The following is a 117,070-nucleotide window of genomic DNA, read 5'->3' as shown; positions in this document are numbered from 1 at the left end:
TGATCGATCGGTAGACTATGAAGGTAGAACAGGTGGATGAAGTGAAACCCAATCTGAGCATCTGCAGGACCCCATGTTACGATCTAGTCGAGATAATGTGGACATCCGAGCGTTCCAAGTGAGCAACAGATCAGAAGAGATCACAGAACATGTGGCTGTCATGAAAATGTGGAACATAGTGTCCTGATAATATTTGATAATATAAGAATCTGGCTCAATTGTAGCTGTTTTCAAACAGACTCAGGAATCACACGGAAGTTTGAAGACCACAACACAGATGGGATTAATGCAGCTTCTGCAGTGTTCAACTAAACAACACACACAGGCACGCACTACCTGCTGACGTCTACATTTCCATCGTGGAATTTATGCTAAATATGCATATCTTAATTGCTTTATCCTAAATAATTAGCTGGTGTGTTTTTCTTTCCCACTCGTCCAGCCAGAAGCTGAACAAACAGTGACTCGCTGCAGGGGGCAGCGGAGCCCCTCCCTCCGCCACTTCCACAAAATTAATCCACTCCCCTGTTTGCTCATTTTTTTTTTTTTTATCAGTTTTGCTACTTAGTTACACAAGCTGTGAGCCAGAGGCAGGTCTGAGGGAACGATCCCCCTTCCTCCTCCCCCCTTTTTATCCAACATGTTATGATAAATATGAGAGAAGAGATGGGGGGGAAACATACAGGAAAGTGATATTTCTTAAGTCATTGAGTGTCATGTTGACAACAGCATTTCCTCTGTGGTTCTAAAAGGCAATGAAAAAGGCAGGTCTGCAGCATGAAGAGGTTTGGAATGATAGGTAACTGTGGGTAGCAATGATACTAAAGATGTGGACCTCGAACTGCTGTTTTAGAAAGTGCTGAGCCTCTCTCCGGAGGGCAGGAACTCAAACGGTCACCACCATCTCTGATGGTCTGTGAACGCTGCAGCAGAACAACACATAGTGTTGGACCCCATGATGGAGGTGCACCAACTTGGGGAGTTGGCTTTTAGCGATCTCCTGGTGATATGCCCCTTTTTTCTTCGACATACCCAGAACCACAGTATTAGAAAAGGTTCTCTCATCTCTTTTTCCACAAATATCTATTTAAGAAAAATACAATTAAAAGAATTTTCCACTATTAGTGCTTCAGGAGTTTCCAGACATACGTGGTCAAATTCTCAACATAAAAAAATCATGCACTCCTGCAGTGAAAACACTCAGCAAAACCCGATCGCCACCGTCTGTTTCAGTGCTTGGTTGCTCACTACAGAGGCAGTGATGTAATATTCAGGGTACAGACTTACTTGCTTATTTAGATGAAATAATTAAGGACCAAAATCTTTAATTGATCCAAATAACACAGATCACTCTGCTTTGAAATATTAAATCAAATTAACCAGGATGAAAAATGATAAGGAATCAAATTTATTACATCCTTTTTGTCATTGGGTTTCTGTCTTGTGATTTGCCAACTCTTAACATTAGCAGATGAAAATGGTTTTTTGGCATATTGGGATTTTTGTTTTTTTTTTTCATTAAAATTTTTAATCTGCAAAACATGTTCGTTTAATCTATGTTTGTTTTATGTCTTGTGTTTACTGTTGTTGTTTTAATCAATGTACAGACGTCTGCCTCTGCTCTTCTGCAGTCAAAATAAATGGACAATAAAAATGCATAAAGTATCCAAAATAACTGCAACAATGTTAAAAAAAAAAGTGCATTTAAGCAATAATTAACTACTACTACTACTACTACTACTACTAATAATAATAATAATAATAATAATAATAAAGCTTTTCTCATTCTGTATAATATGGCGATGACTACAAGATTAAATGTTATATTAAATGTGCAATAAGATGTAGTAATTATCAAAAATAAATTGGGCGGTTGTGTTGGTGTTCATGAGGAAGGAATAAAGAGGGTTTCATTCAGAGCAATGAACAGTTTGTCCACTCATGAGAATCCAGTTTGTCAGAATCCAGATGTGTGGAATACTATGTTGTCAGTCTTAGAAGACCTTGGAAAGTCGATCACCTGGGCCACATTGTCCCACTGGTCGACCCAGACCTACAAAATGGGTGACCAAACACAATGCAACTATATCTTTATTGTATTTTATGTCGGTGCAATGGTCATAACCACAGATGTCCTGCTCTAAAAAGCAGTGGGGGAAAACTCATTTCGCTTCACGGTAAGAGCTAGAAAGTCAGTCTGGGCTCCATGTGACGCTCTCGCGGTGGATTATGGCTGAAACATCTGTCCACTACCTGTAAAGTGACCGCTGCTGGTGCCTATTAATTACCACAGGTTATCTGGAATCTAGCAATGCTGTGATTAATTGGATCCACAGGACCAACAAGCCGATGTAGGTCATATTTGGGCTGCCATGACAACCCTTCCTCCCCCAAAACCGAAAGGTCCAGAAACAATGTTGCTATTTTGGAGATGCAGCCCTCCACTCCTGCATCCCATCACAAGTTAATGGTTGTTTCACATGGACCGCCGCCCGACTTTAAGGTGTCTCAGGTTCCGAGCGCCGCCAGCGGCTCGGCTTCATCCCGAGCGGTCCACCTTAACAGCGCTGAGCCTGGCACTCAAACACGCTTTGTTTACTGACAGGATTTGGCAGTCAGCCATTTTGTTTTTTGCACATTTACATAAACACCAAATGGTGCCTGTTTCCTGTGTGTGTGTGTGTGTGTGTGTTGGGGCCCCAGCTAATTCTCACTGCTGCAGATGAAAATGGAAGACAGTGTGAGGTTTGTTACCATGTGACGGCGGTGGCGGCGGCTCGGATGCCGAGTTCCTTCAAAAGCTGATGAACTTGACATAAATGCTCACGAGCTGAAAGTTCATCTCTGCGTACCTTAATGTGCTTGATTACTAAATTATGCAATGACCCAGCCAAAGACATTGTGGGAGGGGGGCGGGGAGGGGGGTGCTGTTTTCAGGACTGCCCTGTTTTTAGAAGTACTTCCTGCTCGCCATCACCCCGGGCGAAACATGTGTGCCAGCGAGTGTGGAAGAAAAGTTGCTCTGCATCTCGCCTCCGCTGAAACGCCACATCTCTCTCTCTCGTCGGACCCCATTTGAACAACCTCATCCACGGACTTGAAGGGCCATGGACTCGTCCGGGAACGTCACCCTGACCCCAGCAAGAACAGATTTCTGTCCTCCATATACTGTCCAGCTGAAGCCTCCTGCAGTAAACACGTGACTGCCTTCATTCGCCAAACCAACCCAAGTGAGCACCAGACGATAGAATGGATTCTCTAAGAAGATCTTTTTCTCCTTCACTTTCAGTGCCCGCTCTCTCCTTCCGTGGGTCTGTTTCCACTCGGATGGCGGCTGGCATCTCTCCGGGCTGTAATTAAACATCTCTGCGTTCACTCTTGACTGGCTCATTGTGCACATGGATTCCTCTGCAATGCTTAATTGGCTAAATATTGTTTGGTTCGTTCAGTCACTTCTCCTTTCTTCTCATGGTTGTTCTCACAATTCTCTCAGCGTTCCCTTCCTTCCCTCCATCGCTCCAGATCCAGCGGCGCCGTGGCCTCTGGTACTAATCATCGGGACAAGGCCATCCTGACATATGGTGCCCGGTGAAGAGGCAAAACTCTCCGGGCTGTTTAGCTACCCAGCATCTCCCACACACCTCCCTGCTCAAAACGCCTCCTCAGTCTTCTACAGCCAGACAGTTTTAAGAGCTGAATCACATCTATGCAAACATGAAGCCATTACAGGTGGCTTCTTCTTCTTCTCAGGTGTCAACTGAAGCATCACAAGATGTTCCTACCTTAGATAGAAGGCTGATCTCTGTTTGTTCTTTCACTCTCCACTGGACCAACCGGAATAAGGCCATTCGGTCCTAACGCACATGGCCAACAGACATGCTAACTTTATGCATGTTTTGTTACATATCCACCAAATGTTGATTTATTTAACTCTGATGTAATGAGTATAAGTACTTGCTAAAGATGCCCTTTTGGCAGTAGTGAGGTATGTACTGTATTACACTGTCACTAAAAATTTGGCATTGAATTTTTTTTGACATTTTTCACTCACAAAAACCTTCACTATTCACTATCTTCACTATGTTGAATCATGTATATATCACATTGTCATTCCATCCATTCCGCAAAATATCTTTAATCTGATATTCCATCCAGCAAAATTAAATCCACTATTTAAATTATATTTCAAATGTGTACCTCACAAGAAACAGATTTTTGCTTTTTCCATCCATCCATCCATCGTCTTATCCGCTTATCCGTTACCGGGTCGCGGGGGCAGCAGCTTCAGGAGGTCACGCCAAACGGCCTTCTCCCGAGCGACCTCCACCAGCTCTGACTGGGGGATCCCGAGACGCTCCCAGGCCAGCGTAGAGATATAATCTCTCCACCTGGACCTGGGTCGACCTTTCGGTCTCCTCCCAGCTGGACGTGTCTGGAACACCTCCAAAGGGAGGCGTCCAGAGGGCATCCTCATGAGATACCCGAACCACCTCAACTGACTCCTCTCAATGTGGAGAAGCAGCGGCTCTACTCCAAGCCTCCCCCGAGTGACAGAACTTCTCACCCTATCTCTAAGGGAGATTTTTGCTTTTTGTCGTGGTCAATATCCTCTGGGATTTCAGCCTTGATCTACATACTGTCTCGGGTGAAAAATAAATAAATAAAAAATGTATAAATAAATATATAATATAAATAACTAAAAACATTTTTGGTTCTTAATCTTGGTTTTTGGAGGAGTGTTTAACACGTTGACTTTATTGAAATTAATTCATACTTTTGTTGGTGCAGTGCTGTCACACAGACTGCTAGCATGTGCCCAGAACTACACACACTCGTTGTTATTGTGTTGTTGTGTGTTAGCAGCAAAAGTTCACTGGCATAACTGCTGTTGTCAACATGAAACCCAAACTCCACTCAGAAAGGCCACACTACAACTGTTGAGCATTTTGACTTCTGTTATGTTAACATCATAAGTAAATGTACGCAAAGTTGGACGGATAAGTAAAAAGGGCAGCGCTATTTGTAGTACAAAAGTTGTGCAGCTCGTGTCACGCTCTCAAAACTTTACAGACGTTTGTGTGTATCGCCCCGGGTCAGGCCACATAGGTACCTGCTCCATATGTTAATGGTCAGAGGTGCAACTGACAAGCGTCCACACAAGCAGCCTCACCTGTGATTCACCCCCGTCTTGGACTCTCACACACACTCAAGTCCCTCTTGACATCTGCAGGTGTGAGCCAGTGTGTTGTCTGCAGGTAAAGCTGCTGGTTGGCAGTATGTGTTTGTGCTGGAGACAAAACACAGGTCCCAGTGGGAACTTGTGATCCAGCTGCTGATTTCATAAAAATGGCATCTGCTGGAGACACCCCACCACCACCATAAAGAGTATATACAAACACATGCGCACATGCTAACCAGCGGTGCGACACACACACACAGAGTGTGTAACAGATGTAGAGTGGGCCTGAGACACATGCTCACCCTCCACCGACTCAGGTGCTGTAAAACCCGGAGATGTCACACTCCAGGAGAGACTGGGAGCCAACAAGACACCCAGAAGTTGGCGTTCCTTTCTGCACACCAGATTTTTGAGCCCCTGGAAAGTCTGTCAGGTCATGAGTCACTTACATGAGAAAAATATGTTGTCGCACTTCAATAATCCTCCGCTGTTCCTAGTTGACTTTCCAAAGTTTGCCCTTCGATATTCAGAAAAAAACATCTTGATTTACCCTTAAAGATTAACCACAACTTCCTTTTCTCCGAGGGTCATGAGAAGATAAACAGTAAGATTGAAGTTTGAGGAACTTCAATCCCACTTCTGGATAGAAGCACAGATATGTTGCACTTCCATGTACTTCCACCCTGATGTTTGAGCCGATGGCTTCAGATTCAACTTAAGGTTTTGGATTCTGGTGTCAAATATCCAAATGATAAAATGGGACAGGATCGGTTCTATCTTATCATGTCTTGAATCCAATGTCGCGTGAGCCGGTGTGTTCATGACTGCCATAGGAATTCACTTGTTGCCGTGAGTAGGTGAATGGATGAATGATAAGGCGACCAGTGAACTTCTCCCATTCCAAAACAAGGGAAGACCACGGTGTTAGATCATCTTTTCTCAAGGATTGTGAATCTTTGCTCTCTGTGTTCATGACTTACATTTCACAGACCATTCTTCCTTGCACATCCAACTATGGCAGCCACGACTGTGTCGCTGACTTCTCTACGCTGCAGCTTTAGTTTGGGTCAAGTATGACGGAGGGTTTTGTGGCGGGTTTGGATGTGCTTTATGGTTGACACACAGAACAACAATTACATGCGTTTGTGGTTTTAAGAGAGTGTGTGTGGCGGGGGGTGGGCCGGGTCAGAGTGGCAGGTGCAGGGATTGCGGCGGAGCCCGCAGGACGACCTCAGGGCTGGAGCGCTCACCGCGGTGATTAATCATCCGGCAAAATGCTTCTGGCATGTGGAAAAGAGAGACGCTTCATGTTTTACTGCATCCTTGGCTAAACTGTGTGTGTGAGTGTGTGCAAGGGAGTGTGGTTGAAAATAGAAAAAAGTCTTCACACAGACTCAGAGAAGGATGGTAGTAAACTTATTGTCTGTACCAAGACATTAAAAACCCAACAGAATTTTAGTTGGGTGTGATATTTGTTTATCGAGGGATTTTATCTCTCGGGGCAGGGAGCAGGGGGAGGTTTCTGGCAGACGGCAGTCTGCGCCTCTTCACTTCATCTGCTGCCCCCTCGACCTGGCCACTATGCTCCTAACAGAAGTGCTTCTGTTCCACAGTGGTGAGACTCTGAAAGAGTGAAAGACAAAGGGGAAAAGAGACCTTACACCCTGCAGCGACGACAAATGTTTAATTATTTGTTTGTTTTTGCTTCACTCGTCGTGAGCGCGTGCACGTGTGTGTGTGTGCGCAACTGCCTCTAAGGTGAAAATTTACATAATGATCTCGTATCACTTTGATTTATCTCTCCACACCTCCACTCTGTCTTTCTTTTTTTTTTTTCCCCCAACAGAGCCACTTACTGATCCTCTGTTCCTAATTGCCACCGTAATGCACTTACACATCCAGGGTGAAGGTTCAATTCCCAGCGGGCCACGCTTTCTAAAACGAGCGCTAACTGTGTCCAGCTAAATAGGACAATCCGTTACAGATGCTTCATCACCATGTTTGAACACGGCTGGAAGTGTGGAGGCAGTCAAAAGGAGAAGAGGGGGTGTGGTCCTGAGGGGAGATGGGGAAATATGCGCTGGTGTAAATAACAAATAAACAGGTACAAAACAAAATCTGTTTCTGGAGTTATGATTCTTTATATGTACACCAAGCTGCAGAACCTTTTATGAAATCAAAGACTCTAAGCACAATGAACACCAGCTCAATAAGATAATTCCCCATAATTATTTTTGATAGACAGAAGTATTGAATCACTACGCAGCTCAATGTACAGTATTTTAGGAAGTAATAGGTTCATGTCTGCCACCATTCTGTGGCATTTCTGTCAATGGCAGTGTGTTGATTTTTGTTATACATTTTGGTTGTTGTAGTAGATGGTTTATGGAGCTTCAGTACATGATGCATTCCTACAGGGTCAGAAGGCACGTCGCGTCCACATCTCAAGACAAATGCAACAAAGAACCTGTTCACCGTCAAACATCCATTAAACCCATTCAGTTCTCATCCGAACTCACGTCCGACCCTCAGGTTCAATGTGCAGAACCAAACTGACGTTTACCGCTACACCAGTATTATGTAGTTGAAGAATATTTGTTTTGGTCAAAGAGCATTATTGCAAGCTGTGGCACAGCTGAGTCTCGAGTCACGGTCTACAGACCACATGGCAATTAGTTTGTGAGGACGGATCACGGTGAAAAAGGTCATCACTGGTGTGATGTGAAATATACACCATTCAATCATCCAAATATCTAAAGGGAATTTTGATTTTTTTTAAACATCAGGACTTGTGTAAAAGTTCAATTATGGTGCAAGACATGCAACACCTGATCTGGGTGTCAGTCCATTGAAAGTCTTACAGGCTCCTACTGTTGGTACAGCAGGCCGTGAAAATCCCATTCTATGGACCAATACACTACTGTACTTTTAAGTGACTTCAGCGTTTGCCAGTGTCACATGACCATGAGCAGCTCGATCATTGGGTGTACAGTAAAGGTAAGAGAGGAGCCTATCAGCCCAAGAATCACGAAAAGATTTAGGTGACTGATGACATCAGCAGGTTGGACAGACAATCATGACTTGGCTGTGCAAGGTTTTTTTCAAGCACATGCAGCGGATCAAGATTTTCCTCCTGGGCGTCTGCACTCTCTCTCATGGAACGATCATCTTAACGCAGCGTTTTTCAACCGGTGTGCCGCGGCGTCGTACTGTGCGGTGAGAGTGACAGGTGCACCTTGGGAAGTGATCCTGTTTCACCTCATCTGTCCAGAGATAGAGGTGAGTGATCTGATGACATTACTTCATGAACAGCTAGAACGTGTTGACGATCTTCCAGCGTGAGGAGATTCAGTCACATTATGTCTATACACTATAGATCTATGCTCATGCATTGATACGTCCGTCACTCGCAGCTGAAACCGCGTAGTGCTCCTCTTCCCAGTCACAGCGAAGAAATAGGTCAAATGCGCAACTGAGTTGTCTTTCAACCTGATGTGCCTCTAACTTGACCACACACCTACACGACAGAATGATGGAGTGACCCTTGTTGGACCCGCCACGCCAAAGACTGTCCGCACCGCAGAGCTAACAGAACTAACGGCTAATCTGACTTCTCCTTTCAAATCTTTATTGAGACTCGTAAACTGTCAAAGTTTGCTCCACAGTTTAAAATTTAGCTAAAAACTACATGCCGGACCAAATACTTTTGTTCCAAGACAGAGAAAGAATAATGTTGTGAAGTAAGCTGAGGCAAAGAAGGTTGCCAGTTCGCTCAGGTGGGTGTGTGTTGACGTGAGGGGTGTGACACCGCGAGAGAGTGTGGGAGCACAGCACCTGAAAGTGGTTGTGAAAAAAATTAACTTGGTCGGACAAGCAGAGACCCGGAGATTTTTTTCATACTGTTACCAGCGCGAGTCACACACCCGGAGGTTCCTTACCACGGTTCGGAACTGATCGAGCGGGTCCGGTAACAGAATGTTAAAGATTTCACTGAGAATTCTCCCAACGAGAATAAAATCATGGAAAAGACATTATGTTGAAATCAAAACAGAAAATGTTGAAAACTGAAAATAAATTAATAAAGCATTATATATCTTTGCCATATTGCCCAGCACTTTCTGGAGACACACAGACACATTTTCTGCAATTTGTTCCTGCAGATAACATGCCAAAATAGCAGAGTGTCAGTAGCTAAATTAAGTTTTCTCAAATTAAAAGGGATTTTCCCCTGAGCCCAATTGCTCTTTGGCCGAGGTTCCGTTGGTGGTTATGAGTCTTAGGATTTTTTCAATGAGCCAAGTGTACCGTGGCTTGAAAGGCTTGGAAAACACTGTCTTAATGAGAGCATCCGACACGTCTAACTGGGCAGAAGCTCAGAAGCCAAGCGCAGGCTAAAACGTGTCCTTCCTATACGAGTCGCAGGGTGTTCAGCCTCCCTCGCCTGGACCTCACTTTGGATAAGGAAATGTTTGTAATGCAAAGCTTTGATTTATTACACCTGCTGGTTTGTTTTCTGGATTGAGGTTTTTTGTATTAAAATGATTTTCCACTTGCGAACATCTGTCAGTTTATAAAATAAAAAGAGGATTTTGCAAATTCAGAGGCATGTTATTATTTGTTTACAGCTTGGAGCAGATTTTCTTCGAGTGGGTTTTGAAAACTCATTTGAAACTGAAACTTTTTTGACTCACAACTGCAGGGTGTTTTTTTTATATTTCAAACAATGTGTCTCTTTCAAATCGTGTTTTTTGGGCACGGTGAATTGTGTTTGTCTCTGACCCAACGTTCCACTAGCTGCATTGCTGGCCTGTATCTAAAGCAAAGGTTGTTTTGAAAGATAAAATGTATCAAAGCATGAGCTGTAATTGAAACTCATCACTTGTATTAAAAGTATTAATGAACCTGGCGAGCAGATGGGCAACGTTGGAGACGGCCTGTGATGACAGTTACGACTCGTGTCAGCTGTCATCAGCGCAGCTGACTTGAATCAATCGCTTTAATTCAAACCCTTTGATCAGCAGTTTAATTCATTCATACGCGCCTTCATTCGTTCACTCGCTCGCTCTGTCTGTCATTTCAATATTTCAGCTGTGATCTGTGCAGGTGTCTGCTGCACCGACGAGTTCAGCTCAAAGAGACTTGTTCTCCTGCGGGGCCTCACACGTGCACCGAGGCACTGCGCAGGATGCAACACATCGCTGTGGATGTACAATACTTAATGTTGAAAAATGGCGACCTCGCTTAAAAACCTGTTTTCGTTGAATGACCATCACAAGCTAGAAAGAACTACAAACATGGGGCGATTCATAGATTCTGACATCAGTGGACAGGTCTTTGGAAAAAGCTCCCTGACTGTGTGTGAGTGGGTCTCAATGAAGCCTGAAATGCAGCTCCTCATGTCTGTCAAACATCTAAGGTTGCAAGGCTGCTGTCTTGTCAATCCATGGAGATGCAGTGTTTACCATGGGTAAACACATCCTCCATATTCCTCCTCCTCACCAATACAAACACACACTGCTGTCTATTGTCTTGAAAAGCAGTTAAAAAGCTGCTCTGTGAAGCCCATAAATGGCTCTGTTTTCAGCAGATGATCCTCCCATGATCCTTTGTGGGTCACATGAACATGCTACCTGACGTCAAGTGGCTTGAAGAGATCATGCATGGTGCAGAGTTATTAGAAATAAAGCACTTAGAAATGGATCAACATTGCTCTTTCGTCCTCACACCATTCAGTGTTCAGGTTTCATCTTGCTAACACTGCAGAAAACCATGGGTTGCCTTTCATGGCCCCCTTCAAATGTGTTCCTGATTTCAAAAATAAAAGAATGAATGAATGTGGTATATGACTGAATCAAATGATGGACCCACACATACATTTAAACAACAAAATATTGTTTATTTTGCATCAGTTTGACAACGGCACAATAAATCACATTGGTGGCTATATTCAAGTTTTTATATTATCGCTCTTAAACTAAAGCTCTTTTAATGTCTTGAAAATATTTGTATAAGATTTTCAATTTTATAAGAATTTCAAGTACATTCAGAGTACGTTCATCTTCTTCAGAGGCACACGTCACATTGTCAGACCCGACGAATCACCGATGTTTGCTCCTCTGGTCACCAAAATGGCAGCCGTCGCCATGTAAAGCGCATCCGACCAGGCACTGTGGAAAATCTTTGGTGGTACCTGTGTAGTGCCCTTCAGAGGGTCCTGCCGGCTGTTTGGATTTTAGCCAGGGTTACTATAGAAACACAGAGGGAGCGGCAGACGAAAACAAGGATGGCCTGCTCTCTTTGATGGAAAACATGAGGCTGACAAAGAATCCCGCATCATCACACAGACAAGTCATTCTGGCGCCAGCGTGAAATGTCTTCACTACAGAAGCACTATTTTATTGGAGCATGGAAAACAGGCAGAATTATAAATTATTAGAGAAACCTCCACCGTGATCCAGACGATCTTCACTCTGTTGATCTATTGATTCTTCCTGCAGAGACTCCGGTCCTACACCAACGTGGCATTTGGGATCAAATCATTCTTTCTACACTTCTGACAGTAAAAGTTTGGGGCTCCGTCGTTCGCCCTCTGCAGGACGCAGCAGCAGAAAACAGTGCAGGAGCTGGATTAAATAAAAAAAATAAAAAAGCAGGAGGACAGAGGAAAGCAGTCTTTAATTTTGCTGCTTATTATCACGTAGGAAAGTGAAATCACGTCATGATGTGATATAATTGAAATATATTATTTGACGATGAAGTCATGGGTTCAACAGTGTGATATACAAGCTATTAAAAAAAGAAAACAATTCAATTATGTATTTTCTCATAAATAAATGTATTCAGTATGTATTTTGGAAAAAAATACTGTTAAAATGAGCATCAAGCAATTTTTAAAATCCCATTTAAAGGGGAAGGAAAACCAATTACTTTTTATTTAGAGTTTTTTATTTTTATTTTTTGCACTATCTTCTCCAGTTTTGCTCATGAGAGCCGCAAAAATACAGACAAAGAGCCACCTGTGGCCTCCTACTCTGCACTGTGTTACCATAAGCTACGTGGATCCTCAGTCCTTGGAATACGTTTGCTTCAAACGTAAATATCAAGATTTACTACTGTCACAAAATAAATAAATGTTTTTGTAAGTGATGTAGTGGGGAACACAATCATTTCCCTCCAACCAAAATGTCTGCAAATGTTTAACTCAGCAATTCATTTTGAAATACTTTTTTTTCTTTTTTTGACAATTAAAAAAGAGATTTTAAAAAATTATAAAAATTTGGAAATAAATTATTCATTCATGAAAAACAATATGAAAATTCACTACATTATTTAATTTCCAAATTCCAAATGATTTATCTAAAATTAAAAAAAAAGAAAAAAAAGAATAGTAGTATAAACAAAATTGAGAACTAGCAGTAGATAAGTAAGTAACGGGAAGGTTGGAGAACAGTTCAGCACCTGAAGAAGAGGCACACAAGGTGGTGGTGGAGGGGTGCGGTGGCCCAGCTCTTTTGGTTTTCAAATGCAGTACAGCCAATAGCAGCGAGGTAAAAGCACCGGCCAAAGAAGAAAGTAGCCAAAGAAGTCGGGGAATGGATGATTTGATCACATTAGAACAATATGTGCCGTTGAGGTGCAAAAGAACATTTTGGATTTCATCCTGGCCGTTACAGCTGCGAGCGGTGATGGAAGCTCACAGCGTCGCTCTTTCTGTTTGTTTCCTTAAAGATTCATAAGTACCACATCCACATGAATCATTCACTACGGAAATGATTGCCGTAAACATGAAGTGCCATCTCTGCCACCGTGCGCTGAAATATTCATGCTTTTTAAGTCATAAATTATGACACGGTGCTCTCTCTATCTCACTCTCCCACGGTAGGAGACGGTGGTCTTCCTTATGATCAACTTTCCTCTGCCTGACCAACAAAAATCTCGCTGCGCTAAATAGAAGTGAGAGGAACGTCCTGGGTTGAACTTATGCGTTGTGGGTTCTCAAATGTCAATTTGTCAGATTATTAATGCGGAAAAACTATAATAATAATAACAACTCCGAGTTGAAATACTATTGAAATTATATAAGATTTTGCAGAGCTGAGGCGAGCAGAGCGAAAAACAGGTGTACGATTACGACCAGAAAGATAGTTCACAATTCATTTGATCGATATTTCCATGATACGAGGGAACACATCTTCATTTGTTAATACCATACTTTAAAAAATCTGCTTTGAAAGTATAATAACTTTAACTTAAAAGATGAATAAATGCGATAATGATGAACTGTCTCCTATCTTCCTCCCCTGGTGGAAAGAAAAATGAAAGAATCATTTTGCACTTGAACATTATATAAATACATTCTCCAGTCACTCTGGTGACGGTTCTTGGTCCTGATGATTGGTGACGTTATTGTTTGCCGAAATAATCATTAAATTGTCAAACGGATGTATTGAATTCAGGTGACTCAGTGACTTCATGGTTTGCCAGTGTTCTCAACATGATCTGCAGCTGAAACGCTCACCAAATACCATGTGTTTTTCAGAGTGGCTCTGCCCCTGCCAGATCCTGATGGTTTTTTTTGGTGCGTGTGTGTGTGTGTGTGTGTTCCTCTCTGTATTTGGGGCCCTCACCTCCAGGCGAGCCGATCCTCTTACAGTAATAGCATTGCCTAATCTCAGAGGCGTATCACAGGCAGCTCAGAGTGTTCGCCACTAACAGGTTCACACAAATGGGATCTAGTCAAACAGCCCAATCCTCCTGCCACTGTAAATATGGAGAGTATTATCTCCGACTGCCTGGAGGCCTCTGATGTGGAACTGATGCAGATTTGACTGAGAGACTGAGCGATAGCAGCCAAAAAAGAGATCATTTAACATGCTGTTAGCCGCGTTACAGCAATTATGGGATGTACAGTGGAATCAAAGGAGTGCGGACCTACAGCAGGTAGACGCTGCTGCAGGTGAGACCAGGGTTTATTAAAGTATTACACAAGTGAGACAAGTTCTTTTTTCTTTGATTCATGATCATTTTGAGTAAATCACATCATGTTCATCATCATCCCTTTCATCGTAGTAGTGAAAAGATCTAGCGGCAGTAATATTATAAGCATGCATTTTGGATTTGAATTAAAATGATGCAATCGATTTGACTGGTGAAGAGGACCAGCTCACTTCTGGTACTGCTCTCAGGAGTCGGTGGAGGAGGTTGGAGACGGGAGGACTGTGGCCAACATGTCTCACCCCCTCCAGGACACTGTGGCGGCGCTGGGCAGCACCTTCAGTAGCAGTGCTGGTCCACCCTCGCTGCACGACGTTTGATCGATTGATTACTCATAGCTGCTTAGATCTTATGTATTTGGTTATTTTCTCATGATATTTCATGATATATTATGGGTATTTGTCTTCATTTTTTAATGTATGCTGATGCTTTGTGGACGTCTTTGATGTTTGTTGTGTATCTTTAATGTCTTTGGTAAGTGTCAGTGTCTTAGTCGTCATTGGCTGCTGTGACACGTTGACTTTCCCCGCTGTAGAACTAATAAAAGCAATCGAATCGAATCGAATCGAATTGAATCCAGATAATCATTGATCATTTTTTTTAAGCACACATGATTATCTGCCCAGACTGAGAAACAAGAGGCCCAGGATGCGACAGGAAGGCCTTTTAACTACATGGCGGGTTGTGACCCCGACACAAGTCTTGCCGACAAGTCTTCAATCCAGCGACTTGACGAGTCTCCGTTGTCGAGTGATGGAATCGACTAAAGCAGGTAGGCACAAAGAGAGACGAATCGATCTGGCAACCAGTGAGAGGAGGAGAAGCAGGTGTGAGGCCAGCTGAGAGGTGGAGGGCTGAGGGAGGAGGAGAAGGGGGGGAGGGAGGGAGAGAAGGGCTCAGTGAAGAAAGAAACCCAGAGGAGCCTTGAATGTGTCATGACACTTAGAACCATGGTGTTTTCTTTCAACCTCGAACGACGAGGTCCAGTGTGAAGCACTGTGAGTGTTCACACTGGACCTATCCAGACCTGTCAGTCATTCACTTCACACTCTGGCCTGACGCGCGTGCTCTGCCACTGAGCAGTTCATTTCTAGAGCGTTCACGCCTCCGTCGCCAGGTAAGAGATCACTCTAAAAAAGAAACCATTATTAAAATCCAAGCTGATTCGCGTGTGCTTTGTCTTTCTATTGGGCATCTAGTCATGTCGTGAGAAGAGTTCCGTTTAGCGTTGGAGAGACTGAACAGGTACGTAAGCGCTCATGAGAAAAGCGGTCCTGCAGCGGCACCCAGAGGCCGCCGTGAGAAGTGACCGTAACGGTGGTTTTAATCCACATTAAAACTCATTTAAATCGTCAAAATGCGTGACACGGATTCACTCACTCTCACACACACTAATGTTTGTTTCACTTTTTTTCTGAGGACCTCTCATTGCCATAATGCATTCCCCCCCCAACCACCCTGAACCAAGCTGAAACCCACGTATAATAAAGTGCTTTTACTGAGGTTTAAACCCTCTAAACCTTGTGAGGACAGGCCATATGTCCTTACAAGACTTGTACCTAGTGCTGTCATTTTAATGCGTTAATTCGATTAATTAATTATGCCGCAATTTAATGCGTTAAAAAAACAATTAATTATGACTATCAATGTTTCTTCATTTTGCCTCATTTAGAGGCGTGTTATACTTCTATTATTAATTTCTGAATTGGTATATTGAGCACCTATTTGAGACAGCCTTATTTTATTTCAGAATTGTATTTATTTAACTGAACCGCTGTATTTGTATTACATTTTTGAAAACAGCCTTATTTTATTTATTTAACTGTATTGCTCTTTGTTTAACATTTTTGAAGACAGCCTTATTTTATTTATTTCACTGCATTGCTGTATTTGTTTTTGAATAATGCACCTGGCCTAACTGGTTTGTGGATGTGCTTGACCTTTACTTTTGGATTTCATTTATGAAGCACAGTTCACCAATAAAACAAATTGCATTTCAAATCTTCTCTTCTTACTGTATTCAATTGATTACTCATGCACTACAATTTTTTTTATATCCTAGAACTCAAATTCTTTATCTGGAGACCTTTAGCAGATATGACATGAAAATGCGATTAATTCGATTAATTTGTTTTAATCGACTGACAGCACTACTTGTACCTCTTGGAGGTTTATTGTTGACGTTCATGCCTCTCACCCAAAACCCAACCATCCAAAACACATGACCAACCTGAACCAGGCTAAAACCCGATTATAATGACTGAGTTATTTTGATGTTTTAATCTTAAAGTTGAGGCTTAACTGTGTTAAGACCGGCAGAACGGTCAGCCAAAAGTCTTCACAAGGTGCTTCCACCCAAATCCTAACAAGAACAGAAAAGAAAAACAATCCCGCTCTAGAACGCCACCTACTGGCCACTTGGGAGTGAAACTAACGCCATGGATATTACATCTTTAACAAGACCGTTATAACTGAATGTTTTTAGACCCTGTTTCAAATCCAAGGCCCTTCAAATGTATACAATGGCACAAAATTCAACACAAATTTAAACTGCACCGCAACAATGTCAGTGAAGTGCTTCAAGTTTTGTCAAGACAGCGCGAGTTGTCAAAGCTAGAAATTAATGCGTTAACTTCCCAAAAGTCATGTAGATGAAGATGTTTCAGTGAAAGAAAGGAAAACTCGATGCAAGTGTTCCTGGTGTTTTAAGCCAGAGTAAATGGCAGGTAAATAAGTGATACTGGCTCAAGGGTAAACCAGCTCCTAAAAAGGAGGCAGACAGTTAGTTGTATTCTCCTCTTTTATTGGTTCATTCAATGGTGTGTTCTGTGACCTGGACCAACCACCACCAGCCCCTGCAGCCAGAGTAACAGAGCATTTTAAGCAAGTAGACAAAGAAAAGATTTGAAAGAGTAAGATAGTGGCATACACCGACACGACCAAGTTTCTCTTGTAGACACTAATATTTTCTCTATCCTGGCTTCACAAGGTCACCAGTAGGAACTCTGGAGACGGCGGTTATGTATCGAGCACTGAAGCGCTGAACCTGGACATTTGAAAAAATACAATTGAAGCTACTCTTTAACTTTCCAACACGAGTCATTCACGTTAGTAGTGTAAACTAGCTCTACAATCAGAAGAGGGAAATTATTTTTAAGACAATTCAAATAACATTTAGTACTCATTCGACCTTATCAGTGCATTTATTCAAATGCTATTTTCAGTCCAATGTAACAGAGGAAGCTGTGCTACGATGATAAAAACAAAAGACTGTCAAATGCAACATGCAGAAAAGGTGGACGGCTTCTGATAAGATGAGTCAGTTGTTAAAGAAGTGGACATAGACAGTGTTTTTTTACAACTTCATTGTTTTTTGTTTGCTTTTTTAAATTATTATTTTGTGTTTCTGTTTACAGAATTGAATAAATAAAGATATAGCAACATTTTTTGATATTTTTCTCATTTAAGTTTTTTTTTTTTAGCTCTGTTTTGTAGCTGCAGAGGATCATGGCAGGTGGTCCGGCTCAACCCCCCACCAATCCTGAGCTGCTGAAATCATTCACCTCCCTGAGCTGCCTCACTTCATTCTTGTGCAAGTGGTAACACTGAGCCGTGTCAAAATGTTTATATCAAGGTTTCGATCAAACAGGAGTTGAGAGGTCAATGATTTCAGAGTTCAGGTGCTTTTGAAGAGCAGTTGTGTATTTGGTCTCTAGGAGGCGCTGGCTGGTTGCAGAGGAGGGCAGGGAGAGGAGGCGCCTCCTGGTTGGGACTGGACACTGCAAACGGCAGCCTCTCCTTCTCCTCCTGCGATGGCCCCCACCAGAGCTTCAGCCCCTTCACGGACGGTGATGTTGTACGTCACGCTGATATCTTCATTGTAGAGCCGTTTGATGCAGTCAAAGAAGTCGTCCACCTCCATCTCCTCCACCTGACCGAAGAGACAGACATTTAATTCGATGCACAGTGAGGCTTGGCGACATCATCGAGGGACCAGAAAACATTACCTTGCGCTTGGTTGATGCTTTGCAGCGCAGGGAGACTTTCTGCAGGTAGTTTGGATGTCTGTGATGTTTTGGCGGAGACAGAAGAGCTGGGAGGCTGATCTCAGTGGTGGAAGAGTTCTGATGACCCTCAGCTCCAGCAGGTGTCTGTTGCTGGGCTGTGGTAGCTTCGCTCCTGGTCCCTGGGGGGGTTAAAAAAACAGAATGAGAAATGAAAAAGTTGAGACGGACTGACTCCAGCAACATTAGAAGACTTCAGTCTACCAAGAGAGGAGGCTTCCTGAACCTGACGCGGCAGAAGACCTGGACTCTGACTGTGCTGGTAGATGTAGACTGCGTTAGGAGGCAGTGAAGATCTTGGCATGGACAAACTACAAGCTACCAGCTCTCGGCTATGAATCAGCTCAGCTGTGTCAATCTGAGGGGGAAAAGCAAGCGGTGAAGACGGGCAAGAGCGGACGTCAAAGAGTGTCTTATTACTGCACACCTGTGATTTTTTTAAAAGCTTGATTGTGAGAGCCAACCAGTCGGGACAGCAGGACTCCAGGTCCAGGGTGATGAGGGCCAGCGCCAGCATGGATCCTCTGAGCTACGCAAAATAGTTAACCACAGTCAGAATACACAAAGCATCCAGGGTGAAGTCGTCCCAGCATGAGTGTCTTCACCTGCATGAGTGTGTTGTCAGCCATACAAAGGTAGAGTTGGCGTGTGAGGAGGGCGAGATGCTGAGAGCGGTTCATTCCCAAAACAGAGTCCAAATACTCACAAGGGCATGACAGGACCATCGCATGGTACTGTGGAAATGAAAACAATGTCATGCCTCTGCCAGGATTTACAGGATTCAAGTGTTTAAACTGCAGAATCGTCAAAGACATTTATTGACAAAAAGGTGCAATGTTATTCTGCTATCTGGAGGGTCACTTTCATTCAGTCATCGCATTTTAAACATTTGTATGTACTGTAACTTATACCTAATGAATGTTTACAAAAACATACTAGCGCAGTCTTTCAGTCAAGATGCTACTGTGGTCTTAGGAAAGGTTCCTCTCCCTCACATCCAGACACTTGTTGATATTACATGATCTTAGTTAGCCACGGGCAAAAAGTTGCTCCATCTGGTCCGTCACTACAGTGCAGGACGTCATGAATCCCATGATCCTTTAACTTTTGTGAGAGCAGAAATAATGTAGAACGTAACATGTCATGTAGATTAGATTCGATTTAGGCTTATTTGTTAAAGCAAATTATCAGATGGACATCATTGTATCGCACAGTCTACAGGGTGTCACCGTGCTAACAGGCATATAAATAGGGCTCGTGTGAGCTCTGAAACGCTCTCAAACACGCTGAGTGTATTTCTTGTGAAAGTGAGCTCCAGACATACGATTTGCAGGAATTCGAGCGGCGTGGCAGTGTGCAGATCCCAGTTGAGTTTGTCAAGGATGATCCTTTCCATCCTCAAGATCTCCGATGGTGAACAGCCACAGCTGCTGGAGTCAGCCAGCTCCTTCAGAGAGGGAACACACTGACACACAAAACACAACACGTTCAATCATTTCCAAACACAAGCTGTGCGATGCATTTCAACTAGCTGGGTGGAGTGGAATCCTCAAATGTAAGAACCTAACGGCGCAGTCCTCAATCCGACTCCCAGGTTTTATAACTATACTGGATAAACCAATGAGTGTTCACCTCATCCTCCTCACAGGTCTTGGCAGCCAGGAAGAAGCAGGCGATGGCGATGCAGCGCAGGTACTTTGGACGGGCCTGGAGACCAATAAGAAATACGGATTTAATAATGTGGGGCGCAATGTTCACTCTAACAAAGTAGCAGCTTCAACAGCAATATAGCATGTTAAAATGGCATTGTGAGTGAAATGTGTCATTTTCAACATATGCAAAACAACTATATATATATATATATATATATATATATATAGAGGTAGCACAAGCCATTTAGAAGGTCTTACATGACCAAAGTTCTCACCTTAAACGAACTGGGAGATTACATTGCTCCTATATAAAGCGTCACAGACGTATGTACATACACGCCAGACCAGCAAAGCTATAGAGGAATGCACTGCTGTAAGCAACATCTTATTTTTCATGCTTCTTTGAGGTCAGATTACATTTCTGTCAGATAAATGTGGTGGTGGCCAGTAAATAAAACCCACTGAGATCATGTAGAATACATGACAAATTGTTATGATGAGACTGACCAAAAAGTTAGCTTATGATGGATGGGATTAATACAGTGTAAACTACTTCCACAAACTGCAGAGTCACTTATTGTGTTGTGACACACAGCTACTCCGATTTGTCGAGGCGTAGATGAGCACTAAAAACTTTAAAATAGACTGTGGCCAAGTCATAGACAGACCGACCATGGAGGGCACTTTACAATACGCAAAGAAACTATTCAACGCCCCAAGTCTGAATCAGAAGGTCAGAAAAACATGACACATACACACTGCTATCAGGGAAATCATGTTCTAGATAATCCGGGAACAGCTTCTACCATGACTGTGCGAACGAGCAGGACGCCGTGCCCCAGCAGGACACGCAGACCGAGCACTCCCTGCTTGTTCTTGCACAGCAATGACGACTGGTGCACGTCATCACTCAGTCAGCTGTTTTGTCGAGCACTAGAAAAACAACAGCCTTGCTGTTTCTGTCTCTCAGGTTTGGTAGGTTCTTGTCATTGTCAGGCTTCACAGACCACAAATCCAACTATCCGAAACAAACTGGATCCCATTATTGGATCACAAAAGATACATACAAGACATGGGTAAATCCAAATGAACAGGGCACAAATATTCATGACTCAAGTACCATACACTTTGCGTTACATTGGTTGGTGCTGCCATCTTGTTTGTGCTGGTGAGCCTTGTCTGTACACGTCTAGAGGGCTACAGTAATGACCGTTTTTACAAGCTTCAGATTCACCTGTATAATTCTACAAGTTGAGGTTCAAGGTCATATTCTATCAACATTTCCTTTGGACAAAATTGCGATGGGTATCATCAGCGTTGTTGTTTCCGAGATAAGGTCGAATGTCTCCAGCTGATCAGATAAACATCTGAAAAAGTTATGTAGCACAGGATGGCTGCCGCCAGGTGACGTCACAATATATGAATTTGAAGAATGAATTTACAATGAGAATCAGATTTCACAGCTTTAAAACTGATCAAAGGAAGCAGCATAAAACGTTTATAACAATGAAGTAGCCAATCAGCAAACGGCGGCGAAATACTAACCTTGATGGAAGCGAGGAAGCGGTCCAGGATGCTAACAGCTAACACCAGAGTTTCTGGGTAGAGCAGCAGTCGGCCATGGAGCTCCGTCAGCCAGCGCACAGCTTCATCCCGCTGAGCCGGGGAGATGTCTGTATCCTAGAAGACAGCAAGTGTTACACTACCTGATGTGTGCAAGTGTTTGGAAACATGTCGAACTAGATCATGTTCGGTTTCAGAGGAAACATTTGGCTTTAAATGTAAGTCATAGCTACTGAGGGTAAAACACAGGCCAAACCTAGCATACAACAAATGCAGTAATAGTTAAACATAATCACTGCAATGCAGTCATAACAGCAGCAAGGCCCAAATAAGTTCCGAACCAAATCAACAACGTTCCAACTGAGATAGGAAAAAGGCTGTACACAAACACCAACAACATCAACAACAGCTCTGCTATTTCAGGCAAACATTTGGCCCAATATGCCCTGCAGGAGAGGACAGGGACACAGACAGGAGCGGATCTGATCCTCTCACATATTTGTTGGCAAACGAGTGGAAGACCACTGACAAATGTCCACTGATGAGAGAAACAGCTGAATGGAAAAAAAAAACATGTGCAGGCAGATATTCCAGGAATTCCATTCGGTTTCCACCGTAAGATGCCTTCTCAAAGAGGTTCAGAAGAGTTGGCACAAGTGGATTTCCAACAGTTGAGTCGGGAGTCACTTCTGGTCATTACATAAACATGCCTGATGTTTTTGGCTCTGGACGACACTAGTAAACATGGGGCATGGTTCAGTAACATCAGACAGCACTCAGTCATTTTCCAGATTATGTAATTACAAAGGCTCATATCACATGCAATCAACCATAGGGGAGAGGGGGTGATAAAATACTACCAAAGATGCATGTATGTATTGTATTATATATATATAAACTACACTACATAACATAATATACTATACTATCTGGATGTTAACAGATGACCAAAACTTTTTCAGACATTACAGCCTGTGTTAAACAAGCATGTTGGTAAGGTAACCAGGTTGTATGTCTAGAGACTGGTCAAAGGTCACAGTTCAACAGGCCATACTCGCCAAGTGAACTGCAATTTGAAGCGCTTCACCCAGTCCAGACTAAAAACAACTGTCCCACTTGCAGCTTGTCCTCATACTAGATTCAGGACAACACCGGAAAAATCGGAGCAGTGTAATTTGAAAAACACATCCGTAAAAGATCTAGTTTGTCAGGTTGCAAATGAGTTCCACTTCTCACTCTGAATTACTCACATGCCTAAAACTAGTCTGAGCATACTTTATGTCTGAAAGAGCTTCTACAACTGCAAATTTAGATGACACAAACAGACCATTTCTTTGACCATCATGGGCCTTTTTTTTCTCAAGTAAGGCCAAGGCTTAGCTCAACATTTTGCTGCTGTAATTCACAAAAAATAATATCATAAAAACAACCAGTTAATGTGAGCTATCTCAAGAGGGCAGATGACGTCTTATTGCAACATTAAATCTCCACTCAGGGTTGATAGCATGATTGCTGTCAAGTGCCCTGGAATTCCCTGATGTCACTGTCAAACTGAAACTGTAGCTTCTCCTTTAAACAAAAAGTCCCGGACAAAGTCCAATGCAGTTTCAGTTTGTTGGCTTCTCGTAAATTGCCGATTACTGATAGTCAAGGCTACACTTTGCAGCATTTCCCTGTTAATACAGAACATGTGGATACACAAAAACTAAATATTGTCTTCTAAACTGAGGTTGCTACTATTGGCAACTGCGCACAAAACAGTCATTATCACTGTTGTTTGGAGCAAATTACACACAAAACAACATCTGACAGGGTACTAATTCAGTAGGGATAATGCGATATGACAAACGTTGAGATCATGCAAGGACGTGCGCTGTGGCAAGCAAGCAGGGCGACTCTCAGTTGAGTCATGACTGTTATCTCTCTTTATGATGCAACCTGGCAACATATGAAAATCACTTCATCTTCAGCCATGTCACCACTGTCCAATACAAATGAAATGGAACCAAATCTGAACTGAACACGGGAATAGCTGAGTTTATTAGTTACTATTAGTGACTACCTCATAGAGAAATGTTTTCCTAATAACAAATACCAATAAATACTAAAGAAGGAAATGTATTACGGGTACATTAATAAATAAAAATAGAGATACTCAGTAGGAGAAGTTCCCTGGTTTGACAGTACAGGGGAAAACTAAATATTGTCACCACGTGAAGGGAAATACAATACAAGCGAACTAACAAGTGAACCCTCAACAGTCATTAATGTGTTGGCATCTTGAAGTATTTCTAGCTCTATGTAGCGCGACTCAACTTTGACTGCTTCTTGCTGCCGCAGAGCGACCTGCATCGTGGCTCCGACCTGGTAAAACAACTAATATTAGATCTGTTTTTTCAAGCAGGGAAAACTCGATTTTCAAGTTTTGAACATGAGACGTAAGACACACAAACGGAAATATGGTAACAGTCAATATTTTGGTAGTGGAGAGAACGAACAAAACTTCTAAGGGACATTAATGATTGCAACCTAAAAATAATTTTATGTTTGTAATGTTTGTAATCATTACTATTATCATAAGAAATTAGAAATTACATTTCACATTCTGGTTGGGTTTTAACCCTGTGGTTGCTGGTGAATGGGATAGTGACCACTGCACAGTTCCGGTCAGAGAACTGGAGTCTTGAGATAAATCCAAACTTTTATTTCCACAGATGGGTGTAATGATCACCAGGAAGTTTCTATAAACAACATAACTGTAGTGAGATCAGTACTGTATAAAACGGTAGTGCAATGCGCAAACTGCGTCATTCAGATCAGAGATGTCATCGTTGACATGTAAACAATCCCAAACACACAACTGTTTCACCCTGCTTCACAGGACACAGACGCAAACAGCATAGCGCAACACGGCAACGGAGACTGCACTGCTCCGTACCTCTAAACAACCGAAGCGTAGTTGAAGTGGACTTCGCCAGCTCCACACTCATCACCACACATGCAGCAACAATGCAGTTCGCGATGACTGTTTACAATATATGTAAGAGAACTGAAACTAACATCATCAGTGACTTCCAGAACGTTCGATGAGTGGAAAAATGAACATGCGTAACTGCTATTCACGACTGAACTTACGTGACTATTGCAATTACCCCGGCAGCTACCAAAGCGGCGCTGCAGTGAGAGGAATTCTCAACAATTCTAATAAATGGAATTAGCTTCACATCTTAAAACCGAGGAATTAAGACTCTGTAGTGTATATAGAGTATATAATCCAGAGACACTCAGAAGTCATTTTTTTGTCCAAGACCAAGTCAAGTCTCAAGTCTCAGGTCACAAATCTGATTTGTAATTGGAACAAGCTTACTATGATTTCCAGTCTGACTATGAGCTTCCTACGATTTGCATTGTTGCATCATATCAAAGCATGTCTATGACATCATCATCAGGAGCCATACTGATTGTTTTTAAATACTATATTGATGTATCCTTTTACCAGCTGTCTGGTTTAACATGAAACGTGCGGATGCTGCAAACAATTAGGCTTTCGTGTTCGATGATCATTTCCTTTGTATTTTAACGGAAGAGTTGCTGAAGATGGACTAGGTAAATAATATTAATTATATTATCTAAACAGTAATATTTCGAATAAGGACCAGCTGAAGCCGAATGAGCAGCACTCTCTAGTGTGATGCTAGTGTTGTGATGGGACGACTTTTCCGGAGAGATCAGACGGGACAGACGGGATGTCATGGTTATGTAGCTGATCAGCTGCCCGGTATCAGATACTATGACTGAAAATGCTGCATCCGTGCAATTGAAAGGTCTATCCAACACAGAACCTGTGCGGGCACGACCAACTCTGTCTCTGTGTGACAGTACGTTTGCTGACAGTTCACTGGTGCGAATGCTAATGCTGCACCCTTTTATGCAGCTGACTTATCACAATGTGTTTTCAGATGTCTGATAAACTTGACGCTGTCGATGCAGCATTCTTCATTGTACATTCACTGACATATCACTTGGCCACTCGCTGCTATATTTGCCATCACCAAACTAAGTCCCTACTGGGTCTGACTTAAGTGTGACTCGAATCCAAGTTGCAGTCTCCCATCTCTGACATATGTTCCCTTACACACACCTTATAGGAGGCAGAACCATTCTAATAAACTTTGAACTCACATCAAACATAATCAGTCTGCATATTATTATCTTAGAGATTTCATTCCTTTTACACACTCAATCTTCTGGTCTCTTCAGCAACTGAAGAGGCATGCTGCTCCCACCTCGGCCAGATAAGTGACGATGAGCAGTTCGTCATGACAAACAATTACAGTGGTTGATAATGTCTCTATCAAAACACTGAGTGAATTTTATTTCTAAGACGTCTTAATTTTCTTCTCTGACAAAAGGTTGGGATAACAATAAAAAACACTGAATAAACATGACAGTTGAGTAACAGCGATGTTAAGCAAGTCGTAAAATAGTGTAATGAGGATGACACTCACCAGTGTGGAAGGCTTCTTTGGCACGTATGCCTTCCACATGTTGGCTTCCATAGAAGCAGCCTTTTCTAGAAGAAAAGACAGCCTCTGGGGTCCCCAGGGTTCGGCCCACTTCATGGTGTCCTGCCCTGACAGAGCCTACCTCGCCACTGGATACAGCTACCTGCAGAGATCACGCAGGATATGAGCTTATAAAACAAAATATTTAACAAAAAAAAAAGAGAACACAGCGTGAAAATGTCAAGTCACCCTTGATGGCACAGAGTGCTTGATACACTAATGGTGTCAGCAGCCTTTATGGTGCAATACAAGGCCACAGATACCAACCAACAGGATATGGAGTATATCACAAAAATCAACACATCATATGTTGTCAGTTAAATCAGTGGTAGAACATTGAATTCAGATAAAGATGCTATCCCCATTCTTCTCCTTTGAAATCATGGACGTGACAGTTCATAGGTGTCATTATGTGTAATTATATATATATATATATATATATATATATATAAAATATGGATTGAAATAAAGATGACGCCTTGTGAATTGTACTAGAGACTTGCATGGATGTCAACGATTTCTGAAGCACATCCAGCTGGGATAAGGCCGCTGAAAACATGGAGCCACAGACAGTGACGCGCTCATCACTCTGACTTGTGAATGTCTCGTGATCAACTCGAGATGACCAGCGGAGGGATGGACATGATTTGACGTGATACATAAACATTTTCACGATTCAATGTCAAGCTCAGCAGGTGATGCTGTAGAAGCTGGCGTTTCAGAGGAGCGTCGCTTTTCATAACAGGTTCGTCACCAGCTCAACCAGCAGTACAGATAATGCGGTGACATCGTTAGTTTATTGCAATTTAACATCGAATTTAATGGTGTTTTGCAGAGACAGGTGCGTCCAGACTGTTACCGAGGCCGTCTATTATTAACAGGAACATAGAGGCTTTCGAAAGAGCAACAGCGAATCATTGTTGTCGGTGGCATTTTCACCTCACTTTTATTGTTAAAGTTGGAAAGGCATCATGGTCATGACAAGTTCTTGACCATTGTTACTGTGTCATAAGTGGCGACAAGCGTATACGGCAAAGACATTTGAGTTAGCACGTAGCCGCAGCCCGGAGCCATACCTCCCCTGCGAAGCGGAGAAAACCACAGATGGATTTCATCCGGTCCACTCAGTTCAAGGATGATTAAAGGGGTGAAGTTGGGGGTCCGTTCTTTTATTTAGTCGTCCATCTTGGTTGGGTTGGGAGCAAAATATAAAAATAAAAGAACGGAATATAGACGACAACGTCTACTTCCGCGGAGTGGACTGGAGGAAGAAGGAAGGACTCGAGCTCCGCCCACGTCGGGCGCAGTGGAAAACAAACCAAACACACCTCGGATGAGACAAAACATTCTTGTTATGCAAAAAGTTGTGGACGTATTTTGACACAGTTCAGTTCATTTCACAACGCGGAAAATGTTTTACCTATTCTTGTCGTCGTACAATACCTGACTTTAAGATGATATTAAGATAATAATGATTGGTAGACCATGGCATTTCTGTATTTCGATTTAAAATCACCTAAACTAGTATTCTTAATGTAATGAATGGAAACAAAACTAGTGTTGCTCCATGTAATTGTTCTATGGCCCAGTACATGCTATTTAATTACCTGTCAGAACTCAGACCAAAATGGAAATTTCTGAAAAAACTTTTGAGTCACTTTTGAGTATGATGTTTTAGGTGAGCATGGGTTGCTTTACAATATATACAATACAATATTCACAATATATGCGATGGAAAAAAATAAAAACAAAAATATGAGCCTTTACATGACAAGACAAATTAATGTTCTTTGTGCACAAAGGGATACAGGGTGGTTTCTTTTCAGATGTCACGATGAAAATGCAAGTCCTGTATTAAATAAATTAAATACACTAAATACGTTTACACTTGCAGCAATTACTTGTTACTTATGTTGTCTTCAAATACAACAAAATGTAAAAGAGAAGAAAATGTACAAAGCTTGGGTGAAATGAAGGTGGGCCACACACACGATATATTTTAGACGCAGATCATTTTACGACAGGCTGAGCAACCAACGGCCCATGGACGGCATCCGACTCAAGTTATTACGCACTATTATACACACATTACACACACTTTGGAAATGTTTTTTTTTTTTTCCTGAACACCTCATTTCACAAGCAGCTACAATGTCTCATGCTGCCAACCGTTTTAACCGCATGTAAAGCTCTGTGCATGTAAACCATGGGCAGCGTCCCTTATTCTTCTGCTTTTGTACGCAGTGAAAAACGCTGCCCGAAGGCCAATATGTAACGCTGGTTGCGTCAGAGTCTTGAGCCAATTACATTGTCCAATTTTGGGCGGACTATTTGAACCTGTCAAATGTCTGCACTCCAATTGGTCAGTGAAGACATCAATCCAAACCCGACGGCTGAGCGATACTGAACTATACGCGTCACTTCAGAGCGCTTCGCCTTTCTTAAACGCCATATATTATAAAACAACAGTAGAACGCGTGCTATTTTGAGGTTTAAACACTCGTTTCGTCTATTTTTGTGAAACCAAGGCGGGTTGAGTAAAACTGCGGTTCTAGATCCGGAGTCAGTGATTGGCCGCGGCAGCATGACGTCAATGCATGGGCGTGTGCGTATCAACATCAACAAAAGAGAGAAAAGAGAAAGGAGCCTCCGAGAAGGGATCCGTCCGACTATAGTAACAGGCGATATGTGGATTTAACTTGACAACACAGGTAAATTTGCCATTCTTTTTGCTTCCAGAAATACAGTGTCACATCGGCGGTGACATTTCAGCGTCCTGTTTAGGAATGAAAAGGGTCGATCATGAACGGGAGTGTGATTTCGCCTGCGATTTATTTGACAAACCCAATGGTCGAATATGACTATAACATTGACGGTATATTTGTGATGTATTTTACTCGTCATATACAAGGCCGTCTCGCTGTGTGTGTTCCAACGTCAATATATACCAAGAGATAGGATTTTAAAAAAATATTTTTTTGACGTTTTCTACCCGTAAGATTCGGAAAAATACACGATGGGGTGATTCGTTGAAGTTAGCGCCTTTAAATATGTTTCTTTTGAAGGTGTTTCGGCAGCTTGTTTGTATCCTCGGTTTATGTCAAAGACAGAGCCGTATCCCCGTTTTTACACCGACAAACCCGAGGGCACACAATACTATAAGGACAAAGGCACTCATGATCGTCTATTATTACGTCGTCTTTTTCGGCTGATGATGTTTTGTTGCGTTTACAGCCGCGCAATACTGAAATATTTAAGACGATGTACAAAACAGCCCCTCCCCCGCTCGGGATCAGAGGATTTAAAAAGCTGGTCAGTAGCAGCGGTTAGCTACCGAGCATCAAGGCGAAACCATTTTCCCTCATCGACTGAGTGATATATTTGTACACATTTGGTTGATTATTGACGGCTGTAACCTTGGGGAACCTTGTTGTTTTCGGTCAAGTCACGTAGAAGGCGTCTACCCTCGGAAACCTGACACCACATCCCAGCTGAGGAGAAGGGGGCGGTGCAGTGAGACCCCTGCCATAGTGCCGAGTGCAAATGTAGGCCAGGAATGTCGTCTACATAGCTCCAGAGTGACATGTCCGCTTGTTTATTTATAAGAAGAAAACAATACATTGGCTGGAAGCGTTTCCAACACGTAGCTCATCGAAATGTTCCCTTGTGAAATACCCTTGTCGTTGAATTTAGCACGTTTGTCTCTCTAAGTCGTCTCTTTTTCCTGTTCCTTCACAGTAACAAGATCAAAGTGCCAGCAGACATGGATGCCTATAAGCTTATGAAGGAGTTGAGGCAAAATCATGACCAAGAGGTTCATTACCTCCCAAAGGAGACAGGACTCAGCCTCATCGAGTCTTCAAGTCAGGTGAGAACGGCGTCTCATTTTTCATAGTGAAAGTGTGTGTGTGTGTGTGTGCGTGACGGACCGGTAACCATTGTTTCACTTTCAGGGCGACTGTCGGATCTCTGCAAAATGCAGAGATGCCAAAGTGGAGGATCTGTGGAGCCTCAACAGTTTTTTTGGCTACACCACACAGACCTTTGTGTTGGCTGTTAACCTCCTGGACAGGTTCCTGGCTATGATGAGGGTAAATAAATTCTGCTTCCTTGTTGGAGACATTGTGGCATATTTGGTTTCAACTTCGATGATTCGTGGATGATCATTTGAATATTGTTGACGCCTTCAGATTCAGCCAAAGCACCTGTCCTGCGTCAGCCTCAGCTGCCTTCACATGGCTGCCAAAGAGACAGAGGAAGAGTGCAACCTCACGCCCACCGATGAGCTCATCCGAATTGGGCAGTGTCGCTTCACCGTGTCCGACCTCTTCCGTATGGAGAAAATCATCGCCGATAAGCTCAACTTCAAGTCCAAAGCCGTCACTGCCTTAACCTTTCTACACCTGTACCATCGCATCGCACAGTCGCATGCTACAGACAGGTGAGAACAAGATATGTTGTCTGCTATGTTGTCCACAAGCATTCAATAGATGTCAAATATATTTCCCCTCCCGTCTGGCTGGCACATGACTAGCATTGTGGCAACTGTGAAAATGATACACATTAAGAGAAGCAGCCAACTTTCTGACATTGAGGTTACACTGCTATGATCGATTTACTGCTGCTGGCAACCAACTGCTAGCCTTACATAACCCTACCCAGAGATGGCCTTAGCCTGGTGCTCTCTACACTCTGATCCCCCTGGCTCAGCCCTTACCACTGTTCAATACTGTTAATATGGAATAACATCAGCTTCACATTGTGTGCCGACTTTGACATTGCCTGTTTTTCTTTCATTTACAGGAAGAATTCTCTGAATCTTGAGAAGCTGGAGGCTCAGCTGAAGGCCTGCCTGTGTCGCATCTCATTCTCCAAAGCAAAGGTATGTGTTCTTTACCTGTCACCATGTGAACGCCCCTTAAATATAGAACCTTGAAGACTTCATTTTTCCTTTCTCCTCTTGTTTATCCAGCCGTCCATTCTTGCACTGTCTCTTCTGAGACAGGAGATCCAAACCATCCAGTCCGAGGACATGTTGGAAATAGCCTATCACATCCAGAGACACCTGAAGGTAAAAAAAACTTTTCTTCCCAGCTCTGTCCACAAAAAGGCTCTGTGTCACCGTTCTGTCACTTGTTCTCAGTGCTAGATTAAATCTGAAAATCATTTTAACTGTGTCCTCTTTTGTGACCTCAGATTTCCGACAGTGAGTTACTGATGTGGAGTGAGCGCGTTGCTCGGTGCCTGCGCGACTACGCTTCCCCAGAGTGCAACAAACCCAACCACAAGAGATTGCAGTGGATCGTGTCCCGACGAACGGCACAGAACCTGCACAGCAGCTACCGCAGTGTCCCAGAGCTGCCCACCATCCCAGAGTGCTGCTGGAATGAGAGGTAAGAGGCAAACTTTTTCATAATGAATTTTGAAGAAAGAAAAATCCTATCCTATTACATCACTTGTTTTCAAAATAGGACAGTCTTCATTATCAAGCTCGTGAAAAGTTTAAATGGCTGTGCAATAAGCTGTCACTGCTCACACCCCGCTGACACAAGTTTCCATGATGTCAGACGAGCTGCACCTTGTTACAACAGCTTGGTGATGGGACTATGTTGAAATGTTTAGTCAGCTGATTAAACGTTAACTTCCCTTGACAGACTTGCAGATGTCGGGTGTCTGACTCAGTGGTCATATGACGTAGGCAAGAATTACCTGAACACATCTTGATAGATTTAGTCTGTCGTAAACTGCCATTTAATAAACGGACCTTTACCGGGAAATTTAAACATCTACAAACTATGTCTAGTTTTATTGTTAACCATCATTTTCAATCCACTAGTCCCAACATTAGCTCTTGGAGAAAGGACTTAAAAGATTCACGATTTAGAACAGATTTCAAAATAATGTACGATAAAAAACAGAAATTTGAGCATGTAAATTTCTCCGTAAACATCACAATGCATTCGTAATATTAAAGTCTACAAAACTAGCCTGCAACATAGGGTGAGAGCCATTGAAATGCAGCAGTCAAACTTGTCCATGGACATTCTCATTGTATCGCTGGTTGTATTATCCAAGTCATTCTTGTAGCCTAATCTCGCAAACCGGCGTAACCACCCAGTGTTTTGACTGTCTCCTTCCATTTCTTCCAGCGAGGATTCATCAGAGGACGGCATGAGTTCAGGAGAAGAATCTCTCAGCAGCTCTTTGGGCAGTGATGCTGAAGGCCATTTCTTCCCCGTCCACCTAAGACGCCAAAAACACCGCCATCACCTCTGCATCTGACGCTGTGAACACCAGTGTGCCTGGTCTCTACCTTCCCCATCTTATCCTCGCCTATTAATTTATTGTCTCTAATCAACCTCTTTGCCAGTTTAGAAGGACACCATTGGCCAGACGTCATTTTTTTTGGTTCTAGATAACTGCGTGTTTAGAGTCACATTCCAGAAGAGCAGCTCAAATCTACACCTCATGCTGCTGAGTTCAGAGCACAAATCCTCAGATCGTATGGTGCTTTTTTGAAAAGATGTTTGACTGTTATTAAGCCTATTTGTTAATCCACAATGAGGCGGTTTACTTAAGTACGGAAGTTAAGAGCAGCAGCAGAATACTAGAGAGAGCAAGGTTAAATTCCCAGTGTCACTTATGGTGAACTTGACCTCTGCAGCCCTGGTATGACGACAAAAGGTGGAACAACTAAATTCAGAGCTCAGTCTCGCAGCAGCTGCTCTCACCTCCTGTACTCATATTTAATTTGCACAGTTTGGTTATTAGTGTTGTGGGTCAGACTGGAGTTGATGTTTGTATTGAAGCATGACAGAGGACAGAATCGACCCAGATTTTGCTTAAATGTATGGCGAGTGTTCGTGGATATATTTGCGTGTGTGGTACTGGTATAAATACTCAAGTTGCCAATTTTAGGATGTTGTTTGTGTATGTGCGTGCGTGTGTTTTACAAATGTCCAGAGAATGTTGAAAGGAGCAAAAAATGACCATGTGTCAAAAAAAAGTTTAAAATTGTAGAAAACATGTTTATAAAAAGAATGTAAAAGTGTAAATGATGTAAAAAAAATGTGAATAGTTCTTGTAGATAGCAAGTTATTTATTGTTAATGTTACCAATACTTAAAAAAAACATTAAAAAGTTTTATTTTTATTTACTTTTTGTCCTGATTTTCTTCAAGTGTTTGCAAAAATGTCCAACAGACGACACTCTTCCCAAGAAAAGCCATGTGTTCCCTCTGTTGAGAGTTATAACAACGGCATTATGAAGTGGTGTTGTGGGTAATGTATCACTCTATAACCAGCACTTGAGCTATGCCTGCCATCAGATGTATAAGACCATTAAATAAGAGTACTACAAATCAAAATTGGTGGGATTTACTGTTGACATTTCAATCCAAAATATTTTTGCTGCTTTTGGCCCTTTTAAAAACGCAGATGCACCTCATGACACACATGTCAGTGAATCCACAATGTTTTCACTGCGTAAATACAGGTCAATAACAGCTTGGCAAAGACCGATGGCTGGGAATGACAAGGCAAGCTGTGTGATGAATAAGTAGGATGACACTTTTACTCCACATTCCTCTACCAAGCCTCTTTTCACCCATTTCACGTATTTCATCAATATGCTAGCTCTAGCATAAGATGCCGCATAACCAATCATAAGATTCTATTGTAACTACGTTAGTCCATTTTGGAGTTGTTCGGTTTATGTCTCCGTAATTGACGGAGGCAATGATTAAAAAATAAATATTATATGGGGCTAAGGCAGAAACCCACAGCAGTTTTCTACAGGAGGCATTTGTACACACACCAACAATTAAAAGCGCATATCTATGAAACATTTTCTTCTGTTAAGAGCAAAAATCTTGAGAAGGGAAGTCAAAACAATAATATAAATATTGTCTATATATTTATATTGAATTCCCTTATCATTTGGATGTGAAGTCCGCAGGACGTTGGCAGGAATTTAAGCCGTAACAAATAAATATAGCTTTGTCTCTGTTGTCAGAGAAGAGATGAGGATTAAAATGAAAGGATACTTCAAAATGCAATTGCTTCAGAAAAATGGTTTTAGATTTAGATAAATGTTAGAATGGATGAAGAAAAAAAAAACTAGAACTAGTTCAGCTCCTTGGAAAAAAAACCCTCAAAGCTTAGTCAACAGCAAATAAGATTTATTTTCAATAATATACACTAAAATTAGTCAAAACTTCAGTATTTAATACCTTCCTTCCGATTAAAAATCAGAAAGATAATCGACAGCACAGGCTCTTACCAAATCTGTTCCATCCTCTGGGTGACTTGATCAGCAGTTTCGATGCAGCTCATGATCAATGTCCAATCGGTGTTCAGCGTAAAAAAAAAAATATTCCAGAAAAGTCCACAGCGTACTTGATGGCTTCTTAGATCATCGGTGGAATCCGGTAGGTTTCAAGATCAAAACATAAAGGTGTCACTAATCCAGCATGATGCACATTCATTGAGTTAAAATCCCATTCTTGACTTCTTCTTTGGTTGTGAGCTCTGAGACTGCCTCGCCCGCCACTGTGAAGTCCTGGTGGAGGACTGGGAGAAGTCAGACAGAGTCTGGGACGCAGAGATTTCAAAGTTTCCCAGAGAGGACGACTGTGAGGTGGTGAGCAGTGGGGTTACCCTCGAAGGATGTGGTGCCTCTGTGACCTCATCCTGGGAGAACCAGTCCGGCTGCAACAGAGAGGGGCCATGAGCATCATCACGTAACAGTCAGTGACAGTTTGATTGATAATGCTGACCAATTGAAATTGTCTAACAAATTCATTCACCACATCCTTAATGCAACAGTGATGACTTAAAACACCCCCCCCCAGCAATATCTCTTCAGCACAGATGATCGGCAAACATTCAGATGCATCCTGTTCAGTGGTCTCTGAGCAAACTGGAACAAAAATGGCTGATTCCTTAGGCTCATGCAGGAGCAACTTAATCCACAATTTCCAATCAAGCATATTTGTTGAATACAGAATATACTGTGTATTTTGAGCACAGTTACAAATAACAATCTGTTATGTTGCAGAATAGAATTATCATACTACAGTGAGCTTGCTGTCACTACATGCTGCTCCATTTGAACAGCATGACAAAAACTAAAAACAAAGTCTTACCTGGTCTGCAAGCAGCGATTTACGTGGCGTCTTCACTGGGCTGCCAGCAAGCCCAGTAGGGTTGGAAACTTTGGGAAACTTTTGGGACTGAGAGAGGACGTGTGATCTGCCAGGACTCATCAGTGACTCCGACTGAACTCTCAAGTGCTGAGGGGTGCTCACGGTCGAGGGCCTGGCTGCGTCACACTGGGAAGGTTGCGGCGTCCTCTGCTCCTCTGATCCCTTCAACTGGGAGAGCGATCCGAGCTCTTCCATGTCAGACCACGTCCTCTGGCTGCACCAGCCGGATGAGTCTGATAAATATTCCGAATCTGTCACGTAACTGGAAGAGAAGCTCTCAGAGAGCGAGACCTGACCCTTGGCTCTTCTCACTGCCTTCTCCCTCCTCCTCTTACTTCTTAACGCTTCTAGTTTTTTGTCCCGGTTCAGACCCAAGTGGTCCTTCCACCAATCCCTCCAGGCTTCCTCACCCTGCCAGGAAAGGGTGAGACGCTCACTGAGGTGGTCCTGCCATTGGTTTGTGTCCACATCTGGAAATGCCACCACAGAGTTTGGACTTGATGTGGTGCCACGGCTGGTGAGCAGAGAACGACTCGCCATGCACTCCTTCATTTCACGCCTCAGACTCGGCAAGTCAAGCTTCTCTGATAAGTCCTCTAATTTGGACGGTGACAAACTCAGGAGACCCGTAGCTGCGACTCGATCATGTAACATGTAACTGTGTCTTTGCTTGACTTTGTTCGTGCGACGCACCAGTTTCTGAAGCCAACGCTTCCAAGTTAAAAGAGCATTGTCAGTCAGCTTTGCAGGAGGACTTTTCAATTTAGCCAAGTCTGGGTGATCCAAGTGGCTGACGGTGTCCAAGGCATCAGAAGACTGAACATGATTTGTCACTTCCCCCTCATGATCATTCGATTCATTTCCTTGCTTTAATTCTGGGTCAAGATTGACAACAACCTCCAAGTTTCTGAGGCCTTTTAAATGTCTTCGTTTTCTTCGGGAATGTGAATCGTCTGATGAAAAATCAGAGTCCGAACAAGACTCTTCAACCCTTGGTGCGAGGTTTGTAAGTGAAACGCCTCCATGTGCAAACTGACTTGGGCCGATGATGTCCTCATCACTGGATGTTTCCGACACTGTCGCCTGTGACTGACGCACAAGCGATGACTGTCTTTCTGTTTGGGAATCATATGCGACATCCTCCTGATGAGAACGGCTTGAAGAGTCAAAGTCCCTCATAGCAAGAGTCTGGTAGAAAAGATCTCCATCCTCAGTCAACTGCAGAACACACAGACACTTGTCCTCACTCCCTTTTCTTCCTGAAGGCTTCTGCTGGACACGTGTGAGACCTGAAGGTGATGGACAGAGACAAACAAATTTCATATCACACAGGACCATTCATGGAAATATTGAGTGAGACTCACGTAAAAAGCAGCAATATCTAATTAGTCTTGCTGAAATAATTTCCTTTTCAGACTCATTGTTAACGGTGGGATTTAATTAAAAACAACACTAGTTAATAGTGATGCTGCCGATCACCAACACCGATCACATGGATTGACAATGAATTTGTAATCAAAATGATGAGACCTTCTGTGTACATGACGTGAAAAAAAATTAACTTAACAGACACGTTTTGAATAAAAACGTCATGGTGGTGGCAAAAATAGAAAAACTTTGTCGAATGCAGCAATTATTCTGTCAAAATGACAAACAGAAAAACATTTAATTTGATGTGAGACACTGCAGGTGAATCTCGAGAGACTGTGCGTGTCGCGAGTCATTATGTAGCGGGAGTCTGAGACAGAGAGCATTGCATTGATGAACGTTTCCACTCCAGATGTTTTCAAAAGTTAAGTTGGCTAACAAACGCTGCACCTGACTCCAAAACGGTGAAGGATCCAGTCGTTTCCGTCTCCACATAACCAACACCTTAGAGAGGCTGGTCGTCTAGCTTGCTGAAATTAATAATTATTTCTTATCATTCTGAATGTCACGCTTGGACCGGCGGGTGTTGCTAAGCCTCAGCTGCGCTAACACCCTGCTGCTGAGGAACCAGCAGTCTCACTTTCATGAGCCCAGGAAACTCTCCGTGCTCTGTCAGGTGCTGGTGCTTTAAATGGCGTGTTTGATTTGAAGGCGCTTGTCTGCACAGCATTTTCCCGTGCACATGCTGCAGGAGGCAAACTTTACATGACAGATTGAAAGAAGCTCCACAGCAGACAAGCAGCTGCTGAGTGAGGAGGAGCGGACGCAACCAGCGGGGCTTCATCAGAGTGCCGGCTGTCACACGTGATCAGCAGTGACAGGTAGTGATGGGCATTCACCGGTCACACTGAAATCGTCCGATCGTGATCGGTGACTGATCAATCAGAGCATCCCTGCTACTTACTGTAATTCGGCCTTTTTTGTAATTATTAACTATACACAAAATACACTCATTTTTATTTCTACCAGAATGTATGGAATTATGTCGCAATGGAAAAAAGTTGAATGACTCTAAATATGTTTCATATTTTTGATGACTCAAAGTAGCCACCTTTTGCTTTATTGGCTGCAAACCCCCAGCCTTCTCCTGTTGGAAAACCTGATCAGGTGACTCCACCATGAAGCTCAACGCCAGAAAGCCAAGAGTGAGCAAAGTAGTCATCAAAGCAAGGGCTGACTGTATTGAAGAATCTAAAATTTAAAACATGTTTTGAATCATTACACACTTTTGGTTTACTACATAATTCCAGGTGTGTTCACTCATAGTTATGATGCCTTCAGTGAGATTCTACAATGGACATAGTTGTGGAAATTAAGAAAACACATTGAATGAGAGGTGTGTCCAAACTTTTGGCCTGAACTGTATAAAAGAATGTATTTCAGTATGACTAGTTGGACAAACAATGCTGCTGTAGCCACAGCCCGAGGAAGTAGGAAGAGCTCAGGACCGCTCAGACCAGGTAAAAATGCCAGGAGTTACTTGGCTTTTAGACTTCTTACCATGTCATAAAGTTGAAAAATCAAATTGAGCATTATTGTCTCATTTCCTATTTAAACTATATAACAAACTATATATATAATCTATACTTGAAATAAATAAAAATCCCACGTATGTTAATTACCAGATACAGAAAATAAAGTAGCGTTAAAATAAATGTAAAAAAAAACCCCAGAAAAAATGAGCATATCATGGCAGTAAAGAGGAGAAAATACTTCTTATAGATCACAAACATCAGTCAGTGATCTATAATCTATAGTGAGTCATTTATCTTGATCCAGTCAGACCTGCGGCAGGTGAGGACAGCCTGTTGCGAGTGGTTGCTTGGCGGTGAGGAATCTGGACTGGAAGCAGTTTCAGACTGTCTCTGGGACAAAGCAGAGCCTGAGGAGGTCCCCAGCTTGAACTCGCCTCCATCCTACCCCCTGTGAAAGCGAGCCACTTGTTTAACAGATGAAGAAATGGCAGACACCATAAACACGTCACACAAACCTGAATACTGCAGCAGTGTGATCTCCTGGGAACTCTGGGAGCCCAGCAGCACCTTGGTGGTCCCAACTCCTGATGAGACGTGACAAAACACAGGGGGCGACTGCATCATGTGGTCCATCTTCAGCATCGGAACACAGGGGAATCTTTCATCAAGGAGGTATGCTGAGTACTGGACAGAGGTGAGGAGCCAATTGTGAGTTAAACAGTGGACCGAAGATTTCTCTGATGAATTGAGGGTAAAATGGGGTGTTTAGAGATCATAGCAAATTCTTGACATTTTGAATGCACCTGCGTGGCGACGATGTGATGGAAGGGATGGACATCTCTCAGGTATCTACAGGTTATAAGTCTCTCCCCAGCATGACAATCAGCAGTGCGACTGATCCGGAATAAAGTTCGAAAAGACACAGGACTCATCTGTGTTGGTTGCACAATAGGAAAAAAAGAATGGAGGAGATTTTAGAAGGAAAACTGGATTCCTGTAATAGTTTTATGGAGGGTATACTTGCCCGGATGTCAGTCAACTCTGCGCCGGTCCGGTCAGCATATGTCATCACCCTCGGGTGAGCCGTGAACTCGCACCACCTCCATTGGGAGTTTGCATTAAAATACAGGTTGTCATTCTCCTCCCGAACTTTCTGCATTCTTCAGAGAAACAGTGGCATAAAAAAGTGGGTTCATAGTCTTCATACAACATTCAGCAGAATCTGGACCAAACCTTTTTCCAGCGGTCCATAAGTGAGCTGCTCCGCTTTCACTCGCCACAAGAACTTCCCCCAAAACATGTGGACTGTGAACATTGGACAGAAAAACAGGTTTTATAAGCTGATAACTGTTTGCACTTTTAAAGGGCCCATTCTGTAGGCACACACCTCGCACTGATGCAGGATGCCTTCTCTTTGGTCTTCACCGCTTGGAGTAAACAAGGGTCTTGATTTTCACTGTATTTCCAAACTCCACAGACGTGATCAGAGCGCACAGCAACACAATCTAAAACCAGGGACAGAATTAAGAACCTATCAAAAACTTCACAGTTTGGAGAATTCAAACACTCACGCTCGCTTGACAGGGAGGCAAAGCTGATCTGTCTGACAGGGGCTTGAAGTTGAACTCTGTATGGGCTGCTAGTGGTGTCCAGATGAAAAGAGCTTCTTCCTCTGTGCTGCAGCGCTATTCTGTGGAAGTCTGCGGTATTGCATTAAGTAAAAGAGGATTTTAATCACTGATATTTGACAGTTTACATCGGTTTAGCCATGAATATCAACACAAGAATGAATATCAAATGTAGATCCTAAAAACAGACGGCTCTCCCAGCAAAGAAAAAGGATATTGAGGCAGTTCAGTCCTTGGTCTCCAGGATAGAGCAGACAGCCTTGCTCAGAATCATTCTCATGATCTGAAAAGGGAATGAACGCCAGAGCGCCTCCTGTAGCTTTTTCAGAGAACAACTTTTCATCCCTCTGTTCCGTCAGCTCTTCATACAGCAAAGTTCCCAAAAGCTCCGGTGGGATGTCTGGCACCACGTCACACAAGAGTCCACTACAAGCTTTGAACTTTGGACATTTAAAACTGCCATCAAACATGAAGAAATGTACTGTAACTTCTTTGAGGAACATGTTGGCGCTGATGTAAGAAATACACAAGTGTTAGTTACCTTTCGGTCTGTGGATTCTTCTGAATATTTTGTAGAAATGTTTGGACCGCATTCTTCAGGAAATGGAACAGAGAATAATATTGCAGTCACTGTCAAATAGGAATATTTTAGGAATATTTTACAACAATTGGCTCTCAATGTAAAAGGTAAATCATGTGTAAGTCTAAATCGATAAGACAATAGAAACGTATTACTAGACACTTTGGAGCCAGAGCACAATTGGATCTGTGACTAACTTTTTTGGTTTTCCGCGATGACTTTGAGGCCAAATTCTCATAAATAAGGCTACTCATGCATCCAAAGGCATCCTGGACATGATCCAAGTAGAAGTTCTCCATCTACACAAAGCAGAGAAATAGGATGAATACAGAGTAAATACGATAACATCTCGCATAATTTCTTGAGAAGGAGCATGGATGAGTGCAATCTTGTTTTCACTTACATGTTCTTTGAACTGCAATGGATGTGGTATCGTTGATGACCACAGAGCTGCACAAGACAGAGAAAAACACTATATGTAAAAACAACAAAACAGTGAAAATGCATACCACTAACAACACACACATCCTCTTGATCACAACACCTTAGCTTAAACACAATTTTGAAAGAAGCCAAAGTCTTCCTTGTCACATTAATGGGGTTCTTTTAAACAAATGACAAGAACCAACAAATGTGTCAATGACTCACATTTCTGGGGCGTGAACAGAGGAATGGGAACTGGCTCAGTGTGACACCATGTCTCTCCTTGGGGCCGATGACGGGAGGAAAAGGTCCAGCTGGAGCCGGAACCACCCTGAAAGATCAAGTGATGTTAAATATAACAAAATTCAGGAGACGAAATGGAGATAAATGTACTGAAAATATCTTGTGTCCAATTGAAATAGGGTATGACGTGCTGACCATAGTATGAAAACATGCGATCAGGGACACGCATTCATTCACCAACACACTGCAAAAAGCAGTGTTCATAGCCTCAAGTCATTACACGTCTTATCAAATTCCGCCATAATTGGTAGCGAATGTCGGAATAAAGCCACTGCTCTACAACTTAAAACAAAGCACAGCTTAGGTACATGTCTATTATCCAGAGACAACTCATCAAGTCGCACTCCCACCTGAAGTATGAGCCGGTCATAGCTTCCCCAGGTGCCACCGCCTGTTGGTCTGATGGTCGGATCTGGCGTTCCAGAGTTGTAAAACGAAGGAAACAACTGCCTTGGGAAGTGGTAATCCATTTTTCTGACCTACATGCTTTCACTCCCGCTGCCGAGTGTGATTCAAAGCATGTTGTCCACCGGCTGCTAGGCTAATGCTAACAACCCACTTGTGTTGTTCGAATTATCATCACGAGAAATGGCTGTATCGTACAGCCAGTTGATGAGTGAACACTCGACGCGTAATTGGAAAACGAAAAGCAATGCAACAAACACTCCAAAAACAACGAAACAGGCATTATTTATCAAAGTGTGGCATACACGTGCGAATGAGACGCGCTACCAGGAAGACTACGCTCGAATATACCCCCGCCCCAACACACCACGTGGGAAATGCGCGACCAATCGCGCTTCCTCCAGATTTTATGACCTTTACTTTCCATCAACATAGTATAAAACAATCGTAGGAATGGTTGTAAAAACTTCGTAAAATATGATTCATACGTATAACAATTCAAAAGAATAATATTACAAAAATAAAGACAATTGATTCAACATTACTTTTGTCCTACTGTTCAGAGATTTTTCTTCATAAAAAAATTAAATAAACATCAGAACTGTTCACTTCACGTAGATGAAATAGGAGAGTGATTCTTAACCATCGGGCCGAGGCCCACGGTTGGTGATAGTTACCAACTATGGAAAAGTTCTTGAAAAGAAAAAATGAAAAAGAAAGTGATGGCGCCCCCAACAGTAAACACTGTTCATGAAAGCACTTGTAGGAGCAGTTTTTAAAATGACAAATTTTGATGGTGCTACTTTCATTTACACTTAGGTCTTGTTTAGTTTATATTTTGAATAATATATTATTGACATCGTTTTAGTATATTTATTTTACTCAAAATTGTTTTCATGATCCACTTTTTTCAACAGTTTGGATCAACTGCATTTTTTTCTTTTTTTTTCAGTAAACTTCATGAATACAACTTGCACCTGCTTCTGCTGCTGGTTGGACTTTTTGATGACAAATAAATATCTTTGCAATGATCACATGGTTTCATGTCATTTCCTCAAGGTTTTGGTTTGGGCCCGTTTGCTGTGGAAAAGTTGGGCCCCGACATCAAAATGGTTAAGAATCCCTTACATAAGTACTAAACCAACTGTAATTTAGAACAATGATCCCAAAACACCCTTGTACAAGTCCAATAACAATAGTTACATTGTGAAATGCAACACGCAAATGTACCTTTTCCTTGGTTGTTTACGTGTTTATTATCAATAACAATAATGTGTTATATATATTGTATATCTGTATAGTTTTACTTAATTTAACCTGTAAGCCTTCAGCCAATTTACTCATCTGTAAAATTTCCCTAAAATAGTTTTTTTTTGTAACAAATAGAAAATAAGTTCTAGACACATCTTGTTCAAACACTTCATTGGTGTTAAACTGGTAATTTGACAGAAACTATAACGTTTTGTAATGAATAATGCCATCAACATGCCCTAACTGCCAAGGCCATAACTGCAAATGGTTTTGCTTGTCTTGTGATGATTTGACCATCATGAATCAGCTTCTAGGTGGAAGAGGCGACTGAAAACATTTTAGTGACTTTTTTCGATGTGATGAAACATATACTGACAAATATCGTTTCTGATGACACAATTTTAATTTGTCCACCATTTGCTTAATTCAAGATGTTGCTGCATAAATAGTGACTCTTATCGCTGCCATCTTCATGCTTCTAGGTTTTCGTCCTCGTTCAGACCCAAGTGGTCCTTCCACCAATCCCTCCAGGCTTCCTCACCCTGCCAGGAAAGGGTGAGACGCTCACTGAGGTGGTCCTGCCATTGGTTTGTGTCCACATCTGGAAATGCCACCACAGAGTTTGGACTTGATGTGGTGCCACGGCTGGTGAGCAGAGAACGACTCGCCATGCACTCCTTCATTTCACGCCTCAGACTCGGCAAGTCAAGCTTCTCTGATAAGACCTCTAACTTGGACGGTGACAAACTCAGGAGACTTGTAGTCACGACACCATCATGTAACATGTGACTGTGAACTGGCTTTACTTTGTTCGTGCGATGCACCAGTTTCTGAAGCCAACGCTTCCAAGTTAAAAGAGCATTGTCACTCAGCTTTGCAGGAGGACTTTTCAACTTAGCCAAGTCTGGGTGATCCAAGTGGCTGACGGTGTCCAAGGCATCAGAAGACTGAACATGATTTGTCACTTCCCCCTCATGATCATTCGATTCATTTCCTTGCTTTAATTCTGGGTCAAGATTGACAACAACCTCCAAGTTTCTCAGGCCTTTTAAACGTCTTCTTTTTCTTCGGGAATGTGAATCTTCCGACGAAAAATCAGAATCCGAACAAGACTCTTCAACCCTTGGAGGCGTTTCACTTACAAACCTCGCACCATGTGCAAACTGACTTGGGCCGATGATGTCCTCATCGCTGGATGTTTCCGACACTGTCGCCTGTGACTGATGCACAAGCGATGACTGTCTTTCTGTTTGGGAATCATATGCGACATCCTGATGAGAACGGCTTGAGGAGTCAAAGTCCCTCATAGCAAGAGTCTGGTAGAAAAGATCTCCATCCTCAGTCAACTGCAGAACACACAGACACTTGTCCTCACTCCCTTTTCTTCCTGAAGGCTTCTGCTGGACACGTGTGAGACCTGAAGGTGATGGACAGAGACAAACAAATTTCATATCACACAGGACCATCATACATGGCAATATTTCCTGGATATTTTTCAGTATATAAGGCTGGTTTCGTGAACCCTTCTGCAATACGATTACACAGGACTTCAAAACATGCATAGAGAGTGTGTTCCCCTTTTTAGAAATGAATTCTGAATTCTGATACACTATTTGTGGGGATTATTATTACCGATTTCATTAATGTTGTGTGGTTCAACGGAGCATGGAACATACTGTATGTAGCGCAACCCTGTACTGCCTCAGTGACAGTGCCTGCATCCTCAAAGCTCCATGATTTTGAGGTATATGGACGGACTTCAGATGGCGGACTTGGCTAGATTGGTTAGTTAGTTAGTTTTCATAACCCCATCTGGAATCTGCTTGAAATGTTCCTACATGGTGGACGTGCTGCCATTGTTGGATAGCTATGCAGCGTTTGCACCACAATACTCACTCATACAATACTGTCTCATTTAATACATTTCCATTCCTCAATATGAATTATGCAAACTGCTAAATTCTCATCACTTTTTAAAACGTTTATAACTTACAGAGGTCATCATAGCCGACCACTCACAAGTCATAACCAAAACCTCCATGATGAAGGAGACTATGATGATGGATAGAAAATTTAAATTGAATAAAACTTCAGGACAGAAGCACAAAAGTGTTGTTCTTAGCACTTCAAGCAGCAAAGAGTCACTCATCACTGGATCAGTTCTACCCTGATGTTCATGTGTACAACTTAAACTTAAATTTGATCATTCTGGTGTCAGAAATCAAAATGTGATTTTTACTAGACTTTTGTTTTCAATTGAATCCCACAACTAAATTAACAATAAGTTGGCAAAGGAATGTATTCGAGTATGACTTGTTGGATAGTGCTCCACACTCAAAGCAAAGCTGCTGCTAGCTGAATGCTAGCTAAAAATGCAAGGAGTTACTTTGCTTAACCTGATGTATTAGACTTCTTATCATGTCATAAAGTTGAAAAATCAAATCAAAATGTTGTAAACTATTTTTACACAGTCAAGGATAAATAAATAAACATCCCACTGTGGGAAATGTAAGTAGCCTTAAAAAAGCAGCATATAATACCAGTAAAGAGGATAAAATACTTCTTATAGATCACAAACATCAGTCAGTGATTGAGTCATTTATCTTGATCCAGTCATACCTGCGGCAGGTGAGGACAGCCTGTTGTGAGTGGTTGCTTGGCGGTGAGGAATCTGGACTGGAAGCAGTTTCAGACTGTCTCTGGGACAAAGCAGAGCCTGAGGAGGTCCCCAGCTTGAACTCGCCTCCATCCTACCCCCTGCAAAAGTGAGCCACTTGTTTAACAGATGAAGAAATGGCAGACACCATAAACACGTCACACAAACCTGAATACTGCAGCAGTGTGATCTCCTGGGAACTCTGGGAGCCCAGCAGCACCTTGGTGGTCCCAACTCCTGATGAGACGTGACAAAACACAGGGGGCGACTGCATCATGTGGTCCATCTTCAGCATCGGAACACAGGGGAATCTTTCATCAAGGAGGTATGCCGAGTACTGGACAGAAGTGAGGAGCAAATTGTGAGTTAAACAGTGGACCGAAGATTTCTCTGATGAATTGAGGGTAAAATAGGGTGTTTAGAGATCATGGCAAATTCATGACATTTTGAATGCACCTGCGTGGCGACGATGTGATGGAAGGGATGGACATCTCTCAGGTATCTACAGGTTATAAGTCTCTCCCCAGCATGACAATCAGCAGTGCGACTGATCCGGAATAAAGTTCGAAAAGACACAGGACTCATCTGTGTTGGTTGCACAATAGGAAAAAAAAGAATGGAAGAGATTTTAGAAGGAAAACTGGATTCCTGTAATAGTTTTATGGAGGGTATACTTGCCCGGATGTCAGTCAACTCTGCGCCGGTCCGGTCAGCATATGTCATCACCCTCGGGTGAGCCGTGAACTCGCACCACCTCCATTGGGAGTTTGCATTAAAATACAGGTTGTCAATCTCCTCCCGAACTTTCTGCATTCTTCAGAGAAACAGTGGCATAAAAAAGTGGGTTCATAGTCTTCATACAACATTCACCAGAATCTGGACCAAACCTTTTTCCAGCGGTCCATAAGTGAGCTGCTCCGCTTTCACTCGCCACAAGAACTTCCCCCAAAACATGTGGACTGTGAACATTTGACAGAAAAACAGGTTTTATAAGCTGTTTGCATTTTTAAAGGGCCCATTTTGTAAGCACACACCTCGCACTGATGCAGGATGCCTTCTCTTTGGTCTTCACCGCTTGGAGTAGACAAGGGTCTTGATTTTCACTGTATTTCCAAACTCCACAGACGTGATCAGAGCGCACAGCAACACAATCTAAAACCAGGGACAGAATTAAGAGCCCATCATAAACGTCACAGTTTGGACAATTCAAACACTCACGCTCGCTTGACAGGGAGGCAAAGCTGATCTGTCTGACAGGGCCTTGAAGTTGAACTCTGTATGGCCTGCTAGTGGTGTCCAAATGAAAAGAGCTTCTTCCTCTGTGCTGCAGCGCTATTCTGTGGAAGTCTGCGGTATTGCATTAAGTAAAAGAGGATTTTATCACTGATATTTGACAGTTTACATCGGTTTAGCCATGAATCTCAATATGGGCTTGAAGTAATCTATTCTGTGTACACAAGAATGAATATCAAATGTAGATCCTAAAAACAGACAGCTCTCCCAGCAAAGGAAAAGGATATTGAGGCAGTTCAGTCCTTGGCCTCCAGGATAGAGCAGACAGCCTTGCTCAGAATCATTCTGGTGATCTGAAAAGGGAATGAACGCCAGAGCGCCTCCTGTAGCTTTTTCAGAGAACAACTTTTCATCCCTCTGTTCCGTCAGCTCTTCATACAGCAAAGTTCCCAAAAGCTCCGGTGGGATGTCTGGCACCACGTCAGACAGGAGTCTGCGAAAAAGATTCAGGTATTTAAAACTGCCATCAAACAAGAAGAAATATAACTTGTTTGAAGAACATGTTGGAGCAGATCTAAGACTACACAATTTGTTAGTTACCTTTCGGCCTGTGGATTCTTCTGAATATTCTGTAGAAATGTGTGGACTGCATCCTTCATGAAAAATAACACAGGATAATAATATTATAATATTACTTTATAGTATGAATAACACGAGACACTTATAAAATTGTAAGCCATCCGTGACTAACTTTTTTGGTTTTCCGCGATGACTTTGAGGCCAAATTCTCATAAATAAGGCTACTCATGCATCCAAAGGCATCCTGGACATGATCCAAGTAGAAGTTCTCCATCTACACACAGAAACAAAAAAATACAACGAAAACATAATAAATACATGAAACGCTGCATACAGTTTTGAGAAGGAGCATAGCCATGTGCAATCTTTATGTGGTTTCACCTACATGTTCTCTGAACTGCAATGGATGAGGTATTGTTGATGACCACAGAGCTGCACGACAGAGAAAGAGAAAATTTAAACAAAAACAGCAGCTTGCAAACAAGTCTCAACAATACATGTAAAATTGTGATATTATCCAAATTGTGATTTCATTATGAAAAAAATGTGAGATTATATTTTTGCCATATCGCCCACCACTACTTGGAAAGAAGCCAAAGTCTTCCTTTTCACATTAGTGGGGTTCTTTTAAAGAAATGACAAGAACCAACAAAAGGTGTCAATGACTCACATTTGTGGGGAATGAACAGAGGAATGGGAACTGGCTCTGTGTGACACCATGTCTCTCCTTGGGGTCGATGGCGAGAGGAAAAGGTCCAGCTGGAGCCGGAACCACCCTGAAAGATCAAGTGATGTTAAATATAACAAAATTCAGAAGATGAAATGAAGATGAATGCACTTTACCTTTTCGTGGTAAAATTATGTTATGCATTCTAAGTTAAGAAAAGAAGAAACTTCTACTGCATGACTTCTGCAAAAGGCAGTGATTAAATATTCAAGTCATCACACGCCTAAAAAAATCCCTCATGATTTAGATTAGATGTCCTTCATTTATAAAGGGTGGTAGGCAATATCATAATAAATCACTGCTATACATCACAAAAGAATGCACAACATGCCCGAGGTTTTATGGGCACACATATAGCCAAACAGTGACACAAGAAGAAGAAGGCTCTGTTTTGTTCAAGCTCCCACCTGAGGTATGAGCCGGTCATAGCTGCCCCACGTTCCACCGCCTGTTGGTCTGATGGTCGGATCTGGCCTTCCAGAGTTGTAAAACGAAGGAAACAACTGTTTTGGGAAGTGGTAATCCATTTGTCTGACTTAAATAAAAACTGCTTTCAGTGAGCGTCCCGCAGTCGAGAGCGGTTCAAAACATGTTGTCCGGTGGCTGTCAGGCTAATGCTAACAACTTACTTGTGTTGTTGGTCTCGTCTTCACGAGAAATCGTGATGACGCACTGTCACTTGATCAACAGACCCTAGACAAGGAATTGGAAAAGCAGTCCACCTCCGCACCCCAAAGATTGAAGCAGACATTAATCTATTAACGTGTGATCACCAAGTGTTAAAAGGCACGGCACGCGCTACCAAGCAAGGGTTCGTTCGACCATAGCTCCGCCCCAACAAACCACGTTGGGTATCCGGACCCAATAGCGCTTCTTCCTGCATGCAGCGTGGGTTACGTTCCATAAAAATTGGATTTTTGTTCTGTCCTTCCGAGGTTTGGTTTTATAATATGTGACTTAGAATATTAAAATATTCTATAAATAAACACAAAAAAGGGATGTCTACTGAATCCACTACTAATTTACTAAACAACTTAATAACCTCTTGCAAGTTGTTGAACAATAGTTACCATATTGCAACACGCAAATGCTGGTTCTTGTTTTTAAAGTTTTTTTTTTAACGTTTAATAACGTTGGTATAGTTGTATCATTTCTAAAATTTTGCTGTGTTCATTTTATTTTGAAGGTCTAAGCTGCTTGACTCAACAGTCACATTTCCCTGAAATTATTTGAGTGCTAGATGGCAAAAAAGAAAAGTTTTCATTCAACTGATGTTTGCTATTGGTCGTAAATGGATGATTTGACTGACGTGATGGCGCTTTGCAATAAATAATGCCGTCTACATACTCTTACTGCGAAGGCCATAATCGGAAATGGTTTTGCTTGTCTTGTGATCACCTGACCTTCGTGAATCGGCTTCTAGGTGGAAGAGGCGACCGAGAACATTTTAGTGACGGTTTTTATTTGGCGTTAAGCGATATTTACTCAAAAGGAGGTCCACTACGATAAAATGTTCCAGTAGATATCGATATATGGTGCGTATCATCTCGTTTTCGCTTGTGTTTTGATCCTGCTATCCTCGTTTGTTACCCGGAAATGCCGACATTGCAGCTGTAGTAGCGCAGCACAGCGTCAGATGTGATGGAACATGTCAGGATAGACAAATATAGTCATGTCGCTGTTTGTTTCTGAATTTGAATGCCTCGATTAATGACGCTTAGATGCATAGATTGTGAATGCATCATGTACAACGAATATTAACCGAGGAATGTCTATCTACGTAGTCTCTTGCCTTGAGGTTCTGAAGTTAAAATCATACTTATTGGTCAAAAATAAGTAGACATCAGCTAATATTTGGTAATCTTTTGGTTCTCGACGTTGTTCATTAAAATATAACGGCCCAGCAAGCTAAAGCTAATTACTTCATCCAACAGAATAACGTCGTGTTTGCTGTGGTTTTCCTAGTATTTTTCCAAATGTACTGTTTAAGAACAGTTACACTTCCCTCAAATGAAACTACCGGAAATCAGAAAAACGCATCTACATCTGTACTAACATAGCACATTTTCATGATGGATCCTTGCTCAAACGTTAGTCCATGCAGTATACAGACCTTGAGGAAAGCCAGGTATAACAATATAAAGTTTAAAAATGGAAACTGCAGACTGCATAAAAGGTCCAGTATTTAATTCTAGCCATCCATCCATCCATCTATCTCAGCTCAAATCATTGATGATATGAATGTCTAGCCATGGTCAAGTTATTGGTGATATGATTTTCTGCTGTTTGTGATTTCTTGCTCGACCAGACAATCTGCCAAAATGTCTGGGAACAACCTGGTTTTACCCATCGTGCTGTGGGGCCGCACTGCTCCCACTCACTGCATCAGCAGCCTGCTCGTGATGGACGATTTTAACACCATAATCACCGGCTGCCATGACGGACAGATTTGCCTCTGGGATATGACTCCAGAGTTGCAGGTACCCTGATGCTATCAACTTACTGAACCTGAGAAATTATGACAAACCCATGTTCAACTCGCTGATGCAGTTGTTTGCTCCATATTTTTGGTTACATATTTTTCAAATTTTAAATCAAACAAGTGTTATACTTTTGTAATGTTGCAGATTTGTCCCAGAGCCATGCTGTTTGGACACACAGCCTCCATCACATGTCTCTCTAAGGCCAATGCATCCAGTGATAAACAGTACATTGTCAGTGCATCCGAGAGTGGGTGAGTCCGTTTTGATTCTTACAGTCTGTGTGTAGTTCTCAATCGTGCTGAATGATATATTGTGATCCTATCTATCACGATATTAAAAAGTTAAAAACATTCACAGTATTAACATCACAAAAACAACGATGTTGTCACCATTTCAAGATATCCAGCATGCAATATTGAGATGTAACATTTTGTATGATATTGTTCAGCCCTAATTCATACCCCAGTTTGCTGTGTCTACTCTGTTGTGTTGTAATGTTAAGTGCCTCTTCTCGTTTCTGACTTGTCGTTCTCTTTGGTTTTCAGAGAGATGTGTTTATGGGATGTTAATGATGGACGTTGTATTGAGTTCACCAAATTGGCATGTGCCCACACGGGCATCCAGGTGAGACCTGATAGTGATGGAAATCGTACAATTTCTTGCACAGTTTTTAGTAACTTCATCCTCTCACTGTTGCTGTTCAGTTCTATCAGTTCACAATTGGCACCCAGCGGGAGGGGCGTCTCCTTTGCAACGGACACTACCCAGAAATCCTAGTGGTTGATGCCACCAGCCTTGAAGTGCTGTACTCACTGGTTTCAAAGATTTCTCCTGACTGGATCAGCTCCATGAGCATTATCCGGTCTCACCGTACACAAGGTGAGAGACATGTGATGAAGTGGGATCAAACACTGGAGAAAAAGAGAGTCATGAAGAAACACCATTGATCGTCATTTCAGCCCCCACAACATTATTTTACACTTTAGTGGTGCACATTTCATTCAACATAGTCTAGTAGTCATGAATTCTAATGTCCTGTTCATCCTGTTTTCATTTGAATTAATGAATTTTTGTTAATACGAACAAGCCATGACTTTATTGATATATTTAGCAGATGCTATTTCCGTATTCACGGTTATTAAAATCTACAAACATGAAAAGGTTGTCTGATTCTTCTATATCTTCCGTTCTCTCTGCAGAGGACACAGTGGTGGCTGTGTCTGTCACTGGTATACTGAAGGTTTGGATCATCACAGCGGAGGTCAGCAGGTTGCAGGTATAGAACTGCAGACTGTATGTGGAGGTGTTCCTTGTTTTAACGAAATACACTCTGTGAATTGAAACATATCCTTGTTTACAGGACCTCGACCCAGTGTTTGAAGAAGAATCCAAACCCATCTACTGTCAGCAATGTCAGAGCATTTCCTTCTGTACCTTCACTCAGAGCAGCCTGCTCGTTGTCTGCTCGAAGTACTGGAAGGCAAGAGGATGACTTTTGTTTTGTAATAATGTAAACGTAGAGTCATAAAATAAGTTAGACCTCTGACGAAAGGGTTTATGAAATGACTCTTTTACATTTGAAGAGGTGCTGTTTGCTTCATATTGTGTGTCCCTTTGCTTCAGGTGTTTGATGCAGGCGATTATTCGCTGCTGTGTTCAGTGCCCAGCGATGGTGAGCAGGCCTGGGCTGGAGGAGAGTTCATTGCAACAGATACAGTCATCATTTGGACTGAAGATGGCAAGAGTTACATCTATAAGTTGCCTGCTAGGTATTTATGCTGTTCAGCTTGTTGGAACTAATGTGCGCCCATGTTCTAACTACTCCTGTGGATTGTTCTAGCTGTGTTCCTGCTAGCAAGCATTTCCGGAGTGATATTGGGAAAACTCGAGAAGGCATGACCCCTCCAATGATCTACAGTGTTGCTGACTGCTCAGACAAACAGGTTCCACCTCATATGTTCTGTTGAAACATTGAAACGACACACATTTTGGTTAGCCCAGATGAGTAAAGCTTGATTATTAACATCAAGTGACCCTTTTTACCCAGAAGCTCATTTAATTTTTGTTTATTTACAGTGTTGGAAATGTCACTGTCTACATCTATGTACATAGTTGATCGTAATCACCCATGTAAAACCAACCTCATCAAAGAGAGGGGCCATTTAAATGGTTCATAATTGGTTAAACTGCTAATCCTTTGACTTTTTCAGGTGTCCACACTGTATTATTCATGTGTTACTCTCTTCCACACTGAAGCTCCTGATTTGCCCACCTGTAACTCGGTTTTTCTTTGGTCGACGAGAGCCTTTCCATAAGCTCCTGATCCAGGGTGACTCTTCGGGCCGGCTCTCGCTGTGGAGCATCCCAGAGTGCCCCCCCCAGCCGAAGACTGCAACTGCCGGTACAACTGCTTATTTTGCCCTAATTTGAAATGATTGCATGACATAAATTTGCTTTTTTATCTGGTTATATACTGCACTTGACTCATTCCATTTTTACTTCTCTTTTATTTGTCTATATGCCCAAAGTTTTGATAAAATCTCCCAATTTATACCCAAATTGAAGATGATTTGAATGAGATTATTTTTACTATATGCATTTTCAGTGAAACTAAAAAGTAATTAACTGTGGTTGATTCGTCACCAGAAGCCTACTCTCTGTCCATATTGAATTTTCAGATGGATTTGAGTTTACACATACAACTTTTCCAGCACTTGTGGCTTGTATGAAAATTCTTCACTTATGTGTCAAGGCAGAGTGATGAAAATGAACTCAGATCATTAAACTTTTGTTGAATTCTGCACATTTGTCACCTTTTCGTTTTTTGAATTGTTGTCTTCTGTTTCTTATATTTTAGGAGAGCTGCAAGTGTCATCCACCATCAGTCTTCAGCTGGCCTTTGACAAGCTAACACCTGTGTCTTCAGGCATCATCGATCAGCTCAGTGTGCTTCCTGGCAAAGAGGAGCCCATTAAGGTCTCAGACTATTGACCTGTCAAAGCAGAGAAACGTTAATGACAGTAACACATAAAAATTTGTGCCTCAGTTTGGAAGTCGCATAAGCTGGGTCAGCATATGCAGCACCAATGCCACATTTAGTAAACTTGTGATTAAGAAGAAGTAGTTTAACTCGTTGTATTTGTCTGTTTTGTGTCTTTTGTGTATCCAGGTGACGGCCAGTGTCTACATCCCCTCCCAGGGTCGGCTGGTGTGCGGGCGGGAAGATGGAAGCATCATTCTCGTCCCTGCAACTCAAACTGCTATCGTCCAGCTCCTGCAGGGGGAGCACATGCTCAGAAGAGGTGAGGGGGTGGTACAAGTGGTGATGTCTTCAAACTGTGCTGTTTACATTTTTATTGCTCCCCTGAACTTCAAAATACTTACATATGACAATTCCAATGCTTGTAACCCATGCAAAGAAAAAAACGTCAGAAATGATTCCCTAATTCCCATAAACAGAAATACCCTTTAACTCCCTGACTCAAAAACTCAAAGCTGCAGTCATTTCTGCTTCTACGTGAAACAACATGAAAACAAACCATATGTGTGATTTTGAAATCTTTGATGAAAAGGTGTTCAGTCCTATAGCATGCATGAGAAGCCCTCACCTTTTGATGAAATTTACCACTTTCAAGCTAAAACTGTGTGTAGGAATCATGCAGATTTGATGAGAAAATATTGAGGAGGGCGGCAGGTACTGTTTTTATTCGCATGTGATTTATGAGCCACTGAACTCATCAGGTCACCCACACAAAAACACTCGCTCAGACTCCGCTCATCTACAAGTCTGTCTGTTCCTGCCCTTGGGAGCTACACAGTTACCAACCAGCTTGCACGACTTGCCATCACCCCGGACACTTCTACACAGTATAATAATGAAAAAGACGGTGCTGCGTCTGTCCCTTAATCGTTTCTGAAGTTGAACAGTAATGAACCGAAAAAACGTGCAATCTTCTTACGAAGCACTTGCTGTGAGAATCTTGTGTGTTATGGGAGTGCAGTCACTCGTGAGCACTGCGGTTCAGATCAGAAAGTACACTCCACCTGAGTGACTGAGTGACTCTGATGTCGAAAGTGCAACATAAGACCAACATAAGCATCTCTTGAACTAGTGTTGGACTATAATTGTTATCTGCCGTGATTTTAATGGAACTGTTTTTTGTGTGTTTTCAATAGCATGCACCAGTTAACCTGATTCCGATGTAAATAAAATAAACATGAAAACACATTCTCTTACTTGGATGTGAAATGTCTAAAGAACATTTTGAGTTTTTAAGCTTCTGTGAATAAGTGAACATTTGCGGGTTTCATCATTTCATTTCAGTTTGATATAAAATAATGGAACTGCAGAGGTTTCCACGACATGGAATAAAGTATGGCGCACTGCTGCAGCTTAAATGAGAGGCGTCGTGCCTCCACAAAAATTCTGTCTTTTTAAAGATGAACTCTCACATGATCAAAGGTATTTAAACGAAGTGGAAACATAAAAACAAACAGATCTCCATCTGCGTCAGAGAAGAGATTCACACCTTCATTTTGTGATCACAAAAGGCTTACGAGGTTAGGTTACAGTTGATGTGAAAGTACACTAACACTAATACAAACATTATTTTTGCAGAGTGGGTGTTTGTGTAAAAGGATGCAGCTCTTGTTAAACAGCTGAATGCTGCATTGAGATGCAGCTAGGACTGTTCATGGCTTAAACTTGGGGGCAAGGTCTCAGTAAAGCGGCTAGAGGTGTCCTTTCATGATGAAAAAACTCACACCCTCTCACCTTTTCATGCCTGACATTGACTGTCTCTCAACTGCCCTGCAGGCTGGCCACCTCACCGCACGCTGAGAGGTCACCGGAACAAGGTCACATGTGTCCTATATCCATACCAAATCTCCCCACGTTACGATCAGCGCTCACTTGTGTCTGGAGGAGTGGACTTCTCTGTTATCGTCTGGGACATTTTCACTGGCGAGATGAAGCACATTTTCTGTGTCCACGGAGGGGAGATCACCCAGCTTATAGTTCCCCCAGAGAACTGCAGTGTAAGCTTATTTTTAGTTGACTTTTTATGTAGTTTTGTAGCGAGGTTGTGTTACGGTGATCGTGATCATCATTAAGGATGCACCAAACATTCAGCCACTGAAAATTTTAAACAAAAATGACCCAAAAGTGCATTTTGACTTTAAGCCAAAAGACTTTTACCTCCGAAACAACGTGGCTGAAACCGCATGTTCTGATGATCTATTTCTGAGAAAGGCCCAAAAAAAGTGGTATCCAAGATGTGTGAAATTACAGTAGGGGTGCATCTGAAAATAATTTCTGTATGTTGCAGTTGCTGCATGCTAAGCCGTAAGATCAGTCATGAGTGAGTTTAATGTTAACAACACAACAGTGTGTTTTGAAATTCTGTACGTTTTGCATTGCACATTGTTGAAAAGCCATTGCTACTCACAAGTCTTCACAGTTTTTAGATAGATTTATTGTTTTGATGCGTGAATATTACTTTATGTGACTGTAATGGATTGAGTTAAGCACATAGCCATCACCACAAATGCAACAGTACAAGTAATTGGCTTAATAGTTCTTTCGGTGTTTTGGTTTTGGCCAAGACATTCCACTTGGTGCATCCCTTGGCCTTCTGCCTGTTAAAATGTGGAATTAATGTTTCTTTCCTTGTCTCCTCAGACTCGAGTGCAGCACTGTGTGTGCTCGGTGGCCAGTGACCACTCTGTCGGCTTGCTGAGCCTCAGAGAAAGGAAGTGCATCATGCTTGCTTCGCGACATCTTTTCCCAATCCATGTGATCAAATGGCGACCAGCAGATGACTACCTGGTCGTGGGATGTTCTGATGGGTCTGTTTATGTCTGGCAAATGGACACTGGTGAGAGAATAAAAAAAAAGCCACTTATGTGTTCCAAATTTTCATGTCAGGGTTATTGTAACCAAAATGGTCACGGTTTTTATTAGACTGAAATCAGCTTTACACACCTTAGATACCACTATTGGTACCACATGTTTGCTGTTCCTAGACATTTGCGCACTGGCTGTGATTTATGTCATCACCACATCCGGTTTTGGCCGTGTTGTTTCGGTGGTATAATTGTTTTGGCTGAAAACCAAAAATGCGCTTTTGGGCCATTTTTGGCCAAAAATTTTCAGAATGTTCAGTGCATCCCCAGTTTGAATAAATTCCCTAGCAGTCAGAGACTACTATTTTTAGTGATAACTGAGGCGGAACCAAACTGAAACATATATCGTGGACGGAAAATTAATATTACTCTATCAGCGTGGAAATAATTCTCATTTAGAGCTTTTCAAATCTACCCGTAGCATTTCAGTGTAGTTTTTGGTCATTGTGTTTTTAAAAGTGTGAGAAAGTCGTTTCTGTGGTCATCATTGCAGCCATCATCATGACCTGGCGGTCTGCAGCAAATGTTGAGAGCAACCGTGTTTGTGTCTCTGCGTGCACTGATAGATTGTATTTCTGCGCGATTGCTGGGTATCTGAGTGTGAAATTAAGAGCAGGGTGTGTGTTCTCAGGCGTTTGACACCTAATGGACTAACCCTCATAAACACGCAAGCTCACACACAGGTGCATTGTGGTGTCACTGCTCCTCTCATTCAGTGCTTTCTTTCACCAGCAATGACGGCTCTAACCCTCTTGATGTCTGTAAAGACAAGATACATGGGAATGAGTGGTGACCTTAAGGAACCATTGAACACAATTGGTGACAGTGATGATAGTCAAGATGAGCCAGTGAATAGTAGTGAAACATAATATCAGGTTCATTTTATTGCTAACCTCAATAACTCCAATAGTTTTATGATACTGTCCTTAGAGGAGCACTACAAAGGTTTGTAGTTGTAGTTGTAAGTTGATTCATAGACATCTTGTAATTGTTCAATCTGCTATTGTGTTGGCAGGTGCTTTGGATCGATGTGTGATGGGTATAACTGCGGTGGAGATCTTGAATGCCTGTGACGAACTGGCTCCGGCCACCGTGGATGCCCTCAGCCATTCGGCGGTCAATTTAAAACAAGCAATGACGCGTCGAAGCTTGGCAGCGCTGAAGAACATGGCCCAGCACAAGCTGCAGACTCTTGCTACCAACCTCCTGGCTGCGGACAATGCTGACAAGGTACAGTTGCTCAAACATATAGCTGAGCAGAATGTTAGTGTGTGAATAATTACTAGATTATGATAGTTCGACTCTGTGTGTGTGTAAAAAAAAAACCAAAACATATATATATATATATATATATATATATATATATATATATATATATATATATATATATATAGTTTTTTTTATAATACCTGTTAATTCACGTTGTATTACAACATGCTGAAAAGATCCTGTGTTTGACAGTGGTGCTTTGATACTGTTAATGTGGTCAAAAGAAAAGGGTTTGTCCCCAAGTTATTATTATCATTATTATCATTTTATCTGAATGAAAACTGCAGGACTGCTCTCTGTTTTTTTCCAATGTTTCTTTTGTTTATCCTCCTCCCTTGCTCTGCACTCTTCTCACTTGTACACACACAAAGTTTGTAGTCTCTGTTGGATTACTGGCTGTCTAAGACCAATTAAATTGGCAGAGATGAATTAAAGGTTAACTGCTAGGTGAGCGAGAGTGTGTGTTTGTTGGTCCTCTGTACACAGTGGGTGTCAGTTTTAGAATGTGTCATGTCAAGTTGCTCCCAAAGTTAAAGTGGTGGTAGCTGAAGACAAACATGTTTTTACAGTCGGTTGTTGGGGCTTAAATCAAGTAATGAAGATGCTGTTGTATGTTTACTTTTGCCAGTTCGGTTGCTGCTTTGGTCTTCTGTCATAGAAGAATCTCATGCCCTCTATGCTTGCATTCAATTGACAAAACCAAACCAAACCAAACCAAAGCCTATTCCTTTCAGCCATCCTAATGCGAATAAATGTTTTCTTTATGTTGTATATTTTTTATGGTAGTGTATTTTTTATGATCAGAAACATATTGTTTTGCAACCTGGATGACAGATGTCTGGATCACCATGTAATGTAGTCTTCTCATTTGTATGCATTACATGTTGTATGTACGGATTTATATATAAATTTATGCTCGCTTAAAAACTACTAAAATCCGTGGTTGACTCTGCCAAGACTGTGTGAAAAACAATTCTGACTTCCTGTGTGACAGTAATAATTATAATATATTCATTCTCAAATGAATACTCAAATACTGCAGAATCGAAGTTGTTGAGTTCACGTGTGTTAGAATCAGAGTACGGTCAAATGCAGATGTTTTCTGTTTAAAATGTGCTGCAGAATTCAGGTCTGATTTACCAATTCAAGACAGGCAAACATTCAGAGAACGTGTTGTTCACATGTCAAACTCCTTTGGTCCGATTTGTTATGACTGACTAAAGCCCACCCACACCAGTTCTCCCAGCACATGAATTATTTGTGACTTAGTGTTCTGTTAAACTGTCAGTCCAGGTTGATTTTACACTTGAGCTGCATCTCAGCTTCTGCTGGCATCCAAGCCCCTCTAGGTAACCTTGTTTTTCCCTTTCCTCTGGTGCGTGTTGCTTTTATTGTTGCTGTCTCCTGGGTCTCTCCTGACATAACTGTCCATAATCACAGTTCTTTCCTGGAAAGGCCAACACACTGCAGCTTTTTTTTCATCAGAAGAACATCACCGTTACAACCTTTTGTGGCACACTGTAGTGTATCATTTCATCGTCATATTCCCACAAATTGATGGTCAAACAAACTACCAACTATCTGCCATGTGAGCATCCCATGTCGCCCCCTGCTGAGTCTAATAATACATAATGACCATGAAATGTCAGACAAATCACCTAGCAGCTGAGAGCAATCCCCTGTTGGTGTATTGTTCATGTGGATGTGTGCAGGTGTGTGTGGGTGCGACTTCAAATGTGCAACTTTGAAATAATGTCCTCTGGATGGACGTCTTGAATATAGTTATAATTTAACAACTTAAATTTGCTTTTGTGTTTCGAGATTAGCATAGTTCGTGGTGTATAATATTGTTAGTTACTTACATGTGTTTTGTTTAAACCGATTTTGAACCCATGAAATATGTCTCAAGTTTAACCTGTAGATGGCAGTGTAGATACGTCCTGCGTTGCGCTGGCCTCCGACCAGTTTGTGGACAGACCACCACCGGCTTTGTTCTGCCCAGATTCAACAGATATTATAAATATTATAGTAAAGTGTGTGAAGTCGATTAAAAGGTTTTTGTGCTGCACATGCTTCATGGCAGTATATTTGAGTTGAATAATATTGACTCAATTGTATTATTGCCCAGCTGCAATGAAATTGTCATATGCTTAGTTTAGATTTCTGTTAGATTGTTTGTGATTTTGTGTGTTTTTGCCTAGTCTGGGTTTTCTACAAAAAGCAACTGCTTCTTTATACAGTTGTATCAGGTGTTGACTGTTGCTCATGACCGCTGTTTATCAGTTGTATCCAGTGTCTATTCAAATTCTCATCACATATATGTGTTAAAGTCCTGGGACTCAGGAATGGCTGACCATTTTAGGATGTTGAGGCTAGCTTTATGATTCCACATGCATTCAGAAATAAATAATCACACCTTGCCAATGGCAATTAACTACTTCAGTGACATTCATTTTACATCATTAATTTTATGATCAAAAATACATATTGTACTACAAACGTTGGGAGTAGTCATGTGCATGAATAATGACTACTGACAGTGAAAGTGATTATTCAGTCAATATATTTTGTTATCATTGTCGCTGCATTAACAATCATCTTAACAATAACCTAAAATTACCGCTGTTCTCAGACGTTCTTTCCTTCAGGTCAGCAGTAGCTCAGTCATTTGTAGCAGACAATCAAAGCACGCAAACCATCCAGCAGATTATGGCTTGTGTATTAACATTTCGCTAATATGCCGATGTTCACATTAATGATATATTTTTGTATGTAACCAGTCATTCCTCACAAATATTAATATTTTTAATATTACAGCTGATCATCTGCCAAGTGGTCAGATCACTCTGGTGGCATTGCAGCACAAACTCACAGAGCAGTGAAGTATTACAAATATAAACACATCTTTTTCGAACACGTATTATTTTCATCACCTGATTTCTTTTTAGTACATCAAACCTGTAGTCACTGTCATGACCTCAATCTATCTGACACAAAGAGGCAGCCGATCGTGTGATTGCCATCATCATGTCCATTCTGGTCTAAAATGCCTCACTGTCCTAAGTGTGTCATCATCAGTAATATTCACCTTTGCCTCCCTGATTGTTTTCATGTAATGTTTGTGTCCCCGAGACTTGTGTAATAGAACCATCTGAAATATTTATGCCTCATGACAGATGCTCTTTTGTGTGTCTGTTTTTTTAAATGCTTTCAAGAAGGTTTTACCCGCCTTAGTCCAAAAGTATTTTTTTGAGAAGCCTTCTGTCAAGCCAAATATATAGTTTTGTCTGCTCTATCATGTCTCAGTGCTGGGATGGAACATTAGCTATTCCATTGTCCAACAATGTCTCCTAAGACCTTTAAAAGCAGCTGAGTCCTTTGTTACTGTATCAGACAGCAGGAGAGAACCACTTTTGTCTTGTCAGTTAAACAAAGTGTCATCTCGCCTCTCATTTCTAGGGTAACCTGCCAAAGTACTCCCACAATGCACTTGTGGTCCAGGCAATGAAAACCAACCTGACAGACCCTGACATGCATGTGCTGTTTTTCGATGTGGAGGCTGTGATCATCCAGCTGCTGACCGAGGAAGCCCAGAGGCCAAACCCCACGCTGGTGTCTCCAGAGACCCTGCAGAAGAGCCAGGCCGGCGCTGACAAAAGCGGGTCTTTCCTGGCCAATAAAATCTTCAAGCAGGTCAGCGAGAATCTTCAGCAGTGATTAGATGTTAGCTTTGGATTTGATGTCTAAAATACTTCATTTCTTAGTTTCTTGTTTCTTCACTGTACATGTTCTAACTACTGTTTATGACATTATGAGGCTTATAATTTTAGTGTGATTCAAATGTAGACGTTGCTTTGTACGTGATTGTTATGAAGTCACTCAGTTGAATGTAGAATCGCTCTTCTTCTTTACCACCTACTACACTGGATATTCACAGGAGCATTAATATGGGAAAACGATCTGAATATTGAGACTGGTTTGTCTGTAAAGCATTATACATTGTTGAAAGTAAAGTGCAAGAACACACAATTGACTTTATGTCTAAATTGCTATTACATTTAAGGCATTTAATACCCTTATCATAACAACAGGTGAAGGAGACAATGAAGGAGACAATCAAGGAACACCTCCTGGATGAAGATGAGGAGGAGGAGGAGGAGATGAGGAGGCGTGAAGAGAAGTCCAAGTCCCTGAGTCTGCTCGAATACAATCTGACCATGGACACGGCCAAACTGTTTATGTCCTGTCTGCATGCCTGGGGCCTAAATGAACAGCTGGATGGCATCTGTCTGGAGCGTCTTGGCATGCTCAGACCACACTGCCCCATCTCTTTCGGGCTGATCTCCAGAGGTGGTCACATGTCTCTCATGCTGCCCACTTTTAAGGTACGACTTCTTCAATTTCCTCATCCAGGAGTCTATCTGATATCAGAGAAACTGTCAGTAGGAAGCCAGATGAAATGTTTTTCTTAAAACAAAACTGCTTCGTAACTTCCAAATCATGTTACTAATTTTGGTGCATTGATGTTTCCGTCTCTCAGGAATCCTTGCTACGGCAGCTGTCCATTGCAACAGGTCGAAAATTGACGCTGCCAGATATCGTGGGAAAAGGAACTTACGGTTTATCTCGAGCTGTTACCACTCAGCATCTGCTGTCGGTCATCTCACTGGCCAACACTCTGATGGGAATGACCAATGCCACCTTTGTCGGGGAGCACATGAAGAAAGCACCTGCAAGGTAGTCTCAGATGTCAGCCGTGCCCGGAGAGCATCTTGTCTGTAAAACAATATTTAAAAAAAAAAATCCTTAAATGGCACATTTATCAGGTGAAGACCTGAACTTGTTTATTAAAAGTGAATATTAATACAATAAGCACAGGAAGCAAATGCTTCTAGATGCTCGTTTAGTGAATCTCATTGAACTTATTGAATTGACTTATGCAGTCTTTTATGAACAGTCTAGTTAAGTGAAGATTGAAACAATAATTTGAATAATTTTGATTTTCCACAGCTTTAAAGATAAGCATTTCTAGTTTGTGTTCAACTATGCATAGTTCAGAGTTTTGGTCCTGTATTGGACACAACAAGATCCCCATATCCTCTCACTACAAGCTGCCTTAAAAATTCAGGTTCGTAGTAGTGGTGGGCTGAGGAGGTTTCATGAAACAATCCTCATTTTCGGAACTGGTGCTCGATGGTGCTTTCGGTTGAAAAATGATGGGAGGTTTCATTGAAGCAGTTGTTCCAATCCAAACGTTTTAGCGCTGAGAGCGACATCTTGTGGCCTCTGAGAATGGGGAAACAGCCCCCCCCCACTTATGGTGTAACGATAGTAATATTTTAAGTGGCGACTTTACAGAATTCGATTGTTTTCAACAATGTATTTAGCCATAGTTTTATTCAAAATTACATTTCAAATGGAAAATGGACTCCATACAAGCGGATGCTCTGTGCTCCTTTGGTCTTCTGGGTTTTGGGGGAGATCAGCAGTGAGATTCTTCAATTCTGGAAGCAGCAGATTCAGGTTGAATCAACAACACACCAGTCACCAGCCCCGTAGAAAAACAAGATAACAAGCCGAACATGGAAGAGACACACAATGCGGCGCACATACTGGATGAGAAGTTACTTTAAGTCCAGGCGGGTGTGCAGTCGATTGTTTAGTCCGTCTGAGCTCTCATTGTGTTGTGAAAGATTTAACAGAGAGGTCGAGGCCCTGCTGCTACAACAGCAGCACAACATCATTTCATCAGCACTGCACATAACACTGCAGGAGGAACACATTCCCAGAAGAGGAACAAGAGTAATTCAAGTTGTCTGTGTTGAATTATCAAGATTTTGATTCATCTCAGGAGAGAAACCCATGTGTCCTGGTGGTGAGCTATTTATTTGATGTCTTTATTGTGTAATGTTATGTTTTTTTAAAGCATAGTACAAGTAAAACTTGTTGTTCGCCATTGGTCAGTGCTCTATTTAAAAAGTTTTCCAGTCTTTTGACTGGTATTTTAGACCATAGCCTTTCCCTGCACACTGAGGTACATTACAGCAATGAAAATAAAACATGCTTTATAGAAGAAGTTCCAACTTGTTTGAAGTGATAATAACAGAATTCTACTTCAATGTTGCGTCCAAATCAGAGGGGGCGTTTGTGCACTCGAAGCGCTCTCCCCAAATCTTAAATAAGGGTCTCCTGCCAGGAGCCGACGGTGCGCTCAAGTCTTGCACTGGTGAATATTTGAAGGTGTTTGGGTTTTTGGCTTTTCATGTCTGCCATCTCACATTTATGACAGTAGAAAAGCTTCTTCCTTGTGCGCTGCAGTTGTAAAAGAGTATTGTTAGTATTTCATCACAACATCCCTACAGAGGGACGGAGCTTCACGAGTGAGTTCAAGAACTCTTCAAGATTGAGAATGAGAATCATTGAACTTCCCCTGTGCATCTGTGTGAATTAAGACGTCCACAAATGTGATGAAGACATCCGGTGTAATGAGTCCACTGAAGTTTTGTTTTTCAGAACACAACTGATATTTTTATCATATGCATCCACCCAAAAACATCTTTTATAATCTATGAGTTTATTTTTCTTCTATCTATTCTCAAATATTGCTTTTTGAGATGGGAGAGAACAACTGGATTTGAAAGCCATCACTGATTCATCAGCTGCAGGCAGTGTGGACAAAATCATTATATCTCACATCTCATTGAGTGGAATGTAATCCGTGACGCTGACAAACAGCACACTGATCAACAGTTTTCGTCTTTACGGTTTAATATTATATCCTATTATCTTTTCCGATACTTTCAAAGTCTACGCTTACATTTTTAAAAAATAATTGTTGGAAATTCAAATAAATCTTATGTAAGCAATAATTACAAAGGGTGTGTTCAATTTCTTTCCTTGATAAATATAAATATGTATATAAATAATTATTATTATCATAAAACATTTTAAATGTATGTTTTACAGTACTACAAATGTGTTCTTTTCCTGATCATTTAAGATTACTCAGTTGGTGCTTAGCAACAGTTATTGATCAGTCAAATGATCATCGTATTGGAAATGTTGATCTGTCTCTGAAAGTTAGTCGCCTCCGGTCTGTTCTGACTTAGGATCACGTCTTCTAGTCAAAATTCAATAGACTGGGCCCTGTTAGGACACACTCACACATACTCTTTGTATTTGTGTTTCCGTCTGCATGTGTGTGCGGGTGCGCACTGGCCTTCCTTTCTCAGGCTTGCTCCTTAAATATTTCATGCCTAATCTTTGTGATCCACCTCCAGGCCTCCCAGACCAGGAGGAACCCCGGAGACTCCTCGGAGGATGCCGGCCACCCCCCCTCAACCCTCCAACCCGGCGCTACAAGCTCAGATCAAACAAGGTAACTACAAAAGGAGGGGGCGCTTGCTTCACGCACCCCTGGGGCCCTGCGGGGACGGTGTAAGGGAGGGGGCAAGGGGTTTGATAATACAGCCCATTGGCAATAAAACCCACTGTGAGCTAAAAAGCCCATATATCACACACGGAAGCTGCTGCCGTTTTCTTTTCAGCAACTCCTCACTTGACTGCACTGTTGATCTGTGAAATGAGAAACAGCTGCAGTTCGACCTTCACAGCTTATCAACATGAGTATGGTCATCAAACTAGGTAACATTCAGATTTGATTCTTTGAGGGTTGTAGAATTTAGTTGCCTTTTTTTTTCTGCGCTAAATCCATTGACTGAAAAACATTCAAAAACGAATATAGATTTAAGATACTGATCTGAGTTGGTCTACTTCACTGTAGTGACGCCGCCATCTGCTATGACACAAGAACACACACACAGGTGCGCACGTGCACAAAGCACCCAGACATGCTGCCCATTACCCTCCACACTTATTTCTCAATCTCAGAACAGAGAAACACACTTCATCCACACATGTGCCATGGGTGGCACCCTTGTGTGTTGGGGTGCAAGGCGGAGATTTGTGCTATTGTCAAGTCTTAATGGAGGCCAAGCGTGACAAATGCCCGGACTTATTCACGCCACACGCCTATTCAGTCCTATTCAGAGGGAAAGCTTGGCCTTGACCTCTGTTCAGCTCTTCAGTACAGCCTGGTGTGAGTGTTGGATTGGATTTTATTTTATTTTTTTATAGCATTGTTTCCCGAGCAATTACAACTTGGACCCACTTTTTGGATCCAGTAACAACCCAAGGTTTAGTTTAGAGACCATCATTTTGATTGCAAACTGCATGAGCGTGTGTGTGCAAGAGTCTTTTGAATGAGGTGGTTAACCCCTTTTAGGTCCTTTCAAATGCAAATATATAATATGCGGCTAGGGGCCCTTCACATACTTGATGCACTGGAGGGCCATCTCACCATCAGTGTTTCATATTTCAGTCTTTTCATGAAAGCGGTGAGGTCTGAATTTTCAGTGTGCTTCTTGTAACTCCTTTTATGTTCCATGCTTCAGTTCAGTTCATGCAGAGATCAGTGTTATAAACCATGAGTATAATATAATTTATTTTAAAATCGCTCACTAGAAATGGCTCGAGATGAAATAGTTATGTCAATGACAGCAACTCGTTTTAAGTAATCGCTGTGATTAGTGCAGTGATCATAAGAACAGGATATGCACCGACATTCAGTCATCACTGCACCTGATATGTCACACCGGTGAAACTGGCTGTCTGACCATCTCTTGTCCCTTTTCTCCTTTTACTTTCTCACATCTGTGCTCTTCAACCAAACACTGCATGGCTTCAGCCTGCTTCCCTGTGCACCAACACTGCTCACATGACTATCGCCAGTATTTTGTTTTCTTGCTCATCTTCTGATTTCACTTTTCTTCTTGGCTATTTAACTGTTAAATGTGGTCTCAGTGCATAATCTATGTTCTTTGTGATTACATGTTAACGTTGTGATCCTGTTGCTGTTATTTGTGTGACGACATTTGAATAATTGTGAAAAGTGTTTTTTTTAACCCACTCTTAAAGGGAAAATAACTGGTATCACACGTTTCTGAGTTTTTTTTTCTTACAAACTAAAATAAATAACCTGTTATTCACTTAACAGTTGGTTTGCTTTTGTTTTGTAACACTTTATTGGTCATACAAAAGTTTGCTTTTGGAACTTTTCCTTTCGGGGGGGTGTCAGAACTGCAGGGAAAACCTATGTATCAAGCTTTTGCTAACATCACTTCTTTCTATCTCTCTCAAGTGCTTGGTGGGAAACTGTGTCAGTGTGCTATTGTGTGCTTTTCAGTGTTCCGTTCGTTCAATGGCCTCTTCCTCGACTTGTGTTCTCAAGGTTTTGCTATGTTCTTGTCTTGAAACTGATCAAAACTCTGATATTTCAAGGTTTCAGCTGAAGTGATCTCCAATTCATTTTCTATAAAAGTCACTAAGCCATTTACTTAATCTAGTTTTGGCCCAAAAATTGGTACTTATTTGGCAAAAAGTTCAATTTATTTCTTTTTCTGAATACATAATTGCAATGTGACAAACCTATCAAGTCACTGTCCATCATTCCATTTTTGTAATGTAAAAATATGTATTATTTTATTTTATTTTGTCTTTATTAATTGTATTGACTTAAAACATAATGAGTTTTTGATTTGCGTTGTTTTTGATAAAATAATGATAAAAAAATTTTGATCTCTTATTTTTATCACTTTAATCATTGTCATCTTTGTTTGTTTTTTTGTGACGGTGTACGATTGCTGAATTTCCTGCTTTTCTTTTTCTGGTCAGCAATAATTTCTGTCTTCCTTTTGCTTGGATATTGTGTGTATGTGCCGGATTGAATCCTTCTAATGTCCTCTTCCTCTTGACTATTTTTCTCCTTCTCTCCTTTACAAGCTGCTGTAGCCACCAACCCCAGCACTGCTCCTGCTGCTGTGGCCATGGGGCCCTCTGGGGCCCTTCCTCAGGGGGCCCCAGCCTCCCCTGGCCCTGCTTCACATAACATCCCCTCAGTCAATGAAGGTACTGACTGAAATGAGGCACACAGCTCAGGGAAAATCTTGCAGCTGCATTCTTCCCTCATTTTCTTCTTATCTTTGTCGTAGAGATCTTCAGCCTCCTCCTTCCCTTCCTTTCTACTTCCTTTTCCATTCAGTTTCTCTGATAATTTCATCAGTTGTCTGTCAAATTTCTTAGATCCCATGAATTTATTTTTTGTGCATCAGTCTTGGATTTTTCAGATCCCATGCTGAGTCTCGGGTTTCTAGCTGCTGCTGGTCTCAGTGTTTTTGTCCTTGTTTTGTTCACAGCATTGTCTTTCTTTGTGGTTATCTGTCTGTCTATCTGCCTTTTGTGTTCACTTCACTTTCAAACTGCTCTGACTTGTTTGTATTTCTTCTTCAATTTAACAGTCTTAATGATGAAGTAATGCTTTCTGAAGAGTCCATATATAAACATGGTAAACAAAAGTGACACACCGAGTTGTTTGAAAGTGAATTGACCACACCTCCAGCTGGTGGTGTCTGTGCAGCAAAATGTTGTCTTTCTTTGTGATGTTTGTCTGTCTTGTCACTTATTCTGCTCAACGTGTGCATGCTTTCCCCTCCGAAGACACCTAAACAAGAAAAATACACAATACATGAAAACATATTTATTGAAAAGATTTTAGCAGATGGATAATATTCAAGTTAAACACAGCTTCTTTATTGCACTCACAGCCAACTTTATCATGTCTACTTTCCTCCCCCCATCAAAGGTCCCTTACTTTTTGATTGTGAAGCTCACTGGTTCTAAAACTTGGTGCTGAGTGTTATTCATATCAACCTCTGCGGCACATTTGTTTGCAGCACACCCAGCACTATATTCTTTCTGGTCCTCCTCAACCAAGGTTGTACTCTGTCGGTTTCATGTTGGCCCTCTTCTCATTGCTGACCCGTGTAGTTTTCTGTCAACAGTCAACTCATACCCCATAGTAGCAGTCGTAAAGACGAGAACGCATTTTTAGCTCAATGTCACAAACGTGTCATCTCCTCTCTAATGATTTGTATTTTGAACTTCGGAAAGCCACCATGACCAGGCCATCATCTGCTACAGTTAGGTGTGTTTGTCTGATTCAAGTTATGCGTAAGTGAAGCTATTGGAGTCCGTGTGTTTCTTTGAACCAAACACAGGTGTTTTAGGTGTTAGACAGATGAGTACATTCCATAACAAAAGATACGACTGGTAGAGATGCCAGTAAGGGCAGTATTGTTACACCTTTACTGATGGGCTACTTGACAAAATTCCATCACTATCTCCTCATTGTATAGGCATAGCCAAGACAACACCTTTTTGTATTGTAATTTTCCTTCAATGCACTCACATATGTATGATTTAGATGAAATGTGGAGATCCCTTTCTTGAGACCGTATAATAATAATACAATTACAAATTATTATAATAATAATACATATAATACATATCGCCATGAGTCTGTTTAATTTATTGTTTGCATAGACATATTAACTGTTCTTCTAACTGTACATTTCAGTGGCAGAGGTAAGTTAGTCATAATGGCCATAGCAAAGAAATATGTCCACAATTTCTTTGCTGTTCACAAGACTGTTGATCGTACAAGCACACTTGCATACATGTGTCATTTGTTTAAACCATATATTGTACAAATATATGTGAATGATGTGCTTGGTCTAGTTGGTGCAAAATGCAACTTGCAACATTTATGGTGTGTGCTGTTTGCTACCAGAATTTATGTAAAGTGAAAATGTATCTGACACAGAAACTTCAGCCCTACTCTCAAGTAAAGACTTTACATGTGACTGTCGGACAGTAACACACGACTGAAAGTATATGGCATAGGCACAAACATTCACTCATGACCACTTCGGGAAAATAAGAGGCAGAAATGATAGCTGCTTTTCACTCTGCTCCCTTCTAATCTCTCTAATATGTAGGATGAAATGTTGGCTACTCTATGTTCAATATGTCTGAAACAATGGCATACAATGCAAAGTCATGTAAGTCAAGTAAGCAAATGCAGCTATAATAGATTACTTTTTACAGATTTTTAGTCTACACAATGGTGGTATATTTTTAGACACACATGGTATATCACATTCACAAACTGGACTGTTTCCAGCCTTATACTGTATTCTGGTGTATAAATATAACCTCCATGGTCCTGAGTGGTTTGAAGTATGAAAACATTTGACATATTTAGAGATCATGCCCCTGAAGCAACAGTGCAGTACATCTTATTATTAGTTATTTTAACAGGATTCAAATATTTAGAATGATCACCTGTGTTGAAGTGTGTGTTGTTTATGTGTGTATGTACACTCAGGCTGGAGCCAACTGGCTGCAATGCACTGTGTCATGCTCCCTGACCTTCTGGGGTTGGACAAGTTCAGACCTCCACTGCTGGAAATGTTGGCACGGAGATGGCAAGACCGCTGTCTCGAGGTAAAAAGGCACATATTTAGAGAATCAAAGTGTCACACCAGATGATCGGCATTATAAACCCAGTTCTGGTTTCAGGTTCGGGAAGCAGCACAAGCACTTCTGTTAGCCGAGTTACGAAGAATCGGTCAATCCGGCCGCAAGGACACTATTGACATGTGGGCTCCCTACCTGCCGCAGTATGTGGACACAGTCAGCTCCCGTAAGTACTTAATGTTTATGGACTTAATATGATGGTCCACTGAAGAGTCTTGCACAGTTTCTTTTTTTATACTCTTTCTGTCATGCCTTCATTTGTAAAATATCCTGTCACAAGTTGTCTACCTCACTGTCTCATTATATGCCTCCGTCTCTGTGTGTATTTCCTGGTCCCTCGCTCTGTCTATAGTTGGATTGCTGATGGGAAGAATCACCACCTTCTCTTACTAGAAACACACATCTAAAGCGTGGGCATGTTTTGTGTGTGTGTTTTCAGGAGTCGCCTTATAGTTGCTGAGGATGCTAGGGTATGGTCTCATGGGATCAGTTGCCAGGGAAACCGGCATCGGTCAGTGTTGTATTACCACAGCACTACTGCAAGTGGGGAAGGTGGGGGAGTGATGGACGGGTGACCTCGGGGGACTGTGGAGTTCTGGGGCGGGGGAGGGAACAGAGCGAGAAAGATAGAGGGAGGTTAGAGGGTGGTTAAATTTGATCCATGCGAAGCACCAGAGGACAAGAGCAGACAGTAAGATGACTCCAGCTGCTTCTGGAAATCCTGGAATATTATGGTAAAGTCTGGGAATGCGTGGAATCCTCTAGAGGAGCCATTGGAACCTGAATCTGACATGGTCTCTGGTCATTGTAGATGAGAACCCACTGTCTAATATTTTGTTTTCTATTTTAGAAGGGTGTGCTGTCAGTGCCAAATTTTATTGAACAATTGTCTTCAGCTCGAGGAAAAACCCAAATAAAATGTCAAAAAATGTTTTAAGATGTTGCATCATGGATATACAGTTTCAAAATATGCTGTATCTTATCGTTGAACGGCTTTTGGAAACAAATTTCATTCAGCTTTATTTTGGCAATATTGCAATTGCAATTCAGCATGCCATTATTGTAGCGGGGGATAGGAAGCTGATTGACTGGCAGGGAGGAATATTGAACCTTTGCCCACTGGGGGGCCCACAAGTGATGATTGTTTACATGCACTCAAACTCTTTTCGTGTGTGAGAAGCAGCTGTTGCTTTGAACTGCAGTCAATGGTTGTCTTTTTGTTTCCTTCTGATTTGAATCTTCTGTGACACCAAACATGTTAAAATCAATTGAATTTGATTTTCACTTTATGAAGTCAGTGTATATTCAACACAAAACTCAACACAAAAATACACTGAACTTCTTTGAGCACCCACAATGGATAAATATGAAATATAGTTATGATCGATACATTTCAAGATGGAATATTACTGTCCAATTATTGGAGTCCAATTGTTGCATGAAACATCTCTGTGGTCTTTTTCTCCATCATTTTTTCTTCTTTTTTTGTCAATTTCCTAGTTAATTGTCAACATTTGCCTATAATTTACCCTTTGAATGGCAAAACTTGAACATAGTAATTGTGGTGGGTCATGAAATCGACATGCTTTAGAGATTTTCGTGGGGTTCAGGTTACTGTTCATTTTTTTTACAATTCCAAGCTCATGGTGGCTAGATTAGATTAGATGGCCTTTATTCGTCCCACAGTGGGGAAATTCAATGTGTCACAGCAGCCAATGACAGCAAAGACACTGACTCATGCCAAAGACATTAAAGATATAAAGCAAACATCGAAGATGTCCACAGCAAGCATCAGCGTATTGTATATAGTCAAGGTAATAAAGTGGTTTCTGGTTTTCTCTTTACATTGTTGTCACGAACAACAGACATGATAATAGATATCAACACGGTCACGGTCTGTAACAAAGACATTGTGCTACAACTGCTCTTCTTCAATGTTTTCAACTCACTTATCAATCAATTTTTAAAAAATATATATATTTTATACCTGCACTTGTCAGCGGTTTCATACGTAACCTCTTGGCTTGAATGAACATCTGTCTTCAGAGATGGGCAATGGAACGAAAAATATGATATACGTGCCACGTGTCTTATATCATTGGGTTTATTCACGTATAATTTGGTCAGATAATATCAAAACCAGTAAATCACATTTTCGATGGTATATCTCAGAGCTTCAGCGTGAAGCTTCTAAATCAAACAGATGTGTGGGAAAGTATAGACTGGCTAGTTATATACTAGAATACTTGTTTGGTTCAACAACATAAGTGAAAGTCATCAACAAGCGCATACATGAGTCAGGAGTCCTCGGGGCCGACTCAACATATCTCACCTGGTTTGTATTAAAAAAAGAGGAGGAGAAATTGAGTAAAAAGACAAGGGAGGGGGAAAGGAGGTCTTGGAGGTTAACAAGGCATGCTGGGAGCTATGTGTCATGGCTGACATGACAAGCTTGACCTTGGAGCAGAGTAGGCTGCCTCCTCCCCCTCCTGTCACCCCTCTACCCTTCCAAGCTCCTGTATGTTCCCTCCCTCACCACAGCAGTTGAGTTATAGGCTGCAGGCTTCGCTGCCTTCTTTATCTTGCCGTGTGGGGAGTCGAGGTGTGGAGGTCGGGGTGTTGGCTGGGCGTGTAAGTGTGTGTTCCACAACTGTGCAGGGGAGCTGAGCGTGACTCTTGTCACAGTCCTGCAATTAAGGTTTGGACACGAGACTTGTCCGAAGGCGACCCTGATAGGAAGAAACGAGAAGACACTGAATTTAGGGGACAGTTGTTATAACTACACAAACCCTCTCTGAGTGGACCCGCTGTCTTTGATCTGGCTTTACTATGTACTGTATGCATCAATTATTATTGAAGCCCATGTTTATCAGGTGGGTCTTTTGATTTATATAACATTTTTTTACTGGCCAAAGCAGTAAAAAATGTTCTGAGAGCATCATTGTTTCCATGTCCTTCCAGCTGACTATTGCTCATGGATAGCTATTTACAATTCATACATTCATATTGAGTACATGACTTATTTTACATTTTTGTTTTAGGTCTTTTTATTACTATTCACCAAATTCTTCCGACTGTTGCCAGACGTGTGTCGTCTCGCATGTTCAAAGTAATAGCCTCCTCTGCCTAACTGTGTGCTTGCAAGCCCGGCCGGCCTCATGCATGTCATGACATCTAATTGAATCTGAAGCTGACCGGTCGTGTTCATGCAAAAACAGCAGGCTGCATTTTATTCAGACCCATCAATTATGTTTTAATTAAGTTCAATTAAGCTTTTATCACTTAAATGTCAAGGAAGGGTCATCGGCGTGCGCCCAGCCTGTGTGTGTGTGTCTGTATGTGTGTGTGCGCGGGGGAAACACTTTGCATAGTCATTATGTTTACCTGTCAGCACTATGCATGAGTCGGTTAATTGGAACATGAAGCAGAATGCGAATCTGGATTCGTCAATGTAATTACAATCACTTTAATTACATTTTTTTTTTTTTTTATCAGCTCGCCTGAGCTCATCAACCTGATTGATGGCTATTAGCCTTGGTTATTACTTTCTAACCTCATTTAAATGTTGTTTTGACTCTGCGTTGAATTCTCCGGCTGCAGAGCGCCGCTGTGTGTGTAATGAATTCATTTGAACGTTTACCAACAGATTAGCGCGCCAAGGGCTCACTTACCTTTTGTCTCTTTGTTCATTAGCTGCGCATCGTTCATTAGCTTGACTAATGAAAATCCACTTGGCTCTTAATTGGCAATGCAGCGATAAGCACTAAATGAAAGCACTAAATATTGCCTGCGCCTCGCCATCAATTGTCCAGATAATATCATCTAATAAAACTTTCTTAAGCTACTTAACCGAGACATCGGGCATTCAGGTGATGATCAACAAGGTAATATTGTGAGCAGGCTATTGCTGCCTTACATTACACTGTAATTACGGCTTGAATTAAATCGGTGTTGGCACAAAGAACAGGGATACTTTGTTCTTTGACGACCCAACCGTCTCCCTTCTTGAGAAATTGTTGCCCCTAGAAGTCAGTGACAATATTCATGAGTTACTATTCTATTTCTGTTGTGTCTGGAGTGGTAATTCATACTTCAAAAGTATGCTGGGTTTTTACAGGGATATGCTATTGACTTCTGTTGAGCACAAACTGTTTGCAGTGTCACAATATTTTAAATGATTGAGTTATTTGTGGCATCTTTCAGTGCTTATGCGTTGTTTCTTTTCATCCACCTTTTTATTCGGAATTCATTTCCGAATTGAAAATAGGCCCAATCATGGATTGTATGATGCAAACTTGATGTCTAAATTTCCCTAGCGGTCTTTTACTCAAGTGTCACTTTTTTGTCAACAGCTGGGACAAATGAAGGCTCCCCTCCTGCCCCACCTCCTCCTGAAGCTCAACCTATGGAAGCCAAGGTTCCGGAGGAGGAAGTGGATGTCACGGATGATGACATCACAGCAGGTATGTATTTCAGGATTAGTTTAGCTGAAGTTTAGTGTTAACAGTCAGTAGTTTTCTAGCATTTGTCTGTTCAATCGTTTCTAAACACAAGTAAACCAGCAGCATTTTGGCTCCCACAGAACATAATCACAACACATGCAGTCCTTCACTACTGACCTGAGATGAGGCATTAACCCGTCTCCTATTTCATAGTGCTCCGCGTTGTGGTTACTGTTTTAAGGTGAAGATGATGATAGTGAGCTCTACATTTGCGCTGCTTAGAGAAGGTGACGGACTTCCAAATATATGACGCTGATATGGATGTAGGAAGTCTACTGAAAATACTGTGGTTCTTTCATTCCGTCTGATTCCCAATTGATTCCCAAAAGGTAATATAATGATTAGGAATGGGCGATAACTTATTATACACGATATACCCCCAAAAACAATCTCCACAATGACAATTCTACATCTCACGATAAATTTGATAAACACACGGCGCACTCGCTGCATTTGGACTTGCGTACATGAACATGACACGACAGTGATGGCGCGTGGTCTCCAGCTGCGTGGCGCTTGACAGCCGACACCGGCATGTGACAGTTGTGGACAGTTTGCTGGACTTATGGTTCACGATGGTAGTTTTAAACTTCATTTTAACACAGGGAACCTTTGATAATGACATCGGTCGACTCTGAGTCTCTGAATACACGTTTATTTTATTAGATGGAGTGGTCGTCGGCATTGGCTCATATTAACACATGCAGATCTCCTGCTGCGCTGGCGCCTCAGCGAAACGCCGTGGTGGAAAATATTTGGATATTGGACGGACCTGCGAAATGACAACATTTATCGCTGTAATTTTTTGGTCCATATCGGCCATCCCTAATAATCATATAAAGCTATAATAAGTCACGGGATTTTGCTGCTCACTAATTTTTCGATGACACTTTGATGTCTAGTGACTAAGTGGTCTAAGTTGTCGGTACGTGTAACCACAGTGCTGAGATATTTCAAGGATGGCACCTATGAGTTGTGGGAACTAAGTCAGGAACCATCTAGCTTGAGTATGTTTAGTGTCCATTGTTTTTAGGAAAGCATACCAGGGCCATTTCTGGCTTGTGTATGTTGCAACTGTTGTGATTGCGATTGAAAGCGGACATCCCTGCCAATTTATTGACTTATTCCTCTTTTTAAACTGTTTTGAATCAGATATATAGATAAATATATTCTCACTAAACGTTTCGATCCTTCCTCTATATTGTGCGTGCATCTTAGTGAGTCTGAGAGTGTATGCTGCCTTACCCTGCCCGCGTGCAATGTCAGTCGTGTACTCTGACATGTATGGTGTTAAAAGCTGTTTGGTGTTTAGAAAGCACAGACGCTCTTCGCTCTCACACACACGGTGGATAACACTTGCTCTAAAGCAACACCTGAATCGGAGGTAAAGCACACAGTTTTCCAGATGACTTATTTTTCCTGGATGTGACTGTCAGGCTGTCAGACTGACAGGTGAAGTGTGCGCACTTTCACAGGGACATCACAGGTCTGTTAACTTGACTCCCAGAGGAACCACATGCTCTCCTTTGACTCTCAAATTGCACTGTGTTGTATGTTGGCCATTTAAAATAATCCATCAATAGAGCATAAAGATTTAAGAATGGTAAGACTGCCAAAGGTTTTTTTAATAAATCATTTTTAAACATCTGTCAGTGCTATGTTAGTCTCCTATCAGTGTTCTGTCAGTATTTAAACCTATTTTTTTTATTCATAAAAAAGTGAAGAAATAGAAGTCAACAGCAGAATAGTCTTTCTGTAAGTAGTGTTACACATATTTCTCTATAAACGTATTGCTCAGAGATAGGAAGTGAAAAAATGTCTTGATGCCCTGTGAAAATCTAATCTAACCCAGACGCCTTTGTATATTCATTTGTTGAAAGTTGCCATTTTTCTAGCCTGTTGTAAAGAGCTGTAGCACCAGTATCTTAGTGGTTTCAAGGATTCAAAGTATTTATTCTTTTAATAACAATTTTAACCATTTAATCAGCAAAGTCATGAAGGAGTCTTTCAGTGAGATATTTTCCGTGTTCGTTACGCACTTTTTGCATGTTAAGCAATCTATACAGTATGTTTACAGATACTCAACATTTACTGTGACTCTCTTGCGGTCACTGCCACGCTTCGGCTTCCTCCCACTCTCCTTCTCCAAGAACAGTCAATATTGCACATATCTGACCATTTATCATTTTTTCACTGCTCATTTTTTCCTATTGACAGGGGTATTTTTCATTTTCTCGGCAAATCTGCAGCAAATGGCCCAAACACACTCCGAAACTCACCATAGAGAAAATGTTGCTTCCTGCAACTGTGACTGCCCTCTGTTGAAGAATCAAACAGATGCATGTTATTCATTTGCTTTGTTGAAAATGTTAAGCATAAATGTGCCTCAGTTTTCTTTAGGTGAGAAATGACTGAAGTCATTTGTTTTCAAACAATGTCGAATTTAATAGTGTAAAAGAAACATGTACTGTGAAGAAAACACACGTCAGCAACTGTAGAACCTGAAGGCTCTGGGTCATTACCACAGCATTTAACACATCACCAGAGCCCACAGTTTCTTCCACACATACATGCACTGAAGGTCAAAGATGAAGAGAAATTCAGGAATGCGCAGGTGACAACAGTTGTTGCTCTGTGCCACAGCTGCAAATCCTCTAAGACCCACACACAGAACACCGATACTGTGCTGTAATTATGTCAGGCTGTGTCTGGGGATATCATTAGGATCAACGGCGAGCAGGCTAGCACACGTGTGTACCCACGCTTGAACACACACATACACAATGACTGACAGTCTCTCTGGAAAAAGAGTTTGTTAAATAACTCCATAAATAATCTTAGCTGCAGTGCATTCATTTGTTGCTATAAGTTGATGGTCAAAATTGTGATCAAGTGCATGAGACTGATTGAAAATGAAGGTAACTTACATCTCCGTACTAGCACCAGGATTTGAACTGGTTGTCAATTCCTCAAACTACAATAAGTATTATTCCATTCTTTCTCATTTATTTAGGAGCAATAGACAGTCTGCAGTATGTATCATCGTCCCACACTAGGGGGAAGCCTCCACAAACACTGAACAGCTCATATGTTATGGGGGTAGTACTGTGGGAAGGCTGTGAGGGTCAAAGGTCTCTGCTGGACACCAACCCATCACCCCATTCTTGAGGCACTGTAGCACACAATTTTCTTCAAAGCTGTCCAGCCTATTGTCTTTCAAGGGCTCTGATTTAAGCCATTGCATGTGCTGTATCCTGTCCAGGTCCTTTCTATTTTAGATTTGAGGACGAGGTTTGTCATATGTATGGATTGTGTAGTGAGTGGAGATGTTTACCCTATCTCGCTCGCGATACAGATTTCCTTCATCCTCTTGCACCCCTCGAGAGCCGTCCATGGCAGCACACCAAGAGGTCAGAGGTTATAGTTCAGACTGACCCTCACCTTTCAGTGTCATTAGCTTGGTTGTGATTTGGTTAGCTGAAACGCTAGCCTATCCAGCAAATCTAATCTCAGATCCTGGAGGTCAGTTGGGTCAGATCACATTTCTCTCCTGCACAGATTGAACTTCTGGAGAAATGAACTCTGCGCAATGCGACTCGGACCGCTCTTGATTGTTTCCGATGATTGGGTCTCTGCTGGTTGGCACAGTCAGGAACTCAGCTGGTGTATTGGAATATTATTATATTAGTGGCAGAAGTGAGACCTTATTGGAATGTTGAAATACAAGTCTATTGGGTCGGCTTGTCCTGCACCATCCGCTTCAATGGCAGGTTTGTATTGTTCTTATTGCTTGGGTTGACAATTCATCCTGCCGTTAAGTGCCGTCACTTCAGAATCTGAATAAAGGAAATCTGGACGTGGATCTTATAATGTACACAGGTTTTTATTTGATCTCTTTGATCTACATTATAAATGAAGTGAAATGATTAACACATAAGATTCCTTTATTAAATATTAATACACAGCTCATATTTGAGAATGAGTGTGCAGACCAATTCCTTTTTTAAGGATTTGATGTGGAAATTACACAAAATAAACAAATCCACAAATCCTGATCAAAATTCCACTTGAGAGTATATCCTCCTATATCCTCAATAAGCCATTTTAAATAATGTAATACTTCTATCTGTACGTGTCAAAATATACCAGATGTTTGACTGAGCTTCGCATGCAGACATCAACAACAAAAACTCAAATGGTAATTACTTTTTTAATGTGTTATAAGATGATGTCTGATGCACCATTTTTAGATCCACAGATTTTTATCAAATGTCAGGTAAATGCTTAGTTTTCCCCTGTGTTTTCAACCAAAAATTTCGTTGTGGGAACAATTATGCTTTTTTTGTTGCCCTCAGAAATCCAATTGTCTGTGATGGCTGGGGGCCATCCGAAGAAGCAATCTGTAATAAAAACATTATTTCTTTATTAAGGCAGCTGTCTGACCACCTCAGAGTCCTTATTTGATTCATTAACATCAAGGGCTTTTTCATGACGCTGCATATCCAGCATTAATGTGATACCATCTCTGGGCCGTGAATATTGGTTCTCCTACACAGTTCTCATATGAACCAAAATGTAAAGACAAAAATACATGAATTATAAGGCTGTCGATGTCACAGAAACACAGAATCAACTGCTCTTCAGGTCCCAGATTGAAGCACTTGGTGAGGAAGTGTCTTTTCATCCTTGCATGCTTCAGTCTGGAAATCATTATAATGCTATTGAGAGTGTCACAGCCAACTTGAGATAGCAAACTGTGACGACTGTACACGGTTAGGTTTTCCACTTTTAAAGCTCGTCATATCAAATTAGACATATGATCAGTAAAATACAGTTGGTTGGATCAATCAAATGTGACAAAATGTGATCTGAAGAACCTTTCTCCCTGTGAAAACCACAAATATGAATTTTTTGCCCCAGAAATGTCCACAAATTTATTAAACAAAATAGTATCAATTGTCTATAAAATTATTATAAGTACACCTCTGCATAACATTGTATCCATGTTAACATGAAAAAAAAAAAAGTAATATATATCAAATTGCTATAAGTAATAACTATAAATAATAGTGCAATGTGCAATTACACTTTATTCTAGTACGGCAAAAAAGTATGTTCCCAGTGGTATATTCCCCCCCGGCATCGCCCCACTATTTAAGAAGGACTTTACCAAAACTGTTATTTTAGCTGGCCTTTCAACGTGATTTAAAAACTTGTCGTTTTGAGTCTGCACTTATGACACTTTCTTTCGCTTTCTTTAACCAGTCGTTTCTGCGCATCCATGATCCCTGCAGGCTTAATAGTGTCATCTGTTGCAGACACCAATTCAAAGTAGTGGCTGTATTTTCACCTAGAAATGAGCACCTCTCTCCTCTCCATCTCTTGTTTACGTCTGTGTCGCTGGCGCCTTGACACGTGAGCTGCACACATGCTGATAACGTGACTGATGTGTCCCCGCACGACATCATGCCCAAAGATTCAGCTGCAAAAAGCAAATATAAATATTTTGCTTCCTGAAAATAAACAAGTAATGGACACTGACTTGGATAAGTAACTTTAAATTGATTTATTGCAAATAGTAACGTGTCAGAATACCCATTACTTAAAAAGGTGGTTGGTTTAATTTCTTCTCTATTTCTGGCATGAATGTTGACATTTACGTTACGTGGCTTTGCTACTGGTACATTACACAGACTAGTGTTGCTTAGATGTCGGTACATTTGATATCTTCTTGTGTCCTTTATGTTAGGTTGTGTGTTATTTTAAGTTTTATTTAATCTTCGAAGCATCTCCTCAAGAGTCAAGTCTATGATGTTCTGCTCTGTTCTGGTCAAATAAGTTATGGTTCATTAATTGTTAACCTTGTGTGCATTTTCAAGTTATGTTACCGGCAAATCCAGTGTCCCGTGGTTGGTTTTGTGGTTCCTCATGGGCTCCCTCTCTCACCCCACTGCACTGCCAAAGGCAGCTCAGATAGCCTCTCTGTCTGTCTTAAGATGTTAAAATACACTTAACCTTCAGCGGGACTCCGTCGGTTTCGAAGGGCAGCTGCAGTTTCAGGACTCAAATCTTTTTCCTCTATCAACTTAATTGTGTTTTCCATTATTTCCTTCAGATTTTCAGCCTCCTGACATTTGTTGCAAGGACGTAGCCTGTCTCCCCCTTTTTCTCGGGCACTCAAAACACCAGCCCTCTTCGTTCATCCATTGTGTTAATCCTGAGAAATGTTCAGGTGGTTTTCGAACTACACCCCTTCTCTCATCTGCTTATTCTTCAGGCGTTAACTTTCTCTCGCTCTTCTTCATTCTCACATCACTTTCCTGCTGTTATTGATCCTCCTTCCTTCATCCCGGGTGATCAGGTTTTATCAGTCTCCTATTGATTACCAATGGAGGCAGGACTTAACTTCATGATGTGAAGAGGAGGTTTGGGAAGTTTTGGGGTATCACTATCCCTCTTAGGTTTTCTAAATAAAATGTAATTTAATTTTCTAAATAAAATAAATGAAAAGTTGGTGTTATTTATTTCTAAACAGGTTTAGTTTTGTATTTTAAATGTGTACTCAACCTCTCTGTAGCGTCTACACGCTCCACAGGTTGATTTCTTAAGCCGTCCTGTCCTCCTCTAATAGGTTCCTCTCTCTGTAGATAATGTCATTTCAGCCAAACCCTGTTTTTTCCTTTTTTTAAATGTATTATTTTTAAATCCCAAACTACCCCCTTTTTTATGAAAATGTGGCTGAGTATGGACGAGCAGAGTGGGGATCTCATCCGCCCCTCTCTTTGGGTTATTGAGTTATGTTTTGGAGCACGTTGGCCAACAAATAGGATTTACATTCAATGTCATTACAATAGATCGCTGGTTGCAAAGGAAGCAGATCGATTCGCTTCAAAAATCAATCAGTCTGTCCACATGAAAACAGCAGGGAGGTTGCAGGTACTAGATGCACCTGACCGCTGGCTTATGTAGAACTCACACAAGGATCCATGTCGTTCTTTTGTGAGCATTTTCTGAAATTATTTTGTGCTATTAACATTGGGCCTTTGAAATATGATTGAGACTTGAAATTAGACTAAAAGTAAGTAGTTAATTGTCATAAGAAAATAGAAGTTTTGTTTATTACAATTTTACATTCAATTATTAATGACAAACTAACCATTTTGGAATACAAAATACAAGATTTTACATCTCAAACAGTATCTATTTGTGCCAGGAGAACTTCCTTTGATGAAAAGAAATGTTTCAGATGATCACCAATACTGTAGTCAAGAAGTCCCTGGGATTATGTATTTATATTTTTTATCTACTACACCTCTAACAGGCATAGGAGGATTGTTTAAACAAATGGGAATAAGCCCCGTTTGTGTGTCGTCTTTAGTAATACATTGTTTAATAATGTAAACACAGTGTGTGTTAATATTTTCAGGATCTTTCCAGAATATTTTGCAAGAGAAACCATCCATTTGCTACTATGCACCTGACTGTTCACTCTTCAGAAAATGCAGCTCTACTTCTGTTGTAAATACCCCAAATCACAACGCTGCACTCCTGTTTATTGACATTTTTTTGAAAAAGCTCTTGCTTCACATGTGGTCCAATCTAAACTGCCTTCTGTACACACACTAAGAAATCAATCTGGGTTATTTTTCTCTTCACTACACAAATCTGTGTGTGTGTGTACTCGAGTGTTTTTTCAAAGGTGTCCCCGACTTTCACATTTGTACATCTCGCTCTGTTGAGGTCTTAAAAATCTTTTCTGAAAACCTGTGTACATTTTCTTGTGACTCTTTTGATGTTGCTACCAAGTTTACTAGAGATCTACTTGAAGGTTGTGAAATGTCAGCATCAGGTCTGTCGATCTATTCGTCTCTTCCTCTTTTTGCTCTCAATTTTTTTCTGTAAATCAAAACTTTTTAGTGATTCTGGTTGAAAGTCTCTCCTTAATTCTGTTATCTACTGGCCCAGTCTGGCCCGGGGGATGCATGCCATCTGTAATCCATTTATCAGAGCTGGCCGCCGGGCCTCCTTCCAAATGACAACTGGCCTTTAGCAATCTCATTATAAAGAGCACCGGGATATAGCAGGATATAGTATGGAAATATATGGGGGGAGGGGACTCCTGCGTCTGAAAAATGAAATGGCTTGCAAGCACACAGATATCTTACCACTAAGATGAAGAATTTATCCTTGTGTGCTTGTGTCTCTCATGTGTTATCACACTTTTCCAAGTGACTTGATCAGAATGCATATGTCTGAGAGTGTCTTTCCCCTTTTAGATTCAGATTTTGAGAGCGATCGCTGCGTTAAAGGCATTTAACCTGTCTTGGCACCAAAAAACACAACGTGGGTCACTTCTCCCTCACAGTGTATCTAAGGATTTTAGCCCATTGGATTGATTTTTAAGTGCAGAAATCAACAAGATGTGGAAGAGTAAACATCTGCATTACAATAATCATAGTCATCATGCAGAATGTGTTCTATTAAGCTTGATCTCCAAAGCTTTTTATATATTTCTTTGATGAGTGCAAGTCATGTCACGGTCCATGCCGATATCAATAGTTATCAATGCCGACATGACGGCTGAACAAAAAAACATCACACAGATCAATAGTAGCACATCTGTCTCAGTAGTCATCAGTCACCTGTTTATGTCTTAATGTCTCAATAACTTCCTCTTATGAGAAGGAAGCGTGCGTGTGCTCAATGTGTACCCACAACACGGCAAAAGCGTGTCATTGTTCAACTGGATCATTTTAGAAAGAAGCAAATGAACACAGAAATTAGGGGCTCTGGGCGGTGAGCTCTGTGACTAAAGGCTTCAGGGGGATAATGCGACGTGTGCCTTGGTAATGGCTCGGACCCAGACAATGGACGCGTGCCTGTTCACTTGTTATAGGAGGCTGCAGGAAACCCGCTGGGCTGTTTTTTTTCTCCTCAAAAGATGAAAACGAAGCAAAAGAAAGAAAGAAGCTGAAAATGTTGCCCGCATGTTCTCCCTCCCCACAAATTTCCTTTTTTATTTTGAGCGATTTACTTTGAAATGTAGCTTTAATTAAATTGTTTTGCAGTGCAATGTTTTATTGTTGTTATAGAAACTGTCGAATGATATAATTTACCTTTTCCATGTAACAAGAGGAGCTGTACGATTGTTCCTGGACTATAGAAATAATATTTTGTTTCTCCTATAGGCTGCCTCTCCAACATCCCACCTAACGCTAAGAAGATTTCCAACTCGTACGAAGAGCGCAGAAAGCAAGCAACTGCTATTGTGCTGCTCGGTGTCATTGGAGCGGAATTTGGAGCTGAAATTGAACCTCCGAAGGGCGCTGCCAGGGCTAGAGCTGGGGGACAGGCCCCGGAGGGCTTTGGTCTAACCAGCGGAGGCTCATCCAACTACTCACTGGCCCGACACACATGTGAGTAACACGTATCTAAGCTTGCACACGCACTGAAATTGCATGGTTTAGATTCATTCTAGTGACATAGTTGCAGAGCAGAGCAGAGCAGGTTCTTGTGGCAGAGTCTCTCAAGTTTGTAGTGCCAGTTGTGTAGAGCACTAAACTGGGTTGCGCTCAACACTAGTAAGTTCAGTCTGTTAGCATTATTCCCTGTTCATTTTATTTAGTGATAAACATTATCACAGAGAGGTGAGAAAGAGGCGAAGCATTAATATGGTTTGTTAAAGTCCATTTCCATAGAAGTAGAAGCTCATTTTTACTTCATAGATGAAGTCAGTCCTTATGAGGTACATGCATATTTAAAGTACTAATTTTCGATTTGGATTTGCATTTTATATTGTATTTGTTGTCAAACCTAAAGTTCAGCACAAATTAATCACATTTTCTTACTAATGGATTTTTCTTTTGAAACCTAGGACTAAGGATTTTTAGCTTATATCAGATCTCAGTGAGGAGGCGCTCACTCGACCTGGTATCCAGGAGATTATATAAACAGGTTTATATTTATATGTTCATATGTTGCATTGCATGAAATGTGTTGACAAAACTCTCTCTCCTAAACTCGTTCAAGTCCAAAAGTCTTGGTCCAAACTTAGAAGTACAAACCTGAAATGGCAGAATCTTTACTGAAGGATTAGCAGTGGTGAGGATAGATGGGATTGATTTTCATCTGCCAAGCCTAACACCTTAAGGAGTTTGCCACTGGCTTACACACACACACACACACACACACGCACACACAAACACTGCCATGCTGTGCCTGCAGCACTAGACCTTGGAGGGCATCTAACCTGCACTAAGCAGAGCTGCTCTTACATGCTGCTGCTCCTGAGCAGTGATTGGTCGCCTCTGGGGGCATCCACTTGGTGACAGACACTGTGTGTTCACTGATAGGCTGTGGAGCGTGATTCCTCTTACTTGGCATGCTCTATTGTGAGCACAACAGATGTATGGATTCAGAAGCCAAATGATACATTTGGTGTCAACGTGAAGTTGAATTGACAAGATTAGGACTGTGTTGAAGAACTTGATGAATCGATCTGAATTGATTTTACTGTGCGTGGCCCAATATTGATTCATAAAATGCTCAAAGCAATAGTTTGTTTTTCAATTGTCAGTAGAACAACCTGTGGTTTGAACCAGAATGTAAACATTTATGTTTTTAGTAATGTGCCATGTTAGAGCGTACGTCTCCTATTCACTATTAGTTGTCACTATCTTCTGTATCAAGGCAAAGTTGGTATAAATTGATCAAAATTCCCCTAATCAAGTGGTAATTTCAATGAATCGCCAATGAAATTGAATCGAGCCCCATTGAATTGAGTTGATCTGGGAAATCTGAATAAAATAATTGTGCATGACAATCCCCTCTCTTTTTTGTCTTGGTGGATCATTAAAACCGAGCTCATTGGCTGCTTTTCGTCTGTTGACGTCAGAAAAAAAATGCCTTTACTCTATAATTTGAATCCTCTTGGAAAAAATAATAATTTTCAGCTTCGGAATATTGCTTGTCTTGAGATGTATAATGCAGTACCACTGAACAACATCTCTAGGAATAGCTTGCTGTTTCCCAAAACCCTGTTAACTCGAGACAAATGCAAGAACTGCGGTGACATTTCAATGTATTTCTCCATTGTGTAAAATACAGTTTAGTCCCTCTGTAGTCTAGAGACTTCGATTGATGTTCATCTTAAAGTGCTCCTGTGAAATCAGAATAACCATTGCAAGAGATAGAACTTTTAGTCTGATGAAAGCAGAAAAAGAAAGGTCAGATTAATTAATCCAGAGACCAGGAAATTCAATCAGGGCTGCCGCACGGAGGTGCCAGGAGCAATTGAGTTTTGAGAGTCTTGTTAGGGGTTAACTGCACTGGAAGTATGGTGGAATAGAACCTGTGACCTTTTGATTGCCATTCCGCCTCTCAACCTTGGGCTCTAACATAGGAGCCACTTCTTTTGTGACATGTTTGCAATTGGAGCGGAGAGAGAGATGTGATTCTCTGCGCTTTGTTTTTTGTCGCTGCTTCTAATATGGGGAAAGCATTTTAAGGTGCTCATAAATGCAAATCTCTTAAGAAAGCGTTTGTAGAAGGTGTCAGACCACTCCTCTCACCTGCAGTAAGGGTGGTTCCCAGGGTCAACTGAAGAAGAATTTGTATTCACATCTCAGGAGGGGTTTAACTGCGAGGGAGGCCCATAACCATGCAGTGTCTGTAAAATCTTTTACTGTCCAGTAACCTGCCAACAGAGGCAATTATAAACGTCTGTAAAAACACTGTGGCTAATGACGTTTTTACTCCTTCCTCATGTCTCCTCCTGCTCTCACTCAGACTGTTGTTTTTTTTCTCACCCGTCCAGACTTGGTCTCTTACCTCTCTCCCCTCTCTGTTATGAAATTGAAAGATGGATTGGTGTTGTTGGCATCAGCGCCGAGCGTGTGATGAATGAGAGCTGTCCACCCGGAGACAGGAAGGGTACAGTGGTCTGTACAACGCTATAGATTTATGCTTTCATATGGCGAAAGGGGAAATGTAGGGAAGATGGAGCGGGAGATTGCACTAAGGATGGAAGGAGGGACAGATTATGACGGACAGAAGCGAGTATGTAGTTGGACAGAACGGCAGAGAAGCGTCTTCTACTGTCCCTGGACAATAATAGTTGGAATAAATGTCAAAATACTAGGAGTCCCTCAGAGCTGTTCACACTGGCATTTTTAGAGCACCAGGAGAGATGATGGTAACAAGTAGTTTTACAGTCTTGAGTTGGCTCGTACGAATGGAAAAACAGCAACACAACCCTTTTTTAAATTTCTATTTACCTTGCTCCTGTCTGTTATGAGAATGTGATGTCACAAATGACCATGTTCCTCGGTGACATCCATGCCACATTACCCGTGGTCATTCAAGATGTCCTGTCACTCACCCTGTTGCTGAGATTTTCTTTGATTCAAAGTGTGAGGCCTGTCTGTTTTTAACCAAAATCTATCATAAATTTTCAGATGATACCAGGGACATAGAGAACATGATGTCGTGGCCTTGCTATCATCCTATAGGTGTCATTCTCTATGAAAAAAAAAAAACCTTGTTCTCATTGCATCATTTTTATGATGCACAGTAGCTCACTGGTTTAATTCCCTCATTTTCTCTTCCTCTGCTATGTGAGCTGGCCGTGGTCCCCTAACCAAGTCCCCACCATTGATTTACCTTCAGTTCTCATTTAAGACTTGAGCTGAAGGTGGAGGGGACAGAGTTGTGCGCCTGTTAGTGCTCAACTCTGCCTGGTGAACTTTAGACACCGCAATCTGTTCTTCCCTTTGCTTTCCTTTCCCGCTGTCCTCCTCTCTTCCATCACCACACCTACCTCTTCTCGCTCTAATTACCCCCTCCATGTTAATGTGGCATGTTTACTGCTCTAACTAACAACCCATTATAGCCCGGTCAATAGTGATCGCTTTATTTTGGACCTCTGCTTTATTTTAAACAGAGATGTCCAGGCTAATAAAATTGACTTGGAGACTCCACGGCTCGTACTTTTCCTGCAAGGATTTTTGACCACCTTTAGACTGGATTAATTAGTTGGCCGTCCAATGAAAATCATGAGAAATGGATTTAAAAAATCTGGATTCTAGTGATTTACATACTAAACAAGCCAAGCCCATCCACAGACTGTCCCGTGCTGTTGGCCTCATCCTTCACCCCGTGACCACATCACTCCCTTGTCAACCTCTAGTTCAGTGTGAAATGCTGCATATTCATGCCCAGGATTCAAGTTTGACTGCTGGTCTTTGGCCCCGTGACCTCTGAAGCACACACCTCCCCCTGCTGATCCTCCCACGCACACCCACGTCCAGTTTATATACCAATAGTCTGTTTATGTGAAACAAATCAGCGGTCTGTTGGTTTGATTGATTTCCTGTCTCAGCGAGACAGGCAGCTAATAATCAAATTGGATAGCTCAATAGAAACTTTCTGACTCCTCATCACCGTATTTCAAACTAACTAAACTAACGTGTTGTTTGTGGTAAAAGATCACACAATATGAAGTGACATTCAAGGTGTAAAGGTTCTGGAATAACAGTAACATGCTGGAGAATAAGAATAATAATGCCTTGATTTTGTTTGTTGACTTGCTATTTCTATAAAGCCACTGCAGTAAAAAGTCATGTATGCACGTGTATCTCACTGAGCAATGTTTTCCGTGGTCTGGCTCCTTATTCTCCATCTCAGCAGCCCATCTATTGGCTGTAGACCAACAAAGAAGCACTCCTGCCATTTAAGGAAGGTTAATGATGAAATGTCAGAAGATACAGATGATGGGATTAGTTCTGGGATCTTTAGCACACCCACAGGATTATAAATACTTAAAGTTAATGATCTGTAATGTATTATATCTTGATATTATTGAGCATTAACATTTCACGTGAAAAGGCAGTAAATGGTATTGATCCTGCAGAGCAGACTGGAGATGAAAATAGGAGCCCGATGTTGAACATTAGATGTGTGTGACTTTGAGAATGTTTCTCCTTCGATTCCGCTGGTTGATTTGATCCCGCAATCATATTGGAAATGGCGTAGGACAATCTGCAAAAATAAGCAGCAAATACGTTATTTTTCATGAGTAGGCTTTCTAAAATCCACTTACGTGCTGCTTTGTCCTTATTTTCTCTTCACAACGTCTCTGTGAGCCATTTTGTGACAAATCTGCTAGGCTTTGGATTTCAGGCTCCACTGGGTAAGATGGGGAGAAGCGCATGTGTGTGTGTGTCCGTACGCGCACGTGTGCTCGTGCAAGCCTGTATGTTTGGGGGAAGGGGTTCTTAATGGTCAGTGTGTCCCCACTGAGACTGGCTCAAATGTCAGGTCATCTATGAACTGACCTCTCTCCATCTCTCTTTATCCTTTGTGTGTGTGTTAGATTTGGTGTTGTTGAACAACAGCCATCAAAAATAGATGTATTTATTATTTAATTTAAACAAACTGATATAAAGATCCTAAAATGTTGATGATTGTTTTTGCCACGTCGTTCTTTAATGTAAACAAAAAAAGCTGTTGTACAGCCAACATTGGATTTTATGTCTGTTGTTCGCAGGTAAGGCGCTGACCTTCCTGCTTCTGCAGCCACCAAGCCCCAAGCTACCACCCCACAGCACAATCCGTCGCACTGCCATCGATTTGATTGGCCGAGGCTTCACCGTCTGGGAGCCGTACATGGACGTTTCGGCTGTGCTCCTGGGACTTCTGGAGCTCTGCGCGGATGCTGAGAAGCAGCTGGCCAAGTGAGTTCAAACATATAGAAGCATCAGCCACATTCTGAAAATTGTTGCCTGAAAAAATGGCACTCACCTCCCTTTATTTAATATCGTATATAAATTATAACTTATTAAATGGACAAGTCCATAACATCCTAATAAACACACAGTATGTTGTTAATATGGGATTCATCAGAACTCAAAAATGCTGTTTTAGCATGGAATTGAAAGACCGAGACGTAATGAAGGTTTTCTCATTATTCACTCTTAATCTTATTTCTCATACCGAGGCCACTTACTGTTCACAGTCACTCCACTAGCATTAGCCACACTGGCATGCTCACTTCTCCTTCATACTTCATATTTTCCGCGCTTTGATTTGCTATGTTACACAGTAGTTTTGTTTTACCAGCACACATTAATTTTCTCTTATAAAACAAGTCAGTTTCACAAGACCATGTGCATTATGTATGTGGCGTGTGCATTGGTGCCCCTGCATCCATGTGTTTCCATTAAAACATCTCACCGTGACTTAGTTCAAGCGTCAAAAAGTAAGTGACAAAACAAGCAGAAAACTTGAATCTCAGAGCTCTATCAAGTTTATGTTACCAAAATGTTCAGTGCTTGTGTGACACTGATTTTGTTCATGAAACCTGATAGAATCTTACAGTGCTGGATGAGCGGCACTTAAGACAGAGTGACAATTTATTTACATAGAGTAATGATTTTCTGCCTTTCACTGTGACTACTAATCCAGTGTTGCCATCCTCAGGGATCTAGTAGTGTTTACTCTTTCCCTGCTCCCCCCTATTCCCCGGACTGGTAGAAATTATAGACAGTAGGTCAGAGGGCAACCATACAACCATAAGGACGATGTAGTTGAATTAAAATGACATTTGGTGTAAGTGAATGTTAAAGAAGGTAACTGAGAGTCACAGGGAACACTGTGTCATGTCCATTTTATGTATTTATATGTGCGTGCGTGTGAGAGAGTACGTGTCCTCTCTGCTGACATCCAGCTGACCTACATGAGTTGATCCCATTAAGGATGAAACTGAAGCAGGACGGGTCCGGTTAAATGAGTATAGATATGTCTGCCGCGTGTACGTCTGCACAATTCAATTTGTGTCAAATAAATTTCCCGCCGTTGAGAAAGCGAGGAGAGTTTAAACAGTCTGACATAAAGTATCATCTAATTATATGGAGCATGCAGTTATGTCTAATGAAAGGTTTCATTTTGTAATTCGACTTGAAGTGCAGAGAACGGATCGACTGCGACAATAAAGCTCCGGAGTTCAAACAGAACCTTTCAAGTAATGACTGTCTTAACCTTTTAAGTAATGACTACCAAGTATTAGAAAGCCCTCAAATACATGAGTTATATGTTACGTGTAGCAAGACAATTAATGGAAGAACAGTCACATCATACAGTGGGGATTTTCAAAAGTGTATAAACTGTAGCCTCTGTTTTCATTGTTTATTTTAAAACCATTTCAAAAAATTGTGTTGGTCAAGGAACGTGGAACAGAGGCCATCATCCCAAAGCACTCTTGTACTTTTGTTGCTAAGATATTTGGAGCTATGAGCTAATAGCCAGGGGAGATGACTTTTGACAAGGTTTCTAAACTATAAGTAGTTGAGGACAAACTCAGAACCTAACCACACCGTATAATGTAATGAACAAAAAACGCCTTTCTCTCAAATTCTGCACCTTACAATACTGAAGAAAGTTGACAGGCGTGATTGTAAACATTCATGACATCTTCAATAAAGCCTTATAAACGCATCGTGATGCCTTATGAATGCATAGTAATGCATTGTAGATGGGACCTTTGTATGAAGCCGTTTTTTCCATTTGCCCTGCTCCAAGTCTTTGCTGGTTGACTGAGGGTTTTGTGTTCATCTTCACCTGCAAAGATGATTCCTGAGGACATAAAAACCCCAACCAGAAACCAACAATGAAAGAAGGATCAATGCTAAATCTGTCACGCGATGCATTCCGGCTGTCCAGTTTTAAACATCTTGTCCAATGTCATCTTGTTTTTTGAAACAAGATAATAGTTTATTTTTCCGTTCTATTGGCTTAACTAATTGATTCAGAATGTTCTTGAACAGTGAGTCGTATTGTTGCATGATGAAAAGCTTTGCTGGCATGTCACTCCTATAATTGAAAGTTTGGTTCCGGTTGTTGTGTTGCATTCAGAGCTCTGTCTGTCGTTGATGCTAGAAAGCATCTTAGACATAAAGACTGAGTTCCTAGCTGCGATTCGCAGCATGTGACTAAAAGTACTCACCCCACGTTCACACAGGAAAATCAATAGCTGGAGCCTTCTCCATGTGCATGTGCGCCGCACGTCTGTATTGACTGGATCATATCCGTGTGATATTGGCTGTGAATGCTGCCATGTTTACAGGTTCACACACTGTACTTCACAAGTGTATTGTCGCCTCTTTATCCAGCCTTGAGGCTCAAAAGACATTACAAATGCTTGGTAAACAGGTGGAGTTGCCTCCACTTTGCTGTACTGATTAATACAAATCTACTAATGGTCATAAATGAAGCATTACATGTTTAGTATGTTGTAAAGAATGTGGATTCTTATTGAAGTAGCTGTAACTGTAACTGTTACTCATATATTTTTATTTCTAAAAATAAGCCGCCCTCCTCGCGATCTTTGCAGCGTGAACGTGTGTGTGCTGCGCCACATTATCGATGCCACAGATTCTTTCATCGCATGTTCTCAACGCTGAGAATTAACCTCGGTGGGTGCTTGTCGGTACAATTAGCTCCCTGAACTCCTGCTGCATTATATCAACACGGTGACTGTTTCCAATTACAGCCGCGTCTCTACATGAAATTAAACATTTCAATAGTTCTGATATATTGCCGATATATTACCGGCATTAATTACAGGATGTGCGGCCGTGATGTGTAATCACAAGAGATGAATGGCGCAGGCTGCCTGTCCGTCCACCCATCTCGGCCTCCTCCTCCTCCTCTCTCTCCCCAGAGTCATTTGTTAACAAGGTGGCCTCGCTCGCCCTCTTTTTCACTGAAGCACGCACACGGGGCTGTGAGGCCAGCTGTTGGGGTGTGTGTGTCTAATTCCTGTTGCATTGTGGGAGTCCATTATGCTGTTGTGTGCTGAGTGGCCCCCATTGATGTAGCCTTGACATTATAAGCTTCCCGCTTATCTCCTTAGTTCATGTATTTCAGAGGATCGGTCTTTAAATTTTTCATATTCATCGTATACCTCGCTGGTGGTTTGTGATGTGTTGTTTATCGATAAATACTATCTGGCTTTCTTTCCCACTTTTTCTCTCTCCTTTCTTCTCTTTCTCTTTTTCTGCTCCTTCAGTGTCACGATGGGTTTGCCACTGAACCCTCCTGCTGATTCAGCCCGCTCTGCCCGCCATGCTTTGTCTCTCATTGCCACAGCCAGACCCCCGGCCTTCATCACCACCATAGCAAGAGAGGTGAGGTTGCACATTGATTTTCTCAATCACCGTTTTCAATGAACAGAGATAGTAGGACATATTTATTTCTGATTAGCCACAGCTTGTTTTTCATTCTTGATTTCCCTTAAGGTTCATCGATATAACGCTGCCCAGGCGAACTCTCAGTCCCAGCAGAACGTTCACACCACAACACTGGCCCGGGCCAAGACTGAGATCCTGAGAGTGATAGACATTCTGATTGAGAAGATGCCTGGAGATGTTGTTGACCTTCTGGTGGAGGTAAAAACACTGAAGGACAACCTGCACATCCGCCATGGAGAAAATGGTCCCGACAAGCATGCTGTAATACTTCTTGTTTTCCAGGTGATGGACATTATCATGTACTGTATCGAAGGATCCTTGGTGAAGAAGAAGGGACTGCAGGAGTGTTTCCCTGCCATCTGCAGGTTAGTAAACCTCGCTGAACATTATGGAATATGTGGGACGTCTAAAGTGATCCAAAAGTTTCTATTTAATAGTAGCCAGTCTTTGCTAATATCTTTATTGTCATTATTCTTTCTCATATCTGGTGGTCTCATTGTCAGAGCGCACAAATAAAAGTGAAATACCCGCTTATCTGCTGACTGAGAAATATCGATTCACTGTCGTGCACCGCTTAACACCGCTTAATATACAGAGGACACCTAGTTTTATTTTGGTCATATGGCAATGGAATCGTTACAGGAAACGGTCAGAGATGATGGGTATCTGGTGGTTCATGAAAAAGTAAACACTCACCATTTGTCTCATTCCCTCTCCAAAAACCCGTCTTCACATTTGCATGTATTCAGTGAATATGTGCCGTCTTCATGGAAAAACCTTCTCTTCTGATTTTAGAAAAGGATCAATCAGATGTGCTAAGAAGCCTGCGTAAATCTTGATGCATGACACATGAACATTTTCTGAGCTTGAGAGATCTTGTGACTACTGTAACAACAGTTCACTCCTTTTTTGTTTTCCTTTGTCTTTAGATTGTGCATGTCAAATGCTGTCTTCTGTGTGTTGCCAGTAAAGGTCCACATTTGTACAAGGGGCTATTCCAGAGTGTGTTGGAGGATGCTTTGTTAAATCCCAAAAATATTTGTCATTCATTTTTATTGCCATCAGTTTGAGTCTGATGCATTTTTCTGTTTAGGTTTTACATGGTCGGCTACTGTGACCGCAGCTACCGCATCGCCGTCGGAGCTCGCCAAGGATCAGTAGCCCTCTACGATGTTCGTACTGGAAAATGTCAGGTGTGTTCAAAGTACTCCCACTTCAGTTTCTCATCCATCCATCTGTATATCTGTTGGTCTTTCCGTCGCCTCAATAGTTCTCCTTCTCATGTCTGTACGGTAAATCATCCATCCTTTACCTTCCCTGCAATCTTTGCATTTGCTCTTCACCCATCCTCTTCTTGTCCATCCATCTGTGAAAAGATTACCCTCTCAGAGGGGGGCGGGGGAGAAGCGTGAGAAGAGGAGTTTTATTCACTTGATTATTTTCTGTCTCCTTCCACATTGATTAATGCTGAAGTGATGGCTCTCTTAATCAGCTTTTGTCTTTGTTAGCATGTAGGTTTATATGTGATTGTGTTCCGCGCGAGTGTGTGCATCGGAGATCAGGCCGTGTGTGCTTCCATGCCTGTGTGTGTTGGCAATTTGCAGTGTATTGATTTGCAGTAACCTGAGCAGTCTAGTCTTCTGGAGAGGGTCATTTATATCTGATAACAGCATTGGCCCCTGTTCACCCAGCAGCCAGGTTGATTGTAAAAATGTGTGAGGACACAAAGACGGTCGGGGGGAAATATGCTGATCTTTTTGGATAGTTGTCACGTCTTTAAAATTGCTAAATAGTCTTTGCGTCTTCACAGCGAAGTTGGAGTCTTGCCTTTAGTACCTCCACTTGCACTGCAGTAATATGAATGTATTTAGGTTAGTGGTGGTCATGCATTTGGAGAACAAAATTTACAAATAAGGTTGTGCACAGTCATTGATGTCATATGTCCCCCCATATTGTGTATCATGGTGATTCCTGAGTGCCAATGGTAGGATGAAAATAGTGAGCCAACCTGGTGTCAGCTCAGCTATTGGAATTTGAATTCCATTGGAGATGTGTATGAGAGCTGAGATCGTACTCACAAGTGATAGATGTCATGATATTAATTCTCATTTGCGCGATGCCTTCAAGACAATTGAAGAGTTTTTGTGAGTGTAGGTGTGTGCGTCTGTCTGTCCATTCGCATGACCATCTGCCACAACTTTGATCAGCCACTGTGAACAGGCTTTTGTTCGTGGCATTGCTCTCTGTGTGTGTGCCCAGCTGCTTTTCCTGCTCCTTTAACAGAGTGCAGCAAGTCTACTAATTGCACACAAAGAAACAATCTGACTGATCTTTCTGCCCATTCAGCAGTCTGTTGCTTCACGGAAGCACTGGCACAGGAAGGAGAAGCACACCGCGTCTGAAGCCATCCGTGTCTTGTTTTCTCTCTTCTCATGTTTTGTCATCTGTATTGCGTTTACTTTTTCGTGGTCATTTTTGGTTACACACTTTTTTTTGAAAGACTGTTCTGTTAGTCAGCTGATGCGGTCCGAAAGACTTCGGTCTACAGTGTAATAGGATGCCAAAGAAAGAGGGCTTTTATGCACAATATGTTCACCCTGTTAGTAGAAGGACCCGGAACAGATCTGCTACCAGGTTGTACATTGCCGGATCCAAATGGAGACTTGGGAACGTCTTGAGGTCCGTGGTAAAAATCCACCTGTTAGTGTAGCTGAATACAGTGTGCCGAAAAAGTGGCACAAACCCAATAATAACAATAATGACGTCACCACTCAGACCTGCATTGAGAGAAACACAAACATCTTGAGCAAGCTGCAGTTTAGTTGAAGTGACTGAAGTCACCGTTGCCTTCTTTGGGTTGAGTGGAAGTAGTTTTTGACTAGTTAAACTTTAGTTTAGTCCTTCTTGAGCTGATGACACTATTGTTCTTTTGACACAGCAACTATCAAACTGAAAACATGGCGCAGAGCTAATCAAAAGGAGCGCTCGTTGAATTCAGTTGAAGCATTTGGTGTATGTTTTTTGAGTTTAAGAGCAACTTCAGCAGATGTTCATTCGTCTGCTGGTGATTTGACCAAAACACTGATGGCAGTAATTGTGCGGCTGATAGCTCAACGACAAATACCACAATCAACACTTGCGCCTCTTCAATCAGGGTCGACACAAAAGAATTAGCTTCTGATTGTGCTTGGTCTTTGACTGGGATGTTGTTGACGGATTCATGCTACAATTGTTTTATATCCAACTGCTTACATTGATGAACAATAGTGCTCATATCTGGGCAGGTTGTTTCAGCAGTGTAAACACAGGCAGTTCTTTTGGACACGCAATTGTAGCTCTTTGTCTTGCACCATTTCCCATCATGGTTTCCCAACCAGTCAGCCTCCTCCACCTTCACTTATCTATATGATCCTGCTGTCTCGCACCTATCCTTTTTCATGTCCTTCTTCAATGATTGTCTTTCTCATCACCTTCAGCCCTGTACGTCCACTTCTAACATTGTTCATCCAACATGTCTCCTCCTTCTGGGTCATGTCCAACTGTGCATCTTTGAGTCTGCCACATGTCAAAGCTTCTGTCCTCAAGCCAAACATCTCACTACTAAGCTCCCATTTCACTCCACTGTACTGTAGTAGTCTCCGCCTGCTCCACCCTGCCTGCACTCTCCTCTTCACCTCTGTCCATCTCTCTGTATGACTCACTCTAAATACTCAACGTCATTGTTCTTGTTCTTGTCATTTGTTCTATTCCTCTTCTGTAACGTGTTTACGGACCCTCCTACCTCTCTCATTTATGCACTTGTTTTCTGCATTGGTTTTACTGTGCTCTCCAGCTTCTCCTCCACTCACACTACAGATCACTCTATTCTTAGCAAGCATCATGGTCCGTGGAGAGTCTTCCCTAACCTCGTCTCTGTTTGTCTATAACAATAGCAAGCCAGAATGGGCCAAGAGCTGATCCCTGATGGACTCTGACTCTCACCTTGAGTCCCTTCATCACTCCTAAATGCTTTATTAGTTGCTGACAGAAGTCCAGATGAGTTAACAAGAGTTATATATACTGAATAGGAATTAAAGTTACTATTAAGTTAAGTTTAATGTTTTTATTGTCAATTAAAAATCGATAGCTGTCAGCGGAAAAAACAAAGCTCCATCTTTTTTTGGTTTGTTTGTGTTTTTGAAAATATTTTGAACACATTTAAACAGGGACTCAAAACATCCAAAAACTGGGTGTAATATATGTCTGAAAACTAGAGGGAAGGGAAAAACAGCAGGTGCAGTGTGCTGCATGTGTAATTTACCGCTTTAGATTTAGATGTGTTTTTTCAAATATTCAACAAGTAAATCAACAGCACAGAGAGGAGGGAAGTCTGTCGACAATGTAATGAAAGAGAGCACAATAGATGTGGTGAATGGGGAGAGTTTAAGGAAAGTAATGGATGAGGAAGAAAGGTGGGAGAGAAATAATTCCACTTCCATCTCAAACAGTCCCTCAGTGAAATTGGATTTACCCTAAAAGTAGAAGTAAAAAATGATATTTGATTTCATTCTATTATTATTTTTTTCTGCTTTAATCGCCACAGATGGGTTATTATTTGAAGGTTTGTGTGCCCGAGGTGATGTGTCTTAATCTCATTTGGAGGTGAGACTCTCTAATCCCAGCCCTAGTCAGAGGCTGGGTGGAGATTTCTAGGCGGCCTTATATTGCGTTACTCTCCCTTCATCTGGTGGGACACTTTATTACGTTACGCTCGGCACAGCGCTGCTTTATTTTCTCCCCTGAGTTCTGCGAGCGAACGGCAGCATCTGTCGGACCACAAACTGCCCCTCATCTGATGGAATTATCTCGCTAAAGCCAAACGTTTAGTGTCGAGAGAAATGTGCCATCGCAGGCGCCAGAACTCACTGTGGCGTCTTGATAGGATTTCAACAGCAGAAGTCTGTGTTGGCTTCTGTTGCCTCCAGGAAGGAAAATGAGGCGGAATGAAAGATGAAATCCAACATTAATGTCAAGCATGGTGCGATGTGTTACACAGGAAGAGAACCGAAGGTTCTACAGTGGTCTGATGATCGGACCAGACGGTTAGAATCAGCCACCTGTCCTGTTGCCTTCGTACATTAGTAACAATTAAGATGGAACTAGACTGGGCTGTTTTCATTCCTAGTTCTTTGTTCAAGCAAGCTGTGCTGGTATTAAAATCACTGAAAGATCCAACCAAAAATGAGGTGTCTGGGACTGGGAGTCTGGCTGTCCAGAGCTCACTGCTCTCCTTCAATAATTCATCACTGATGGCGCTACAGCAGGACGAGAACATTTAAGGATGCAAAGGGAACTTCACAAAACCTATCACTGCACTTTCACTCCTACTGTCGTTTAACTTGTCAGCTCTGTTTTTTTCACATTCAAGAGAAAACAGATCGGCTGCTTACAATATAACTAGTTTTACTCTCAGCAGCTTCCGATGCCTTCAGTTCTTGACTAAAACAGACTGTCAAATGAACGGTGGGAGCAGTGGTGTCTACTGCGGGATGAGGGCCTGGTCTGCCTGATTTAATGTGGCTGTTTGAATGACATGTGAGTGAACTGTTTTATTTCAAAGCACACACTTGGTGTGTCCTCAAATGGGTCAAAACCGGAGCAGACCTTTTTGAGAGGCCTTTTATATCATCTGGTCATGTGGCACATGTGGAAGCATGTCTGAGAAAATCACACTTCAAGCCAACCAAATGAATATCTCCACTATCATGGACTGCTGAACAGAGTCCAGGGAGTTAGTTACCTTAGTCAAAAGTTGAAGGTGAAGAGTGTGCAAGTGGTTTTGGCTGAGGGAAAATTGGTTTGGTGACAGACAGGGAAAGGTTTCCATCTTTCATGTCACCACGCCGTTGACTGAAAGTTGAATCTGACCTGTGAATCCGGTCGTGCTGATGTGACTCTCTTCACAGTTTTTGTGACATTTGGACTGTCCCACCCATGACCCTTACTTTTGCTCTGTGTATCAGCCTTTTACTGGCTCTGTCGTCGTGGTGTATTTTTAAGCTGTAGCCTTTTTTACCCGGTCCACTTCGTTCTTCATCACCTGACTTCCTCCTTGAATGATCTGCTTGACTCTTGTTTGACGTGGAACACAGGTGCACCAGGTCGGGTTTGGGACAACACTCGCCAAAAATCCATGTGATTTATGATTTTTTTTTGTTTTTTTGATGGAACCCAGGGTTTAGTTTGATGCTAGAACGTTGCAGCGCCACTACAGGTGTGTCGTATGCACTACGTTGTTTCCACTGGACCCGTGTGGACAGCTGAATGGCTCAGTACATTTTTGAAACCGACCCAGAAAAAGACTGGGAAATGTGTGGATGCTGCCAGAGATCGTAGCTTCTTGTCTTGTCTGCTCTCAGTTGAGAGACAAAAGCTCACCATCACTGTTCATGTTCATCACTCAGTGAGCAGTGTAGCTGCTTCAGCAGAGCATGTGTCGATAGATATGGCAATAGTACGGGTCTCCATCAATCAGAACATGAGTGGTTCAAGTCTCGCCGTCGTCAAATTCTTTGCTGAGACCAACCAATAATTAACTCATTGATTCTCTCCAGAACATCCACGGACACAAGGGCCCGATCACTGCTGTGTCTTTTGCCCCTGATGGACGTTACTTGGCGACGTACTCCAACGCCGACAGCCACATTTCCTTCTGGCAGGTGTGTGAGACGACGCGCGCACACACACACACACACACGCACACATGCACGCAACATGAGGGTCAACTCCGACCTGTTTTGTCTTTGACTGAAGCCAGAGACTGAAACCAACAGACTTGTTTTGTGTACACACACACGCACACACGCACACACAGACACACACACATACTCACCTCTTATCCTCTTACCAGAACTGTTACTTTGAATGAAAGGTCTTTGTGACCCCTGACACGACTGTCTGCACTCACTCAACACGCCTCCATGAAGGACTCACGCACGCACACGCACACGCACACGCACACACACACACACACACACACACACACACACACACACACAGGCACACACACTAATGGCATTACTGTAAGCATAAACCGCTGGGAGCTGGCCGGCAGGACGGCTGCTGTGGTAATGAGCTGGCAGACGCTCTGTCGGACTGTGTGAGTGTGTGTCTGTCTGTGCGCTCGTGTGAGCAGTGGCTGTGTGGCATGAGGAGGAAACGCTTGTTACGTGCTAACAGATGAGCAGGATTCATAACAAACCAGGAAGCAGAGTCCACTCCAGCACGCGCGTGTTCTGTGTCCCAGATGAACACCAGCCTCCTGGGCAGCATCGGCATGCTCAACTCGGCCCCTCAGCTTCGCTGCATCAAGACCTACCAGGTACCACCAGTGCAACCGGCCTCTCCCGGCTCCCAGAACCACCTGAAGCTGGCTCGCCTCATCTGGACCTCCAACCGCAACGTCATCCTGATGGCTCACGATGGCAAGGAGCACCGCTTCATGGTCTAGTCCTCCGCTCGGGTGGCGTTTATCGTCTCACTGGAAAGTCACTTTAAGTTTTCCTTCCGTAGCGTCTGTGTTCTGCTGGGCCCGAAGGAGAATGTGGATAGTATCGTGCTTTTATCTCAGTGATGTTGTGTTTCATCCCTGGATGATCCGCATCCATGTCGTTTTAGTGACGCACACCTTCCTGTCATTCCTATTTATTTGCGCATTCCATCATTGTATTTATTTTAAGAAGGTGTTTTTAGTGTAAGATGGGTTTTTAGTAACTCACCTGAGGTTCATTCACTAAAACAATCTCATGTCTTCTTCACGTCACAGAGGTCCATCACATCTTCATTTGGGTCGGGTGCGTTTGTTGTGTGTCACATTCACAAGAAGAATCAGCTCTGTTTACATGTGCAAGTCGTTTCGTTATGTTACAGCGCGTTGCAGAAGTATGAAGATGAACTGGGTGACTTGGATATGGTTCTGAAAAACACATCATCTGAAGGCCACGTGCTTCTGAACAAATAAAGTCATTCTCTTTTATGTTGATTTTCACCTCATCTTGCATTCACTGATATTTATTCTCTCTGTTGGAGTGTTTCTGTGGCTGAAATGTTTTAAGTGCTTTTATCCGCTCACCACTAGAACAGGCTTTCCTCAGACGTTGTTAGTGGAAATCCTGAAAGAGAGTCTATGATATGTCCGGCGGATGGTTGTTGTGGATGTAAATATTCAAGTTTAAATATTGCACTGTTTAAATCAGAGGCTGTCGACGTGTCTGCAGATATTTATTTTAGCTGACAGTTGTGTGTTTTATCGCGGACTTTAAGGAAACGTTTCATTAGTGCCACCGGTCGCTCCTCGCTCTGTCACACACCTGTGAACCCGGGAGTGTCAGAGCTTTTCACAAGTTGTTCTTTGGAAAAAAAAAAAAAAAAATCCTGGATGGTTTTTGAGAGTTGAGAAGAGCAGATCCCGACAGCTGTGAGATCTTAATCTCTGCTTTTCTCCAGCATCCTTCACAGTTTAGAGGAAATGTGTTTTTGGCAGCATCTCTGGGGAGGCGAGGTGAGAAAGGCAGGGAGGAAGAGCTGAAGAGTAAGTAACAAGTGAGGAGGATCAGGTCATCCATCCATCCATCCAAAACATAAAAGCTGCTTGAAGGAAGTGAAGCGAACAACCTGCAGCCCGACGGGGCGGAGACGTGGTCCTGGTGGAGAGTGAGGCTGCGGGTGTCGATTCGGATCAGCAGGTCTTTAAAAATCTGTACTAATGTGACTCGGCTGCACCCACCGTGCTCAGTGTAGGAACTCTGGTGTTAAGTGTGTGTGTGTCGTGAAGTGCATGTGTAGAAGCTTCAGTCATGAAAACAGTGTGTGATGTTAAAATGTATTACTGAATTTGTGCTCATTAAAATTATCCTTTAGCCACTGCTTTGTTATTCTTCTACATGCTACACGATAATGAATGGATTCATAAATAGTTTTCTTTTGTAAGTCCAAGATGCAAAAAGTATATACTTTATAATTTAAAAGAAATACTTATTTTAAGATGATTTCTCTCATGGCTTCTCCTGACAATCCAATGAGGATCGGCGCATTGAGTCAAGAGCATCGTCTTCTGGCTCAGCTCAGTTCTCCTGGACATGGAGAGCGTCTTCATGAAGGTGCTGCGGCCGACCATCTGTCCATCTAATGATCCGCTCTTCCCTCACTCTGGGAAGGCAGCAGAGCGTGGAGGGGCCAGTATGAGGCTCCGCTCACAAAATTGGAAGCTTCAGTATCAGTCTGACTTGAGGAGTGAAGTGCCCTGTTCAGTGCTGGACAAGGATGCTGGATGCTTTTCCCAACTCAAGAAATGTAAATCTGAAATGATGGACCTCCACTCCTCTCCACTCAGCAGCATCAGCCAACTTTCCACGATCCAAGTTCTTTATCCTCATCCCTCATCGCTGCTTGACAACCACATTGAATTGAACTGACCTGTTTCCCAAACTAAATCAAACCCATGCTCACATTCAGATTCTGAAGCTCCAAGCCAGAAGTCTTGCGTTAAAACTCGAGATTACACAAAGTGGAAACACCTCAAATGGGAAACGCAACAAACAGCGTGGAAGTGGACATGATGATGGTGGTTTTATATCAACAAGATCCCAAGAAGAAACAGAACTAAATGACAGGAACAGGTCTGCAGTTCGTGCTGCCCAGACCCCTGAAGGAACGGAGCGGGTGAGGACGGCTGCAGACTTCTCATGACTCCTCTGTCACCAGTGAGTGTCAGAGCTCCTCCCTTTGTTTCTCCAGGTCACAGTTTCCCTTCTCATCTCAGTGCTGCCCCAAGTGGCTGCTTGTCAGAGAACAGGCTGGATTTTGTTTAGGATCAATAGCAGGTGTTCTGCAGGTTGATGTTTTGACTTTGCATGAAAACTCTTTAAGAGTCTGGCCTCCCTGACATGGTCTCCAAACCTCTCCCCACTCCCTCGGGTCACAACAACACCATCAAAGGGACTGAACTCCCTCCTAGACTGGATCAACTCATTCACGCTCATCATTTCTTTAGTCTCTCTCTAATTCCTTAAAACTATGGAAATGTTTGATATGACTGGACTGTAATTAAGAGGAGCGCGTCTTTGATATTTCAAAGTTCTTCGTCTGGTTATGATCAATGAGAGCCACAGAGTCGGTTCAGGAATTAGAAACGGGCATCGATTCTCCAAACTTTTGAGAGAGTTGGAAACTGACTTTGAACATGTTTAAGCAGCAGCAATGAGCTTCTTTCCATTTGAGAACCAGTTTTGGTCTGAACTATTATTATTGTTATTATTATGGGCCATAATCTGTCTGACCCTCCTCAGCTGGAGTAACACCCTCTGGGTGCCAGTGTTTTGAAACTGCCTCAAATGTGCGTGTGAAGCCCAAGCTGCGTTCCCATCAGTTTGTTCTTCCCCATCGATTCCTAAAGTTTCCAAAGTTGCTGCGCTCAATCTGAGAATATTTGCACTGAGATTAAATATGATTATCAAAGACTCGCAGACGATCAATACGATCCCACACGTGAGAATCTTGATTTCCTGTGTTTGCCAACGTTGGAGGGTAAATTCCAAAGGTGAAAGGTTAACTAGTATTATTTGACAATAACTGTGTAACAGGACAAATAATCAATGACAAATAGACTTCTGTGAATTTGTATTGATTGCGGCTCTCGGCTCCAAAACAGCGGCTCCACCTTTCATCGTCTGCCCAGGTTTCCTTTGAGTACTCCCTCTGTTTCCAGGATGAAGATTTGTGAAGTAGGAATGCAGCTTCTCAACTCGAAATTAAGGGCTGAAAGTGGGTCTTTAGCTGACATGCTGCTCTTTAGTGTTCTAAATGCTGCACTTATTTTCTCAGCGCCTCCTGACAGTCTCCACATCACAGCCTCCAACCTGCCAAGTTCCTTTAATCCTGAGAAAGTATCTGCGCATACTTAAACGTGGGACAAAACCCTTCTGACTGCAGGTTTAAAGGAAGCCGCGGAGGAGACGTCGATGTTAAGTGCAGAGCCGAGGGGAGATCAAACACATGACGCTATGTGTGTTTAGTTCCGACAAGAGAAGAGTTTGTTGCTGAAGTTGGATGGAGAAGAGAGAGCGTGAGGGTGTGTGGGGGGTGGGGTGGAGGGGCGCGAGGAAGGGGCTTCGATTAGTTAAGAGCAGAGAGTCTGTGATTCTGCTCAGCTGGAAAGAAAGAGTATCGACATGGAGCCAGGGAACCTCGGCCTCGGCCCGCTTCTCCCCTGCACACTCCCTCAGGTAGGCATTAAAACCCGGCCAAGCGAGGGAGAGATGGGGTGAGGAGGGGGCTAGGGGGGGCCCCGAGAGACCTCCCGACCAGAGCTTTGATACACCGCGGGTTTCTCACATCAACCACAGGGGTCTGCAGCTCATTGCTGAGTTTAAAACCACAATGCTGTCAAAAATTAATCGCCGCTGCTTTACTTTTCAATTATCAATTCTGTGTTGAGCCGCGCTGCAGCTTAGCGGCGGCTTAAGGTTACTAACGGCTGCTAAGACGCCGAGGACTCTGGGAGAGGAGCCGCGGCGCTGTGTGTTTGGCGTTTTTAATGAGGCGGGGAAAGTGTCTTAGGCCTTTGTCGGCTTGAACGGGTCAAAAATGTGTCAGCGGCGAAGAGAAGCGACGCCCCGATGATAACAGGCATTTACAACAGGCCCCAGAACCTCGGCCAGCTCTGCTGGTGATCCCACACCAGAAGGTGGTGCCACTTTTCACCGCAATTGAAAAGGTCCTGGCCCGGTGCCAGAGGAGGCCCCCGGCTGGAGGAGTTCAGGTGTCTCACTGCTTTGTTAAGATGGCACCTTCTGCAGCATTTCAGCCCGAACCTGTTTGTAGTTTCTGCTGTCACTGAGAAACATCCATGTTGACAGAGCTGCCAGCACCATCACACCGTTCCGTGATGTCACCACGTTATTTCGTGGTATTATCATGTTATTTCTAAATAGTGCTATGAAATCTTGTGACTTTATCACGTTGTGTTGAGATTATTTAGAGAAACTCATCACCTGGTCCCATGATATTATCATGTTGTGATATTCATCACATTAATTTTGCTATTATCGCATTTGTTTTGTGATTTTTTTTTTCGGAAGTGAAGAAACTAAAGACATTTGGAGGTAAAAAATGATCATAATTGTCAGTCAAAGCAGTGGCAGTCAAGTTTCTCCGATGGTTTCTCTAATCTTTATGAGTTTTAAATGAACACTGCAGAGAGACGAGTGCTGAAGTCGCCACATGGCGTGTGAGTGAACTCAGATTTCCACCTGAGATGGTGTCCGCCTCCCGCATCATCACCTCAGCACGGCTCCACGCTGCAGCCCACTGGTCTCACTGATAATCCAGGCAGTGCTCCAACGCACCTAACATCACCTAAATATAGGGTGATGCTGATGCTACAATTGTTTTGGCTCTCAAATCCGAGAGACAGAAGATAGATAGATGGAGGGGAAAACCAACAAAAGGCGATGTTTTACCAGGAGCCTTGAATGTGTCTGTGGATCAAAGAAGGGTCAGATGAAGCCACCACACCTGCCCCAAAGTTCTCCCAGATCCGACCAAACCCTTCAGCCAAAGCTTGTAAGAAGAGCCTCCGCAGATGAACCCGGCCGCTCTTCAGGAGAAGCCAATCTTCAGAGCTCAAAGTTTCAAATATTCCACATTGATCAAAAATTACTTATGCAGCAACTTTGCTCCATGCTCCTGTGATTCCTTTAATCAGTCGACGTGAAGGCTTTTCTCCATCGAGCGCCGCACCACCCTCCTGGCAGGGGCACAGGCAGCGCTCTAATCTCCCCTCTGCGGAGTGACCTTGTTCATTGTTATTAAAAGTTCATGAGCTTCCCTCTCTTTTCTCAGGAGCCGAGAGCTCTCACTGTTGATTCTCTGACGCATTTTCCTCTTATCAAAGGCTTCGGAGACACAGACTGGTGCCGCTTCGTGGACCTGACCCACTTAATGCTGTAAAAGAGAACTGTCTATGCTCCTTGACCAAACTTGAATCAGTCATCGCGGTGGGAACGCCTTCAGGCGCCGTGCCATTCCTGGTATAAAACGTTGGACGGTGGCTGGATGCTGCTGTCACGCTGATGCTAGCATAATAACAGTCATAATAACGTGAGAAACCTACATAAAGACAGGAGGTGCTTTACATTCACACTGAGACACAACACATGAAGATGAAATATTTGTATTTTATTACTGTAAAGTAGACTAAAATTCCCATTCTTACTGTACGCTTGCATTTCCTTTCACTGTATTCTCACTGAGTGGGACTTTATTGAGACTGACAAGAAGGCACAGAGAAGGTCGCTTTCTTAAAGACCTTGATCCCTCAAACTGTTTCATTTCTCCTCATAGAATCTTCAGCTCCTCCTGACTGAAGCGGCGACTCAACATCAGGGCCTCCATCATGCTCAGTTCCTCTAATCCTGAGAAGGTTTCCGTGTATGCTGAAAGGTGGGACAAACTCCTCAGGAGTCCATGTTGATGAAAGTGCTAAAGAACAAGATCCATAACAGGACAATATGTGTTTTTCAGGTTAAAATTGCTGGGTCGATTTAGATGGAAGCTGAATCCAGGACCACAGAGCGACGTGGTGAGGCCAGGAAACACAAAAAAAATGAGAAAAAAAACCCCAAAAAGTGCATTTTTTCTAATTACAAAAACATAATTGTGAGTTAACCCAAGTGAGATTAAAAAATTTAGTAGTAGTTCAGAATGACCTTCCCTCAGAAGCGCCAAACATTTTAACCTCTTAGGTTTCATCCCTTGATCTCTCTGGTGAAGAAGAGAGTGCAGGCAGGGTGATTCAATTTCCCAAAGTACAGTAGAGACAGGTGGTAAAATAGTCAGGGAAAAATATTTTGTTGTTTTGGGGTTTTTTTTGTATATTATTTAATGTAATTGTTGAAATAAATATATGGTTAGACATGGATATAATAAAGAAAATGTTTCACAAAGTAAATAAACAAAATAAATATCGTAGTGTATTATTACTTTATGTACAGTTAAAAAAATGTCAATGTAAAAATATATACAATACTAGAGGATATATAATAATTGAGGAAATATAGTTCTTATACCAGGATAGTGTTACAAAAAATATTTTTTAAATAATTATATATATATATATATATATATATATATATATATATATATATGCTTTTTATAAGGATGAAGCGTCTAGGTGAATACATATGTACGTGTTTAAGGTAAAACATAAAACAACATTTGGATACTCCTCACTTTATTATTGCACAATATCTGTCAGAAAAGTATATGTATTTTTTTGGTTTGTTTAGTGTCATAACTTTAGTACTTTCTGCACTATGGATGCTGCTTGTTATGTGCAGGACGGAGAACTTGGCAGATGAAGTTAGGGAGGTCGGCGAGAGGTCAGGTGGTTGGGACTCTTGGAAAGGAGAGAGTGTTGACATGCTGGACGAAGAACGTAGCAGTGGACGATGACCTGTGTGGTTCCATTCCAGCATGATGCATCCTTTGTTTCGATCCCCTCATTTCTGTGTGTTTGTGACCCCACTTTTTGCTGTAGTCTCTTCTGGGCTCCCAAGTTCCTCAGTCCCCTTTAAGCTGACTCAGTTTCACGATGAGGGAAGTGAGCTTCTGAGTAGGAATCAAACCCCGCCAGGTGAACAGCCTGCGCGCCCACGTCAGCTCGCCCTCGTAACATGCATACGGCCGGAATTAATCACTAGCTGCAGGCGTGTGTGGGTGTCATCCTGAACATCTGTCATACACACAAACTGCTGCCTCTCCGCACACGTCCTTGTGCCCCCAGGGGTCGCAACCTCTGACCCCCGTACCGCACAGCATCAAGTTTCGTGTGTGTGGGGCGGGGGAGGGAAGAGAAACCCATCTGTCCTGTTTAGTATACACAACGGCACGCTTTTTCTTTTTACCTTTTCACTTAAGAGTCGGCGTGAACCGCCGCTTTCTCAAAGACCTTGATCCCTACAAACTGTTTAATTGCTCACACTTTTCTCAGCTCCTCCCGACTGAAGCGCCGTCTCCACATCCACAGCCTGCAACACGCTTAGTTCCTCTAATCCTGAGAAAGTATCGGTGCATACTCAAACGGGGGACAAAGTCCTCCGGGGTCCATGTTAAAGTCAGTAATGGAGAGCCGTCGATGTTCAGTGCCAGAAAAATGGGTGGATTTAGGACCACTGTACGGTGGGGCCTGGTGACGTCATTGAACTTCAAAAAACAAATACAAAATTATCTAAATATATGTACAAATAAATCATTATATATATATATATATATATATATATATATATATATATATATATATATATATATATATATATATATATATATATATATAATTTCGAACAGAAAATGAGATATATGTTTAAAATAGGCTGAAAAAATAAATATAGAAATATATTCTTATTTTCAATTTTTGTACATTGTAGTTTTTTACCTCAATACAAAAAGGTTTCAGCCAATATTCTGTTTTCCATTTCTTATATTCTTTTTTTCAGCCAATATTTTGTTTTTCAGAGCCAATGTTAGCTGGCCCCATACGGCTCAGGGTCGCTGATATGATTTTAACAAGACCAGTATTGATCATTTTTAAAATCCGGAGCGTTTTGATGCTAAATAATTAATCCATGAAGATGGCGGACGGCCTAACAAGCGTGAGCCGGCGTGCGCGGCAGGAATCATGGTGGACACAGTGGACCTGAGTGAGCGTATTGACAGGTTGCTTATGGGCGGCTGATGAATTGGTGTCGTGCTGGATCGTCCTCCTTGGATTTGTGAGACGCGCCTCATAATCACTTGTTGAATGATTGACAGGCTGTCGGCCGTGGTCCTGAACTGTAATGAGACGATGAAGGTCTGCTTTCGCAGGATTCCTATTTGATGCTCTTTGCTGAGTCATGACTCACTGTTGGGGTTCATAACTGGACTCGGCACTTTCTGAGTTTACATTCACAATATGGGACTCTCGCTTTGATTTCATTTATGCCAACTGATGCAATTCCAGTTCACAATTCAAATAATTTCCACAACTTTTCGACAAATATTTCAGTGGAAGCTAACAGTGTTAGTCCCTGCTTATGTTTCCCATCACACCAAATTTGATTTACTTTATTTACTTACAATATATTGCCATCATAGTGAACAAAACACCTTATAAAACTGTTAATAGCTTCATATTTTTTTTGCATAGATTTGCGCTTCGTTGCAAGTTATATCCATTGAAAATGTATTGCTGGTGGTGAGGAAGAGAAAGAGACAACTGCCAGGGTGAAATCTGGGACAGAAGACTGGCATGCAGAGTGAAAGGGAAGCCATAGCAGAGACCTGACATGTTTGCATGATCAGAATGGATTTTTTTTTTCTTCAGAAAAGGTTTTGGGACTAAGTTTTGGGAAGCCAGACTCAGGTGTTTGGATGTGTGCGGAGAACAGGCATATGAAAGATGGCCATATAAAGACAAAGAAGAACAAATATAACGGAGATGGAGATGTAAAGACAAAAGAAGAACAGGATGGCTCTAAAAAGTGCTATATTATATACAGGTTTTTATTATTATTATTATTATTATTATTATTATTATTATTATTATTATTATTATTATTATTATTATTATTATTACTATTATGGGCTGAACTAAATCTTTGTTTATTCAAAGTGATTCATGTTTTCATTTTTTTTCTGGTTTCCAAAACAATTCGGCGTGTTCAAAAACAGCTCAGTACTTAAAACATTGACCTTCCGAGAGCTGTGGCGTCAACTTGCATGGTATTGTAAATTGTATTGCATTGGTATTGTAAATGAACGCTTTAATTTTGTACCAAACTGACATTTTTGAAAATCTTGTGGGCCAGAAAAAATAATTCAGTGGGCCGGATTTGGCCCCCTGGCCTTGAGTTTCACACACCAAATTTGTATTGGATAGGTTTAAAAAAACAAAACAACAACAACAGAAAAACAAACAAACAGAGAAGCTGAGAAAAATACATTTTCCCTTTGCGTTTCTGAAGTTGAGGATACACACCAAATCTGAATATACTAAGTACTAAATATAGCAAAAACAACATTGAGTAAGATGAAAAACAAAAACATATCAGTAACTTATTTAAGGTGGAGAGTGACTCTACTGGTACAAACAACAGAGGCCTGTCAAGACAACTATTCACAACAAGCTAAAACTCATACCGTTGCTCTCAAAAACTCAGTAAATGTACCACTTTGGGCAAGCACTGAATGAGAGGCGTCAGCTTGTACTCACTTATGCCTGATCTTTGGAGGCTAAATCAGACGCTTGGCTGCCAACGTTATGGATGACTCCAGTTGGCTGCTCCTGCTGAGATGCCCTCCAGTGGACCTCTCCAGTAATACATTATGCACGAGCCACTGTTTAACACACAACTCGGCTCAGAGCTTTTCTTCCACAGTATGTTAAACCGCGTCTCAGTCAGGACCTCAGATACAGAGAAACAAGAAGAGCAGTGCTTGTTTTCTTTTCTAACAGGAGGAACTTTAATGATGCACGATCTAATTCTCGGCCTGACAAACTTGAAATGAACTTCATTTTTCTCTGCTAAATGGCAAATGTCAATTCGCCGATGACACCGTATCTGAAAAGATATCAGACGGTGATTTCCCCCACAGATGAAATATGAGCGCGGCGCCGCAGCAATAACAAGCTCTAACAAAGCTGGGAGTGCGGCAGACACACGGCAGCCGGGCCGGCGAGTGTCACCTGCCGGTGCTAAATGGCCTGCAGAGAAGATTCTTCAGGTCTATTAAAGCCGGAAGCTGAGCAGGAGAGACGCGGGCCAACAGGATGTGACTGGCAGGAGCATCGACTGGTTAAGGCTGAAGATTGGTGAGAGAGGATGGATCGATGCTCCTGGAGCCTGGGCACAGAGCCGGACACTTGAGGGCGGGGAGGGGGCCGTCGAGGGGGGGGGGTCTCATGCCTTTGTTTTCTGTCTTTTTGACTCCTCTTTGATGAGGTGAATCAAAGCGAGAGTGACGTCGCCGCTCACAACAAAACCAACTTTCTCAAAAAGACATTTATGACCAGCAGTCTGAGACGTTGAAAGTCTAAAGCTGATCTAGAGTGAAACTCCTTCACTCGAGGGGCCACAACACAAAGACAAGCGAAACACAACTCACATGAACTGAAACAGGAAATAAGACTCTGAACAGAAGGCAGAAATATGAAATTCGCATTGATTGTCTCTCGTTTCCAAACCCTTCCTTCACCTCATAACACAAGTTTGGTCTCCTCCATGTCACACAAACATCTGCTTTCTAATTTTCCAACGTGTCCACCTGGTTTTTAGATGATTACAGGTGAATTGTTGTTGGCAAGCAGAGCTTAAACACAGCGATCTCCAAGAGTTATAATATCATAATGCATTAGCAGTAAAGTCTTTTTGCTCACTTTGAATCTGCATTTAATTTTATTCATTTTATCCCTCTGGTTTTGAGTTTGACACATGCAGACGTGTGTCTGTTGGAAGGTTGGAAGTTCTGTTTTTCTCCTCTGTTCTCACTTCTCTGGCAGCACACGGAGCAGATTCTGAATTCCCTAAAGTACTGTGTGGCAGGCCGAGGGCAAATCAACACAACGTGTCATTTTCCCTTCCTATTTTGTCCAAAAAAATGTTAAATAATCCTCTGGTCAGTGACCATCAGGACCAGTGAAGAGGACAGCACCACCTTGTTCCTCTGGGAGAGCAGGACGAGAAGAGAGGTGAGAGTCTAGGCCTCTTGTATGAACTGAAATGGGCCTTCTCCTGTATGTCCAACCTTTCTGGCTTATTTATGTTCTACCGCTAAACCTTGTGTGATGTGCCACATCTCTGGACTTGACACGGATTCCCAGTGTCAGGCGCTCTTTTTCAGTGAGGAGCAAGTCAACGTTACCTTTTTACTTTTAACGCAAGAAACTCAATCGTTACATCAGCACTTACTGAGACTCTGATTCGGACTGAGTCACATATCTGCTCAGACTCCTCACAACTGTGGTCAAGTTCCAACACAACACCAGCGCTCGCTGTCGAGTTAGTTCAGCGTTGGGGGATGTTGGTCACAACTTTGAGCAGAGCAGGTGTGGAGTCAAACTCTTTACCATTTTGATTCATTTGCATCTGTGCTGTGTCTAAACAGAGACTGACATTTGAATCGGTGCCACAGCAGTTCAAACCTCAATCCTCTTTAGTCGAAAAATGAAATCAGATTTGGATGAACGGAGTGTGCGCGCCAAACATTGCGCCCATAAATGAGAAACGGCATGAAGCAGATGCGGCGATGGAAAAGAGGGCGAGGCAAATGAAGACAATACAAGGCGACAAAAGTAGAAATGAAAACAAGACAGAGGAGTATCAAGACTGCAGCAGGAACGTCAGCAGGGAAGGAGGGATGAGTGTGTGGAGGGAGGTGAGAAGACAATTAAAACAGTCAACAGGCACTTTGGATTCCCCGGACTCTTCCTCATCATGACAGCACGCGCCATCACTTTATAGACCAAGTGAGACGGCTGGGGAGGAAAGGAAGCTCTTTGGTTGCCGCGGGAAACACTTCCGTGTTTGCCCCATCGCCCCAGCTTCCTGTCCTGCGAGACGTTTAGAGAGCCGCGCGTGTAGTTTTTATGTTTCATGGCTAATTTTGACAGCATGGGAATGAGACAGTAAGTAATGGAGCATGCAGTCTGTGTGTGTGTGTGTGTGTGTGTGTGTGTGCGCGCACGCCTGTGTGTGTGTGTCGAGTGTTCCATCCATTAGTGATAATGGGGAAACAGAGCTGCTATTAGCTGTTAATGGACAAACACGCGACCGCACTGCAGCTTCTCTCCCTTTCACACACATGCACACACACTTACCTCCGTTGCAGTGGAGAATGACAACCATCAACAGGCCGTTATATCTTTTACTTTTTGTTTCTGAAGCTAAACTGTTAGCATGTGCAGGAATGAGTGATGACAGTACGTACAGCAACGATAAACAATGATAGACACTAGGGATTGCATTACACCAAACCAGTATCTGGTATCAGTCCGATACTGATACTTGAGTATCTCGTACTCCTAAAATGGCCTCCGATATCATGAAACCGATTTATGGCAGCGCACAGTTTTTGAATGTCAGTTTATGATTTATATTTTGCACATTTGTGTTTCTGCTTCAGTACAACCCATGTACAAGAAACTAACAAGACAATAACAATATATATATATAAATAATTTATAAATATCTCTCTCTCTCTCTCTCTCTCTCTCTATATATATATATATATATATATATATATATATATATATATATATATATATATATATAACTTTACATGTAATGCCGTACGTTTCGGTGTCTCTGAGTCTGAGTCTCTGAGAACTGAAATACAAGCACTTGTACACTACTTGTTTTGGACTGGTATCAGTGCATCCCAGCACTCACACACACACACTCACAACAGTAATGAACTGTAACACACGTCCACGAAACTCTGACCCTCCCAATCAAAGAACTGAAAAGAGCTACGTCTCCTGATGTTTTGTTTGTGAGTGAGAGGACTGTGTCTTTCTTTATTGGAGCTTTTGATACCTTCATCTGTGGTCTTATTTATCCCGTCTGTAGGTTGTCTCTCCGAGATGGTGTGAGGAGCTCAGTAATGTGGGAGAGGCTTGGGGTAGAACTGCTGACTCAACTTTATAGAAACAGTATTTGCCTATATGAGCGCTGCCTCTCACCCTGCAAAGCTGGGACTGACTCAAGTGAGCCTAGAAGTCAGGAAGAGACGGTTAAAATGGGCGGATTAAGCTATTTTCCATTTCACTCTGGCTTGGGAATGTCTCATGTCAGAGGCAAAAGATGATGGACACCCGGGATAGCTCTGCCCAGACAGATCAAGACACACTCACCACAACCTGTAGATCATTCGAACCCTCACAGGAAGGGTCCAGTTGGCCTTTAACCTGTGGTTGCCTGACTCTGGTATTGAACCAGGCACTGTGGGGTCCCTACTCCACCTCTCTTTTGAATTCCACTGTGACTAAAACTGACCAGACCGACCGATATGAGACAATCATAACTCGAACCCTGAAGAGTTCATTTCTGCCGAGTCTCTTCTTTCCCTCCTCACTTCTCCCATCTTCCCTTTCCCTCTCCAATTCCCCCTATCCCCTCCTCTCCGTCGCCCCTCCCTCCCTCCCTCCTATTAAGGTCAGGATGGTGCTAAGTGTCTATCAGCGGTGATGAGGCTCAGGAGACTCCTTTGTTCTCAATGAGGGTGAAAATTTGAAACAGCCACAAGAGCGAACAGCATAAACCCCCCCCCCACCCCGACCTCCATCGCCGCACCCCTCCATCCTTCATCCCGTCGGCCGATCAATCGCTCCTTTTCCCTAACAACTCTATTGATCAGATGCACTAACAACATCTTTCATTTATTAATTATGAGCGAAAGTCTTCCAGGGATTCCTCCCCTGCTGTCTCTCCCCCGTCCATCCACTTCCATTCTGCAACTTCCTCCCCACAGCCCCTCCTTCACACGTGCACACACACACGTACATACACACTCACTAAGTCCATTCTTGTCATCTTCCTAGACAAATGAAACTCATGTTGACGGACACCATCACAACAATCCTGCTGCGGGAACTAAACTTTTCAGGCCTTCCACTTGCTCACACTTCACTGGACTGAAAAAGAACTAGGCATAGGGATGGGCGATATGGACAAACAAAAATATCATGACACGTCCTGTCATGTCGGTGATAACGATTATTGTTATGATAAATAGACTTTCATTCTATTCCAAGTGTTGTGTACTGTCTCTGTTTGTATGATGAAAGTTATTAGTGGAGTTTGCCTCCAACATCATTATTTGTTTATGTTTAAATGTAATAGTTAACCAAGTGTAGAGATGAGAAATTCAATGTTTCACGTCTCTGGTAGAAGCCGCTGGTGTCTGACAGACTGCTCTGCCAGCTTTATTTAGGGGTTAAATTGAGCCGTCTGTCTGCTGTATCTCATGTCTCTTCACAGTTGACTTTAACTATGGACCCGCCTGGACACATTTCCTAGATGCTATTGAAGAAATATTAGAAATAATGTTTCTTGAAATCATTATACAAACTGTCAGTTCTTTCTTTGTCTGGTATGACGAAAAACCTTTTCACAATTCTTCCTCACAATTCATTGTCGAAGATTTCACTAATACTGTTTGACCGTTTTAGAATTTGTGGATGGTCCCTAACTGATGTCGGTAGTAGCACTAGCGCTGCCTGTGAGAGTGTGTCTGCCATTGGTGAACCCTAATCGGGGTTCTAGTTGCTGATGTGCAGATTTGGGTCCCACTATTTTCCAATGGTCCAGTTGTTATGCTGCTAGTGGCCACAAGTATGATCATAAATCAAGTGATTTATTGCTTTGAAGACCATTAATGTCATGGGACTGTATGTAGAAGAGAGTGTTAACCTCCTGTCCCTCCAAAGGATGACTGTCTTGTGAGGATATTTTCAACAATATTGACTAGAATCCACATCATGCTGACTTTTTTTTGAGACCTCCTGTGTGACTGCCTCTTTGTGGGACTCCTTTATTGCTTATTGGGAGTCACACTCCCTCGGTGGAGGTAAGTGTGCCATCAGACAGTCCATCATTTTAGCAATGGAAAGAAAACAGACAGAAAAAAACGATTATTTCGTGACTTACTTAACTTACTTTAATGATTCACCTACATCATGCAGTATATGCAGACATGCAGTTTGTTTAAATCTAGAAACTTGTGGCACCTATCTGCAATTTTGACTCTTCAAAGATGGCGATGGTATCAGCATGTTCACGGTGTAGTGAGTCAAACTTGCTTCAGGCTGTCGTTCTCTCTCTCAGTCGAACCGGCCTCAACATCACCAACTGTCATGGCGGCAGTAATTCCATTCTCTCAATGCTGCATGTATATTGGAAAGTCAGCAAGTACATGCTGTGTTTCTGAACAAATTTGCCAGCAGATGCTATAAAATAGTGATTTTAAAAATTATTATACTAAATGTTAAAAACCTCCAGTCACAGGAACAGCTTCTTCCCCTCGGCCGTCAGACTGTTGAATTCGTGAACAGCCTTTGTTGTTTATTTTATTTTATTTTATTTTATTTTATTTTATTTTATTTTATTTTATTTTATTTTATTTTATTTCATTTTATTTTTTCTGTCAGCACTTTATCCAAAACACCTTCCTAGTTGGTGGGCTCTCCACTGACCATGGCAATAATAAATTCTGATTCAGATTCAGATTTTGGCCCAGATTTGCCACCTTTTTACGTAACAACATGTATTTGATGTACACGTTAAGGCCTGTTGCACCAGTTCCCCCACTGTCTACGGACATGAATCCATGCAGCGCTTATGCACATGCGTGTCATAACACTGGATTCCAGGGTTCGATCGTCTGCATGTCGTCCTCCTCCTGTTCCGTCCTCGTCTTTCACAGTTGCCTTTACAGACTCAGTGAATCTTCATTGATTGGGCCAGCGAGTGCTGACAGACTGACAAATAGCCTTTTTATTAACTGCTTGTCTGTGCCTGGTAGCCAGAGATCGCAGAGAAGAATAATTCAATTCAGCTGAATGTAGGTCTGAATATATGTCTCCCTGCAGGGCTCTTCTCATTACAGGCATAAAACACTGATTAAAGACAAAAAAAAGTTTGAGCCGTTCCAATAAACCAGCGACGATTCACTCTGACTTGCCGCCTCTGGTCTCTAGCGGTTAGCACTCGGATGATGAAATGGATCTGAGATGGTTTTGTGGAGAACTGCTGGGGATGGAGGGAAATGTGAGGCTTCGTTATTTGTTTTTTGTTTTTTTCTGAATGACATCAAATGTGGCTGCCTTGTAGTGTCGCTCGACTGGAGCCAACTCGCCCAGAGGTGGCTTGTGTCCAGCCTGTGGGAAAAGCAACATGCGAATGGCGGGCATCATCTGCTGCGTACAGTATGGGGACTGCTCACGCTGCTGCAGTAGACAGGTACAATAAGATGCTCTGCTCTCTGATAGACCTCAGACACCATCATAAGGAATTTAGAATGTTTCCAGAGGAGTCAATCTCAGCCTCAGAAGAGCCACAATAAGCCATGTTTACGAATTGGATTGGCAGAGAGCTGAAACACAAGCGGCAGCTGTTGTGCTGCATTGTGCGACTTGTACCACAGATATCATAAATAACATCCAGGGCTACATTTGACATGCCAGGCCTAATAAGTCCTGTAGCATGGAAGCCCTGAACTGCCATTATTTCTATTTATGTATTATCTCGTT

At 42.0% G+C, this 117,070-nt stretch overlaps 4 protein-coding genes across 11 annotated transcripts; 2 read left to right on the top strand and 2 right to left on the bottom strand.

Annotated features, from left to right (window-relative positions):
• Positions 1–16,959: 16,959 nt before the first annotated feature.
• ccni (cyclin I) lies at positions 16,960–27,306 on the bottom strand. The gene is made up of 10 exons (XM_053853873.1): positions 27,094–27,306; positions 25,961–26,120; positions 21,435–21,569; positions 19,870–19,944; positions 19,562–19,702; positions 18,843–18,971; positions 18,665–18,766; positions 18,442–18,595; positions 18,181–18,359; positions 16,960–18,104 (listed from the first exon to the last, which is right to left on the bottom strand). The coding sequence occupies exons 2-10, from the start codon at positions 26,072–26,074 to the stop codon at positions 17,886–17,888; spliced, it is 1,248 nt and encodes a 415-aa protein (XP_053709848.1). The 5' UTR covers positions 26,075–26,120; positions 27,094–27,306; the 3' UTR covers positions 16,960–17,885.
• A 1,280-nt stretch (positions 27,307–28,586) lies between these two features.
• On the top strand, positions 28,587–33,173 carry ccng2 (cyclin G2). Its single transcript, XM_053874806.1, has 8 exons — positions 28,587–28,728; positions 29,756–29,885; positions 29,971–30,108; positions 30,208–30,458; positions 30,821–30,899; positions 30,990–31,088; positions 31,214–31,410; positions 32,167–33,173. Exons 2-8 carry the CDS (start codon positions 29,781–29,783, stop codon positions 32,297–32,299), a joined length of 1,002 nt encoding a protein of 333 aa, XP_053730781.1. The 5' UTR covers positions 28,587–28,728; positions 29,756–29,780; the 3' UTR covers positions 32,300–33,173.
• A 1,024-nt stretch (positions 33,174–34,197) lies between these two features.
• taf1c (TATA-box binding protein associated factor, RNA polymerase I subunit C) lies at positions 34,198–48,731 on the bottom strand. Of its 6 annotated transcripts, none has more exons than XM_053853510.1 (16): positions 48,540–48,731; positions 48,318–48,457; positions 40,982–41,087; positions 40,737–40,783; positions 40,531–40,632; positions 40,295–40,347; positions 39,971–40,209; positions 39,697–39,825; positions 39,513–39,630; positions 39,359–39,430; positions 39,150–39,285; positions 38,929–39,057; positions 38,641–38,809; positions 38,436–38,573; positions 35,163–36,511; positions 34,198–34,725 (listed from the first exon to the last, which is right to left on the bottom strand). In XM_053853510.1, the coding sequence occupies exons 2-16, from the start codon at positions 48,435–48,437 to the stop codon at positions 34,507–34,509; spliced, it is 3,126 nt and encodes a 1,041-aa protein (XP_053709485.1). In that variant the 5' UTR covers positions 48,438–48,457; positions 48,540–48,731; the 3' UTR covers positions 34,198–34,506. The 6 variants fall into 6 exon arrangements, with proteins under 6 accessions (XP_053709485.1, XP_053709484.1, XP_053709482.1 ...); XM_053853509.1 differs by having other exon boundaries at positions 48,318–48,445; XM_053853507.1 differs by lacking the exons at positions 48,318–48,457; positions 48,540–48,731 and adding an exon at positions 41,410–42,443 and having other exon boundaries at positions 34,200–34,725.
• A 552-nt stretch (positions 48,732–49,283) lies between these two features.
• LOC128758554 (WD repeat-containing protein 7) lies at positions 49,284–106,748 on the top strand. 3 transcript variants are annotated; one of them, XM_053864631.1, is made up of 32 exons: positions 49,284–49,445; positions 50,219–50,390; positions 50,538–50,644; positions 50,939–51,017; positions 51,098–51,272; positions 51,593–51,669; positions 51,754–51,873; positions 52,017–52,162; positions 52,234–52,336; positions 52,650–52,794; positions 53,251–53,369; positions 53,563–53,695; positions 55,210–55,430; positions 56,074–56,269; positions 57,313–57,527; positions 61,026–61,259; positions 61,658–61,951; positions 62,107–62,303; positions 64,847–64,944; positions 67,407–67,532; positions 69,850–69,968; positions 70,044–70,167; positions 74,354–74,464; positions 83,692–83,919; positions 89,049–89,235; positions 92,568–92,685; positions 92,797–92,946; positions 93,031–93,113; positions 93,842–93,941; positions 99,342–99,446; positions 106,129–106,227; positions 106,309–106,748. In XM_053864631.1, exons 2-31 carry the CDS (start codon positions 50,232–50,234, stop codon positions 106,195–106,197), a joined length of 4,338 nt encoding a protein of 1,445 aa, XP_053720606.1. In that variant the 5' UTR covers positions 49,284–49,445; positions 50,219–50,231; the 3' UTR covers positions 106,198–106,227; positions 106,309–106,748. The 3 variants fall into 3 exon arrangements, with proteins under 3 accessions (XP_053720606.1, XP_053720588.1, XP_053720596.1); XM_053864613.1 differs by lacking the exons at positions 106,129–106,227; positions 106,309–106,748 and adding an exon at positions 100,034–103,825; XM_053864621.1 differs by lacking the exons at positions 67,407–67,532; positions 106,129–106,227; positions 106,309–106,748 and adding an exon at positions 100,034–103,825.
• The last annotated feature ends 10,322 nt before the right edge of the window (positions 106,749–117,070 follow it).

Source organism: Synchiropus splendidus, chromosome 1 (assembly GCF_027744825.2).
Source record: "Synchiropus splendidus isolate RoL2022-P1 chromosome 1, RoL_Sspl_1.0, whole genome shotgun sequence".
Taxonomy (NCBI): Eukaryota; Metazoa; Chordata; class Actinopteri; order Syngnathiformes; family Callionymidae; genus Synchiropus; species Synchiropus splendidus.
This window is presented reverse-complemented; position numbering and strand designations above follow the sequence as displayed.

What these genes read in the sequence shown, in the direction of transcription:
- ccni (XM_053853873.1), bottom strand. Translation starts at nt 26,074, where the DNA reads ATGAAGTGGGCCGAACCCTGGGGACCCCAGAGGCTGTCTTTTCTTCTA. An exon ending in CAAAGAAGCCTTCCACACTG is followed by an intron (nt 21,570 to 25,960) that starts GTGAGTGTCATC and finishes GCTGTCTTCTAG; the next exon opens with GATACAGACATCTCCCCGGC. An exon ending in AGCTTTTAAAAAAATCACAG is followed by an intron (nt 18,596 to 18,664) that starts GTGTGCAGTAAT and finishes TTTCCCCCTCAG; the next exon opens with ATTGACACAGCTGAGCTGAT.
- ccng2 (XM_053874806.1), top strand. Translation starts at nt 29,781, where the DNA reads ATGGATGCCTATAAGCTTATGAAGGAGTTGAGGCAAAATCATGACCAA. An exon ending in TCATCGAGTCTTCAAGTCAG is followed by an intron (nt 29,886 to 29,970) that starts GTGAGAACGGCG and finishes TTTCACTTTCAG; the next exon opens with GGCGACTGTCGGATCTCTGC. An exon ending in CAGTCGCATGCTACAGACAG is followed by an intron (nt 30,459 to 30,820) that starts GTGAGAACAAGA and finishes TTTCATTTACAG; the next exon opens with GAAGAATTCTCTGAATCTTG.
- taf1c (XM_053853510.1), bottom strand. Translation starts at nt 48,437, where the DNA reads ATGGATTACCACTTCCCAAAACAGTTGTTTCCTTCGTTTTACAACTCT. An exon ending in TTATGGACCGCTGGAAAAAG is followed by an intron (nt 39,286 to 39,358) that starts GTTTGGTCCAGA and finishes GTTTCTCTGAAG; the next exon opens with AATGCAGAAAGTTCGGGAGG. An exon ending in ATCACATCGTCGCCACGCAG is followed by an intron (nt 38,810 to 38,928) that starts GTGCATTCAAAA and finishes ACCTCTGTCCAG; the next exon opens with TACTCAGCATACCTCCTTGA.
- LOC128758554 (XM_053864613.1), top strand. Translation starts at nt 50,232, where the DNA reads ATGTCTGGGAACAACCTGGTTTTACCCATCGTGCTGTGGGGCCGCACT. An exon ending in TCTGCTCGAAGTACTGGAAG is followed by an intron (nt 51,874 to 52,016) that starts GCAAGAGGATGA and finishes CCTTTGCTTCAG; the next exon opens with GTGTTTGATGCAGGCGATTA. An exon ending in TTCCCCCAGAGAACTGCAGT is followed by an intron (nt 55,431 to 56,073) that starts GTAAGCTTATTT and finishes TTGTCTCCTCAG; the next exon opens with ACTCGAGTGCAGCACTGTGT.